Source organism: Jaculus jaculus, chromosome 15 (genome assembly GCF_020740685.1).
Source record: "Jaculus jaculus isolate mJacJac1 chromosome 15, mJacJac1.mat.Y.cur, whole genome shotgun sequence".
Classification (NCBI taxonomy): domain Eukaryota; kingdom Metazoa; phylum Chordata; class Mammalia; order Rodentia; family Dipodidae; genus Jaculus; species Jaculus jaculus.
In genome coordinates this window covers 4,111,529-4,255,707 of record NC_059116.1, presented here as the reverse complement: position 1 = coordinate 4,255,707, position 144,179 = coordinate 4,111,529, and the positions used below count along the sequence as shown (strand labels likewise).

General features: G+C 45.6%; 1 protein-coding gene across 3 annotated transcripts; it reads right to left on the bottom strand.

The window, feature by feature from the left end:
* Positions 1–54,454: 54,454 nt before the first annotated feature.
* On the bottom strand, positions 54,455–112,160 carry Malt1 (MALT1 paracaspase). Of its 3 annotated transcripts, none has more exons than XM_045135053.1 (17): positions 111,946–112,160; positions 105,197–105,363; positions 100,045–100,166; positions 95,002–95,161; positions 94,292–94,470; positions 93,601–93,697; positions 92,640–92,672; positions 89,912–89,938; positions 86,277–86,309; positions 79,863–80,066; positions 71,250–71,427; positions 70,357–70,431; positions 69,675–69,802; positions 65,896–66,045; positions 63,156–63,313; positions 59,935–60,060; positions 54,455–57,961 (listed from the first exon to the last, which is right to left on the bottom strand). In XM_045135053.1, the coding sequence occupies exons 1-17, from the start codon at positions 112,158–112,160 to the stop codon at positions 57,521–57,523; spliced, it is 2,493 nt and encodes an 830-aa protein (XP_044990988.1). In that variant the 3' UTR covers positions 54,455–57,520. The 3 variants fall into 3 exon arrangements, with proteins under 3 accessions (XP_044990988.1, XP_044990989.1, XP_044990990.1); XM_045135055.1 differs by having other exon boundaries at positions 57,656–57,977; XM_045135054.1 differs by lacking the exon at positions 86,277–86,309.
* Positions 112,161–144,179: the final 32,019 nt, after the last annotated feature.

Here is a 144,179-nt window from a genome sequence, read left to right as displayed (position 1 = left end):
ACTACAAAGAGCGGGGCAGGCACAGCCTAGCGTCCCCATCAGGAAGACTCCAGGGACCTTCACGAACGCAATATGCCTTCGCAGTCGCTTCCCTTTTTTCAAATGTATTTATTAGAGAGAGAGGGAGAGAATGAGCATGCCAGGGCCTCTAGCCGCTGCAAATGAACTCCAGATGCATGCGCCACCATGTGCACCTGGCTTATGTGGGTTCTGGGGAGTCCAACCTGGATCGTTAGGCTTTGCAGGCAAGCACCTTAAACAGTAAGCCATCTCTCCAGCCCTCTACCCATTTTTTTTTTTTTTGTTGTTGTTGTTTTTTGAGGTAGGGTCTTGATCTAGCCCAGGCTGTCCTAGAATTCACTATGTAGTCTCAGAGTGGCCTCAAACTCATGACAATCCTACCTCTGTTTCCTGAGTGCTAGGATTAAAGGTGTGTGCCACCATACTCAGCTCTGTTTTTATTTTTTTATTTTTATTTTTTTAAGGTAGGGTCTCACTCTAGCTCAGGCTGACCTGGAATTCACTATGTAGTCTCAGGGTGGCCTCGAACTCATGGCGATCCTCCTACCTCTGCTTTCCTAGTGCTGGGATTACATGTGCCACACCCAGCTTCATTTTTTTAATTGAACTTTTTTTTATTGACAACTACCATAAATATAAACAATATATCATTATCGTAGTCCCTCTCCCCTCTATTAAATTCCATCTTCTTTCCAATTAGTTTCTTTTCTTTTCTGAAAAGTTTATCTCTCCTTTTTTTTTTTTTTTTTTAATTTGTTTTTTCAAGGTAGGGTCTTGCTCTAGCTCAGGCTGACCTGGAATTCACTATGAAGTCTCAGGGTGGCCTCGAGCTCACGGCAATCCTCCTACCTTTGCCTCCCAAGTGCTAGGATTAAAGGTGTGTGCCAACATGCCCGGATTCTTTTTTTTTTTTTTTTTTTTATCTAACATTACAGAAATTTTTATATTACAGAATTTTGAAACATACATTAAGTTTTATATGAAATCACTTTCTTTTGGGGGGGTCTTCTTTTTTTTAAATGTATTTTTTTATTTACTTGAGAGAGAGGCAGATAGAGACAGAGAGAATGGGTGCGTCAGGTTCTCCAGCAACTACAAACTCCAGATACATGTACCACTTTGTGCATCTGGCTTACGTGAGCTCTGGGGAATCAAACTTGGGTCCTTTGGCTTTGCAGGCAAGTACTTTAACCACTAAACCATCCCTCCAGCCCCATGTCATGATGGTTTTCCTCCTATTGTGCAGGTTTTGTGTAGGTAGGTAGCATCAGCCACTGTGAGGTCATGAATATCTCTACCCACTTTTGAAATTTAATCCCAAGTGTAGTAATCATGACCTAGTGTAAATTATATGCAATTACACATTCCCACTCCAAAAAATTTTGAATTTAGATTAATGCCAGTTCCTCACAGAGTGGCTTAGTAATAACTACCAAATATTTAGCATAACCACAAGAAGCAAAATGACAGGGTGAAATTAAATATGTGCACAAAAAATGCACACATTCTTTGACATGGTAAGGATGTTTGTAAGGCTTTCTCATATAGACACATATGTGCAAAATGATAGATCTAATATTTGTTGGGGCAGTATTTTTGTTTATATTTGTTATTTATTAATTTGAGAGAGAGAAATGTGAGACAAAGAGAGAATGGGCATGCCAGGGCATCCTGTCATTGTAGAGGAACTCTAGATGCATGTGCCACTTTGTGCATCTGGCTTTATGTGGGTATTGGGGAATCAAACCCAGACCAGCAAGCTTTGTAAGCAAGCATCTTTATCACCAGAGCCATCCTTCCAGCCCTTTAAAAAACAAAACAAAACAAAAAAATTGGGCTGGAGAGATGGTTTAGCAGTTAAGGCACTTGCTTACAAAGCCAAAGGACTTGGGTTCAATTCCCAGGACTCACTTAAGCCAGTCGCACAAGGTGGCACATGCATCTGGAGTTCATTTGCAGTGGCTGGAGGCCCTGGTGTGTCCATTCTCTCTATCCCTGCTCAAATAAATAAATTAAAAATATATATAGAAACCTGGGTGAAAGGATGGCTTAGCACTTAAGGCATTTGTCTGCAAAGCCAAAGGACCCAGGTTCAATTCTCCAGGACCCACGTAAGCCAGATGCACAAGGCGGTGCACACATCTGGAGTTTGTTTACAGTGGCTGGAGGCTTGGCATGCCTGGTCTCTGTCTCTCTCCCTCTCCCTCTTTTTCTCTGTCAAATAAATAAATACACAGGTGTGGTGGTGCATGCCTTTAATCCCAGCAATCGGGGAGCAGAGGTAGGAGGATCACTGTGAGTTCGATGCCACCCTGAAACTACAGTGTGAATTCCAGATCAGCCTGGGCCAGAGAGAGACCCTACCCTGAAAAACAAAGAAACAAAACCAAAAACCAAACAAACAAAAATAAACAAATAAACATTAATATATGTAGAAACTTCTTGGAGGGAAGCAAAAATTGCAAGGCCTGGTGGCACATGACTTTATTCTCAGCACTTGGGAGGCCATAGTAGGAGGATCACTGTGAGTTCGAAACCAACCTGAAACTACATAGTGAATTCCAGGTCAACCTGAGCTAGAGTGAGACTCTACCTCAAAAAAACAAAAAAAAGCCAGTCATGATGGCACATGCCTTTAATCCCAGCACTGGGGAGGCAGAAATAGGAGAATTGCTGTGAGTTCGAGGCCACCCTGAGACTACATAGTGAGTTCCAGGTCAGCCTGAGCTAGAGTGAAACCCTACCTTGAAAAAAACAAAACAAAACAAATCACATTATTTTTCTTTACTCTGGCCCCCACCCTACACTGGCCCAGAGACTTGCTGGGCAATAGGCTTTACAGGGAGCTAAATTTATAGCCAAGAGTACATTCTTTTTTTTTTTTTTAATTTTTAAAATTTTATTTGAGAGAGAGAGGCAGATCGAGAGAATGGGCACACCATGGCCTTCGACCACCATTCTTATATATTTATATGGATGACTTTCTAAGATGTATGAATAAAGCAATCCAAAGCAAAGGAGAAAAGATGAAAAGTTATTCAGTGTTTTTTTGTTTTGTTGTTGTTGTTTGAGTTAGGGTCCCACTCTAGCTCAGGCTGACCTGGAATTCACTCTGTAGTCTCAGGCTGCCCTTGAACTCATAGCAATCCTCCTACCTCTGCTTCCCAAGTGCTGGGATTAAAGACATGCGCCACCACGCCCAGCTCACAGTGGTTCTTTTTTTGCCGGGGGGGATTGAAACAGAATCTGGCCATGTAGCCTACGCTGGCCTTAAACTCACAATGATCTTCCTACCTCAGCATCAAAAGTGATGAAATTAAAGGCATATACTACTAAGCTGACTGAAAAATAATATTATTTTATATTTATTTATTTTTGTTTGAGATAAGGTCTTGCTAGCCCAGGCTGAGCTGACCTGGAGTTAAGTATCTTAGAGTGGCCTTGAACTCATGCAGTTCTCCTACCTCTGCTTCTCAAGTGCTGGGATTAAAGGTGTGTGCCACCATGCGTGATCTTAGTTTTATTTATTTATTTGAGAGTTAGAGAGAGAGAGAGAGAGAGAGAGAGAGAGAGAGATGGGGGGGGGGAGGGACAGAATAGGTGCACCAGGGCCGCCAGCCTCTGCAAATGAACTTCAGACACATGTGCCCCCTTGTGCATTTGATCATTCCAGGGGAATAACACTAGGGTCCTTTGGCTTTGCACATAAGCGCTTTAAACATTAAGCCATCTCTCCAGCCCAACAAATAATTTTACAAATAAATACTTTGAGCACACACACACATATTGTAATTGCTTTTTTAGTTTTTGTTTTTTTTTAATGAGAGTGAGTGAGAGACAGAGAGAGAGAGAGAGAATAGGTGTGTAGGGCCTCCAACCTCTGCAATTGAACTCCAGATGCGTGTGCCACTTTGTGCACATGTGTGACCTTGCACATGCATAACCTTGTACATCTGGCTTATGTGGGATCTGGAGGGATAAACATGGGTCCTTGGGGGGGAGCATGTTGTAAGGAATCCTACCCTTCCTTTGGCTCTTACATTCTTTCTGCCACCTCTTCCAGAATCTATTCTGAGCCTTGGAATGTATGATAGAGATATTACAGTACTGAGCACTGTGGTCACTTCTTTTTAGCACCATAGTGCTTTCTGAATCATCCCAAGGTCACTGCTATCTGACAAGAGAAGATTCTCTACCAAAAGTGAGAGTAGCATTAATATAAGGATATGAACATTAAGAGAAGTGCTTACTGGGCAGTTTAATAAACATAGTATATACATTTAGCCAGACAGCAGCAGATGTTATACCCCAAGGGCTCATGACTACCCCTGTTTTAAGTTTTTAGTATCAGGGATGTATTCCCTCCCATGGAGCAGGCCTCCAGTCCAATTATAGGGCAGTTAGTTTCCACCATGACAGATGTGCCACTATTGCACCCATTGGCTCATTTGTCCAGCCCTGTTTTTTTCTTTTTAAAAAAATTATTTACTAGGGGCTAGAGAGATGGCTTGGCAGTTAAGCACTTGCCTGTGAAGCCTAAGGACCCCAGTTCGAGGCTCGATTCCCCAGGACCCATGTTAGCCAGATGCACAAGGGGGCGCATGTATCTGGAGTTCATTTGCAGTGGCTGGAGGCCCTGGCATGCCCATTCTCTCTCTCTCTTTCTCTCTGTCTCTCTGTCTGTTACTCTCAAATAAATAAATAAACATAAAACCAAAAATTAAAAAATTATTTACTTATGAGAGATAGAAATCAAGAGGCAGATAGAGAGAGAAAGAAGTGCCAGGAGTGGTGGCACAGCCTTTAATCCCAGCACTCAGGAAGCAGAAGCAGGATTGCCATGAGTTCAAGGCCACCCTGAGACTCCAAGGTGAGTTCCAGATCAGCCTGGGCTACAGTGAGATCCTACCTCCCCCCCTGCCAAAAAAAATAAATAAAAGACATTGGGCATGCCAGGGCTTCCAACCACTGCAAATGATTTCTAGATTCATGCACCACCTTGTGCATCTGTGTCCAGACCTATTTTTTGAAAGTGTTTACTATGAAATCATGTAACACAGAGAGGGAAAGGGGCATATGACAATTGCATGGCTCAGTGACCAATTATGAAACACTCATGTAACCACAAATAGCAAACTCACAGAGAGCGCAAGGGGGACGGCGGTTGCTAGGAAGATGTTGATTGGGGACAGCATCCCTGCTTGTGGGCAGGAGAAAGTGCTGCGAGTGGGTGGTAACCACCACACAGCCTTGAAAAAGTACTTAGTGCCAGAAAAGCGCACGCCAAATTGCTACCATGACCACTGAGGCAGAGGAGGTGGAAAGCATGTTAGTGCCAGAGGACGGGAGGGGTGCTTACAAAGCTGTCTTCCAGACACAGAGTGGCCTTGATATTCACGACCTCACAGCAGCTGACACTACAAGACCTGCATAGTGAGAGGAAACAAGATGATATCAAAATAGAAGACTGGAAAGGGATTCAGTGGAGGGTGGGTTAGGGAGGGGGAAAAGGGAGAGGAGTGGAGGATGATGATGATCATGGTATATTATTGATACTTATTGAAGTTGTTAATACAAAGCTTTAAAAATTGTCTCCATGGGTCTGGAGAGATGGTTCACTTGCTTGCAAAGCCTGATGAACTGAGTTTGATTTCCCAGTGTCCAAGTAAAGTCAGATGCATAAGGTGGCACATGTGTCTGGAGTTCATTTGCAGTGGTACCAGGCCCTGGTATGTTTTCTCTCTCTACTTGAATATGAAAAAAAAAAAAATCAAACTGTCAAAATGGTAAATTTTATGTTATTTATGTGTTAGCCAATTTAAAAAATAGCTATTTTGGGGCTGGAGAGATGGCTTAGTAGTTAAGGCATTTGCTTGTGAAGCCTAAGGACTTGTGTTCTACTCTCCAGATCCAACATAAGCCAGATGCCCAAGGTGATGCAAGTGTGCAAGGTCACACATGCACACACAAAAACAGGGTGGTGAAGGTTGAAAATCAGTAACCATTTTAGGGCTGGAGAGATGGCTTAGTGGTTAAGGCACTATCCTGCGAATCTTAAGGACCCAGGTTTGATTCCCCAGTACCCATGTAAGCCACACGCACAAGGTGAAAAGGTGGACATGGTAGCACTTGAGAGGCAGAGGTAGGAGGATTGCCATGAGTTCGAGGCCACCCTGAGACTACATAGTGAATTCCAGGTCAGCCTGGGCTACAGCGAGACCCTTCCTCAAAAAAAAAAAAAAAAAAAAAGATGTGCAGGTGGCACATACATCTGGAGTTCCTTTGCAGGGGCTAGAGGCCCTACATACCCATTCTCTCTCTCTCAAATAAATATACAACCAGTTTCAGGGCTGGAGAGATGACTTTATTTGTGGGCTTTCCCACCACTCTCCCTTGTCTGTCTTGCTGGGGATTTTTTTGTTTTGTTTTGTTTTTTTCTTTACCTAATCTTTAAATACCAATCTTTCCTTAATTTTCAATACGCATTCCCATCATCATGCACAGATAGCTGTGGGTGTCCGCCCTGCTCTAAATTGCCTCTTTCTTTTGGAAGTTGCACCACTTGTAACTTCCAATTAACTTCTTTTCTCTTTTTTTTTTTTTTTTTTTTGGTTTTTCGAGGTAGGGCCTCACTCTAGCTCAGGCTGACCTGGAATTCACTATGGAGTCTCAGGGTGGCCTCAAACTCACGGTGATCCTCCTACCTCTGCCTCCCGAGTGAGTGCTGGGATTAAACGCGTGCGCCACCACACTCAAGTTTTCTTTCCTCTTTTGTTTTCATTATAACAAGTTCATGAATGAAAATACCCTAGTTCCCAAGATTACAAAGGTAAAATCTGCAATTTAGGGGGACATTCCCCTCCACATATGCATATCAAAAAGAAGAAAGGGCTCTGAAGTACTATTGCAAAGCCTAAAGACCCTGTTTTGATTCTCCAGTACCCAAGTAAACCAGATGCACAAAATGATGCATGTGTCTGGAATTCATTTGCAGTGGCTGGAGGCCCTGGGCATCCATTCTCTCTCAATTTTTCTCTCTCTTTATGTCTGTCTCTCTCTGCTTATAAATAATCGTTTTTTTAGATTTTTATTATTGATTTATTTATTAGAAAGAGGGGGCTGGAGAATGGGCTCACCAGGGCCTCTAGCCACTGCAAATGAACTCCAGATACATGCGCCACCATGTGCATCTGTCTTATGTGGGACCTGAAGAATTGAACCTGGGTCCTTAGTCTTTGTAGGCATGTGCCTTAACCACTAAGCCATCTCTCCAGCCTATACATTTTTAAAATGTATTTTAGCCAAGCATGGTGGCACACGCCTTTAATCCCAGCATTCAGGAGGGAGGTTGAGGTAGGAAGATTGCTGAGTTCGAGGCCAGCCTTGATTCCTCAAGACCCACGTAAGCCAGATGCATGAGGTGGTACATGCATCTGGAGTTTGCAGTGACTGGAGGCCCTGGTGTGCCCATTCTCAATCTCTCTTTCTCATAAATAAAAATAAGCAAAAAATTAAAAAAATATATATATTATATATATTACTTTTTAGTTAACATGTGAAGTTTTAGGAATCCATATGCATTTTCAACTTTTTTCTTTTCAAATTTTTTTATTAACAACTTCCATGATTATAAAAAATATCCCATGATAATGCCCTCCCTCCCCCCACTTTCCCCTTTGAAACTCCATTCTCCACCATATCCCCTCCCCATCTCAATCAGTCTCTCTTTTATTTTGATGTCATCATCTTTTCCTCCTCTTATGATGGTCTTGTGTAGGTAGTGTCAGGCACTGTGAGGTCATGGATACCCAGGCCATTTTGTGTCTGGGGGGAACACGTTGTAAGGAGTCCTACCCTTCCTTTGGCTCTTACATTCTTTCTGCCACCTCTTCCAGAATCTATCCTGAGCCTTGGAAGGTATGATAGAGATATTGCAGTACTGAGCACTGTGGTCACTTCTTTCCAGCACCATGATGCATTCTGAGTCATTCCAAGGTCACTGTCATCTGAAAAAGAGAAGATTCTCTACCAAAAGTTAGAGTAGCATTAATATAAGGGTATGAACATTAAGAGAAGTACTTACTGGGCAGCTTGATAAGCATAGTATATACATTTAGCCAGACAGCAGTAGACATTACACCCCTAAAGCTCATGACTACCCCATTTTAACTTTTCAGTATCAGGGATGTATTCCCTCCCATGGAGTGGACATCCTGTCCAATTAGAGGGCAGTTGGTTTCCACCAGGACAGATGTGCCACTATTGCATCCATTGGCTCATTTGGCCTGGCTGGTCAACTTTTTCTAAAACAATATTTTCAATATTTTATTATTTATTTATATTTTGAGAGAGAGGCAGAAAAAGAGAGAGAGAGAATGGGTGGGTGCTATAGGGCCTCCAGCTATTGCCAACTCATTCCAGATGCATGTGCCACCTTGTGCATCTGGCTTACATGGATACTGGGGAATCAAACCCAGGTCCTTAGGCTTCTCAGGCATGCACCTTAACCACTAAGCCATATCTCCAGCCCTGTTATGCAGTTTTGAAAGCAATTTGTTTTAGTGGATTCTCCTCCCCCGAATCATCTTGCCCCCCATCTTCCCTCCGCTTTCTATTCACATATCACACCTGCCCTTTTTATCCCCCTCCTGCCTTGTCATCGGCTATTACTCTGTCTCTCATCATTCTCACTTTGTAGGTTTTACCCAAGTTTGCCCTCCCTATATATGCATATTTATAAACAGTACAAGGTAGGATTGGTATATAAGAGAGAACATGCGGTTTTGGGCTTTCTGAGTTTGCAATAGAACCAGAGCATCTGGGAATCAGAGGTGAAACACGACTCCCACATCAGAAGGCAGAATTTGAGCCGCACAGCTATCAGCCAGAGTGCCCACAAGCCACACATATCAAATTTTTCCAGATGATTACCAAAATGGAAACACAAGGCTTTGAAGTTCTCAGAGGACATTCAGGGTCCTTGCTGGGGAAATTACTACATCACAAGGCTCGTTGTGAACTCTGTGGTCCTATGTAGCCACAGTTCTCTTTTCTATGTTTGGATGAGTGTCCTGCTTTAAAAAGATGATATCTAATGGAAGGAATATATATATATATATATATACACACACACACACATATATAATCTGGGGCTGGAGAGATGGCTTAGCGGTTAAGTGCTTGCCTGTGAAGCCTAAGGACCCCGGTTCGAGGCTCCGTTCCCCAGGTACCACGTTAGCCAGATGCACAAGGGGGCGCATGCGTCTGGAGTTCATTTGCAGAGGCTGGAAGCCCTGGCGCGCCCATTCTCTCTCTCTCCCTCTATCTGTCTTTCTCTCTGTGTCTGTTGCTCTCAAATAAATAAATAAAAATTAAAAAAAAGAAAAATAAACATATATAATCTGCAATGATTCATACACATTACCATGAAACACAAATGAGTGTCTGCTGACATTCTAGGCAAGGAAATCACCCTAGGAAGGGTGACAAATGTTTGAGCTGGTAAAGGCAAGGGTTTTTGTTCCCTTTTTTTCTTTTTTAAATTTATTAGACAGAGAGGCAGATAGAGAGAGAATGGGTGTGCCAGGGGCTCTCAGCACTGCAAATGAACTACAGACACATGCTCCACCTTGTACATCTGGTTTATATTGGTACTGGGGAATCAAACCTGGGTCCTTAGGCTTCTCAAGCAAGTACCTCAATCACTAAGCTATCTCTCCAGTCCCCTTTTAAATAATTTTTAATTTAATTTAATTTTTTTTGGTTTTTCAAGGTAGGGGTCTCACTCTAGCCCAGGCTGATCTGGAATTCACTCGGTAGACACAGGGTGGCCTTGAACTCATGGTGATCCTCCTACCTCTGCCTCCCCAGTGCTGGGATTAAAGGTGTGCGCCACCACACTTGGCTTTTTCTAAAAAATTTAAATATTTTATTTGTTTGTTTGCAGGAAGAGAGAGTGAGATAAAGATTGAGATTGAGAATGGGTGCACCAGAGCCTCTAGCCACTGCAAACTCCAGATGCATGTGCCATGGTGTGCATCTGGCTTTAAGTGAGTACTGGGGAATTGGACCCTAATTGTTAGGTATTTCAGGCAAGCACCTTAACCACTGAGCAATCTCTCCAGTCCAAGGCCAGGATTTGAGATGAGTGGTGTGTGGATGCTTAGTTTCTGGTTGTCAATTTGACAGGACTTAAAATCACCATGGACACAAGTCTCTTGGCAGGTCTGTAAGGATTTTTTTCCTTTTTTTAAAAAATATATTTTTTAAAGATTTTATTTTTATTTATTTACTTGAGAGAGGGAAAGAGGCTGAGAGAGAGAGAGAGAGAGAGAGAGAGAGAGAGAGAGAGAATGGGCACGCTAGGGCTCTACCCACTGCAAATGAACTGCAGATGCATGCACCACCTTGTGCATCTGGCTTACGTGGGTCCTGGGGAATCAAACGGAGGTCATTTGGCTTTGCAGGCAAGCGCTTTAACTGCTAAGCCATCCCCGGAATTTTCTTTAATAACTTTTATTTTATTTTATTTATTTGAGAGAAAGAGGCAGATAGAGAAAATGAGTGTGCCTGGACCTTCAGCCACTGCAAACGACTTCAGATACATGTGTTACCTTGTGCATCTGGCTTATGTGGGTACTGGAGAATTGAACCAAGGTCCTTTGGCTTTGCAGGCAAACTCCTTAGCTGCTGAGCCATCCTTCCAGGCCCAGCACATTCTAGATTAGAACTCCCCTCACTGTGGATGGTGTCACTCCATGGGCTGGGACTGTAGACCAGGGAAAGAGGAGAAAGCTGGCTGAGCAGAAGCGCTTGCCTCTGGCCTTCCTGCCCGTGGAGGTGCGGAGGTGCTTCTGGCTTCCTGTCTGTCCTGCTTCCCGCCACAGTGGACTCCCCTGGAAAATGGAAACCCTGGCCTTCCTGAAGCTGCTCTGGTCAGGCCTTTTGTTCCAGCCATAAGAAAGCAACCCATACAAAGCAGATGTTTACACGTGGATGATGTGTCACAGAAGCCTGAAGGGCGAATGATGTTTGCTCAGGAAGAACCTTGGATACCTTAGGAATGTGAGGAATGGACAAACATACCCATTATTCAAGATATTTTGGCAGGGTTGAGGGGGGCAAAAAGCTGTGTTAAGGACACCAATGTCTCATTAGAAGTACTAGCTTTCAGATGCCCCCTCAACCCCCTCATAAAGCAAAACGCAAGATCAAAGCCAGACATGGTGGTGCATGCCTTTAATCCCAGAACTCTGGAGGCAAAGATATGAAAATTGCTATGAGTTTGTGGGCAGTAGGAGTCTACAGAGTGAGTTCCAGGTCAGCCTGGGCTACAGTGAGACCCTACCTTAAAAAAAAAAAAAGCCTGGGGGCTGGAGAGATGGCTTAGCGGTTAAGCGCTTGCCTGTGAAGCCTAAGGACCTCGGTTCGAGGCTCGGTTCCCCAGGTCCCACGTTAGCCAGATGCACAAGGGGGCGCACGTGTCTGGAGTTCATTTGCAGAGGCTGGAAGCCCTGGCGCGCCCATTCTCTCTCTCTCCCTGTCTTTCTCTGTGTGTCTGTCGCTCTCAAATAAATAAATAAAAAATTTAAAAAAAAAAAAAAAGCCTGGTGTGGTGGCAGACACCTTGAATCCCAGCATTAGGGAGGCAGAGTTAGGAGGATCAACAAAAGTTCGAGACAACCTGAGACTACATAGTGAATTTCAAGTTAGCCTCGGCTAGAGTAAGACCCTACCTCAAAAATCTAAACAACAATAACAAAACAGGGCTGGTGGAACACACCTTTAATCCCAGCACTCTCTCTCCTTGGAAATAAATAATATTAAAACAAAACCAAACCCCTCACAGCAACATTTATCAAATAGCATATTTGTCATCTTTCCTAAGCAAGATACCAGGAAAATATAAGAATGACAGGTGATATAATTCCTTCAAGAAATGACCAGCCTGAGTGGGATTTCCCTCTTGCTCTTGAAGTGTTGTCATTGTGCCGTGGCCTGCAGGGAGTCCCAGGGAAACCAAGAGAGACCAACAAGGTCCTGTGACTTATGCTATGGATTTCAAGCAAGAATTGGTGGAGGACTTTTTAAATTTCATTTGTCTGTAAGTGTGTGTGTGTGTGTGCACGTGTGTGTGCGCATGTATACCAGGGTCTCTTGCTAACAAGTGCCAAATGCATGTACCACTTTGGGTGTGTTTTGAATATGGGCTCTATTGTTATGTAGCTATGGCGAGGTATGGTAAGATATGATGAGGTGAGGTACGGTGAGATATGGTGGTATGATAAGGTGTGGTGAGATATGATGAGGTATGGGGAAGTATGGTGAGGCATGGTGGTATGATGAGGTATGCTAAGATATGATGATGTGTGGTGACATATGACAAGGGTGAGGTACAGTGAGGGATGGTGAGGTGTCAGGTATAGTGAGGTGGTGACGTATGATGAAGAATGGTGAGATATGACAATGGTGAGGTATAGTGAGGGATGGTGAGGTGTCAGGTATAGTGAGGTGGTGACGTATGATGAAGAATGGTGAGATATGACAAGGGTGAGGTACACTGAGGGATGGTGAGGTGTCAGGTATAGTGAGGTGGTGACGTATGATGAAGAATGGTGAGATATGACAATGGTGAGGTACAGTGAGGGATGGTGAGGTGTCAGGTATAGTGAGGTGGTGACGTATGATGAAGTATGGTGAGATATGACAATGGTGAGGTACAGTGAGGGATGGTGAGGTATCAGGTATAGTGAGGTGGTGACGTATGATGAAGAATGGTGAGATATGGCAATGGTGAGGTATAGTGAGGGATGGTGAGGTATCGTGGTATAGTGAGGTGGTGATTACTGTGTGATATATAATGTGTGATCTGAGCAACTGGGGTTGAGAGAGAGAGAGAGAGAGGTAGAAAGAGATAGACATATGATGAAGAATGGTGAGATATGACAATGGTGAGGTATAGTGAGGGATGGTGAGGTATCAGGTATAGTGAGGTGGTGACATATGATGGAGAATGGTGAGATATGACAATGGTGAGGTATAATGAGGGATGGTGAGGTATCAGGTATTGTGAGGTGGTGACGTATGATGAAGAATGGTGAGATATGACAATGGTGAGGTACAGTGAGGGATGGTGAGGTATCGTGGTATAGTGAGGTGGTGATTACTGTGTGATATATAATGTGTGATCTGAGCAACTGGGGTTGAGAGAGAGAGAGAGAGAGGTAGAAAGAGATAGACATATGATGAAGAATGGTGAGATATGACAATGGTGAGGTACAGTGAGGGATGGTGAGGTATCATGGTATAGTGAGGTGGTGACGTATGATGAAGTATGGTGAGATATGACAATGGTGAAGTATAGTGAGGCCACAGCTGCTTCTGAAAGGCAGTTTCAGGTACAGGGGATGTAACTCCGTGGGTAGAATTGCTTGCCTAGCATGCACAAGACTCTAGGTTTGATCCTTGCACTATATAAACCGAGCTTTCATTACAAATGTGTGTCTGTAATTCCAGCACTTGGGAGGATGAGGAAGGAGGATGAGAAGGTAGAGGGACACACAGTGAGTTTGAAGCTAGCCTGGGCTACATTAGTCCCTCTATCCAAAGACAGTTTGATACTGTTGAGATGTTGACATCAGGCTGTTCCCTGCCCCAAGTTACTGTAACAGTGGGTGTTCCAAGTGTGACTTGTCCTGAGAGACCCCATTTCATAAGCAGAATCTGATTCCATTTTGAGGATGACAGAGACTCTACCTTGGTGGACACAAAAACCACCATGTGTCCCCACCACCCACAAGGCACAGACTGATAGGTAACTTACACCTGAGAGTAGAGAAGGGGTCACCCTATACATTTATCAAAGTAACTTGGTACTATAAGAACACATGGGTATAGCCGGGCATGGTGGCGCACGCCTTTCATTCCAGCTCTCGGGAGGCAGAGCTAGGAGGATCACAGTGAGCTCGAGGCCATCCTGAGACTACATAGTGAATTCCAGATCATCCTGAGCTCAAGTGAGACCCTACCTCAAAAAACCAAAAACCAAACCAAAACAAAAAAGAAACAGGTAAACTAAACTAAACCTGAGAACTTATTTGACATACCAGACCTGGGAAAGGGTGCAACTCCCTCACCTGGACCCCCAAAAGAGGAGGGCACTTGACAGTGTAATGTCAACAGCCCCACCAACCTGTCACCTGGCCACCCAGCATGAGTGTCAAAGGAGGAACAGGCAAAGAACTGTCCCAGGGGCTTCAGATGTGTCTGGTCCCAACTGTTGAATTGGCCCCTGGCATTGTCATCCACTCATCCACCCATGTGTCCTTCTGGCTCTTCTGCCCATCCATGCGTGACAGGGTCCTGCTCCCTGCCCCCCACAGACACCACATCCAGCACCTCCCTCCTGCAGCCTGAGGCCCTTCAACTTTGAGGCTCAGCTCAGCTCTGAGGGCAGCTCGACTAAGGCGGCAAATCCAGCATTCCTGCCACCTGATAGTCCTTATCTCACTCCCACAGACTCCACAAACCTGTAGCTTCCCAGCTCTTTAAAGCTCCTTGAACACTGCATTGCCTCGTTAACCCTTTGTAGCCATTCTCTAACCCACACGTGTATGTAGATATATATTTATTGCGTGATGTGTCTTTTCTTTTCTTTCGTTTCTTTTTTTCTTTTTATTTTAGTTTTTTTTTTAAATTTTTAATTTTTTATTTATTTGAGAGAGACAGACAGATAGAGGGGGAGAGAGAGAATGGGGGAGCCAGGGCTTCCAGCCTCTGCAAACGAACTCCAGACACGTGCGTCCCCTTGTGCATCTGGCTAACGTGGGACCTGGGGAACCGAGCCTTGAACCGGGGTCCTTAGGCTTCACAGGCAAGCGCTTAACCGCTAAGCCATCTCTCCAGCCCTCTTTTTAGTTTTTTGAAAGAGAGTCTCACTCTAGCTCAGGCTGACCTGGAATTCACTATGTAGTCTCAGGCTGGCCTCACACTCACTGTTATCCTACCTCTGCCTCCCTAGTCCTGGGATTAAAGGTGTGTGCTGCCACACCCAGCTTTACTGTGTGATGTATAATGTGTGATCTGAGCGACAGGGGTTGAGAGAGAGAGAGAGAGAGAGAGAGAGAGATTGATTTAATATTGGTAATAACAATTGGAATAAAAGTGCTGAGCCGGGCATAGTGGTGAATAGGAGGCTACTTGGCAAATTGTTGCCAATGAAATGACTGTACCTTGTGAACTGTTTTATTTTATTTTTTTAATTTTATTTATTTTTTTGCAAGGAGAGAGAGAAAGAATGGGTGTGCTAGGGCCTTCAGCTGCTGCAAATGAACTCATCTAGCCACTGCAAAAACTCCAGATGCATGTGCTACCATGTGAATCTGGCTTATGTTGGTACTGGGTCCTTTGATTTGCAGACAAGCACCTTAACCACTAAGCCATCTGTCCAGTGCTGTACTCACAACTTGAAGCAGGAGACAGAGTGTGCCACACAGGACTACATGGGGACACACCAGTTCTGATTTCAGGCAGAACGGGCAAGGCGAAGGTGTGGCTCGTTTTTAGTGGAAGGGCTGAGAGAGGCAGGCTGAGCAAGAGGGATAAGTTCAGGAAGGGCACTTTGAACGACTGAATAGGTGAGTTTTTCTACAGCGCTTGGGCTTGGGTGTGGGGTGTCACTCGTAGGCTGGTACTTGGCCTTGGCATGACTGGGGCAGAGAAACATGGCTTCCCGTGGTATAAGACCCAGGTGGCTCAGTGTGATGTCAGGATTGGTCAGCTCATTTAGGAAAGGTGTGTCAGTTGCAACCTCCAGAAAGTTCACATCCCTGGGTTGGGCAGACTTTCTCCAGGCAGGGAGGCCTCAGTACCAGAGCACAGCAATCAAAGTCGAGATAGGAGGATCACTGTGAGTTCAAGGCCAGCCTGAGATTACATAGTAAATTCCAGGTCAGCCCAAATAGTGAGACCCTACCTGAAACAAACAAAACAAAACAAAAAAAAAAACAAGCTATAGAAGAGGGCTGGGGAAATGGCTCAGCAGTTAAAGGCACTTGCTTGCAAAGCCTGATGGCCCTGGTTCGACTCCCTGGTACCCACATAAAGCCAGATTCACAAAGTGGCACATGCATTTCGAGTTCACTTAAAGGGGCAAGAGGCCCTAATGCACCTGTACTCATTCTCTCTTTCTGTATGCCTTTTTCTGTCTCTCCCTCCCATATAAATAAATAAAAATACTGAAAAGAAGAAGGGGAGCTGGAGAGAAGGTGTAGTAGTTAAGGCACTCGCCTGCAAAGCCAAAGGACCCAGATTTGATTCCCCAGGACCCATAAGCCAGATGCACAAGGTGATGTATGTATGTGTCTGGAGTTCATTTGCAGCAGCTGAAGGCCCTAGGGCATCCATTCTCTTCCTCTCTCTCACATATATAAATGCTAAAAGAAGGGGGTGCTGGAGACATGGCTCAGCAGTTAAGGTACTTGCCTGCAAAGCCTAAGGACCCAGGTTCGATTCCCCGGTACCCACATGTCAGATGCACAAGGTAGTATATGCCTTTGGAGTTCATTTGCAGTGGCTGGAGGCCCCGGTGCACCCATTCTTTCTATATATCTGCCTCTTTGTCTCGCTCCCACTCTTGCTCTTCAATCAATTAATAAATTTTGTTAAAAGAAGAGAAGGGGGCTGGAGAGATGGCTTAGCGGTTAAGTGCTTGCCTGTGAAGCCTAAGGACCCCGGTTCGAGGCTCCGTTCCCCAGGTCCCACGTTAGCCAGATGCACAAGGGGGCGCATGCGTCTGGAGTTTGTTTGCAGAGGCTGGAAGCCCTGGTGCGCCCATTCTCTCTCTCTCCCTCTATCTGTCTTTCTCTCTGTGTCTGTTGCTCTCAAATAAATAAATAAATAAAATTAAAAAAAAAAAAAAGAAGAGAAGGAGGAGGGCTGGGTTGATGACTCAATGGTGAAAGGTGCTTGATTGCAAAACCTGCCAGCCCAGGTTCAACTTGCCAGAACCCATGTAAAGCCGGATGCACAGCATGACACATGTGTCTGGAGCTCTTTTGCAGTGGCAAGAGGCCCTGGTGTGCCCATCCTCTCTCTCCTCTCTGCTTGTAACTAAGTAATTTTTTTTTGTTGTTGTTGTTTTGAGGTAGGGTCTCACTCTGGTCCAGGCTGACCTGGAATTAACTCTGTAGTCTCAGGGTGGCCTTGAACTCATGGTTATCCTTCTACCTCTGCCTCCCAAGTGCTGGGATTAAAGGCGTGCACCACCATGCCCAGCTCTAAATAATTTTTTTTAAAGGCCACAGAAGATAAGGGAAAAAGAAAAACAGTTAATAAAGATGGTGAGTGGGGAATACAGTGTTTAATAGACAAGGATTCTGTGTTCCTGAATCCCTTGCTTGAAACCTTCCCCTATGACTTAGGAAGCACTTACTAGAGAGACTGGTCATTAGGAAAATGGCCTCTCTCCAGTTCCCCAAGGATTCTACCTTCCCCCACTGCCTTATCAGCTGGCTCCTGTTGGCTCTTTTTATAGAGAAAGGTTTGAAACTCCTCATGATAAATATCTCAGAGAGGTGAAGAAAATGACCCCGGTGGCAGACCAGTAAATCCCTCCTTGGCAAAGGCAAGGTGGTTGTCAGAGGAGAAGGGAAGGGAGGCGGAGCTGGAGCGCCCCACAAGCGCCACGGTGACATGTGCGCTCCAGTCTGGGGCTGGGCTCAGCTGCGAAATCTCACCGAAGCCTAATGGTGAAAAAAGACCCTGGAATAATAAACCCAGCTTCAAATTAGGAGTGCTGGCAAATGCAGTAATTTCTACCTCAGAGGCTCTGTGTCCAAACATGTCATTCGAGATCCCGGTGGGACAAAGGAGAATGCCCTTGGAAACAAGGCAAGCATTCAGCCCCGGCCCTGGGGCCCTGGGCTTCCTCTCTGGGCTCAATGCATTTTCAGCCACATTAGGCACCAGCTTCAAACCTGGTGGGAAGCAAACTTAAGTGTCTCTTTTAGTGGGAAACAATGTGGATGCTGTTTTGCCACAAAAGAAAGGAATTCTATCACTTTTTGGATTGGCAGACCTGGGGTCTTGACGATTAAATTGAGCAGCAGCTCGTATTCCTAGACGATGATGTTTCAAGATGTCTTTGGGCTGACAAAACTGATCCCAGAGGAAGGCAGTGTCCCAGCTTCCCTAATAAGCGTAAATTCTTTAACAGCCTATGAGCATGTTTATCTTATTCATATTTATCTTTGTTTCCCCAAGGATGGATGAATGAATGAGCAGATAAATGGATCCTCAAAGTAGATAGAGGCCCTGTGGCACTGATATCTGAATAATAGAAGATTTTTTAAAAAGCACAGATGAGCCAGGCGTGGTGGCGCACACCTTTAATTCCAGCACTCACGAGGCAAAGGCAGGAGGATCACTGTAAGTTCAAGTCCAGCCTGGACTAGAGTGAGACCCTACCTCTAAAAAAACCTAAAAATAAAATAAAAACAAAAAGCAACATTAAAGAAAAGACTAAACCATGAGATGCGGTCGCGTGACCCTGCGGCAACGTAGTCCTGCAGCCTCACACTCAGGCAGACGAGGCCCGGGGATTGAGAAGCAGCCACGCTGGGCTACAGAGAGCTCGAGGCCAGCCTGGATGATGGGGCGAGACCCTAACTCAAACCAAAACAAAGCAAACATACATAAAAGCCACCACTAATGGGCTGGAGAGGTGGCTCCATGGTTAAAGGTAACTTCTTTTAATTTTTTTCTGATTTATTTTTATTTATGTATTTATTAGAGACAGAGAGAGGGGGAAGAGAGAGAGAGAGAGAGACAGGGAGAGAAAGAGAGAGAGAATGGGTGCACCAGAGCCTCTAGCCACTACAAACAAACTCCAGACGCATGTGCCACCATGTATATCTGGCTTACATAGAACATGGAGAATCGAACCTAGGTCCTTAGGCTTCGCAGGCAAGCGCCTTAACCACTAAGCCACCTCTCCAGCCTAAAGGTACTTTCTTGCAAAGCATGATGGCCAAGGTTCAACCCCCCCATCCCCCACCCTCAATGCCCACAGAAAGCCAGGTGCACAAAATAGTGCAGGCACTGGAGTTTGTTTGCAATAGTAGGAGACCCTGGGGTTCCCATTCTCTTTCTCAAATATAATAAAAACATATTAAAACTGTTTAAAAGAAAAACACCACTAAGAAACTAAAGGTTAGAGGGTACTCACCCCTGAGTAAGAATCCTCGTTCAGTCTAGAGTGTAGGTCCTAGGGGATTTCTTAACGTTTATACCCTATATTAATGTTATTCTCACTTTCAGTTAGAGAAGCTTCTCTTTCCAGATGGTGGTGACCACTGGGATGAGCCAAAACTCACCATAGTGCAGAGAAGAAGTGTTCAGCACCGAGACATCTCTATCACGCCATCCAAGGCTTAGGGGCCACTTCGGAAGAGGTGGCAGAAAGAACGTATGAGCCAAAAGGAAGGGTAGGGCTGCTTACAATGTGCTCCTCCAGACACAAAATGGCCTCGCAGTGCCTGACACTACCAACACAAGACCCTCATGATAGGAGGAAAAGATCATGACATCAAAATAGAAGAGAGACAAATTGGAGGGGGAGGGGATTCAGTGGAGGGTGGATTTGAGAGGAGGAGAAAGGGAGGAATTATCATGGTTTGTTGTGTATACTTATAGAAGCTGCCAATAAAAAGTTTAAAAAGGCCAGGCACGGTGGCGCGCACCTTTAATCCCACCACTGGAAGGCAGAGGTAGGAGGATCGCCATGAGTTCAAGGCCAGACTGAAACTACATAGTGAATTCCAGGTCAGCCTGGTCTAGAGTGAGACTCTACCAAATAAATAAAATAAAATAAAATAAAATAAAATAAAATAAAATAAAATGTTTAAAAAAATAGAAGTCAAAGGATGGATGAACCATCTCTGTCCCATCTCTTTGCTGGATGACTGCTGTCTATGCAGGGACGATCCGTCACCTTCTCATGTGGGAAGCACCTAGATCTGTTTACAACATACGGTTGTTTAAACAGATAGATGGGGTGGGAGGTGGAGAGATGGCTTAGTGGTTAAGGCACATGCCTACGAAGCCTAAGGACCCAGATTCAATTCTCCAGGTCCCACATAAGCCAGATGCACATGGTGGCGCATGTGTCTGGATTTGGTTTACAGTGGCTGGAGGCCCTGGCATGCCCATTCTCACTTTCTCTATCTCTATCTCTCCCTTTCTCTCTGTCTCTAATAAATAAATAAAATCTAAAGCCGGGCATGGTGGCGCACGCCTTTAATCCCAGTACTCGGGAGGCAGAGGTAGGAGGATTGCTGTGAGTTCAAGGCCACTCTGAGACTATAGAGTGTATTCCAGGTCAGCCTGGGCTAGGGTGAGACCCTACCTCAAAAACCTTAAAATAAATAAATAAAATCTGAAAGAAAAATAAAAATCCAGACAGTTAGGATCCTGGCACCAAGTTAGGTGTTGACAGCAGCCAGGCAAGAGGGGCATCAGGTTTGCCACGGCCAGAAGCAGGGGCAGTGTAACCCCCCAGGTGGAGATCATTCCGCTGGCTACGGCACAAATCCTGAGATGCCTGGAAATGAAGAGCCCTCACATGTCTTCCCCATACGACTGCTCCTGTCCTAACCCCAGGGCCTGAAAATCCCTGGCTAAATTCCATTAAAAGAAGGAGACAGCTCAGTGGTTCAAGGTCCTTTCTTGCAAAACCTGCCAGCCCAGGTTCAATTACCCAGTACCCACTTAAAGCCAGCTGTATAAAGTGGTACATGCATTTGTAGTAGCCAGAGGTCCTGGCATATTCATTTTCTCTCTCTCTCTCTCTCTCTCTCTCTCTCTCTCTCTCTCTCTCTCTCTCACACACACACACACACACACACACACACACACACACATAAAAACAGAATATTACTGTTGATAGCAGATGTGCAAATCAGAGAGCCTGGAACCCGAGAGGGGTGGGGTGCCCCCTTCTGAGCTGGAAGATGGAAGGAGTCAAATAGGAGCCTTTAGGAGCCTCCAGTGACCCCCTCTGACAACGCACATGCTAACAAGACCTTCATTTTGTAGCAGAACAGAACTAAAATTTGCCAATAACCTGAATGAGCTTGACGCTGGCTTTTTCTCTAGACCCCAGCATGACCAGCATGTTGGTTTTAGGCATGCAGGACCCAGAGCAGAGATTCCAGCTGAGCCTACCTGATCTTCAGACCTGCAGAACTGTGAGTTTAGGAGTTGGGGTGATCTCAACAGACAGCTCTGTGGTCTCCGTTATGCAGCCATAGTGAAGGAAACCGGCTTTCTTAGACATAGCTGCTCCCTTCTAGAATCTTCATCTTGACACCACACGATGGCTGTTAACAGAGAAATGTGGGATTAAAGGACAAATGAGAGATGCATGGAAAAATGTCCCTGTGAGATGCTCTGAGCAGAGGGCTATGGGCTGCCAGAGGACAGCGTCAAGGGTGAACTTGGTGGCTTCCATTGTAACAGGACCTCCGACACCTAGGTTGCCTTGGGACCCCAGCAATGCTCTACACACATGAGAATAATCGCTCCTTCTCTTTTAAACATCAAAATTGATGGGGAAGAAATCAAGAAGTGAGACTTTAATTAAGGAAAAGATGCATGCTTGTATTGTTAAAAACTAATGAACTGTCTCCTATGGTGTTTATCACATCAACCACGAACAGACTATCTGTTTTGCTATGAATGTGGCTGCTATTGACCAATTATCCAAAATTCTGTTTCCTCTGGAAAGTTCCTTATAAAACAAAGGTATGTGTAGGAACCCCAGGGAGGCGAAGCTGTCAGCTAGCTGAGGCAGGTCCTCTTTGGGGGACAGCTTTGGTCCTTCCCTTCTGTCTTGGCAGACTCTCCCCTCCCTCGTGGCTGGGTGACTCCCCTCCCTCTTGGGTGGGTGAGGCTGTCAGTGAAGAAGGCATCTCTACAGCGGGTGTCAGGGAATGGTAGAGGTAGACGAGATTGTGAAGGGAACCAGAATCACTGAATATGGACAAGGCTTTCCAGGAAAGTTACTCAGAGTGGGTATTTGTCCCCACCAATCCCTATTTCCCTTTTTAAATTTATTCATTTATTTTTGTGGTAAGGTCTCACTCTAGTCCAGGCTGATCTGGAATTTACTATGGTAGTCTCAGGCTGGCCTCGAACTCATAGCAATACCCCTACCTCTGCCTCTTGAGTGCTGGGATTAAAGGAGTGCACCCCCCACAGCTGGATCTATTTTTATTTAATCGAGAGAGAGAGAGAGAGAGAGAGAGAGAGAGAGAGAGAGAGAGAGAAAGTGTGTGTATCAGTGTGCTAGGGCCTCTTGCTGCTGCAAAAACCAACCAACCAAACAACCAAACAAAACCTCTAGCTGCATGCACTACTTTGTGAAACTGACTTTATGACAGGCTTGGCAAGTGCCTTTAACCGCTGAGCCATCTCCGCAGCAGCCCTCAGCGTGCATCTTGAGTGTTGTGGCACCTGGGCAGGGGTGGGAAAGCAGAGTTGCACCTGGTGTTGGCTCGGTCACTGAGGGATGGCTGTGTCTCAGAGGGGGCCCCTGCCACCATGAAGCACCCTGGAGGTAACTTTGCGCAGGATAGAACCCAGCCCAGTTTCCCTCAGTGGCTGCTTGAGGCCATTTCTTCCCCAGGGCTTGTCACAGCATGTCCTGATCATCTGTCTAGTTTTGCATTTGGAATTCTCTGCATACCGATGGCCACAATGTCTCAGCCCTGGACTGTGCTCTGCCTGGTGGGGGCCTGCGTTCTGTTGCTTTTTTTGTTTTTACTGGTTTTTAAATTAATTAATTAATTAGTGTGTGTGTCTCCAAGGCCTCTTACCACTGTAAATGAACACCCGATGCTTGCACCACTTTTACAAGGATGGCTGGGGCGTTGAACCCTGGGCCAGCAGGTTTTGCAAGCAAGCACCTTTAACCTTGCACCATCTCTCCAGCCTCATCTCTCTCTCACTTATTTTTTATTTTTATTTTTGTTTTTCAAGGTAGGGTCCTGCTTTAGCCCAGGTTATGTAATCTCAGGGTGGCCTTGAACTCATGGCACTTCTCCTACCTCTGCCTCCCAAGTGCTGGAATTAAAGGTGTGTGCCACCATGCCCAGCTCTTTTTTTTTTTTTTTTTTTCTCTTTTTTCTTTTTTCAGGTAGGGTCTCACTCACTCTAGTCCAGGCTGACCTTGAATTCACCCTGTAGTCTTAGGCTGGCCTCGAACTCACAGTGATCCTCTTATATTTGCCTACCAAGTGCTGGGATTAAAGGCGTGCGCCACCACGCCCAGCTTTCCTTCTCTTTTTAACTGTTCCTCTTCTCCTTCCCTGGTTCCTTCTTTGTTGCTGATGAATACTTTTATCTTTTTTAGTGCTAGCTCTGGAGCCCACGGCCTGAAGAATGTTCTGCCACTGAGCCACACCCACCAGCTCTGTATTTAGAAAGAAGCACAGCTATGGAACCACCCACCCCTGTTTGTACAATGAGGCTGTGTGTAAAAACGCCCCTTGACATTGTGATGGCATCCATCAGGGATCAACAGACTTCTGGCTTTAGGGGTCAAGGCAGTAAACATTTTAGGCCTTGTGAGTCACATATGGTCTGTGCTGCATATTCCCTTTATAGCCTGTAAAAACCGTTAAAGCCGGCCAGGCATGGTGGTGCATGCCTTTAATTCCAGTGCTCAGGAGGCCAAGGTAGGAGGATCACTGTGAGTTCGAGGCCAGCCTAGAACTACAAAGTGAGTTCCAGGTCAGCATGGGCTGGCATAAGACAGATCTACCTTGGGGAAAAAAAAAAAAAAGTCAAACGAAAAGTAAAGGCCGTTTGTAATTTGTGGCTTGTGGACACTATAGAAACAGGCTGTTGACATGGCTTTGCCTGTGGGCCCTTGTGTGCTACATTTCTTTATTTATTTACTTGCAAGGTTGGGGAAAAAGAGAGAGAATGGGTACGCCAGGGCCTCTTGCCACTGCCAGCACACTCCAGATGCCAGTACTGCTTTGAGCATCTGGGGCACTGAACTAGCGAGTCAGGGTTCTACAGGCAAGGCCCTTTGTCCGCTGAGCCATCTCTCCAGGCCTGCTTGCTGATTTTTGTTTTCTTCTATTTTGTTTTTTTCAAGGTAGGAGCATCTCACTCTAGCCCAGCTGTCCTGCAACTCTCTCTGTAGTCCCAGACTGGCCTCAAACTCACAGAAATCCTCCTACTTCTGCCTCCAAGTGCTGGGATTAAAGGCATGGGCCACCACACCCCGGTGCTGATTATTTTTAAAATTTATTTGTTTATTTGAGAGGAAGAGGTATACAGAGAAAGAGTATGGGTGTACCAGGGCCTCCTGACACTGCAAACAAACTGCAGACACATGTGCCACTTTGTGCACCTGGCTTTACATGGACACTGGGGAATCCAACCCAGGCTGTCAGGCTTTGCGAGCAAGCACCTTTAACCACTGAGCCATTTCTCCAGCACTGCTGATTTAAAAAAAAAAAAAATTATTTATTTATTTATTAGAGAGAAAGAGAATGGGTGCACCAGGGCTTCTTGTGACTGCAAACAAACTCTGGACACCTGCACCACTTTGTGCATCTGGCTTTATGTTGGTATTGAGGAATCAAATCCAGATAGTTAGGCTTTGCAGGCAAGCGCCTTAACTGCTGAGCCATCTCTCCAGCACCTATTTTGTTTTTACTCAGGTAGGGTCTCACTCTAACTCAAACTGACCTGGAACTTACCCTGACTGGCCTTGAACTCAGCGATTTTCCTACTTCTGGCTCTCCAGTGCTGGGATTGAAGGCCAGGCTGGTCTACATAAGGAGTACGTAGGCCAGCAGGCTACAGGATGAGACCCTATCCAAAAGAATTTTATTTACTTATTTGAGCCGGGCGTGGTGGTGCACGCCTTTAATCCCAGCACTCAGGAGGCAGAGGTAGGAGGATCACCATGAGTTCAAAGCCACCCTTAGACTACATAGTGAATTCCAGGCCAGCCTGGACTAGTGTGAGACCTTACCCAAAAAAAAAAAGAATTTTATTTACTTATTTGAGAAAGAGAGAGAGAATGGACACACTAGCGCCTCTAGCCACTATAATCAAACTCCACCTTGTGCATCTGGCTTTTATGGGCACTGGGGAATCGAACCTGGGTCCTTAGGCTTCCCAGGCAAGTGTCTTAACTACTAAACTTCTTTCCAGCCTATTGTAGATTTAATGTAGATTAATGTCAGAGCAGATACTGTTTGGGGGCTTTTGCTTCTTGTCCGATTTACAGTCTAGCAAACACCTCCCTATTTATTTATTTATTGTGGTGCTGGGAAGTGGACACAGGGCCTTGGGCAAGCTCGGCCAGTATGCTACTACTGAGCCTCTTCCTCAGCACACTTCCAACCTTTTGAGGCCAGAAGCTGAGATGCAGGATGCAGGTATGGGACATTTAGCTAGCCTTCTTTGCAGCATCCTGATGGGCAGAGCTCTTTGTTGGTCCCTGGCAAGAAGCACCCTTAACCAGCTCAAGGCATTCTGGGTAAATGCTGACAGCCTCTGATGCTAATCTGGAGGGTCCTGCCGCTTCAAAGCCACAGTGAATCTGCATAGTTTGCAGTTTTGAGCGACACAGCGCCTGCCCGAGTTCCAACCCCTACTTCCAAGCATCCGAGGCTGGTGTGGACGTACTTGGTCCCGCCCAAGGATGGAACCCTTCAGCCACATGAAACCAGAGCGGTGCCCTTTGAGCTGCTGCCCCGGGCCCCTGGCATTGCCTGCTGTCCCTCTAGGCAGCAACAATGCAAGATTCAAATTGAGGCTATTGGCAAGCGCATTTGGCAACCATTAGGTGGCCCCTGACCTCTGGGCTCTCTGACATATGACCCCAGGCCGACCTCCCAGCCTGAGACTGACTGGATGTGCATCCCCGAAACCGAGGAAAAACGTATGCATCCTATTTTAGGAAAGAAATGAACTTAGCATACGATCTCTAGAAAAGTTCTTTTTTTTTTTTTTAAAGTAATTGGGATAATTGTTTTCAGTCTGAGATCAGACACACACACACACACACACACACACACACACACACACACACACACACACAGCAAAGCAGATCTTTTTTTTTTTTTTAGCAAAGCAGATCTTTTAACCTCTTGTTCAGGGCTGTAAAGGGGCCCACCTTGTATTTCCTGGTACTTTTTATGACCTGTGGCTGGCCTCTCTCTGCACAAAGCCAGGCTAATCATGGAGCCCTTTCGGAAATGAGGGTCTCCAGTGGAATTTCCTCAACCCGCCCTCCACAGTCTTCAGCCTCATGAGTTTCCCATTCTGGAAGGCTCCTGCCCAGCTCCAGGCCGGGCTCAGAACAAAGGAGTGTTTCTCTGAGTCTTCCTTGGAGCCTGCTGAGCTTGGCCTTGTGCAGAAAAAAAAAAAAAAAAAAAAATCAGTGAAAGCCACTCTTATACTCCCTTTCCCGTCCTGTCAGAAGAAAATAAATCAAGACTTGCATATTTGTGGAGGGTTTACAATGAGCAAATCTTTTGGGGGGGGGTGAGGCCGGAATTAAAAACTGTATATTGTGGATGGGAGCCTTGCCCTCAAAGAGCTTAATGTTTGCTTGCAGTGTCGTGGCTAATCACAGCAAGGGGGAAAAGTCAAATCCTGGTTCGTGGAAGCAATCCAAGTGTGGTGACAAATGAAGGTCCCAGGCTCTGGGTGGCATCCATATGAAATGCATGTTCTCTAAGCAAGCCCGGGATGGCAGGAAGCCTAAGGTGCCACCTCCTCTCAGCGTCAGTTCCTTCCTTCCCTCTGTGTTCCTGTCGCTCCCTCTTGGATAAGGGGACGCTGTCTCTCTGCGTCCCCACCCTCTGGAGCCTGGGGTGGTGGAAAACTGGAGAGAGTGAGGCTTGGCCAGTTAGGTGCCGAGTTTTCAAGAGGCTGACAATGTCTTCCTTTCTTCTTTCCTTTCTTTTTCCCTTCCCTCTCTCCTTCCCCCTTTCCCCCTCTTTCTTCTTTCCTTTATTTTTATTTATTTGCAAGCAGAAAGAGATAAAAGAGAAACAAAGAATGGGCACACCAGGGCCTCCAGCCACTGAAAATGAACTCCAGATGCGTGCGCCACTTAGTGCAGTTGGCTCTATGTGGATGCTGGGGATTCGAACCTCAGGCTTTGTAGGCAAGCACTTTAACTGTTAAGCCATCTCTCCAGCCCAAGCCCTACTTTTCTTTTTTCTCTCTCTCTTCCTCTTTATCTCTTTTATTTTTTATTTATTTATTTATTTATTTTTGTTTTTCAAGATAAGGTTTTGCTATAGCCCAGGCTGACCTGAAACTCACTCACTCTGTGGCCCAGGCTGGCCTCAAACTCAAGGTAATCTTCTCACCTCAGCCTCCAAAGTGCTCAGATTAAAGGTATAAATCATCACATACAGCTTCAGTGGCAATTTTTAATGGCTACCCAGAAAAATCCCAGTGGAGGAAACGGAGGCTCCAGGACTGTGGAGCAGCTGAGTTACCCCGCATGGCACTGCTATAGATATTCTTACTGCGGAGTCCTTTGTCTCCTGACTATAAAAAACGTTAGCACATGGACAATGCGGAGTGAGTAAATCAAAGGAGAGTTATTGTGAAAAAGATACAAAAGCCCCAAAGTGCCAGGGCAAGCATGGTTAGGAGTTTGGTCAGCGCATAAAGAAGAGGTAGAAGGAGGAAGGGAAAGTTAAGCTCCTTGAGTTAGAGCTTCGGAAAGCGGGCTTAGCAGGATGGGTCTGTAAGCAACAGCATTGCAGGGGCATCTTGTGGGCGGGGTGCTGTCATTACCCTTTGGCTGCTGGGATGAAATCCCTAACCACAAGCAGCAAATGGGAGGGTAGCTTTTGTTTTGGCTTGTAGTCTCCAGGGAAAGCTCCATGATGGCAGGGGGCAGCATGGCATGAGCAGAGGGTGGGCATCACCTCTGCCACAGCAGGTGGACAACAGCAGCAGGAAGGTGAGTGGAGTCCTGGCATGCGGGAGCTGCCTGTTACACCCCTACTCCTGCCCCCAGTGACACACCTCCTCCAGCAAGGCTCCACCTCCCGAGCTGCCGTCAGCTAGGGAGCACACACATTTAGAACACAGGGGCGTACGGGGGACATCCGATTCAGACTACCATGGACAGTGGGGACACACCTATGTCATCTCATTGGGGGGTGACTATTCCTCCCCTTAGCATGCTTTTAGGTGAGGGGTGGCCTCTTGACCAGGAGGTAAGTGACTGACAGGCTCTACTGGATTACCTTGAGGTTTTTTTTTTTTTGAGATAGGATCTCACTCTTGCCCAGGATGACCTACAACTCACTCTATAGTCCAGGCTGACCTTGAATTCATAGCAACCCTACCCCCTTTCCAGCCTCCAGAGTTCTGGAATTAAAGGTGTGAGCCGCTGTGCTTGGCTGTGTTGATTTTAAGGGAGGGAAGCAGAGCTGCAGGGCCTCTGTCCTCCTCCCTTTCACCTGGCATCTTAAGTCCATGACAACTGTGTTTTTCTGATCAATGTTACCAGGGAGACAGGCGATGGGGTCTTCCCATGACATCCAAAAGTCTACCTGCAGTAGCACTGAGCCACCAGCTCTTCAGGTTGTAAAAGGGTGCTCAGGGTTCAGGAAGGTCCCTGAATCCCAAACTCTAGGTTCATGTCTAATTTTAATCAAATAATTGAAAAAAAAAATAAGACTGAGGGGGCTGGAGACATGGCTTAGTGGTTAAGGCATTTGCCTGCAAAGCCAAAGGATCCCAGTTTGACTCTCCAGGACTCACATAAGCCAGATGCACAAGGGGGTGCATGCATATGGAGTTCATTTGCAGTGGCTGGGGTCCCTGGTGCACCCATTCTCTCTTTCAAATTAAATAATATATATGTATATATATAAACTATCTTCTTTAAAAACTAAGACTAGAAGGATAAGTATTAAATTATTATAATTATTATTTTTTTAAAAAATTTATTTATTAGAGACAGAGAGGGAGAGAGAGACACACACAGAGAGAATGGGTACACCACTGCAAATGAACTCCAGATGCATGCGCCACCTTGTGCATCTGGCTTACACGAGACTTGGAGAATCAAACTTTGGGTCCTCAGGCTTCGCAGGCAAGTGCCTTAACCACTAAGCCATCCCTCTAGCCCTATTATAATTGTTTAGGGAATTACAGAACCAAGGAAAGACACCCATGTGGCTGGGGAGCCCACATGGAGGGCCTGGCAGAACCGTGCAGAAGACATAAAAGAAAGTTCAAGGAGCCCCCGCCCTGTAGAGAGTGGGAGGGTAAAGAGCCCCCGTGGGAAGCAAGGCCTGGGCGGGGGGGAGGGGTGTCTCCCCTCGGCTGGGCTGGGATGAGAAGAAACTCACCAGAAGCTGGAGATTCAGAGCAGCCAGGCAGCCCAGAGACCTTGCTCTCTGCTCGCAAATATTTTATAACCTGGGCTGGAGAGATGGCTTAGCGGTTAAGGTGTTTGCCTGCAAAGCCAAAGGACCTTGGTTCGATTCCCTAGGACCCAAATAAGGCAGATGCCTAAGGTGGTGCTGAAAGACCCAGAAACTAAATTAACGCCATGAAGTGATTCAAGGTGCTGCCCTGGCTGCGCCTAACTTTCAGGTTTTCCGTTTAGGCAGAAGGCAACCGCCCTGATATACGGTTAGGAAAGGTGCCCACCCAAAGGCCAGAGTCACCCCTAGCCTCGGCATGCCCAGGACATTCCTGAGGCCTGTCCTCTCTGCTCTTTCTGCCCCAGCCAATCACCTTGGGTTCCCCTAGCTCCCACCTCCGTCCTGCCTCCAATTTTGCCGGCCAAAATCCCAAGCCAATCAGAAAAATACTGTTTAAATCAAGCAATCATGTACCCATCCCCTTCTATGTTCAAATCCCTATAAAAACCCTACCTTCCCACTACTCTCTTGCATGGATCCACTGCGTTGGTGAAGTCAAGGGACCGAGCCTAAACCCGAATTAAAAAAAAGCTCCTTGCCCCTGCATACGTGTTTGGTTCTCCTTGGTGGTCAATGGGGGTGCTGAGAACTGGGGGTGCCGAGAACTGGGTGTAACAGTACATGGGTCTGGAGTCGTCTGCAGTGGCTGGAGGTCCTGGCGCACCAATTCCCTGTCTGTCTGTCTGCCTGTATTCCCTGCTCCCTCTCTCAAATAAAATAAAAAATAAATAAAATATTTTAAAAAATATATTTATAACTTTGTGGGGGTGGCCCTACCTTCTGGCTCAGGTGAGCCAGAGGGACAGCAACTGGTCTGGGCTCGGGGGCTGACTCAGGAAGAGGCCAGCCTTAACGCCAAGTTCTGGGGACTGAATTTAACCAACCACAATGTTAGGATTAGATTTAAATCCTAGGAGAGACCTCCCTCCCAGGAGGGACCCAGGTTGTTTGTGGAAAACCAGATCTGGAGAACCAGCTCATCCTTTGATCTCTAGCAATGTGGAGACTGCAAGGATAGGGCCAAAGGCATTCCTGCTGCTTCCTTTCAAGGGCCCAGTCACCCTGACTAACAACATCTACCTGACTCCCTCTGAAGATGAGCTGTTTTGCACTGGGTCCTTGTGGTGGTTTGAACCAGATGTCTGCATAAGCTCATGTGATGTGAATGCTTGGTCCCCAGCTGAGGGCAGTGTGGGATGTGGAGCCTTGCTGGAGGAGGTGTGTTGTTGGGGGTGGGCTTATGGGGGTTACAGCCAGCTCCTTCTGCCAGAGTTCAGCTCTCTCCTGCTGCTGTCGTCCACCTGCTGTGGCAGAGGTGATGCCCGGCTGCTGCTCACGCCACGTGCTCCCTGCCATCAAGAAGCTTCTCGAGGCTGTAAGCCAACATGCAACCTTTCCTCCCATCCTCCGCTTTCTGGTTGGGGGCTTTGTCCCACAGGGAGAAGGCGCGTGCAGCAGCCCTCCGGTGGTCCATCGCTGCCGGAGCTTCAGGAAGCTGCTGGCCAGCTGCCCCTGCCCAGCCTGGCCCGGTGCTAAAAGTATAAGCTGGCGAACGACAGTGCCACATTCGGGGACCTGCTTTGTCTCACAGCACCCTTCTAAGGAAGCATTGTTCACACTGCCCCCATTCTGTCGGGGGCCTGGAGTTGAAGGGGTTAAAAAATTATCCAAGGTCACCCAGGTCTTAAGTGAAGATGTCAAGGATAAAGGCTGTGTCCTGGGATTGGCACATACATCACAACTGGCAGGCACTAGGAACATGAAGTAGGAAGTTAGTGTGCTTTAAAATGGGAAGATAGATAGAGTGTGATCAGATTAAGAAGGGACCCATGGGCCTGGAAGATGGCTTAGTGGTTTTAGGCACCTGCTTGCAAAGCTTACCGACCCAGGTTCAATTCTCAACACTCAAGGAAAGCCAGTTGGTTTGTTTGCAGTGGCAAGAGGTCTTCGTGTATAGACGTATATTTTAGTTAAGAAAGAGTTGGAGAAATAGCTCAGCGGTTGTGTGCTTCCTGTGTAAGCGTGTAAGCATGAAGACCTAAGGGCATCGGAGACCGCCCGAGGTCACAACTCCAGATTCCATGAAAACAGGCGGGCGTGGCCCCAGGCGCGGGTAGCCCCGGCCCCGCTGGGGGGCACAGGCCCGGCGCCGTGCAACCCCTCCCACCTCCCGGAGCTGCCCCGGGAGCGCGGGTCTGCAGCTCGCTAGCAGCGGCGGCGGCCCCGGCGCGCCCATCCCCGCTTACTCTGCTCACAAGTAAGTCGACAGGAATATTTTAAAAATAACTTAGGCAGGGATGAAGAGAGCGAGCAGAGGCTGAAGGAGCCGGTCTGGGAAGGACTGGGCTGGTTAGAAGTGGGTTGCTGCCCCAAGTGGCAGGAAAGGGAACTGAAAGAGACAACAATCAGAAAAAGAAAGGGTGTGAAGACCCCCTGGCGGGGAGGAGGGGGGGATTTTAGACCACTGAATCTGAGTCCCCAGAGGACCCGGGTTTAGACATCTGACGAGGAGGGAAGGGCAGCAGGAGAAGAGTTTTGTTTACTCTACAGCGTTTTGTGGCGTTGGAACAGAACCCAGCAAAGGGTTCTGGGGAGATGGCTTAGCGGTTAAGGAACTTGCCTGAGAAGACTCATTCCTGGGTTTGATTCCCCAGGACCCACAAATGCCAGATGCACAAGGTGGCGCATGCGTCTGGAGTTCGTTTGCAGTGGCTGGAGGATTGGTGCACCCATTCTCTCTCTATCTGCCCCTACTTCAAATAAATAAGTAAATAAACAAATAAATAAAATTTAAAAAAACAATTAAAAAATAATCCAGCAAAGGGAGTTTGGATTTGGAGAGGCTGATAAGGACGGAGCTCCCAACGGGCCAGAGACCTTTTCCTCTTCTGCCCGCATAGTCACACAACCATAGGAAATCCCTCACAGGCACCAAGCAGAGAACGAGTCAGAGTAGTGTGTAATAAGCAAACATGCGAGATCATAAAGTGCGGGCTTCACAAGCATGAGAACCCGAGTTCTGTTATAGTCTAGAGGTTTGGGGTTTGTTTTCCCTGCAAATTAAGGAATGAAGACGTAGGAAACTATTTTATTGACAACTTCTATAATTGTAAACAATATCCCATGGCAATTCCCTCCCTCACCCTACTTTCCCCTCTGCAGTTCCACTCTCCATCATATCCCCTCCCCCTCTCAATCAGTCTTTCTTTTTTTATTATTATTTTTATTTATTTATTTGAGAGCAACAGACAGAGAGAAAAAGGGGGAGAGAGAAAGAGACAGAATGGGCGCGCCAGGGCCTCCAGCCACTGCAAAGGAACTCCACACGTGTGCGCCCCCTTGTGCATCTGGCTAACATGGGTCCTGGGGAATCGAACCTTGAACCGGAGTTCTTAGGCTTCACAGGCAAGCACTTAACCGCTAAGCCATCTCTCCAGCCCCATCTTTTATTTTGATGTCATGATCTTTTCCTCCTATTATGATGGTCTTGTGTAGGTAGTGGCAGGCACTGTGAAGTCATGGATATCCAGGCCATTTTGTGTCTGGAGGAATGCATTGCAAGGAGTCCTACCCTTCCTTTGGCTCTTACATTCTTTCTGCCACTTCTTCAGCAATGGACCCTGAGCCTTGGAGGGTATGGTAGAGATATTGCTTTTCGTGGGTACTGGGGACTCAAACCTGGGTTGTCAGGCTTTGCAAGGAAGTACCTTTGACCAGTGGGCCATCTCTCTAGCCTCCTTTTGTGGTGTTTTTAAGTCTATCCTGGGCAACAATGTGCAGCTTAGAGGTGAACATACCCTGAAACAAAGAAAGGCCCAAGTGTCTGGATATAGACTGAGCAGTCACCTGGTGGTGGGGCGAGAAGGAAACAGGAAGTGACCAAGCCAGGCTTCTCCATGAACACTGGCATCGTTCACTGGTGGAAGGTGCTTCGGTTCACATCTTTCCCTGTTCACACACATGCGACAGAAACCAAGAAAACCCCGAGCCCTCAGAGGTTTCAGGCTCTGAGAAAGATGCAAAGGCAGGCAGGGTCTGGCCCTGGCTGTCCTTTCTGTGATGGGGGAGCAAAGCTGGTGGCTTCCCTTTTGGGGAGCTTTGTGGTCTCCTTTTCTGAAGAGAGGGAGATGGAGATGGGGAAAGAGGGAGAGGTAGACGCCGGCCTGGAGCCCCTGCTTTCTCTGGGCCACTGGGAGCGGCCACTTGAGGCTGACCAGAGCTGGGCCTCCCCTGAAGCTAGGCTGTTAGGCCCATGTAATCCTCCCTGGAGAGGGGCTGGGCTGCAGGCTGCGGGTTCCCTCAGCAACCAGCGCCTGGCCTGGCCTGGCTCCACTGTGAGGAGGCCTCCGCTGGGAGGAACTCTGGGGAAAGAAGGAAAGGAGATAGTTTTTCCAGAGCTTTCCCTTCTCAGAGGTGGCGGGGGTTGTTAACACCCGAACATGGGAGCCCCAGGTTCCAGAAGGGGAGGAGACACCTCTGGGGACCTCCTCCCCTCCTGGAGCACTGAGGCCCCCCCCCTCCCTGAGCTCACTGTTTACTACGTGGGAACTGGCTGTGTTCTGGTGAGGAGGTGTGAGGAAACTGGGGAGCCTCTCCTGTTAATGAATTTCTGCTTGGTCCCTGACCCCAAGTGCTCATGCATGGTATTTTCTGACCCAGGTCTCAAAATCATTCCAGTGTGGGCTGGAGAGATGGCTTAGCGGTTAAGCGCTTGCCTGTGAAGCCTAAGGACCCCGGTTCGAGGCTCGGTTCCCCAGGTCCCACGTTAGCCAGATGCACAAGGGGGCGCACGCGTCTGGAGTTCGTTTGCAGAGGCTGGAAGCCCTGGCGCGCCCATTCTCTCTCTCTCCCTCTATCTGTCTTTCTCTCTGTGTCTGTCGCTCTCAAATAAATTAAAAAAAAAATTAAAAAAAAAATCATTCCAGTGTTAGCATTTTCTTTTTATTGCTTTTCTTTTTTGTTTTGTTTTGTTTTGTTCAAGGTAGGGTCTCACTGTAGCCCAGGCTGACCTGGAATTCTCTATGTAGTCTCAGGGTGGCCTTGAACTCATGGCGATCCTCCTACCTCTGCCTCCCGAGTGCTGGCGTGCACCACCACGCCCTCCCGGCCAGCCTTAGCATCTTCATTTGCTGAACTCAAAGGCTTCCGCCTCCACATGCCCTTCTCCAGCAGCGGCCCTCAGACCTCCGCCGTTTACTGCTGTCTTCTACCCTCCTTGTCTCATCCACATCTTTCTTCTTGCCCACCTCTCCCACGTTCCTCCCTCCCAAGCAAACAGAAATCTCCCATCCTCTTTCCAGTCTCCCTTGGGATAACAAAAATCCTCATGGCTTTGAGGGGGTCAGTGAAGCCATCCAGGTTGAAAGGTGAATGTGGGCAGTTGTAATACCAGGGAGAGGTTTTGTCAATAGTCTTTAAAAAAAAAAAAAAAAAAAAAGAAGCCAGGGCTGGGGGATGGCTTAGCGGTTAAGACATTTGTCTGCAAAGCTAAAGGACCCAGATTTGATTCCCCAGGACCCATGTTAGCCAGATGCACAAGGGGGTGCATGTATCTGTAGTTCGTTTGCAGTGGCTGGAGGTCCTGGCATGCCCATTCTCTCTCTCCTTCTTTGTCAAATAAATCAAATACGATATTTTTTTAAATGCCACACCTCATTTCTCACCAGTATTCACTGAAAAAGGTGTCAGTCTTCCAAATGTGACCGAGTCTTCCAAATGTGGCGGTGTGTGTGTGTGTGTGACCCCAGCGTTTGGGGGCCTGTGGCATGAGAATCATCAATTCCAGGTCTGGACTGCCTAAGGGAAGACCCTGCCTCAAGAAAAGAAACTTTCACTAATCCCCATAATGTCATTTTTCTTTTGTCTTAAGTTTTTTCAACATAGAGTCTCACTTTAGCCCAGGCTGACCTGGAACTCACTATGTAATCGCAGGCTGGACTCAGACTCACAATGATCCTCTTACCTCTGTCTCCTGAGGGCTGGAATTAAAGGTGTGCACCACCATACTTGGTCCTTACTGCCATTTTCTTAGGGATCATGGTTCCAGCCTGGATGACAGCCTCATTGTCAGGTTTGGAGTAGAGGACCATGTCTGGAGTGGGAGGTGAGGGGAGTACCAACTCAGAGCCAGGAGGGAAGAGGGGGTAGAAGGAAAGTCCCAGAGCCCAGGATAGAGGAGCCAAGCAAATGGGGGCGGGGGAGGGGAGAGAATATGTAAGGACCTGAACCTGGAAGCCAAGGAGAGGCCCAGTGGGTGAGTTACAGTTTTTTTTTTTTTTAGACTTTTGGGAGAAGGAATGGGAGAACATTGTACCAAATGGTGCATGGGGAGGGTGCCTACAGTAGCTAGGCTGGCAAGTCCCACTGCTGACCTCTTTTGGGGCAGTAAGTACCCCTCCCCCCCAAGCTGACCGGTGAAGGCTGGGAGGAGATAGTTTTCTCTCTAGCTCAGGTGCAGAAAAACCACATTACCATAATAGCAGACAGGGCTGCTAAGATCTCCCACCTGGACTGAACAAAGTAGCCTGGGGGAAATCAACTCTCTTTGAAGTGTCAGTGACCCGCGGTGGCTTTAGACTGGTCTAGTTAGAGCCGCTGGGGAAGTGGGTGGGGGGGGGGGCTTTCAGGGAGATTTTTACCCAAACATTCCAGATCACACCGAGGCAGCTTATTCCGCAATGTGCCTTTTCGCTGTTTGTTTGGTTTTCGAGGTTGGGTCCCGCTCTAGCCCAGGCTGACCTGGAATTCACTATGGAGTCTCAGTGGCCTTGAACTCACAGCGATCCTCCTACCTCTGCCTCCCCAGTGCTGCGACCGAGGGTGTGCACCACCATGCCCGGCTTAGCAGAGCTTTCTTTTTCCTTCCTGCTGACTCCTGACCAGCAATAGAGGAGAGGGATGTTGTTAGAGAAGGCGCGGGGGCGGGAGTAACTGGGGCAAGATGAAGCAGGCCACTGCCTTTCTGTGCTGGTGGGGGCCGGTGAGAGGGCCCAGCACGTGTGTATGCGCATGCCATGCACACCACACATGGCCGACACACGGCCCACTGGCACTCTGCCCACACCATACACTCTGCACACACACCCACCACATGCACACACCATATCTACATGCAACACACATGCACCTTCACAGTGACCTCCAGGACACCCATGCACACCAGGGGAGGTAAAGCACAGGCCATTCACGCGCCTTCAGTGTTTGCGGAGACCCAGCGCCACCTGGTGGCTGCTTTATGCGCCCCCTTCCCCACCTTGAAGTGACACCCGTTGTGTGACAGGGGCTTATTTACTCTGGCTCCCCGCCGTCCCAAGTCCTTCTTCTGCTTCCCGACCTTTCCTCAGAATTCAAGCCATCAACACCCTTCTGAGAGGCGGTTTGCAGCATGTCCAGAGGCGCTGGACCAGGGGACAGTAGCTTGGAGTGCTTCCCCACGCGCCACCAGACCCACCCACAGGGCGGCGCTTACTGGACAAGAAAGCCGCTGGCTGGAGGGGGTGGGAGCGGCCGGGGAAGCTGAGCGCCTGGCTTGATTCCAGCCTTTACCTCACACTACAGGCATTTATTTATTGTTTTGAGGTAGTCTTGCTTTGTAACCCAGGCTGTCCTGGAATCCACCATGTAGCACAGGATGGCCTGGAACCCATGGTAACCCTCTTGCCTCAGCCTCAAGTTCTGGGATAACAAGTATGTGCCATCACATCCAGCTGAGGCTGCACTTTTTTTGTTTGTTTCTTTTTAGTCATAAGTTATCAGAAGAGCAGAGAACCCTGTATTATTTGATATCAACTTCTGCTGCTCTGACCCAAGCTTGGTGTCTCCACTTATTACAGTTACTGTCTTTTTTTATTCCCTCCCCCCCCCCCCGAAGATAGAGGCTTACTCTAGCCCAGCATGACCTGGAACTCACTATGTACTCTCAGGGTGGCCTCGAACTCTTGGCAATCTTCCTACCTCTGCCTCCCAAGTACTTGGATTAAAGGCATGCACCACCACGCCTGGCTTTTTTTTTTTTTTGAGAAAGAGACATTATATATATGGCTTAACATGTTTGAGAAAACCAAGCCCGTGGAGAAGCAGCTCCGCAGTGGACCCCTCATCCAGCACCCATCCTCAGGTCACAGTTGAGGGGTGGGGCTTGGTGTGGACTCCCCAGGACCTCTGGAGAGAGCCCTGGACAGAGGTTCAGCTACTGGAGTCTGAAGTCAGCCAGCATATGCCTGACAGGGTTCAGTGAATCCAGAGTGCTATAGAGAGGAGGGAGGGAGACCCGGAGGAGGAAGGGGGGGAATGGGAGAGGGGAGGACTGACACCCTAAAAGAGGAATCTGCCCTATGCTATGTCCTGAACTGCCTTCACGGAGCCCCCATGGGCTGCCGCTGGCTCTGGCGCAGAGCGAGTGCTCAGCCCCTGTGTCTCCCTTACTGGGCAAAGTTTGCTTCTCAGCCAGGAAGGAGCAGCGGGCTGGCAGCGTGCAATGCCAGCCCGATGGCCGGGTCAACACCAGGCTGTTTCCAGCTGCTTCTTGTGCCTCAGGAAGACTGTGTCCTGGGGCTGTGTGGTCTGCTCCTTTGGTTCTGATTACCTGTGGGACCTAGAGCAGGTTATGTATATATATCTTGTAGTGTTGTCTGTGGGTTAAATGAGACTGTGTTGGTAAGCATGTGATTGAAATACCTACCACAGCAGATGGTGCCAGCTCAGGCAATGAGGTTCCTTCTCTCGCCCTCCTTTGCTTTTGCAATCTCCCTCATGTTGCTGGCAGAAAGCAAAAATCAGCTGATGGAGCTGGGCAAGGTGGCCCATGTCATTAATCCCAGCACTTGGGAGGCTGTGAGTTTGAGGCCGGCCTGGGACTAATAGTGAATTCCAAGTCAGCCTAGGATCGAGACCCTACCTCGAAGAAAAAAAAGGAAAAAAAAAAAGGCAACCGATGGGAGGAAAGTTGTCTGTTTTGCATGGAGTCTCCCCCACAGGCTTACAGACACAGGAGGGAACACCATGATGCCAGGGACGGCATGGCATGAGCAGAGGCTGGACGTCACCTCTGCCACAGCAGGTGGGCAACAGCAGCAGGAGAGTGAGCCGAACTCTGGTAAGGGGGAGCTGGCTATCACACCCCTAAGCCTTCTCCCAACAGCACACCTCCTCTAGCAAGGCTCCGCCTCCCAAACTGCCATCAGCTGGGGACCAAGCATTCAGGACACCTGAGTTTATGGGGGACAGCTAATTTCAAACCACCATGTTTACTATGCTCATAGATGTGTGGGTGCATAGTAAACACTCAGGAAATATGTCAAGTAAGTAGTGAATGAGGAATACATGTGCTGGATATATTAGTTTTCTTTGCTCGAACAAATTTGTACTAACTTTTCAAAGCAGCACACATATTCTTTTTATTTATTTTTATTATTTTTTGTGTGTTTTTTCAAGGTAAGGTCTCACTCTAGCTCAGGCTGACCTGGAACTCCCTATGTAGTCTCAGGGTGTCCTTGCACTCATGGCAATCCTCCTGCCTCTGCCTCCCGAGTGCTGGGGTTAAAGGTGTGTGCCACCATGCCCGCCTTGGGCACACATATCCTCATGCAGCTCTAAGCAGAATCTGAACTCCGTTGCCGGAAGCAATCAAGGTGGTGTGGGCCTTCCCAGCGCCTGTGTTCATTGGCTTGTGGTTTCCCTTTACTTTCGTGATCTCCCCTTCTTGGGAGGCAGAGGTAGGAGGATTGCTGTGAGTTCGAGGCCAGCCTGAGATTTCACAGTGAATTCCAGGTCAGCCTGGGCTAGAGGGAGACCCTACCTTGAAAACAAAACAAAACAACACTTAGAAAGTTCTAGGATCAGTTGGAGAGCCCAAATCAAAACAAGAACCGTCAAAAGAACAATGGAGTGGGACACTGATGTCCACTCTGGCCATTGTAGGTGAGCGCATCTCTACACAGGTGTGGTGGTTTGACTCAGGTGTCTCCCATAAACTTAGATGTTCTGAATGCTAGGTTCTCAGATGATGAAGATTTGGGAATTAACACTTCCTGGAGGCAGTGTATTGTTGGGGGCGGGCTTATGGGTGTTATAGTCAGTTTTGCCATGCCAGCGTTTGGCACACTCTCCTGTTGTTATTGTCCACCTGATGTTGGCCAGGAGGTGATGTCCACCCTCTGCTCATGCCATTGTGGAGCTTCCCCTTCAAGTCTAGAAGCCAAAACAAACCTCTTTTTCGCACAAGCTGCTCTTGGTGGGTGATTTCTACCAGCAATGCGGACCTGGCTGCAACAACAGGCAAGCTCATGATGTGCCTCAGGGTCCATACATTTGCATGCAACACACTCACACACACAATGACAATAAAAAATTCTAATCAGGATCCAGGAGTGCTGATACATGGGCTATAATCCCAGCATTCAAGAGGCTGAGGTAGGAAGATTCCAATTCTGAGGCCAACTTGGAATACATACATGCTCTCTAGGCTAGCCCATTTCAGAAGGTTTTTTTAAATTAAATTTTATCTGTTTATTTATTTGAGAGGGAGGGAGGGAGAGAGGCATATAGAGAGACTGGGTGTGCCAGGGCCACCAGCTGCTGCAAACAACTCCAGACACTTGCTCCACCTTGTACATCTGGTTTATGTGGGTCCTGGGGAATCAAACCTAGGTCCTTTGGCGTTGCCGGCAAATAACTTAACCACTAGGCAATCTCTCCTGCCTTATTTCAGAAGTTTTTTTTTGCTTTTTTTTTTTAATGGCCTTTGGTCTGTGGACTCAAAAGACAGTTATCACCTCATGGGGGATAAGTAATAGTTTATTCTGGAGACAAATACTACTGACCATGGCCTGGGAACATAGACTTAGGTTAATCCAAATTCCATGTTCCAACGTGAAGGCATCTTTCAAACACAGTGGGTGAAGCCTCAGGTGGTGGTTTCAGCAAGGGGGTGAGGAGAATGTCCACCACAGGCCATAGCTGCTACCTGATGACGTTCTCAGCCCTTAGAGTGGTGGAAGCTGATGGTCTGCCTGTGCATTCTAAACAAAGGAATCAACTGATTTTAGGAATCAACCAGGATTTTAGGTCAGACACAGAGGTTAAGGAGCTCGAGGTGATCTGGCTCAGATCCTGCAACACCCCATCTCTGTGATTACAGGCGTTCTCTCACCCACCACACTTGGGGGAAGTAGATGCACTGCTGCTGTTTCTTGAAACTTCAGTTCACAGATCCTGTTTCTGATCTTGGGCCAAGAACCCCTTGGGGCCAGCTCGATCACTTCCAGAGTAGCTTTTGTCTGGCCCATGTATGGGGTGTATGTAATCTGTCCCTCAGAGGTATTCTGGAAAGTTCAGAGGTGCAAGTTAAGGTGCTTGCCTGGAAAGCCTAATGACCTTGGGTGTGATTCCCCAGTACCCACATGTATCCAGATGCACAAAATGGGGCATTCATCTGGAATTCATTTGCAGCAGCTAGAGGCCCTAGTGTGCCTATTCTCCTCTTTCTCTCTCTCTCCTTATAAATAAATAAAAAATATATTTATAGCAGACTGAGAGAGACCTAGGAAGCTTCATTCATGCTTTCACACTGTCCCACCTCCCCCACCCACCAGATGCTCGCGTCCAGCCCGGATCCGGAGGGCCTCAAACCCCAGCGTCTTCCTTTTCACCAGGTGGGCAAATTCCACGTCACAGCCATTAACTGTGGATGCCTTTGCATCCGTGTCCTGAATGCTCCTGACTCCTGCCTCCCAGGTGGGCCCCAGGGTTGTCTCCTTGACTTTCTCAAAGCAGGAGCCTCCCATGTGACCAGGCCCCAACTGGTAGTGATATTTCTTCCACATCCCTCTGCCCTTTTGGAGCAAGGAGCCCTGGAGTTGGCTCTGCACAGGAGGGAAGAGGGGCAGGAAGGCCCCCTGTGAAGGTTGGTTTAAGTGCAGGTTAACTGCAATCCTCCTCCTCTCTCCTCCCCCAGGCTTCCCTCCTCTCTCTTCCCTCCACCCCCTTCTTCCCCTGCTCCTTCCTGGATACTCTATGCGTTTTACTTAATTAACTTTTTATTGACAGCTTCCATAATTGTAAATAATATCCCATGGCAATTCCCTTCCTCCCTCTATTTTCCCCTTTGAAATTCCACTCTCCATCATATCTCTTCCCCCTCTCAATCAGTCTCTCTTTTGTTGCGGCATTAATTTATCCACAAAAAGATTAAAAATTCCATTCTGACAATGAAGAAAAAGAGCAGGCATTATTATGCTTTACGGTTACATTTTAGATAACATTGCACACAGCGATTCCATTTTTACCAACAATTTCTTATATATTTCATTGGAATTATATATTTACTAGCCGGGAAATGATAGCAATCTCTTTAGGGACAAATCTGAGTCAAATACATACTCCTTTTTAGGGTATCCCTGTTTCATTACAAACATTTAAAACTATTTGTAAAATTGACCCATTTTGCAAACTTTTCATTTTATCTGTGATTTTCTTTTTTTGATTATTTTATTATTGTTTTTATTTTTATTTACAACTTCCATGATTGTTAACAATATCTCATGGTAATGTCCTCCTTCCCCTCACTCTTTGAAACTCCACTCTCCATCATATCCCCTCCCCATCTCAATTAGTCTCTCTTTTACTTTGATGTCATCATCTTTTCCTCCTATTATACTGGTCTTGTGTAGGTAGTGTCAGGCACTGTGAGGTCATGGATATCCAGGCAAGTTTCTGTCTGGAGGAGCATGTTGTAAGGATCCTACCCGTCCTTTGGCTCTTACATTCTTCCTGCCACTTCTTCCACAATGGACCCTGAGCCTTGGAAGGTGTGATAGAGACGTTTCAGTGCTGAGCACTCCTCTGTCACTTCTTCTCAGCACCATGGTGCCTTCTGAGTCATCCCAAGATCACTGCCATCTGAAAAGAGAAGCTTTTCTACCAAAAGTGAGAGCAGCATTAATATATGAGTGTTCCTTTTATGTCCCCTTTCTATCTTACTGGCCTCTGCTACTGAGTTTTCTTCCTACTCATACAGAAGTCCAATCATTTGTAGCTAGGGTCCACATATGAGAGGGAACATGTGATGTTTGGCTTTCTAGGCCTGGGTTATCTTACTAAGTGTAATCTTTCCAGATCCATCTATTGTCCTGTAAATTTCATAATTTCATTTTTCTTTACTGCTGAGTAGAACTCCATTGTATAAATGTGCCACATTTTCATTATCCACTCATCAGTTGAGGGACATCTATGCTGGTTCCATTTCCCAGCTATTGTGAATAGAGCGACAATAAACATGGTTGAGCATGTACTTCTAAGGTAGTGAGATGAGTCCTTAGGATATATGCCTAGGAGTGCTATAGCTGGGTCATATGGAAAAACCTATTTTAAAAAAATATTCTTATTTATTTATTTGGGAGAGAATAGACACACAAGGGCCTCCAGCCTTTGCAAACAAATGCCAAACACATGTACCTCCTTATGCATCTGACTGATGTGAGTCCTGGGGAATTGAACCTGGGTCCTTTGGCTTTGCAGGCAAACACCTTAACTGCTAAGCCATCCCTCCAGCCCAGTAAATCTATTTTTAGCTGTCTCAGGAACCTCCACATTGATTTCCACAATGGCATTCCCACCAACAGTGTGGAAGGGTTCTCCTCCCTGGATACTCTGTGGACCCCAGTGTGTGTGGCAAGTGGCAGCTTCAGGGCTGCAAAATCTCCCGCAGTGACCGGACATGGCTTGAGCTCTGGGAAGGTGCTCAGCTCCCGGGCTGAAGAGGCGAGGGCAAACACGAGCCTGTGCTGCCCTCTGCCGGCGATCCCTGCTCTCAGCCTTCCCAGAACTTGGAGAGTGACCAGCCTTGGGCTCAGGTTAGGCCCCTGGACAAGCAAGGCAGAGGTGGAGTGCCAGCCCTGAAAGGGATGCCTCAGTACCCGAAGACCCCCCACAAAGATTCTTAGCCTCTCCATTCTGGCTGGGCCCCTCCCTGTGTGGGTACACGCAGGCAAGTAACAAGCCCAGGGCTCAGGGCATCGGGATGGGCTCCCTCTTCGCACTCAGTGAGCGGCCGCTGCTCCCGGGTCACCGGACACCGGCAGCTTCACTTGATCCTGCTGTGTCGTCTCGGCGGCCTCCAATGCACCGCGCTCCTCCTACCTCTGCCCCAAGTGCAGACACTAAAGGCGTGCGCCGCCACGCCGCGTTTTACTTATTCCCACGGGGTGTGCCCTCTTTCCGATGGTTCTGCAATTCTAGTTTCTGTCCAGTATCAATCCAGGTCGTGGGTCATGACAAGAATTTCTGAAGAGCCCTCCTGTCTCCACTCATCCGGCTTTGGTGTAATGTCTGACCTCCTTCAAAGTCAGCTGACTGCCAAGAAGGCCATCCCATGACATCCAAAGCCCTTGAGGTCTGGTTCCTAGCTTCTTCTCTGTGTTGAATGCCCTCCTCCTCGGAAGCTCTGTGTTTGCTAGTTGAGTGACCTGGAGTGAGTAAACCTCTCTAGTCTCTGCACCTTCTCGGGGATGCTAACAATAGCAGGGGTGTGTGTGTGTGTGTGTGTGTGTGTGTGTGTGTGTGTGTGTGTAGGGTTACTGGGAACATCTGAGAAATACAACACATGCAAAGCACCCATAAAAGCCCACTTGTGCCAGACACTGCTCTAAGTATTAATTATCACTCTTCTTTTAAAATGTTGGTGCGGGGGACTATGGCACACACCTTTAACCCCAGCACTGGGGAGGCAGAGGAAGGAGGAACGCCATGAGTTCGAGGCCAGCCTGGAGCTGCAGAGTGAGTTCCAGGTCCGTCTTGGCTAGAGGGAAACCCTGCTTAAAACAGTTAAAATAAAAAGCAGACAGTGGGGCTGGGGAGGTGGCTCAGGTTATAAGGCACTTGCCTTGTGTGCTGAGTGCCCGAGTTCATATCCCCAGGCCCACATAAAACTTAGTTGGACTACCCTTTATTTTTTTTTTCCAGACAGGGTCTTTCTCTGGCCCAGACTGTCCTGGAATTCACTTTGTAGTCTCAGGGTGGCCTCGAACTCAAAGCAATCCTCCTATCTCTGCTTCCCAAATGCTGGGACTAAAGGTGTGCCCCACCACACCTGGGTCCCACATAAAATTTAGATGGGCCAGCACAATAGAGATGAATTTCCCAAGTATGGGGGCTAGGAAGATGGCTCCGTGGTTAAGGTTGCTTGCTTGAAAAGCCTGACTGCCGGGGTTCGATTCCCCAGTATCCACATAAAGCCAGATGCACAAAATGGCTCATGTGTCTGGAGTTCATTTGCAGGGTTAAGGGGTCCTGTTGTGCACTCTTTCTTTCTCTTAAATAAAGAAATAAAAATATTGCTGAAGACTCCATATGCTTGTGCTGTGAGGTCACTGACAAATCAAGCTGGAGCTGATTAAACCTCCTCTGTGTAGACCAGCTGACAGAAAGCTGGATAAAGCTACACTGCATGCAGTTCAATGAGGGAGAGAGAAATCACCAGTGGAGATACTCAACAGTGGACACTGCAAGCCTTAGATTTGCCCAGCCAGGCCAAATGGGCCAATGGGTGCAATAGTGGCATGTCTTTTATGGAGGAAACCAATTGCCCTCTCATTGGGTTGGAGGCCCGCTCCACAGGACAGAATACATCCCTAGTACTGAAAACCTATGATGGAGGAGGTCATGAGCCCCACGAGTGTAACATCTGCTGCTGTCTGGCTAAATGCATATACTATCCTCACCAAACTGCTCAGTAAGCACTTCTTTTTTTTTTTTTTTTTAATTTGAGAGCGACAGACACAGAGAGAAAGGCAGATAGAGGGAGAGAGAGAGAATGGGCACGCCAGGGCTTCCAGCCTCTATAAACGAGCTCCAGATGCGTGCGCCCCCTTGTGCACCTGGCTAACGTGGGACCTGGGGAACCGAGCCTCGAACTGGGGTCCTTAGGCTTCACAGGCAAGCGCTTAACCGCTAAGCCATCTCTCCAGCCCAGTAAGCACTTCTTTTAATGTTCATACCCATATATTAATGCCACTTTCACTTTTGGTTAGAGAGGCTTCTCTTTTTAGATGGCTATGACCTCTAGGATGACTCAAAAGGCACCACAGTACTGAGATGAAGTGACAGAGGAGTGCTCAGCACTGAAATATCTCTATTACACCTTCCAAAGCTCAGGGTCTATTGTGAAAGAAGGGGAGGAAAGAATGTAAGAGCCAAAGGAAGGGTAGCACTCCTTACAATGCAGTCTTCTAGACACAAAATGGCCTGAATACCCATGACCTCACAGTGCCTGGCACTACCTACATAGATCCTCATGATAGGAGGAAAAGATGATGACATCAAAATAAAAGACAGATTAATTGAGAGAGGGAGAGGGGTATGATGGAGAGTGGAGTTGTGAAGGGGAGAGTGGGGGAGGGGAGGGCATTATCATGGTTTATTATCTATAATTATGGAAGTTGTCAATAAAAAGTTAAAAATTATGAAAGGAATGTCCAAAGAACAACAAGAGGGGGGTCAAATGTGGGAATGCAACATTAGAATATCACTCACTGTTAACTTTTCCCTTACACCCATGTTTCTGTGTAATTTTGAGATTTCCTCTTTTCTCCCAGTCCATTTCAGTGGTCAAATGGCTAACCATTTAGAGGGACACGGTTCCTTGTCTCGACCACCAGGGGGTGCCAGAGATTGCAAAACAATGTCCGGGCCCCCTGAAGTTGCTGGAAGGATTACTACTAGCCTGTTTCTGTTTAAAACCACAGAAATTTATTCTGTCATAGTTTTGGGGCCCGGAAATCCCAAACCACCATCACTAGGAGGACTACAAGGTGTGAGCAGTGCTGAGCTCTCAAGAGAAGCTGTCTTTGCCTCCTCCAGCTTGTGTGGGACGCCGGGGACTCTAGCTCAGCTATGGCGGGATGATGTCATACCCTGCCCGCATCACTGTGACCATGTCATTCGCTCTGTCTCAGTACACTTGCCACCCAATTACAGCTTCCACTAATTAGGGTGGTCTCATGTCTAGATCCTTAACATAGTTATTTCAACAAAGAACCTACTTTCTTTCTTATTTTGGTTTTTCAAGGTAGGGTCTCACTTTGGCCCAGGCTGACCTGGACTTCACTATGCAGTCTCAGGGTGGCCTCGAACTCACAATGATCCTTCTACCTCTGCCTCCCAAGTGCTGGGATTAAAGGCGTGCGCCACCACGCCCGGCAAATTCTTAAATCTAGATACTGTATATGACAGAAAAAATACAGCAGTTGTTTTTCTGAGTATATTATTTCACTTACAATGATTTCCAGTTTCATTTATTTTCCTACAAATTTCATGATTTCATTTTACTGTATAAATTTGGCTGTGTAAATTCCAGTATGTATATGTACCACATTATCTTTCTTTCTTTTTTTAAATATTTTTTGTTCATTTTTTATTGATTTATTTGAGAGCGACAGACATAGAGAGAAAGACATATAGAGGGAGAGAGAGAGAATGGGCGCGCCAGGGCTTCCAGCCTCTGCAAACGAACTCCAGACGCGTGCGCCCCCTTGTGCATCTGGCTAACGTGGGACCTGGGGAACCGAGCCTCGAACTGGGGTCCTTAGGCTTCACAGGCAAGCGCTTAACCGCTAAGCCATCTCTCCAGCCCACATTTTCTTTCTTTTTAAAAAATATTTATTTATTTATTTTTAATTCTTATTGACAACTTCCAAACGTATAGACCATAACCATAATTCCCTCCCCCTCACTTTCCCCTTCACATGTCCTCCCTCCACCATATCCCCTCCCCCTCTCAATTAGTCTTTTATTTTGATGTCATCATGTTTACTTCCTATTACGATAGTCTTGTGTAGATATTGCCAGGCACTGTGGGGTCATGGATATCCAGGCCATTTTGTATCTGAAGGGAGCACGTTGTAAGGAGGCCTGCCCTTCCTTTGGCTCTTACATTCTTTCCGCCTCCTCTTCTGTATTAGACCCTGAGCCTTGGAAGGTGTGATAGAGATCTTTCAGTGCTGGACACTCCTCTGTCACTTCTTCCCAGCACTCTGGTGCCTTCTGAGCCACCCCAGTGGTCACAGCCATCTGAAAAGAGAAACTTCTTTAACCAAAAGTGAGAGTAGCATTAATACATGGGTATGAACATTAAGAGAAGTGCTTACTGGGCAATTTGGTGAGCATAACATATGCATTTAGCCAGACACCAGCATTACACCCCTAGGGCTCACGACCTCCCCCATCATAGGTTTCCAGTACCAGGAATATATTCTGTCCTGTTGAGCGGGCCTCCAATTCAATTACAGTGGTTGGTTTCCCCCATAACAGACATGCCAGTATTGCACCTGTTGGTTCATTTGGCCTGGATGGCCAAACTTGAGACTTGCAGTGTCTACTGTTGTTTTTCTCTACTGATGACTTCACTCCCATAGATCTGCATGCAGAGTAGCTTTTTCCAGCTTTCTGTCAGCTGGTCTACATGGAGGAGGTTTTCAGCTCAGCTCCAACAGGATTTCTCAGTGACCTTGCAGCCCAAGTATATGGAGTCTTCAACAATAGAGTCTTACCATCTATTCCTTGTGGTAAACCAAGAGCCTTGGCAATAGCTTGTAATGTTTTGGGGGCATCAGTGTCCTCCCTGTCCAAGAACTCCTGGAAGGTATTCTATCCCTGGCATGAAATTTTTCTAGTAACAAGATATGGCTTTTGGATGCTCCACTGTCCAAAAATGTCAGTTGTCATATGGCTTATTCACACCCTCTTAGATTTTGATTGACCCTCCCCTCCCCTGCCTTTACTTAATCTCTTCCCCTGACCTCACTTAGGCCTTTCCACCCCCAGTAATCTGTTCATCTACTTAAATATATACAATATCGTCCCTTTAGGTCCTCCCCTTTCCTCCCTCCATTTTAGCCCCTTTCTAGTTTGCTGGTCTCTACTGCTCTTTTGTTTTTGGTTTTTCGAGGTAGCATCTCAACCTAGCTCAGGCTGACCTGGAATTCACTATGTAATCTCAGGGTGGCTTTGAACTCATGGCCATCCTCCTACCTCTGTCTCCAGAGTGCTGGGGTTAAAGGTGTGTACCACCATGCCTGGCTCCTTAAATTTTAAACTCCTTTATTGACAACTTCCATAAACATAAACAATGAACCATGATCATAATACCCTCCCACCACCCAAATCCTCTCTCTGTTGAATCCCTTTGTTCAAACTAGTCACTTTTCTTTTTTTTTGAAAAAATATATTTTATTTTATTTATTTGAGAGAAAGAGGCAGAGAAGGAGAAAATGGGCATGCCAAGGCCTCCAGCCACTGCTAACGAACTCCAGATGCATGTGTTACCTTGTGCATCTGGCTTACATGAGTCCTGGAGAATCTAACTGGGATCCTTTGGCTTTGCAGGCAAACACCTTAATTGCTAAGCCATCTCTCCAGCCCCACTTTTCTATTTAAAAAAATTTTTTTTTAAATTTATTTGACAGAGAGAAAGAGGGAGAGAGAGAGAATGGACACACCAGAGCCTCTATCCACTGCAAATGAACTCCAGATGCATGCGCCATGCCACTTTGTGTATCTACCTTACATGGGTCCTGGGGAATTGAACCTTGGTCCTTTGGCTTTGCAGGCAAGCACCTTAACTGCTAAACCATCTCTCCATCCGACTTTTCTATTTTGATGTCATCATTCTTTCCCTCCTATTATGCAGGTCTTGTGTTGGTAGCATCAGCCACTGTGAGGTCACAATGTCAAGGGCACTTGGTGTCTGGAGGACGGTATTATAAGCTCTCCTCCCCTTCCTTTGGCTCTTACAGTCTTTCCACCACCTCTTCCAAAATGGTCCCTCAGACTTGGAGGGAGGGATACAGATGTCTTAGTGCTCAACACTCCACTGTCACTTTGATGAGTTTTGAGTCTCCCTAGTGGTCACTGCCACCTGACAAGAGGAGCTTCTCTAGCCAAAAGTGAGAGTAGCCTTAATAGACGGGCATAACCATAAGTATTTAGAAGGCAGTTTGGTGGTCATAATATATCCATCCAGTCAGACAACAGTAGTAGTTTACCCCTATGGCTCATGACCTCCCCAGCCCTAGGCTTTGGATTAGGTTTTCCATGATCAGGCAGGAATTCCCTCCTATGGAGTAGGCCTCAAGTCTAATCAAAGAGTAGTTGGTTTTCCCTGTGACAGACATGCCACCGTTGCACCACTGGCATATCTGGCCTGGCTGGCCAGCCATAGAGTTGCATGATCCACTGGTGGTTAAGACTGTTAATGACTTTTGCTCTCCAACAGGCCACACGAGTCTTCCCAGCATCCTTACAGCTAGCCAACAGGGAGGAGGCTTCCAACTCAGCTCCAGCCTGATTCTCCACACCTGTATTCCAAGCATGACGTGTCTTTAGCAATAGAGTCTTATCATCTAGTTCTGGGGGACAACCAAGAGCCTTGTATGCCCAGATTTTTATTTTATTTTTATTTTTTGGTTTTTTCAAGGTAGGGTCTTGCTGTAGCCCAAGTTGAACTGGAATTCACTATGTACTCTCGGGCTGGCCTCGAACTTACTGTGATCCTCCTACCTCTACCTCCCAAGTGCTGGGATTAAAGGCGTGTGCCACCACGCCCTGTTCTATGCCCAGATTTTTATGTGTGTTGGGTCAAACTCATGCCAGCTGAGGTCATCTTAGTCCTTCGAGCTTGTGCAGCAAGTGCTCTTACCAACTGTTGCAGTCAGGTTCACATTGCGATAGAAATCACCCGGCCAGAGAAGCCTGTGGGAAAACGAGGTTTATTTTGGCTTACAGACTCAAGGGGAAGCTCCACGATGGCAGGGAAAACGATGGCATGAGCAGAGGGTGGACATCACCCCCTGGCCAACATCAGGTGGACAACAGGAACAGGAGAGTGTGTCAAACACTAGCAAGGGGAAACTGGCTATAACACCCATAAGCCCAACCCCAAGACACTGCCTCCAGGAGGCGTTAATTCCCAAATCTCCAGCAGCTGGGAACCTAGCATTCAGAACACCTGAGTCAAACCACCACAGCAGCTGAGCCAAATCTCAGGCCCAGGGCCATCACGTGGTCTTTGCTGGTCCTCAGCAGCTGGAGCTGACTGGCTAAGGAGGGGACTCGGCCCCTCACTGCCCCGCGGGGATGTTCCCCTGCTCCCCTGCTCCCCTGCAGCACCAGTGCGTACCCCACCTGTGTGCCAGAGGAGACTCACCATGCGGAGTCTGGGCTACTGAGCAAGACTAGAAACTCCCTGGCTGAGAGACTACCAAACCACAGCTTACTTGGAAAGGCAGCGGCACAGATCAAAGCAGAGCTGCTCTCTAGGCGAAGCGGAGGGGAAGCCCGGACCTGCCCACAGCCCCAGGCAGCTCCTCTGCAGCCTCTGGGCTCCCAGGTGAGGTCAAGTGCTGACAGAGAAGGGAGGACAGAAGATGGGAGGACAAGGGACACTAGAGAACCGGCAGCAGACAGCAAGAGGAATCACATCTGCTACAAATGTACGTCATATAGCCCGTCAGCCGTCAGAGAGACACCAGGTCTGTAAAATTCCCAAAAGAGCATTCTACACAATGTTGGAAGTGGCAAAACGTTATTTCTTACTTTTTTTTTTTTTTCCAATGTAGGGTCTCACTCCAGCCCAGGCTGATCTGGAATTCATTATGTAGTCTCAGGCTGGCCTTGAACTTACAGGATCCTCCTACTTCTGTCTCCTAAGTGCTGAGAATAAAGGTGTGTGCCACCACAACTGGCCACTTTTATTTTTTGTTGTTGTTGTTGAGGGAGGGTCTCACTCTAGCTCAGGCTGATCTCACAGGAACCATCTCATAGTAATCATCCTACCTCAGCCTCCTTAGTGCTGGGATTAAAGGCATACACCACTATGCATGGCTTTTAAACCTTTAAACAATTTCTTTCTCTTGTGTGCATCTGTAACCCGCTCAGGCCCATCAGGGTGGACTGCATAAGCATGGGTGGGGGGTTATTTACACAGCATGAGCTGCGCCCGTGGCTATACCACCTAGGAGAATGTCGCCAGGTGCTCTGGTACACAACTTGAATCCCAGCACTCTTGAGACAAAGGTAGGAGGATCACTGTGAAACTGAGGCCAGCCTGAGACTCCATAGTGAATTCCAGGTCAGCCTGGGCTAGAGTGAGATCCTACCATGGGAAAAAAAAACCCCGCTTCTCATAGAAGGTGAAATAATGACAGTTAAACGTGATCACCAAGAGCCATGGGCTCTTCCGTTGTGGTTGGAGAACAAGATTGAGCACTGGAGTTATCTGGTTCAAGATCTTACTTCTATCAAACTGGGGCCCTTCCTGTAAACTTCGAAGGGTCACATTTCTTAGACATGATGTTTACCTACTACTGCATTACACACTTACACACGAACGTTTGTAGCGCTGCCAGTGCACTGGCTGACAGTGGTCGCGTGCTGCTCTGTGGTGAGGCAGGGCAGCCTGGTGGTGGGAACCCTGGGCTGTGGTCTAGGTTTGACTCATCCTGGTACGCTGACATCTGAGCTTAGCCTGACAATCAGTTTCTTCATCTATAATCACAAGGCTGTTGAGGGTTAAATGAGACTTAGTATGAAGTGTTGATTCATAGCATATAGAAAGTGGTAGGTATATCTATTGCTCTTGTGCCTAGCAATTTAATGTAGGAATACTTGCCATTTAAAAAAAAATTATTTATTTGGCCCTTATTAAACTTTTAGTAAGTCACCCACCTCTCAGTGCTGTTCATGGGAAAGTTGGTGTAATATATATTTCTAAATTATTTATTTATTTATTTGATAGAGAAAGAGGGAGGGAGAGAGAGAATGAATGAGCATGCCAGGGCCTCCAGCCACTGTAAACAAACTCCAGACTCGTGCGCCCCCATGTGCATCTGGCTAAAGTGGGTCCTGGGGAATTGAACCTGGGTTCTTTGGCATTGCAGGCAAATGCCTTAACCACTAAGCCATCCCTCCAACTCTAATATTTTATACATAACATTAGCAATTAGTGTGATGTGATGCCTGTATTTTAATTTTTTTTGTTTTTCAAGGTAGGGTCCTGCTCTAGCCCAGGCTGACCTGGAATTCACTATCTAGTCTCAGGCTGGCCTTAAACTCACAGTGATCCTACCTCTGCCTCCTGAGTGCTAGGATTAAAAGTGTGTGCCACCACTCCTGGCTCACCTTTGCATTTTTTATCACATGTATTCTAACTTCTTCTGTAAGATCTTTCCTCCTTGCATGAGCCTCTTTTGAGTTGCACGATCTATACTCACAATTGCTCTCTTGTTCATAAATACACATGCATAAAAAAAGCATCCTGAAACTACATAGTGAATTCTAGAGCTAGGGTGGAAAACCCTACCTCAAAAACAAACAAACAAACAAAAAAAACAGTTGGTAGATGGCATGTGAGGACAGCACCCAAGGTTTTCTGCCTCCACCTATGAGCAAACACAACGCACGCCGTGGACGTGCACGTGCACCTCCATGCACACACACCTGCATACCCACACATGCACAAAAACTTCAGTTTTTTAATATTTTTTTGTTTATTCTTACTTGACAGCAACAGAGAGCGGGAAAGAGGCAGAGAGAGAGAGAATGGGCGCACCAGGGCTTCCAGCCTCTGCAAAGGAACTCCAGACGCGTGCGCCCCCTTGTGCATCTGGCTAACGTGGGTCCTGGGGAATCGAGCCTCGAACCGGGGTCCTTAGGTTTCACAGGCAAGTGCTTAACTGCTAAGCCATCTCTCCGGCCCAACTTCAAAGTTTTTAAAACTTAAAGGTTAAAATAATGCAAGCTTAAACGAGCAACGCGATGAATCAGCAGGTGGTAGTAGGTTCACTGTCAGCTCTTGCTGGTTAGGAATGGTCCGCCCGCTTTACCAGAATTCTGACCATGAAGTTGTGTCACAAATTTCCTGAGACCCATGTGGCTCCTCCTTGCTGCTGCTGGGGTGGGATGTTGAGCAGCTCTGCTGGACTCCCTCGCTGCCCCCCACTGCTGCTTCAGCCTGTGTCCCATCAAGATGCTCACTATTCTCACAACCCTTCCTTGCCCCTTTGGGTGATGGCAGAATGGGGCTCTGCCTTCCTCTGGGCACAGCATGAACACCTCTCCCAGCCAGCACCTGGTGTCCTCAATGCACTGCCTGGCAGGCGTCAGCTTGGAGCCAGCCAGCTCATTTAAGATGTACAGTGATTGAGCTGGGCATGGTGGCTCACAACTTCAACTCCAGAAGTCTACCTGAGGCTGGAGGATCCCTGCAAGTTTGAGGATAACCTTGGATAAGTTTCAGGTCAGACCGGGCTACGGTGAGAACATTCCTCAAAAACAAAAAACAAAGACGAATGCTTCATAAAGACTTTAATAACCATTACATTGCAGCACAGATGAGACAACAGACTTTATATATAAAAAATATAAATATATACATACATAATATATATTGGTTTTTCAAGGTAGGGTCTTGCTCTAGCCCAGGCTGACCTGGAATTCCACTACTTAGACTCAGGGTGGCTTCGAACTCATGGTGATCCTCCTACCTCTGCCTTCTGAGTGCTGGGATTAAAGGCATATGCCACCATACCTGGTTGTTTTTTGTTTTTGGAGGTAGTCTCACTTTAGCTCAGGCTGAACTGAAATTCACTACGTAGTCTCAGGAGGCCTTGAACTCATGGTGATCCTCCTACCTCTGCCTCCCGAATGCTAGGATTAAAGGCGTGCACCACCATGCCTAGCTAATGTTGGTATCTTTGAAAAAAGTTGGAACACAGGCTGGAGAGATGGCTTAGTGGTTAAGGACTCAAGTTCGATCCTCCAGGTCCCATGTAAACCAGATACGAGAGCACAAGGTCGCACATGTGCACAACATGGTGCATGCATCTGGAGTTAGATTATTGTTGCTGGAGGCCCTGCATGCCAATTCTCACTGATTAAAAAAAGTTGGAACATTTTTTTGAAACAGGATCTTGCTTTGTAGCCCAGGCTGGCCTCAAATTCATGGCAACCCTCACCTCAGCCTTCTAAATGCCAGGATTATAGGTGTGAGCCACCATACCTAACAAGTTGGTACTTTACAGTAAAGATTTTTTTGAATACTATCAAGTCTAGAAAGTACTGTTAGCCCTCTGATGTCATACAGGGAAGTGCTACATTCAAGTCACACTGTCCATGAGAAGTGAAGCCCAGAGCAGTACCAGACTCAGCAGTAAAGCCAAAGTTGTGTCTGATGTTGAAGTGGTTTTAGTACTGTCCAGCTGGGAAGATAAGACACATGTTTACACATGCTCATGTTCTGGGTATATTTTGTCAATATGTGAAATATGTCATGTAGGTGAGGTTGCAAAAAATTAAGTAATATACTTTAGTTAGGCCTAGATAAAATGCACAGTATCAAACTGAATTCAAATTCATTGTTAATTTGAAAAACAGACCATGAATTCACAAAGGAATGCACAAATTCTGAGTTGAGGGGCTGGGGAGGTGGCTCAGTGGGTAAAAGCAATTGCTATGCAAACGTGACTAGAGGTCAGATCCCCAGAGTTCACATAAAACACACAGTAGTGAACGTCTATGATCCCAGCTCTCCTACACCAAGATGGGAGGTGGAGACAGAAGAATTATGGTTTGTAAGTATTGTTTATTTGAGAGAGAGAAGCAGAGATAGAGAATGGGCATGCCAGGGCCTCTGGCCACTGCAAATGAGCTCCAGACACATGTGCCAACTTCTGCATCTGGTTTACGTGAGTCCTGGGGAATCGAACGTCCTTTGGCTTTGCAGGCAAGTTCCTTAACTGCTAAGCCATCTCTTGCCTGAGACAGGAGAATTCTGAGGTTGTGCAGCAGTGAACACGGGTGGAAGGTGAGGACTGATACCCTAAGTTGCCTCTGACCTCCACATGCACGGGCCACAGGCACATGCGTGAACACACACCAAGATAAAAAAATTCCAATTGATCCATAAATTCTGATGACTGACCATCAACTGATGACAGTAAATGACCAGCAGGAGGTTCAAATAGGAAATAACTTGTAATTAACCCACCTAAGAAAAACTCATAAAAGTAAAAAACACCCACCATTTTATCTTTGTATAAAATTTGTGCACATATTAGTTATCTAAGCTCTCATCATGTGAGTTTCCTGAACTTTACATCAAAAAACTTGCAGACCTTACTGGAGGCCCGGTTGCTTCATGTGCAGGTGACGGCACTGAGGTCACAGATGCAGTTGGTGGGAAAGCGACTCCAGCACCTCACCGTCAAGTCCGTGAAATAAAATCTCATTCAGGGTGCACAGGGAAGACGCCTTGGTCAGTGTCTTGAGGTTAGCCAGCCTTGCCTCTGCAGCAGATCCCACTTGATCACAGCACGCCATCGCTGGGTGGGCGACTCGGCTGCCGAGCGCTCTCTGAAGGGCCGGGTGACTTCTGTGCCTGTGTGCACAGTGTATTGGTCTGCAGCGTCATGACGGTGTCTTTGGTTTTAAGGGACACTAGGAAGTGGCTTTTAGAGCTGATGGTTATAATCAAATTGGTATAATTTAGCAGTGAAGCCATCTGGCTGTGGGATCTTCTTTGTGGGACTTTTGGTTTTTCGAGGTGGGGTCTCACTCTAGCCCAGGCTGACCTGGAATTCACTTTGTAGTTCCAGGCTGCCCTTGAACTCACAGCATTATCCTACCTTTGTGTGCACCATCATGTCCAGCTTTAATTCAATCTTTTTATGAGCAGTTCCCTGATATCCCGTTGGCTTTAAACCTGCTTATAAGGAAAAACCAAAAATGGTAAGGACATTATCTACTGAGGCCACTGTCAGCAAGTGAGACTGCTCAGAAGACCGAGCTGGGCAGCTGCCCACTGTCCAGCCTAATTTGTTCCTGGCCCCTGAGGGTTTAACACACATCTTCAGCCCCATGTGGTTCATGAAAGTCAGAACATCATCAGGTTTACATGACTTCCTATCACCTGAAGCTCCGTAACCACAGCGTACAGGTCAGCATCTACTCTCAAAGGGTTACACACGCGTGTACATATTTCTCTCTTCCTGCCTATCTTTCATCTAAATACTACCTGTCTGAGACCTTGTCAGGAAGGCAGTGTACAGTAGAAAAATCCCAGAATACAAATCTAGAATTCTTATTTTCTGGTTTTAGCTCCAACTTAAGACAAGATGGCTCCATCTCTTCCTTCCACTGATGAAACTAGTTCTTACACCTGACGACCAAGATGGTTCTTCTTGGTGTTAAAAATAAAGTAACATTGGGGGTTAGTGGTTCACACCTTTAATCCCAGCACTCTGGAGACAGAGGTAGGAGGACCACTGTGAGTTTGAGGTCACCCTGAGACTACACAGTGAATTCCAGGTCAGCCTGGGCTAAAGCAAGATCCTACCTTGACCAACAAAATATAGTAACATGTTTTAAAACAGGTTTAAAAATTATAAACATTTGCACGTGCATGCGTGCGTATGTGTATGGGTGTGAAGGGGTTCTTGCTGCTGCAAATAAATGTCAGATGCTTGGGCCACTTTTTGCATATGGCTTTTGTGGGTGGCTTGGGAATTGCATCTAAGCCTGTAAGCATACGCCTTTAACTGCTGAGCCATCTTTCCCACTCCTCAAATATTTTTTACAACAATGTATTTTACTGCTATTACTTCTGTGTGGTCAAAATAAAAAACACATTTATTATACACACACACCCCATTTTCCCCCAGTGCTAGGGAACAAGCCCACGGTCTCCTACAAAGTAGGTGAGTGTTCTAGCACTGATCTTTCTCCTTAGCCTTGCCTCATGGTTCATCTTACAGAAAAGTCAGCCAATTCAATCTTTTCAGAGACAAAGAGCGGGCGGGGCCTGCTAGGAAAATAATGCTAGCCCAACATCTCATCATCCCGAGCCTGCTAGGGAAACAGTTGTCACAATTTCCTTTTTATATACACAAATTTATCTTTTTACAGTGCCTCACTTTATGTAAGTGCTGACTCCTGTGAGGCAACCAATAATTATGCTGATGTCACTTTTCAGAAACCCCGAGCCTGTCAGAAAAACTGAAGGGCACTTCATCCGTCGTCTCCACGGGCCCGCTGCTTCTACCAAACCGACAAGAGGACCGGTGGGGCGGGCAGCTTGACGTAAACGCGTTCGGAGTCCGGCTGCAGGGACACCTTTCTGATGGCACAACAGTGTCCAAATTCCCAAGCTGGGAATGATAAACAGCACGAAGTGAGTCCTGCGATGAATGAAAATGTCCCGCTCCTGCCGAGGTGGCTGTAGAGCTGTGGTAAGTCCCATCAGGCACGAGACAGGCCTGAAAGCGCATCTTCCTGCCCAAGCCTCGGTGCATGTCTAGCTTGGCAATGAGAGGCTTGCCGACATTCACTTCCTGCTTCTCCTCCACAGGCTCTTCTAGCCCCAAGTACTGATAGGACAGGCACACCGTGAAGGTCAGCTGCTCCTACAAAGGAAAAGACCTTTAACATTTCAATCAGCTGTGAAAGCCCATCGATCTTCAAAGAGGCCCTCCTCCCAGTGACAGGTCCACGCAGCCCTTTCCCAGAGCCCCTCATCCTCATCTCCCTGAACACAAGCCAGGACAGGCTGTGGCCACGTCCTTCCTTCACTCAGTCCTGTAGTTTAACAGAGCTCTAGTTCTTATAGCGGAAAAGTGGTCAAAACCACAGACATGTCCTATAATATTCCTGAGGAAGAAGAAAAGGTCCTTTCCAAGCAGCATGGCTTTGGAAAGTCTTCATACCACCACCAAAGTTTAAGCAGTTTTCTTTTTTTAAATAAAAGCTAGTAACCTAGGTGTGGTGGTATGCACCTTTAATTGCAGCACTCAGGAGGCAAAAGTAAGATCACCGTGAGTTTGATGCCAGCCTGAGACTACATAGTGAATTATAGATCAGCCTTGGACAGAGTGAGATCCTACCTGGAACCCCCCCCCCCCCCAAAAAAAAAGCTAAAGCTGTTAGCTGAATCATAGCATCTCTGAGAGACTAGGTGGACTGGCTCTGAACAACTTACAGCAGGTGGGTGTCTGCTGTTCCCATGCCAAGCGCCCATTCCATTTTCTGAATGTTTGGCTGCATTCTAGCCATACAATTATGAAATAATCTAAAAAAATTTTTTTTTTTGAGGTAGGGTCTCGCTGTTGCCCAGGCTACCTGGAATTCACTATGTAGTCTTAGGGTGGCCTCAAACTCATGGTGATCCTCTTACCTCTGCCTTCCAAGTGCTGGGATTAAAGGCGTGTACCACCATGCCCAGCCAAAAAAAAAAAAAAAAAAGTTTTTGAGGGAGAGCAGAGAGAGAGAGAGAAAAAAAGAATGGGCCTACTAGGGCCTCTAGCCACTGTAAACGAACTCCAGATGCATGTACTACCTTCTGCATCTGGCACTACGTGGTTACTGGGGAATTTAACTTGGGTCCTTGGGCTTTGCAGGCAAGTGCCTTAATCACTGAGCCATCTCTCCAGTCCTTTTATTCCCCCCGCTTTTTTTTGTTTGTTTGTTTTTAGAGGGAGGGTCTCATTCTAGCCCAGGCTGACCTGGAATTCACTATATAATCTCAGGGTGGCCTTGAACTCATGGTGATCCTCCTACCTCTGCCTCTTGAGTGCTGGGATTAAAAGTATGTGCCACTACACCTGGCCCTTTTCCTTCAATTTTTAAAAATTTATTAATTTATTTGCAAGCAGAGAGAGAAGAGGGAAGGAGAGGAGAGGAGAGGAAGAGAGAAAGGAGAAGAGAAAGGGAGAGGAGAGGATAGAGACAGAATGGGTGTGCCAGGACCTGTAGCCACTGCAAACGAACTCCAGATGCATGCACCACCTTGTACATCTGGCTTATGTGGGTCCTGGGGAATCGAACCTGGGTCCTTTGGCATTGCAGCCATACGCCTTAACTACTAAGCCATCTCTCCAGCCCCTTCCTTCAATTTTTTAAGGATATGTTTTTGTTAGCAGGCTTAGCCATGTAGTTACTTATTTGTAAGTCAACTATAACTTGCTGTATGTTTTGTGAGGATGTCACCGAACAAGGAAGTCATTATTTGAAATAACAAGATATTTAAAAGTTGATATGCTCTATGTCCCTAACTTCTCAAAAGTGTAGAGGGCAAAAGTCATTCATTAGGCCACTATCAGGGGCAGATTTGAAAGCAAATAGGGGCACTGAGCAGACCTACTGAAGATGGGTGTCACTCAGTGAGGCGTCAGCAGGGAGCGAGGCTGATGTTCTAGATGGTTCTCTACCTTCCCTCTAACACTCGAGGAGGCGTGCTCCAGGCACTGTGTCACTCAGTGAGGCGTCAGCAGGGAGTGAGGCTGATGTTTAGATGGTTCTCTACCTTCCCTCTAACACTTGAGGAGGTGTGCTCCAGGCACTGTCACTCAGTGAGGTGTCGTCAGCATAGAGTGTGGCTCACCTTCAGCTTCTGGAGGGAGCTGAGTCTGGTGCACAGGCAGTGCTCAGGAAGCTCCTTGGATACCAAGTAACTGCAAGTTTCTTCAGGACTCCTTTTATTGGCATGTTTTGGATCAATATCAAGGTCCTACAAGATATGATTATCAATAATGAATCAGTGGAAATCATGACATTGTCTACAACTTCAAGCATTTAAATTTTTAAAATTTTATTTATTTTCTAGCAGAGAGAGAGAGAATGGGCACATCAGGGCCTCCAGCTGCTGCAAACAAACTCCAGATGTATTGCTACTTTGTGCATCTGGCTTTATGTGAGTACTGTAGAACAGAACTCAGGTCATTAGGCTTGCAGGCAAGAGCCTTAAGCACTGAGCCATCTCCCCAGCCAGACATAAAGCATTTTACAGGTGTTGCTCTCTCAAGACTTTTGCTTGAGTGGGCAATCACCTAAGCAGGACTATAGACACATTACCCACAACCCACGTAAGCAAAATGCACGGGGGTGGGTGGTGGTGGTGGTGGTGGGCGCATGCATCTGGAGTTTGTTTGCAGTGGCTGGAGGCCCTGGCATGCCCACTCTGTCTTTTTCTCTGCCTCATTCTCTCTCTCAAATAAATAAATAAAAAAAATAAAAAAAATTATGTTTAAAATGGGAAGTTATCTCTGATAGTTTCCTTTCAAACTATGCCTTAAAACATCTGCTTGGTTCCTGTTTGGTGGAGTCCAGTCTTGCTGGGCGCTGGGTTCCTTCTCTCCTCTGCGTCTCATGGTGAAGCACTGAGGAAAGGATGAGCAGGTTCCGCAGGCCAGTCCCTGAAGGACAGGAAGCAACATGCTCCCCACAGGGAGGCCCACGGCTCTGCGCTGCCCCGCCTGGGGAGGCCTGCCCTGGACAGCGGAGCTGAGACTGGGGAGGTTGTTCCTGTGTCAGTCAGAGGCTCTCATATGAAGCTCTGTCCTCCAGGAAGCCTCCACAGTAGTAACAGTGACAGTCCACATTTCTCTTAGTCCTTGCTTATTTCTTAATTTGTCACATAAGAGGGCAAATATTGGTTTCTTTAAACCAATGCAAAATAAGCATCAGAATTAAAGATTTGGAAAGAACAGACCTATATTTCTATCCAATAAACTGCCATAATCTGGCAAGTAATATTTTTTGTTATGTTATAGAATATTAAACATATTTAAATATATTAAATTACTCTAATATATGAAAGTATATTATGTATACTATACATATGATTGTTACATAAAGCACTGTTATATAAAGTAACCTGGCTTGGACATAAAGCTTTTATTTATATATTTAAAGATTTTTTTAAATTTATTTTTTTGCTTTTAGAGGTAGGATCTCACTCTAGCCCATGCTGACCTGGAATTCATTCTGTAGTCTCAGGGTAGCCTTGAACTCACAGCAATCCTCCTACCTCTGCCTCCCGAGTGCTATAAAGATTTTATTTTTATTCATTTATTAGAGAGAGAGAGAGAGAGAAAGAAAATGGGCACACCAGAGCCTCTAGCCACTGCAAACACACTCCAGATGCATGTGCCACCAAATGCATCTGGCTTACCTGGAGAAATGAACTTGGGTCCTTAGGCTTCGCAGGCATAACTGACTGCTAAGCCATCTCTCCAGCCCCTTATTTTATTTTTTGTTTTTTTGAGGTAGGGTTTCACTCTAGTCCAGGCTGACCTGGAATTCACTATGTAATCTCAGGGTAGTTTCGAACTCACAGTGGTCCTCCTACCTCTGCCTCCCAAGTGCTGGGATTAAAGGCGTGTGCCACCACGCCCGGCTCCCTTATTTTTTTTAGGAGCTTTTAAAACAAAATTATTCTTGAAATATGTATAGCATATTTTATTCTTTCATATTTGATATCCTAGAGCATGAGAAATTAAAGATGTCTTTCCTGAGTGAATTTAAAAAAAATATTAATTTAAGCTAGGTGTGGTGGCACACGCTTTTAATCCCAGCACTTGGGAGGCAGAGGTAGAATTTCTGTGGGTTTGAGGCCAGCTGGAGACTACATGGTGAATTCCAGGTCAGCCTGGGCTAGAGTGAGACTCCACCTCAGTAAAAAGATTAAAATATTAATTAACACAAGTGGGAGTGTTTACACGTGGGTATACCATGGTCTCTTGTAATTGTAAATGAACATCAGATGCTAGCATTCCTTTTTTTTTTTTTTTTAAACTTCTTTCTTTCTTTCTTTATTTGAGAGTAACAGACAGAGATAGAGGCAGAGAGAGAACGGGCGCACCAGGGCCTCCAGCCATTGCAGACAAACTTCAGATGCATGTGCCCCTTTGTGCATCTGGCTTACATGGGTCCTGGGGAAACAAGACTCGAACTGTGGTCCTTAGGCTTCACAGGCAAGCGTTTAACCACTAAGCCATCTCTCCAGCCCCCTAGCATCCCTTTTTGTGTTCAGCTTACATGTGTGGTTTGGGAATTGAACCCGAACTAGCAGGCTTTGCAAGCAAGCACTCCCTAGCTCTCCCTTCCTGTATGAATTTTAGACATTTATATTATGATCAGTGTTGACACAAACATACATACTCATAAAATTATATATTTCTAGCTGGGCGTGGTGGCGCACGCCTTTAATCTCAGCACTAGGGAGGCAGAGGTAGGAGGATTGCCGTGAGTTCAAGGCCACCCTGAGACTCCATAGTGAATTCCAGGTCAGCCTGGGCTAGAGTGAGACCCTACCTCGAAAAACCAAAAAAAAAAAAAAAATATATATATATATATATATCTTAGCATTAACTTTTTTTACTTTTTACTTTTTTTTTTCCCCCAAGGTAGGGTCTCACTCTAGCCCAGGCTGACCTGGAATTCACTATGTAATCTCAGGGTGGCCTCTAACTCACGGCGGTCCTCCTGCCTCTGCCTCTGGAGTGCTGGGATTAAAGGTGTGTGCTACCATACCTGGCAACTTTTTCATTTTTAAAGGTTTATTTAGATGACTTCTTTCCTTTTGTTAGGTTAGGGCCTCACACATGTAAGCAAGCACCCCAGCACTGAGCTAGCTCCTCATCTTCAGTTTGGTCTTCAGTCAGAGAGTACAGAACATATCACTGTATTTTATCTATTTAGTATTTTATTTGTTTGAGTGAGAGAATATGAATGGGTGTGCCAGGGCCTGCTGCTGTGGCACATGAACCCAGATGCATGCACCACCTTGTGCATCACTGTATTTTAAATACAAGACAGACTTACAAGCGGGAAATCAGTCACATAGGCGTCACACATGGTCATCTCAGGCGGCTTGTGCACTATGCGTGTGTAGATGATCATGACGTTGGAGAACTCCGCCGCAAAACCTAGCTGAATCTGGACACCACACTGGAACTTAAGGCTCATACTTTCGGGAAGCTCTGGAAATCAATAGCAAGAGCAATGTATTAAAGTTGCTTAAAAAGAATTTAATAAGTTTTCAAAACATTTTAAAAGTTTACTGTAACATTCAATATAAGCACGAGCAAACACATATCTAAACACCATATCTACTACTCTTACTATGCCAAAGGTCAAAAAAGCAGATCTCATTATTGCCTATTTCACTGAAGTTCTTTGAATAAACAGAAAATATCCTATATAGGGCAGAATATGGTTAAGATTATTTGCTAAAAATATTTCTTAACTATTATTGCTAAAACATATATACAAAATTAGGAAAATGTCATTCTGCTGACCAAGCAATCAAGTCTCTCATTAGTACAGGTTATCTGTCTGCACACATAATTTTTCTGACTGGTAACCAGAAGTATACATGTTTTTTTCTGATGCCTCAATCTTCACGTCAAAATCTTTTCATTTTCTATGGTTCTAGGATAAAGAGCAGGGCCTTTCATCTTCTATATGCTTGCATCTGACAATTTAAAAAAATTTTTTTTGTTTATTTATTTGAGAGCAACAGAGAGGGAGGGAGAGTGAATGGGCGCGCCAGGGCCTCCAGCCACTGCAGATGAACTCCAGGTGTGTGTGCTCCTTTGTGCATCTGGCTAATGTTGGTCCTGGGGAATTGAGCCTTGAACCAGTGTCCTTAGGCTTCACAGGCAAGCGCTTAACTGCTAAGCCATCTCTGCAGCCCTCTGACAAATTTGTAATAAAGTAGATTGTTACCAACTGGTTACATGACAATTTCTTAACTTTAATGTTCTGCTACTCCTAAATAATCACAGTATTGCTAGGGCTTAATATTTTTCTCAGTCAGCATTTCATATGTTTAATGCATTAGGTCTGTTGGACATAGCTACTTGATGGTTATCCTTACATATGGGACATGCTGTTTTATTGACATGGAATATAAATGCAGTAGTTTATAACGTGTGTGTGTGTGTTTGGGTTTTTGAGATAGGGTTTCACTGGACCCAGGGTGACCCGGAACTTACTCTGTAGTCTCAGGCTGCCTTGAACTCACAGTAATCCTCCTACCTCTGCCTCCTGAGTGCTAGGACTAAAGGGGTGTGCCACCACACCAGGCGTTTATAACATTTCTAAAACAGAATATTACTTAAGATATCTCCTCCTCCCCTCAGGATTATACCTCAGGTTGGCCTGGAATGCCAAATATAGTCTAGGCTAATCTCAAGCTTCCAATCCTCTTGCCTCAGCTTCCCAAGTGCTAGAATTCCAGGGTTACACCACTATCTATTAGCTTAATTTTGCTTTACAAAAAATTTATTTCACTGTCTTCTTTACTTTGTGGTCTGGGAATCCAACCCAGGGCCTCATATTTGCTAATATATGCTAGGCAAATGTCCCATCTCAGAGCTACATACTCCTCCAGCCCTTAATGCTGATCTTTAGAGTTGTCATTTTAGTCTTGTTTATATTTTGTGTGTGTGTGTGTGTGTGAAAGACAATTTCAATTATTTTACACTTATCTGGAATGCTATGATAATATATTTGTAGTACTTTACCTTTTAATGTATTCTAGCCTGTTAATTGACAAAAAATGTACCTTAGAGCACTAAGAATTATGCAAGGAACGATATTCAGGGCTGCCGGGGCTATGGCTCAGCTGGCAGCATGCTGCCCTGTCCCGCATAAGCCCTGGGGTTGATCTCAAGACCTGCGTGAACTGGGCGTGGTGATGCACGCAGGGGGACCCGACGTGCAAAGTCATCCTCAACCACACAGTGCGTCTGAGGCCAGCTTGGATTACAAGATATCTTGCTTTAGAAAACAAAGCCCAAATCTTAATTTCAGTCAATAATCTAAACTTTTTTTTCTCATTAAATCATGTGAACTTGTCACAAGGTAATTAAGGCACAGGCATAATTTCCTCTTTATTTCTTCTGCATCCCCTCCCCCACTGATGGAATGAAAGGCAGCAATATTCATGAGCCACGCAGGTCTTCACAGAGCTCTTAGTCTCAACAACACTATGCAGCAGGGCTATTTCTTACTGACTTTATAGAAAATACACAGTGGTTTACAGAACCACGTTATAGAAAACAAGTTTAGGCCAAGATAGAACACAGATGTCTGACTTGATAGCTGCACATGTCGCCAGCTACAATGTAGTTGAGAAGCTAAAATACTGCATAAATACAAACTTACTTATTTTAAAAGCAGGAGAATTAAACACGATCTTTTGAATTTTATTAATGGAGTTACAGGCCTTTTTGGGCCACGTAGTGAGACCATGTATGACCCACCCCCGAAATTATTACTTTACTAACAGTTGCATAAATCAGTATACAATAAGTGAATTTGCTTCCTGGCCTTTTTTTTTTTTTTTTTTTTTTTTGCGACAGCATCTTGCTATGTACCCAGACTGGCCACAGACTTGTGAACCTCCTGCCCTGGCCTCCTAAGTGCTGGGATTCTAAGCATGTACCATTATGCCTAACTAAAAGTTTCCACTATAAATTTGGGAATAAGACTGTTTAGTCAGAAGAAAAGAACCACTTTATATTAAAAGATCTCACAAGAACAGTTTTTCCCATACCATGCGCTTTGGCCCACTGCAGATTGCGCACCAGAGACTCCGCAGAGCATGCCGTACCCTGAATTGGATCCGTAAGTGCTCTCTTCTCAGACAGACTACTCCGGATCTCCAGGGCCTGCTTGCCCTTGGTGAGGTGACATTTACCCATATCTAACAGACAGAAAGGTAAACACAGATTTTAAGAGCAATTCTTTTTTTTTTTTTTAAATTTTTTTTTTTCTGATTTATTTATTTATTTGAGACAGAGAGAGGGAGAGAGAGAGAGGTAGGGTGAGAATGGGCACACCAGGACCTCTAGCCACTGCAAACGAACTCCAGATACATGCCATCTGTGCTTACGTGGGACCTGGAGAATCGAACTAGGGCCCTTAGGCTTTGCAGGCAAGCGCCTTAACCGCTAAGCCATCTCTCCAGCCCTTAAGAGCAATTCTTTTGTTGTGTTTAAGACACTCAGGTCAAGCACTCCATAGTAAGTGAGAGTACAGTGTCAAGGCTCTCTGTTATCAAGTATTTACTGAGCACCTCCCACGTGCCAAGCACAGCTCCCAGCACTAAGGACGCAGCTTCAGGAAAATGCTGACCAATTCTAAAGACCCAAAAGCATGTGGATGTTCTTGTTTTTGAGACAGGCTGTCACATAGTCCAGGTTGGCCTCAAAGTTACCATATAGCTGAGGCTGGCCTCCTACCTCCACCTCACAGGTGCTGACATCACATGCATGTACCACCATGTCCAACACAACACACTCTTTATTTTTAAGTTCTTTTATTTGTTTGGGGGGCAGATAGGGACAGAATGGGTACTCCAGGGCCTCTGTGTGCCACCCTGTGCACCTGGCTTCCGTGGGTACTGGGGGATTGCACCTGGGTGCTTAGTCTTCGTACGCAAGTGTCTTAACCGCTAAGCCCTCTCTCCAGTATAACATGCTCCTTTTCTAAAAGAGAAGCCATGGTAATTTTATAATTCTACATCTGGGGATCCAGTAAGAGAGGATGGCATTGTGATCAAATTACATTATGGACATATGTGAAAATTGTCAATAAAACAGTTAAACAAAGACACAGTGCTAGACCTCTACGGTCATGTCCTAGGTACAAAAGTGACCATGTTCAATAGGAAAATACTGGGTTTACCTTCTTCCCAGCAGTCTCAATATTCCTATAGTGCTAGTTCTCTAATCTTTCTTTCTAATTGTGGCAGACGCTGCTCTTTTTTTCTTTTACTTTTTGAAAGAGAGTGAGAGCAAGCGAGCACTGGTGCACCAGGGCCTCAGCCACTGGAATCGAACACCAGACACTTGCGCCACCTAGTGGGCATGTGCAACCTTGTGCTTGCCTCACCTTTGTGCATCTGGCTTACACGGGATCTGGAGAGTTGAACATGGGTCCTTAGGCTTCACAGGTGCATACCTTAGCCACTAAACCATCTCTATAGCCCAGAAGCTGTTCTTAAACAAGCAGACTGGGCAGCAGGAAGCAACAAGCTCAGAGTTATGCAGCTAAGTCAGCAGGGAAAGACAAAGAACAAAATGGAAGGAATATTGCTGAACGTTGTATCAAAAATTGTTTTTACACAAATGATCATAAATGTTGGCGGGGATGTGGAAAAAGAGGAACCCTTCTACACTGCTGGTGGGAATGCAATCTGATCCAGCCATTGTGGAAATCAGTGTGGAGGTTCCTAAAACAGCTAAAGATTGACCTACCATATGACCCAGCTATAGCACTCCTAGGCATATATCCAAAGGACTCATCTTATTTCCTTAGAAATACGTACTCAACCATGTTTATTGCTGCTCAATTTATAATAGCTGGGAAATGGAACCAGCCTAGATGTCCCTCAACTGATGAGTGGATAATGAAGATGTGGTACATTTATACAATGGAGTTCTACTCAGCGGTAAAGAAAAATGAAGTTATGAAATTTGCAGAAAAATGGATGGACCTGGAAAGGATTATACTAAGTGAGGTAACTCAGGCCCAGAAAGCCAAGCGCAACATGTTCTCTCTCATATGTGGATACTAGCTACAGATGACTGGGCTTCTGTGTGAGAATGAAAATACTTAGTAGCAGAGGCCAGTAAGTTAAAAAGGAGACATAAAGGGAAGAGAAAGGAAGGGAGGAGGGTACTTAATAGGTTGAAATTGTATATATGTAAGTACAATTATTGTGATGGGGAGGTAATATGATGGAGAATGGAAATTCAAAGGGGAAAGTGTGGGGGGTGGGGAGGGAGGGAATTACCATGGGATTTTTTTTTATAATCATGGAAAATGCTAATAAAAATTTTAAAAATTAAAAAAAATTGTTTTTACAGGGCCTGGGCAGATGGCTCAATGGCTAGGGTGCTTGCTCCACAAACCTGACAACTAGATCCACATTCTGGATCCCTTGCACCCAACTAAAGTTAGGAACAAGCAGCACAGGTGTCTGCAATCCCAACACGCCTCTCAGCACTGGGAAGTAGCCAGGAGCAACCTTCAGGCCAGACAGCTTGGCCTTTGCAGGGGCAAAACAAGAGACCTTGTCTCAAGCAAGATGGAAGGAGAGAGGACCGACACCCGTGGTGGTTCTCTGACCTCAACACACGTGCGTTGTGCACACATACGCAGAACTGTTTTTGCTTTTTCGAGGTAGGGTCTCTCACTGGCCCAGGCTGGCCTGGAATCCACTATAATCACACAGTGCCCTCCAACTCACGGCGGTCCTCCTACTTCTACCTCCCGAGTGCTGGGATTAAAGGCATGTGCCACCACACCCGGCTTGCACAAAATTGTTTTTATAAAAGAAAAACCAATTTCAGGGCTAGAGGGATGGCTCAGCAGTTAGAAATTCTTGCTTGAAAAGCCTGATGGCCTGGGTTCAATTCCCCAGTGCCCATGTAAAACTAGACACACAAGGTAGTGCATGCATCTAGAGTTCATGTGCAATGGCAAGAGTCTTGGTGTGTCTATCTCTCTCCTTCTCAAATAAATACATAAAATTATTTTAAATAAATAAAAAACCAACTACTACTTAGGCTAGAGTGATGGCTCAGTGGTTAAGGCGCTTGTCTGCAAAACCTAATGACTCTGGTTCGATTCCTCAGTATCCACATAAAGCTAGATGCACAAAGTGGCACATGTGTCTAGAGTTTGCTTGCAATGGATAGATATCCTGGTGAACCCATATTCTTTTTTTTTTTTTTAAGTATTTGTATATTTATTTATTTTGAGGGAAAGAGGCAGACAGAATGGGTATGCCAGGGCCTCCAGCTGCTGCAAACAAACTCTAGACGCATGCTTCACATTGTCTCTGGCTTACATGGGTCCTGGGGAATCGAACCTGGGTCCTTTGGCTTTGCTGCTTTAAATGCTAAGCCATTTTCAGCCCTACACATATTTTTCTCCTTTTCTTTCCTCCCTCCCTTCCTTTCTCTCTCTCCTTCCCTTCCCTTCCCTGCCCTCCCTTCTTCCTTTCATTGGTTTTTCAAGGTAGAGATTCACTCTAGCCCAGGCTGACCTGAAATTCACTTTGTAGTCTCAGGGTGGCCTCGAACTCACAGAAATCCTACCTTGGCCTCCCAAATTCTGGGATTAAAGGCATGTGCCACCACACCCAGCCTCTCTCTTTTTTCTGTCTCTGCCTGTTTGCACATCAATCAATCAATCAAAACAAATGCTAATTCCAAGCCCATTCAGTGCAATAAGAACAAAGCAAGCACTTAACAGGGAGTTCCGAGTGTGTCTGCTTCCTCGCTCCCTCCTTTCCAAGTGGGTTATTCTTTTTTAAAATTTTACCTTCTGCAACTTCATCTAGTAACACAGTAATTTTCTTGTCTTCTAATAATCTGTCTTTTAAAAATTTCATGAAAATTCCATTGGCCAATCCAGAATGCTGGATTTCAAAAGCTTCTGCTCCTTGACACCTTAAAGACATGAGAAAGAAGTGAAGTGAGGCAGACACAGAGAATGGACAAAACTGAACACACAGAAGACAAAGGCAGAACGGTGGTCACTACAGCTGGGAGGCTGCGGGGGAAGAGACAGACGCTGGCCAAAGGGCGAAATGCTTGTTAGGCAGGAGGAGTAAGTAAGGTGACAGATGCGCTCATCAGTCTTATGCAACTCTTCCATGTGGTGTGTACTGCAGTACTCCGAGCCTTACAGACATATACACTTAGACTCTGTCACTACCTGATCAGAAGAAGCTAAAAATGAGAAAAAAATTAAAAAATCAAACACTTGCTAGTGGGTGTTCATACCTACCAACAAGCTTCCTCATCTCTGCCCTTTGAGTGCCCCCAACTCAAATGTTAGTCTGCAAGCAGAAGCCAAATACTCAGGTGCTAGGTGCTAAGGTAGAAGACTGACTATCACCCATGAAGATGGGAAACGTAAGACTACGTGTCTGCGGACAAACCCTGACTGCTGTGTCCAATCTGCAGTAAAGCAAAGGCGTGTAAGTATGAGGTTTTCTTACGTGGCGTATCCAAACACAATGTTGGCTGTGACTTTCAGTGCATCCAAGATTGGAATGGTGTCATCATAGTCATTTCTGCTCATAGGTTGGGGAAGGAGAGAAGGATAGTTAAACAGCTTCAAAGGAAATCACGAAAACATACTACTACTTTAATATACATAATTTAAAATTAGATTCAAAAATCTTTTAGTCAGGTACATATTTACCAGAAGTAATTCAGTCTCCTCATAAATTACGACGACAGCTGGGATTAAAGACGTGTGCCACCACGCACAGCTTCAATTTTTTTTAAAGTTTTTTTTTTTTTTCAAGGTAGGGTCTCTCTCTAGCTCAGGCTGACCTGGAATTTACTCTATAGTCTCAGGGTGGCCTTGAACTCATGGTGATCCTCCTACCTCTGCCTCCCAAGTGCTGGGATTAAGGGTGTGTGCCACCACGCCCAATGATTTACATCTTTTGAGCTCCCACAGGGGTACTGCCAGTTTATGGTTGCTGGGGGAGTCATGTTCTTCAGGGACTTGGATTTAATTCCAACAATTACTAAATGAGAATAGGAAGTTTGTGCAAGATTAGGTCTATCATCATCTGACAGGGATGGATGGGGAAGGGTTCAAGAGCTCCCTCCCACAGGGACGCTGGCAGTTTATGGTCGCTAGGAGAGCCACATTCTTCAGGACCTTGGCTTTAGCCCCGTAGGTGCCCATGCTTTAGTAACTCACTCCCCACCCATGCTCATGCGAGCCCCCTAGCGAGACTCGGGGGTCACCCCGAGAAAAAATAAAAGACACAGACTAGGAGGTGGATGAGTTGGCACAAAGCAGGGGTTAGTGGGAGTAGAAGGGGACAAGAGAGGTGCATGGCATCAAAACAAACACAAGTATTAACAACTGTACCTTTTCCTGCACATATCCAGCAGGAACACGTTGAGCCCTGTCTCCTTCTCCTGCATGAGCTTCAGGATGCTCTGCACACACAGGCAGTTTTCAGACCTGTACGGATTCGGGGCATCAACAGGAACCATGAAGCTGTTCCCAAAGTTTTCGTAGCCGTGCCCTGCATAGTACAGTAACCCTGGGGAGAAAGAAGACCTAAATGTCCTCTGGACATAAAGATGGCACACTTAAACAACCTGTTTCCTTCAGGCTGGTGGAAGTATATTTAAGAAACACCCAATTACTAACAGTCAATTTGATTTGAATTTTAAATTGTTTTGGCGATAGTCTTCATTAAAGTTCTGTCTTTAAAACAATGTCAGGATGGTATCTGACATGTATAAATTCAGAATCATATTTTCATTTAACAGTATCCTATGGAATGCGATGTCATCTCATGGTACAGGAAAGGCAGCTAAGAACACTCCTCTGTGAGGCAGACATCTCCTACCTAGGTGGGGCAGTCTGGCATTTGTCCATGTTCTCCTGACTGAGAGTCCCTGATAAATGGACATTGCACAGATGAACGCACACAGCAAACACAATTCACGACGCCCGACACCATCCCTAGCGGGTCAAAGCACTCTAAGGTACCATTTCCAGTTTACTAGGAGGCTGCCACAGAAAGACAACAAGTGTCAGTAAAGATAAAGTGGGAAAACCACCTGGTGTGAGAGCTGAAAGAGTCTAGCAGCTCCTCAGGAAGTTCAACACAGAACGACCATGCGCAGCGTTGATCCCACTGCTGGGTGCACACAAGAGGCCTGAGAGCTGTGTGGCATCATTCGTAATGCACCGAAGGGGAAAACAACCCACACACGCAACTGCTGGCGAGCAGACGAACAAGCCATGGGCACTAGCAATGGGGCTGTATGCAGCCCTCAAGTCCGTCGTTCTGATACATGCTCCAGTGTGGATGAATTTCAAGAGTGCAGCTAAAGAAGCCAGACATAAAAGGTTACATGTTCTTAAGAAAAAGTCAACAAATTAGAACAAACAAAAGGTTCCACGCTACACGAATGGCCCCGTTCATATGAAGTGCGCACAGTGAGCAAGCTCACAGACAGAAGGCAACTCTGTGGAGCCAAGGGCAGAGAGGAATGCACACGGACCTGACCCGTGCGCAGTTATGACTTAGGCACAACTCCAGCAGTGTCCTGGTCCACCGAACTACACACTGTAAGAGCACACTTCACACTCCAGCCTTTCTAGAGCAAAACAAGCTCCACGACTTTGCTGAAGTGATACTGAGTCACAGCCTCAGCTAGTTACTCTTCTATCTTGGGGCCTTGAATTTAGACTCCGGGGAATGTTTTATGGGCTGGGGCATGCTCTCTACGACACGCCTTGAACACTGCAGCACCACTTTCTGACACGTGTGCCTGGGTTCTGATAGACAATGCTCGTGTAGACATTAACACTCATTTGTGTAACATGTTCCAGGTTTTTAAAGCTCTTGTATATATATGTATAATCTAGTTTTAATCAATATAGCAGAATTTACAAAGGATGAATTTACATTCATCCATCTCTATATATGTATTCTCTGAGACAGTCTCATTTTGTAGACCACGCTGGCTTCAAACTTGCAGCAATCCCCCTTTCTCAGCTCCTCAAGTTCTAAGATTACAGTACGAGCCACCATGCCTGGCTTTATTTTATGCCCCTACTTTATAGATGAGAAAACGTAATGGTGACTCAGTCACATAGTTGAGGTGTTTCCATTAAAAGACTGCAATCTTCCTCACAGTTCTTTTTTAAAATATATTTACTTATTTATTTGAGAGCGAGAAAGAGGCAGGGGGGGTGGTGGAGAAAGAATGAATATGGGCATGCCAGAGGCTCCAGCCACTGCAAACAAACTCCAGATGCATGTGCCTCCTTATATATCTGGCTTATGTGGGTCCTGGAGGATTGAACCTCAGTCCTTTGGCTTTGCAGGCAAACGCCTTAACCACTAAGCCATCTCTCCATTAACCCCCCTTCTTAAAGATACTTTATTTATTTGAGAGAAAGAGGCGGGGGGGGGGGAGGGAGGGAAGGAGGGGGAGGGAGGGAGAGAGAGAGAGAGAATGGGTGCACCAGGGCCTCTAGCCACTGCAAACGAATTCCAGACATATGCGATCCCGTGTGCAGCTGGCTTACGTTGGGTTTGGGGAATCGAACTGGGGTCCTTAAGCTTTGCAGGCAAATGACTTAAACACTAAACCATCTTTCCAGCCCCACGTTCTTTATCCCCTATTATCTTCCCCATGATGTTAACCCATTGCTACCTGGACTATGGACACAAAAGGAACTTGTAAACACTAAGCACCAGCATCAAGGCACAGGGAGCCCTTTTGCAAAGGATCTGACTTTCAGAAGAAGTCATGCCATCTTAACAAGTGGTATTACTTAGACAGCCACCAGAAACACAACACAACAAAACAAAATGCCTATAGCTAGGAAGGTCATAAGCCCTGAGGGAAACTACTACTGTTGTCGGGCTAAACAGATGCATAAGCCCACCATACTGCCTACTACTTATGTTTATGCCATGTATTAATGCTACTCTCTTTTTTTTTGGAGTCAAGTCCAACAGACTGGCCATTCATTTATTTTTATATTTTTGAGGTAGAATCTCACTCTAGCCTAGGCTACCCTGGAATTCAGTATGTAATCTCAGGGTGGCCTTGAACTCACAGTTATCCTACCTCTGCCTCCCGAGTACTGGGATTAAAGGTGTGCACTGCCATGCCTGGCTAGCCCCATCCCCCTTTATTAAATGTGAGAGTGGGGAGGGGTGTGGGGGAAGAGAGAGAGACTGTATAGAAGGGCCTCCAGCCACTGTCATCGATCTCCAGATGCTTGTGCCACCTGTGAGCACGTATGGCCTTGTGTACCTGCGTCACCTGTGAGCACGTATGACCTTGTGTCCTTGCGTCACCTGTGAGCGCGTATGGCCTTGTGTACCTGCGTCACCTGTGAGCACGTATGGCCTTGTGTACCTGCGTCACCTGTGAGCGCGTATGACCTTGTGTCCTTGCGTCACCTGTGAGCACGTATGGCCTTGTGTACCTGCGTCACCTGTGAGCGCGTATGACCTTGTGTACCTGCGTCACCTGTGAGCACGTATGGCCTTGTGTACTTGCAATGGCCTTGTGTACTTGCGTCACCTGTGAGCGCGTATGGCCTTGTGTACCTGCGTCACCTGTGAGCACGTATGGCCTTGTGTACCTAAGTCACCTGTGAGCGCGTATGACCTTGTGTACCTGCGTCACCTGTGAGCACGTATGGCCTTGTGTACTTGCAATGGCCTTGTGTACTTGCGTCACCTGTGAGCGCGTATGGCCTTGTGTACCTGCGTCACCTGTGAGCGCGTATGGCCTTGTGTACTTGCGTCACCTGTGAGCGCATATGGCCTTGTGTACGTGCGTCACCTGTGAGCGCGTATAGCCTTGTGTACCTGCGTCACCTGTGAGCGCGTATGGCCTTGTGTATTTGCGTCACCTGTGAGCGCGTATGGCCTTGTGTACCTGCGTCACCTGTGAGCGCGTATGACCTTGTGTACCTGCGTCACCTGTGAGCACGTATGGCCTTGTGTACTTGCAATGGCCTTGTGTACTTGCGTCACCTGTGAGCGCGTATGACCTTGTGTCCTTGCGTCACCTGTGAGCACGTATGGCCTTGTGTACTTGCAATGGCCTTGTGTACTTGCGTCACCTGTGAGCGCGTATGGCCTTGTGTCCTTGCGTCACCTGTGAGCACGTATGGCCTTGTGTACTTGCAATGGCCTTGTGTACTTGCGTCACCTGTGAGCACGTATGACCTTGTGTACGTGCGTCACCTGTGAGCGCGTATGGCCTTGTGTACCTGCGTCACCTGTGAGCGCGTATGGCCTTGTGTACCTGCGTCACCTGTGAGCGCGTATGGCCTTGTGTACCTGCGTCACCTGTGAGCGCGTATGGCCTTGTGTACCTGCGTCACCTGTGAGCGCGTATGGCCTTGTGTACCTGCGTCACCTGTGAGCGCGTATGGCCTTGTGTACCTGCGTCACCTGTGAGCGCGTATGGCCTTGTGTACCTGCGTCACCTGTGAGCGCGTATGGCCTTGTGTACCTGCGTCACCTGTGAGCGCGTATGGCCTTGTGTACCTGCGTCACCTGTGAGCGCGTATGGCCTTGTGTACCTGCGTCACCTGTGAGCACGGTGTACCTGCGTCACCTGTGAGCGCGTATGGCCTTGTGTACCTGCGTCACCTGTGAGCGCGTATGGCCTTGTGTACCTGCGTCACCTGTGAGCACGGTGTACCTGCGTCACCTGTGAGCGCGTATGGCCTTGTGTACCTGCGTCACCTGTGAGCGCGTATAGCCTTGTGTACCTGCGTCACCTGTGAGCGCGTATGACCTTGTGTCCTTGCGTCACCTGTGAGCACGTATGGCCTTGTGTACTTGCAATGGCCTTGTGTACTTGCGTCACCTGTGAGCACGTATGACCTTGTGTACGTGCGTCACCTGTGAGCGCGTATGGCCTTGTGTACCTGCGTCACCTGTGAGCGCGTATGGCCTTGTGTACCTGCGTCACCTGTGAGCGCGTATGGCCTTGTGTACCTGCGTCACCTGTGAGCGCGTATGGCCTTGTGTACCTGCGTCACCTGTGAGCGCGTATGGCCTTGTGTACCTGCGTCACCTGTGAGCGCGTATGGCCTTGTGTACCTGCGTCACCTGTGAGCGCGTATGGCCTTGTGTACCTGCGTCACCTGTGAGCGCGTATGGCCTTGTGTACCTGCGTCACCTGTGAGCGCGTATGACCTTGTGTACCTGCGTCACCTGTGAGCACGTATGGCCTTGTGTACTTGCAATGGCCTTGTGTACTTGCGTCACCTGTGAGCGCGTATGACCTTGTGTCCTTGCGTCACCTGTGAGCACGTATGGCCTTGTGTACTTGCAATGGCCTTGTGTACTTGCGTCACCTGTGAGCGCGTATGGCCTTGTGTACCTGCGTCACCTGTGAGCGCGTATGGCCTTGTGTACTTGCAATGGCCTTGTGTACTTGCGTCACCTGTGAGCACGTATGACCTTGTGTACCTGCGTCACCTGTGAGCGCGTATGGCCTTGTGTACCTGCGTCACCTGTGAGCGCGTATGGCCTTGTGTACCTGCGTCACCTGTGAGCGCGTATGGCCTTGTGTACCTGCGTCACCTGTGAGCGCGTATGGCCTTGTGTACCTGCGTCACCTGTGAGCGCGTATGGCCTTGTGTACCTGCGTCACCTGTGAGCGCGTATGGCCTTGTGTACCTGCGTCACCTGTGAGCGCGTATGGCCTTGTGTACCTGCGTCACCTGTGAGCGCGTATGGCCTTGTGTACCTGCGTCACCTGTGAGCGCGTATGGCCTTGTGTACCTGCGTCACCTGTGAGCGCGTATGGCCTTGTGTACCTGCGTCACCTGTGAGCGCGTATGGCCTTGTGTACCTGCGTCACCTGTGAGCGCGTATGGCCTTGTGTACCTGCGTCACCTGTGAGCACGGTGTACCTGCGTCACCTGTGAGCGCGTATGGCCTTGTGTACTTGCGTCACCTGTGAGCACGTATGATCTTGTGTACTTGTGTCACCTGTGAGCGCGTATGACCTTGTGTACTTGCGTCACCTGTGAGCGCGTATGACCTTGTGTACCTGCGTCACCTGTGAGCGCGTATGGCCTTGTGTACCTGCGTCACCTGTGAGCGCGTATGGCCTTGTGTACCTGCGTCACCTGTGAGCGCGTATGGCCTTGTGTACCTGCGTCACCTGTGAGCACGGTGTACCTGCGTCACCTGTGAGCGCGTATGGCCTTGTGTACTTGCGTCACCTGTGAGCACGTATGATCTTGTGTACTTGCGTCACCTGTGAGCGCGTATGGCCTTGTGTACCTGCGTCACCTGTGAGCGCGTATGGCCTTGTGTACCTGCGTCACCTGTGAGCGCATATGGCCTTGTGTACCTGCGTCACCTGTGAGCGCGTATGGCCTTGTGTACCTGCGTCACCTGTGAGCGCGTATGGCCTTGTGTACCTGTGTCACCTGTGAGCGCGTATGGCCTTGTGTACTTGCGTCACCTGTGAGCGCGTATGGCCTTTTGTACCTGCGTCACCTGTGAGCGCGTATGGCCTTGTGTATTTGCGTCACCTGTGAGCGCGTATGGCCTTGTGTACCTGTGTCACCTGTGAGCGCGTATGGCCTTGTGTACCTGCGTCACCTGTGAGCGCGTATGGCCTTGTGTACCTGCGTCACCTGTGAGCGCGTATGGCCTTGTGTACCTGCGTCACCTGTGAGCGTGTATGGCCTTGTGGACTTGCGGCGTCATCTGTGAGCGCGTATGGCCTGTGTACTTGCGTCACCTGTGAGCGCGTATGGCCTTGTGGACTTGCGTCACCTGTGAGCGCGTATGGCCTTGTGGACTTGCGTCACCTGTGAGCGCGTATGGCCTGTGTACTTGCGTCACCTGTGAGCGCGTATGGCCTTGTGGACCTGCGTCACCTGTGAGCACGGTGTACCTGCGTCACCTGTGAGCGCGTATGGCCTTGTGTACCTGCGTCACCTGTGAGCGCGTATGGCCTTGTGTACCTGCGTCACCTGTGAGCGCGTATGGCCTTGTGTACCTGCGTCACCTGTGAGCGCGTATGGCCTTGTGTATTTGCGTCACCTGTGAGCGCGTATGGCCTTGTGTACCTGCGTCACCTGTGAGCGCGTATGGCCTTGTGTACCTGCGTCACCTGTGAGCGCGTATGGCCTTGTGTACCTGAGTCACCTGTGAGCGCGTATGGCCTTGTGTACCTGCGTCACCTGTGAGCGCGTATGGCCTTGTGTACCTGCGTCACCTGTGAGCGCGTATGGCCTGTATACTTGCGTCACCTGTGAGCGCGTATGGCCTGTGTACTTGCGTCACCTGTGAGCGCGTATGGCCTTGTGGACCTGCGTCACCTGTGAGCGCGTATGGCCTTGTGTACCTGCGTCACCTGTGAGCGCGTATGGCCTTGTGTACCTGCGTCACCTGTGAGCGCGTATGGCCTTGTGTACCTGCGACACCTGTGAGCGCGTATGGCCTTGTGTACCTGCGTCACCTGTGAGCGCGTATGGCCTTGTGTACCTGCGTCACCTGTGAGCGCGTATGGCCTTGTGTACCTGCGTCACCTGTGAGCGCGTATGGCCTTGTGTACCTGCGTCACCTGTGAGCGCGTATGGCCTTGTGTACCTGCGTCACCTGTGAGCGCGTATGACCTTGTGTATTTGCGTCACCTGTGAGCGCGTATGACCTTGTGTACTTGCGTCACCTGTGAGCGCGTATGACCTTGTGTACTTGCGTCACCTGTGAGCGCGTATGACCTTGTGTACTTGCGTCACCTGTGAGTGCGTATGACCTTGTGTACTTGCGTCACCTGTGAGCATGTATGGCCTTCCGCACTTGCGTCACCTTGTGCATCTGGCTTACGTCGGACCGTCTCTCCAGCCCTACTCTCACCTTCGATTCGAGAAGCTTCTCTTTCCGGTGACCACTGGGGAAACTCAAAACTCACCCAAGTGCTGAGAAGAAGAGACAGTGGACTGTTCAGCACTAAGGGACACATCTCTCACACCCTCCAAGGCTCAGGGAGAAAAGTGCAGAAAGTGGTGGCAGAGGTAAGAGCCAAAGGAAGGGGAGGAGTACTGACAATGTCTTCCAGATGCAAAGACTGGTTAGACCTGTGTATAGCTCAATGGTAGATCCCTTGCCTAGCAGACACAAGGCCCTACAAGCTTTAATGATCACGTCAGCATCAGGTGGGTGTGAGGGTACAAAATGCTTTCATGTGAGGCATCCCCAACAATACACCCTTATTAAATTCTAACTCCTACTAGACAATATCATGCAATAATTTGAAAAGGGAAACAAATACAGTCTACACTGTTACAATCTTTTATAATAAAAAATGCTCACACAGTGTACTTAGCATATATGAATGTACATACTAGTATCTGGTCATCAAGCATTACAATATGGTAGTTCTTATAGTCAATAAAATGTAAAATCATCAAACTGGCTGGCTTCAAACTCAGTGATCCTCCTACATCTGCCTCCATGGTGCCGAGATTAAAGGCATGACCCACCATACCCAGCAACAGGTAAGGATTCTAATTAGAACAGTATTATTTTGTCAAAATAAGAAAAAAGTAAAGACACCAAGCTTATTAGCTATTCACATGGGATATGATCAAGTCTGTACTTCTTATTATAAAAACAAAGACCCTTCAATAATGTTTACCTTACCTTTATCTGATCTTCAACTCTTTTTTAAAAAAAAGATATTATTTATAAGAAAGAGACAGAGACACAGAGAGAGAATGAGAATGAATGAATAAGATATGGATGGGCACGACAGGGCCTCTAGCCATTGCAAACAAATTCCAGATGCATGTGCCATCTTGTGCATCTGGCTTCATGTGCGTACTGGAGAACTGAACTAAGGTCCTTAGGCTTTGTAGGCAATCGCCTTAACCACTAAGCTATCTCCCCAGCCCCAGATGTTCAACTCTTAACCTGTATAGTAACAATGGTAGACATGAGTCTGAGAAGTATCTTACCATACACTCCTTTGTCTAAAAGTAGTAAGAACTCGTCCACAGCATTGCACATCTCATATTCAGTCAGGTCCAGCAATGAGACGACCTTGAAGTCCAGCTGTCTGAGTAAGTTGGTCAGCTCGTACACGTCTACCAAAGGGGCTTTAAGCCTGGGATGCTCCCAGTAGCCCATATTGCCTATCAAGAGGGCGACCTTGTCCTTTGCTGTGAAAAAAGAAGGGTGTCAAGATTAATCTACAGGAATGATGGCAATAGAATGAAAAACTCTGCCTTAAGACTACATTATTTCATTTCAAATAAGAGTGCATTACTACTAAATTTCCTTTCAGAACTATTATCAAATATAGACCAGGGACATGACAGGCTGAAGCATCAAACAACTGAAACTAAACTTATGGACGTGTTGAGACTCACAACAGGCTATTACTAGTCACATAATATGATGGCAATGAACACTAACATGCTTTTATTGAATCATAACAGAAGTCAGGAATTTAATATCCAATTACATTTTTTTATGAGAGGGAGAGGGGGAGTTTGGTTACAGGGGCCTCCAGGTGTGTGTACGACCTCGTGCGCTTGCATCACTGCGTGTGTCTGGCTTACATGGCATCTGGAGAGTAGAATCTGGATCCCCAGGCTTGGCAGGCAAGCACCTTAACCACTGAGCCGTCTCTCTAGCCCTCAACTCCATTTGTTTTAGAGCAAATCTAAGCAAGGAAAGTTTGGAATTAATTTTCTGTCAAACTAGGTTTTGCTGGGTAAGAAATGAGATGAAATAAAAGAAAATACTACAGAGGGAAGAGCTCACATCAGAGTGATTAAGGAAGTGGCATGAAGAAAAAACAGGAACTTCATGAGGCAGGAATTTGACTCTACAGTGACTGGGCGGACTGTCTCCTTAGGGTTGTTTTGTTTTTTTGAGGTGGGGTCTCACTCTGGCCCAGGCTGACTGGAATTCACTATGTAGTCTCAGGGTAGCCTTGAATGATCCTCCTACCTCTGCCTCCTGAGTGCTGGGATTAAAGGCATGCACCACCACACCTGGTTGCCTTAGGGTTTTAAAATTATTTTATTTATTTGAGAGACAGAGAGCGAATGAATGAATGAATGAATATGGGCATGCCACCTTGTGTACCTGGCTTACGTGGGTACTGGGAAATTGAACTTGGGTCCTTAAGCTCCATAGGCAAACACATTAATTGCTAAGCAATCTCTCCAGAACTTCTTCAGAATTTTTAAAAAATATTTTATTTACTTGTTTACTTATTTGAGAGAGTCAGACAGAAGCAGATAGAGAGAATGGGCACACAGGGCCTCCAGCCAATACAAACAAACTCCAGACACATGTACCACTTTATGCATCTGGCTTTATATGGGTACTAGGGAGTGAAGCCTGGGTCCTTACGCTTCACAGGCAAGTGTCTTAACCATTGAGTCATTTTTCCAGCCCATGATATTTTGTGTGTGTAGTGTGCATATGTGTGCACGTGTGTGGAGGCCAAAGTTTGAAGTCATGTGTCTCCTACACTGCCCTCCACCTTACTGAGACAAGGTCCCTATCTTGCTAAACCCAGAGCTCACTAATTTGTCTAGATTAACTAGCCAGTGAGCCCCACCCTGTCTCTGCCTCCCCAGTGCTGGGATTACAGAGGTACACTGCCATACCTGGCATTTATGTGGGCTCTGAGGACTTGAATTCAGCATTTTAATCAACTGAGTCATCTCTTCAGCCCCTCCTCCTAGCTTTACAAACACACATTTTCCATTTACCTAGGAAAAGACTACTTGAGGGATCGGTGATGATATGACATAAAACTTTGTTATTCGATAGCTAATTTTCTTTGTTTTAAAATATGGAAGAGAGAGAGAGAGAGAGAGAGAGAGAGAAAGAGAGAGAAAGGGAGGAAATGAATGAATGTAAAAGCATGCCAGGGCCTCTAGCCATTGCAAACAAAATTCAGATACATGTGCCACCTTGTGCATCTGGCTTTTGTGGGTCCTGAAGAAGTGAACGTGGGTCCTTTGGCTTTGTAGGCAAGGGCCTTAACTGCTAAATCATCTCTCCATCTTGATAGTTCATTTTCTGAAGTTGGCTCAACAACAGTGGGCTCTGACAGAAGCAGGTTTTTTTTTGTGGGGGTGGGGAGGATATAAAATATCTATATCTATGCCTTACAAAGTACCAGTTAGTTTAATTAGGGGTATGGCTTATTCTGGACAGCTGTGAAGGCTGGACACAACTCAGTACTCAAGAGGCTCCACACTGCACCTTTCTGGATAGACTGGGATCAGTATGGCCAAAGGGTGTAGCAGATCGACTACAGTGCTGGTCACATAAAATCACAGCAGGTGATTATACACAGTACTTGATAAGATGATGAACAACTATGTCATTGGCTTATCCTCCTATTGTACTATACTTTCCATTGTTATTTTCTACATTTGTTATATGCCATATTCTTCCATTGTTATTTCATATATATTACTATCATTTCCAGTGTTATTTTACTTGAAATGTTAAGTTCATCGGTATTTATAGCTTATATGCCTACTCAGGAAAGAAGTTTACTACTCAGCGGTGTGTGTGTAACGCCAGCAGCAGTCTCATGCATTGGGTGTGTACTGCATTTCTTGAACGCACTGCAGGAATACTGAGAACCAGGCCTAAAGTCTGTAAAAGTGCATTTCTCAAGACAGAGCTCCATCCTTCAGTAATATACAACTGCATTTGGGAAAGAATGGTTTATAACATGCAAGAGTTCATCAATTTGAGAACGATGGGTATTAAAATGCATGAATCAATAATTGTCCATAACTTGTAAATTTTCCCCAAATGGTTTTTTGTTGGGGGGGGTGAATTTTTTGAGGTGGGTCTCACTTTAGCCCAGCCCAACCTGGAACGCACACTGTAGTCCCAGGCTGGCATCAAACTCAGAGCAATCCTCGAACCTCTGCCTCCCAAGTGCTGGGATTCAAGGCACGTGCCCCCACACCTGGCTGCAAATGGTTACAGCTAACTCAGAGTACATTCTGAAAGACAATGGGTAGCTAGGTCTGTCTTACCTCGCCTAGTAGACAGGTAGTATGGTGCAGCTCACAGGCGGTGGGGAGCTGGGGGATTTAGAACAGAGAAGCAGAGACTGTGGCTGAAATCAGATGACAAAGGCCCATTCCAGGAAACTGTTTGTAGCAAAGAGAGAGGACAGAGACAGAACAGTGAAATCTGAATTAAGGAAAGAAAAGAGAAGAATAAAGAAGAATTCAAAAGGACAATGAAATAAGTAACTTATGACAGTTTTCTGATGACAATGTAAAAAGCTCCTATAAAAGCACTTACTGTAAGAGCCACCCACAAGGCTTTGGACACAAACCACTTACTGGAAAAGGAAACACTGGGGTGCAGCTCAGTGGCTGAGTGTGTACTTAGCTTATGAAGGTGCTGGGTTCAGTCTCCAGCACCAGGGGCAAAAAAGCTGGTTGATTATGCAAAAGAACAATCAAACCACTTCAGAAAAAGATTTAACTACAGGGTCCTAGACATCTTCCAAAGCTTGCTGCAGTACAGTCTTTAAAACTTGGTACAGTGTTATACTGCTAATTTCATATCTAATAATTCTAATTATTGTTACTTATCCAAAATGAGTTCATATTCCCAAACACCTAGAAAAGTGCCTGGAACATTCTTGGTGCTATGCAGCAACTGCTAAGTCAGTCTTTGGATAGTCATGAGTACTGGAACACTAGCCTTCAATCTGACTAGCAGAACTGAGCCTCCTCGTTATGCTGGTGCCTTACACGGTGACTCTGCCCTACAAACTCAAGCCTCACTTCCTCAGTTAAGCACAAGGCCTTTTGTAGTTGGGCCCATGCCTCCTGCCCAGCTGCAGTAACAGCCCAAGGGATCATGGTGTCTCTGCCCTTGTGTGGTCATCAGTGCACCTCAATCCCACGACCAACAACACAGTCTGCTATGGCACTGCCAGCAGCTCTGAGCCTTACGAAGCCCTGTCAGCTTTCACTGTGGGGTGCAGCCACCATGTAAGAGAGCAGCAGCAGCTGTCAGGACAGGATGAAGACAGTGGGGATGAGTCTTCTCCAGTGAGATGCCAGGAATGCAAACAAAACCATCCTGAACTTGTACCTCCCCTACCAACTGCCTAAAACCACACAATCCTAACAGAACCTATCTAAGAAATCCAGCCAACCCACAGAATTGTCACACAATCAAACACACTGTTTTGTGAGTCAGGTTTTGAGTAGTGTTATTAAAGTAGCAGATGAAAGCACCAGTCTAGGCCCCCAGTCCTTCCCTAGGACTCTGCTCTGCACAAACACCGACACGGTTATTCCACCCACACCGCCTACTTCACGTGCCCGCCTCACTGCACCTTCCCTTCTGCCTCACTCTCATGTACCGTGTCTACACGGGCCCCTCCCACTTACCCTCGACACAGATCTTTCTGACTCTCCTAGACGGATCTCATCAGCACCTTTCCGGAACAATTTTAGACTCTTTCCTCTTTCTACTATGGCATGCACTCACACTGCTGCTCATGCACTAGCTGCCCAGCTAAGGCACCAGCACTGAGTCCAGGAAGTACGACTCGTTTTCTCTTGTTACAAGGGTATCACAGACAAAATAAATGTTTGGTGAGTTTCAGGGAAAAAGTTCACCTGACCATCAGTTATCTTGATTCAGTGAAGACAAGTTTGAGAAGCACCACTCAACAGAACGGAGCTGACAGGAGCCATGGAAGCACGGGCACCTGGGACCAACCCTAGTCTACCTGTCAACCATGTCGTCCTAGCAAGCTCTATTCAATACCTACCTAAACCTTCATCTGCTAAAACCAAGGAAACAATTTCTATCTCAGGGGTTAATTATACATTTCATCAAAGGAAAACAAGTAATTATTTTTATTCAACCATTTTAAATAATGAATCCAGTTATAATCCGAGTTTCTGTTTTCTTCCAACGAACTCAGTGAATCGTAAAGCCTTGTCTCCTTATTTTCTCTGTTCACTAACTTTTTCAAGGGCCCCCTTCCTGCGCCCTATGAGTCTTTTATTCCGTGGTTAATTCCTCCAATTCCCAACTCTTTCTCTCCAGAAGTGATATCTCTGTAAAACTCTACTATAGTGCCTGGCACGTTCACATGGTATCAGCCTGCCTTCATCTCAAAGCCTTGTTTTGCTACAGAAAAACCACATAACTGATCTATACCATATACTCTTTTTTATTTTTTTATTTTTGGTTTTTTGAGGTAGGGTCTCACTCTGGTCCAGGCTGACCTGGAATTAACTCTGTCATCTCAGGGTGACCTTGAACTCATGGCAATCCTCCTACCTCTGGCTCCCGAGTGCTGGGATTAAAGGTGTGTGCCACCACGCCCGGCTATACCATATACTCTTGATTTTAAAAGTTTTAAAAATACCAGGTGCTGGGATCAAAGGACTACATGCCCAACTCAAGGGACTTTCTGCCAGGATCAGGATGCTGACTACTTCTGCTCCTTTAAATGTTAATCTGCTAAACTGTTTTGCATGTGTGCATATCTGTGCTCACATGCATGTGCACACCTGTGTGTGAAGGCAGAAGGTCAACACTGAGTGACTATCACTTCTGTACTGTTATGAAACAAAAGTTTCTCACTGAGCCTGGAACTTACAGATTCTGCCAGATAAGCTATCCAGCAAGTCCAAGGAACACCATCTTTGCCTCCCCAGTGCTGGGATTACAGGTGTGTGCCCCACCATGCCTGGCATTTTGTATGGCTGCTGGGATGCTCACTTATATGGCAAGCACTTTTTTTTACCCACTGAGTTATCTCCAATTCCTGTGCTAATCTTGTATGTGTGAATGCCCTGAAGCATCTCTGCTTTTGTTGGGTTCTCTTCTATTTTCTTCTCCATGGCATTCCTTAAGTGCCGCTGCCCATCACAGCAGATTCTACACCCTCGCCACTCAGAAAACGGGGAAGCAAGCCCCAAAGCTGCAGCCGCAACAGCACTTCCCTCCTATCTACCCCACTGGGAGATGGCGAGGGCATGTCTTCCTCTACTCAGCTATACAGCATGCATAATTCTTCTTGTTTACATGTCAGAAACACAGAAATCACTCCACAGATGTTGATCTGACCCCAGAAACAAAATTAAGTAGATCCAACATTGTCCAAATGCTTATAAAAACAACCAAGTCAAATACCTTAAATCCCTTCATAGTTGTCACAAATTTGGAGTTAAAGCTGGGTGTAGTTAATCTCAGCATGTAAGAGGCTAAGGTAGGGAAACTGCCCTGAGTTCAGTACCAGCCAAGTACTAGAGTGAGACCCGGCCTCAACCACAACAAGAACAGGAGGCGGCGGCAAGTAATGTAACTGTATTTGATTATGGACTTGAAACTCTACTCACCAAAAGGCTGGTCAGCTGTTTGCTCCTTATCATCTAAATGGAGACCACAAAGCAAAACAGATGCTGTTACTCTCCACGCATGTCCAGAGCTGGTGACAGACACAGGACGAGCAGTGGATGCGCACAGCAGGTCAGACAGCAGAGGGGACTAAGGGGATGACGGGCACTAAGGCAGGTTTCATGTCACACAGCACAGAAGGGCAGTGTAAGCACAATTACATGCTTCAACACAGGAAGCACTGGAAGGTCCTCAACAGTCGTAATATCTGGGACAGAAATGCTAGTTACTCAAAACTTGATCATTATACATGATACTTTATATGTGTGTCAGGTTACAACATTGCACTTCATAAATACACATAATAAGAGAAAATATAGAATATAGTAGCTAATAGCTCACTCAGAATGGGAATCTTTGACAAAAACAAAGATGGACAGAATTGGAATCTAGGAGACTTACTCAGGAACTAGCGGGGTGATGCTCATGTGTGTCAGCCACAGTCTGAACAAGGCAGCAGCTTAAACAAGTGGCAGCAGTAGTTGTCAACACTTACTGACACCGTGGCTGGCACGGCCCTGTGTGCTTTATGTGCAGCAGATTTAACGAAGCCTCGCTCTCCTGGTGAAGCATGCCTTATTAACTCCATTATATGTTAAGGAGACTGAGGCATGGAGAGGTTAAGTCACTTACCCAAAGCTGTCAGATTAGTAGTGATACGTGGATTCTGACTTAGCAGTCTCAGTCCAGAGTCTATGCTTTCATCATTATTATATTTAGAACGGAATGGCACTCAAGTACCACCAAAAAGAGATGCTTGGGAAGATGCAACTCAATCCACTGTGTGTCCACTCTGGGGAGGGGAGCTTATTTGCACGTGTAGTAATCTAATGCTAAGGGAGCTGTGGGGGTTAGAATCAGGGGTCCCCCATAAACTCAGGTGTTCTCAATGCTAGGTGCCCAGCTGATGGAGACTTGGGAATCAATGCCTCCTGGAGGGAGGGTATTGTTGGGGGCAGGTTTATGGGTGTACAGCTAGTTTCTCCTTGCCAGTGTTTGGCACACTCTCCTGTTGCTATTGTCCACCTTATGTTGGCCAGGGGGTGATGTCCACCCTCTCTCTGCTCATGCCATCATTTTCCCTGCCATCATGGAGCTTCCTCCTCGAGCCTGTAAGCCAGAATAAACCTCTTTTTACCCCGTAAGCTCCCCTTGGTTGGGTGATTTCTACCAGCAAAGCGAACCTGACTACAATAGGAGCCTATTATTATTTTGAGGTAGGTTCTCACTGTAGCTCAAGCTGACCTGGAATTCACTATGTAGTCTCAGGCTGCCTCAAACTCACAGTGATTCTCCTACCTCTGCCTCCCAAGTGCTGGGATTAAAGGCATGTGCTAACATGCCCTGCTTAAAAAGGTTTTGTTTTTTCCCAAGGTAGGATCTCACTCTAGCCCAGGATGCCCTGGAATTCACTAGGTAATCTCAGGATGGCCTCAAACTCACAGCAATCCTCCTACCACTGCCTCCTTCAGCAACATCCTACCGGCGTGCACCACAACTGGCCACTGCCTCCTGAATGTTGGGATTAAAGGTGTGTGCCACCATGCCTGGCTAAAAAGGTTTTTTAAAATTCATTTTCATTTATTTAGTTGAGAGTGACAAAAAGAGAAAGAGGCGGGGGGGGGGGTAGGGAGAGAATGGGCACATCAGGGCCTCCAGGTACTGCAAACAAATTCCAGACACGTGCGCCCCCTTGTGCATCTGGCTAACATGGGTCCTGGGGAATCGAGCCTTGAACCGGGGTCCTTAGGCTTCACAGGCAAGTGCTTAACCACTAAACCATCTCTCCAGCCCTAAAAAGATTGTTTTAAAAAAGTATTTTATTTATTTATTTTGAGAGAGAGAATATAGGCATGCCAGGACCTCCATCCACTGCAAACAAACTCCAGATGAATGCACCACTTTGTGCATCTGGCTTACATGGATTCTGGGGAATTGAACCTGGGTCCTTAGGCTTTGCAGGCAAGCACATTAACCACTAAGCAATCTCCCCAGCCCTTAAAATAGTTTTTTTTTTAAAATTATTTTTATTTGTAAGGATAGAGAATAAATATGAATGAATGAATATGGGCACACCAGGGCTTATTCCCACTGAACATGAACTCCATATGTAAAACCACTTTGTGCATCTGGATTTATGTGGGTACTGGGGAATCGAACTCAGGCTATCATGGTTTGCAAGCAAGTGCCTTGAATCACTGAGTCTCCTCCCCAGCCCCCACACGCAGCTTTTTCTGTGAGTGCTAGGGATTAAATTCAGGCATCTTAGGCCCTCAAACTTGTACAGCAAGCACTTTTACCAGTTGAGCCATTTCTCTACCCTCAATCATTCTCTTTTTAAACTCAAGTATTTGGTCTCTTAGAATCTTGGAAATAAGGAGAATAGGGCCCAAAAAGTGTTATAGCAGTCATAAATATGTCTTTATGCAATAATTTTGACAATGTTTGATAGGAGCCAAGCAAATACAAATTTAGAAAAATAGATTCTATCCAAGCCAAGGAAATGATTACTAGAATGGTTCTCCACAAACAGTATTTGGCTTTGGGTGTTTGAGGGATTATCAAGATCGGGGTATGTGAGGGGAAAAGACCCTCGTAACTATGGGTGGCCTCAATTCACGAGCTTGAGTTCTGTACTGTTTAAAAAGGAAAGAGCTGGCTGTGCAAAACCATCCACTTCTCTCTGCTTCCTCGCTACTGTAGCTCAATGTGATCAGCTTTGCTTCAAGCTCCTGCCTCCATGTCTTCTCCACCATGATGGACTGCAACCTGGGAATACACACTGAGATAAACCCTTCTTCCACTGATTTGTGTCAGGTATTTTGCCCCAACAATGAGAAGGTAACCAGTATAGAAATTGGCACTGAGAAATAGGTCACTGCTGTGATGAGCCTGACTATGCGGTCCATATTTTTAGAACTGGTTTGTGGGGAAAAATGTGGGAGAGTTTAGAATTTTGGGCTAAAAAAGCCTTTGAAACTGGGGGTGGGGGTACATGCCTTTAATCCCAGAACATGGGAGACAGAGATGGGAGGATCTCCATGAGTTCAAGGCCACCCTGTGACTACAGAGTGAATTCTAAGTCAGCCTGGGCTGAAGAGAGACCCTACTTCAAAACAAAACAAAAAAGCCCTTGAATACTATAGGTAAACTTCAGTGGGTTATTCTGGTAGAAGCCTAGCTCGTGTGTTTTCAGAGGAGGGCAAGGGCTTCTGATCAGAAAGGTCACAGAGTTCTGCAGACTCCTGTCACTGTCAAGTCTCTGCTTCAAGTGAAGGGTCCTTCTCAAGCACTTCTGAGGCCTTCCATGTCTGACCAGTTAAGACGTGATGTGTCATTCCTTCAACCATGCTTCCTGTCTTTTGAATTAAAGGTCACGAGCTGCCTTTATTAACAGGGACAAAGCACTGATATTTTGTTACCTGTAATATGCTTTAGTTACATGAAATTGAACTCCCATAAGTAGTGATTTCAACTCCACTATACTTCAACAAACAAAAAGTGACTAGGATTATATATATAGCAAGAGAGTCTATGGCATGTTGATAATAATCTAAAACTTTGTTATAATACTTACCAGAATGTCCAAAATCATTTAATTCATCTAAAACAAAAGAGAAAATAGATGAATCTTACTTCCAGGCTAGTGTAAATCATAAGACTAAGCAAAGCAGTGTTTGAGCTATTAGGTCAAATTACAATGTTTCATCACTTTAGAACTTGTCAGAGTTAATGAAGATGCCATAGTCATACTGAACAGGCAAGAATACTGCTGTAGACATCATTCAGGACTTCTACGCTGCTGGTGCTTCGATTAAATTATGAAAGGCTAAATAAATAACTCATAATTTGTTCAAAGTTTTGATTCTGGACAAATACGGACAAAAGCAGCCAAGACTGGTCTATCAGTGGTCTCAACTACAAACTTCTCGAAACAAGTAACAACCTCGAAACTGCCTTTTTCTTTAGAGTACCTGAGGACAGCGACGAGATGCTGGGGGTTTGCTTCGGGGAGGGTCCTGCGCTGTGGACACTGCCGAGGGCCCTGGACATACATGCCCATCTTGGCTTCTCTACTAACTACAGCACCTGGCATTAGTACACTGTATTTACCACAACTACTGAGCCATTCATTTCTTTTGTTCCAAACTCTTACTTAGGATACATGTTTTCTGTCTCTCTAGATCCCTTTTGGTTTGACAAGTGCTCAGATACCCCTTGATTTTGATGACTCTTGACAGTTCTGAGGAGTAACTGTCGAGGTATTTTATACAATGTTCCTCAACTGGGATTTGTCTGGTAAGTTAGACCAATAGATTCTCAAGGTATGGTGTGCACTGGAGAGGTAGAACTACTTCAGAATTAACCTATATGTCCCAATCATCTTATTATACCTAAAAGACAGTTAAAATAATCCAAGCAAATGTTTATATTATAGCTACTATCATTTTTCTTTGTAAATTTTATGAAGATTAAAAATGATCATGAATAATAAATTGCAAATGTTAGAGTGTTCATAAAGTCTTATATAGTAACTAGTATTTATATTCTTTGGTTTATTTATTTGAGACAAGAGTCAATATTTAGCCCAGGTCGGCCTTGAACCTGAAATGCTCCTGCCTCAGCCTCCCATGTACCGAAATTACAGGAATGAAACCACCATTGCTTTCTAGGAATATATTTTCATCTTCATATATAAAATCAGTCTCAACAAGTCCCTCTCAGCCAGCACATAGCATGTGTGCAATTTTTTCTGCCCTCAGCTATATAGACTTGATGCATTTCTAGACAGAAGTCAGCACTTCCTCCCACTGCTCTGAAGTGAAGGCTGTGGCACACATCTAAGAACCTTGCTGCTTGTGCCACCCTCTGCATTTTGTCCTGGGTCTCCTCGTACTCAGCCTGTGTGCACCCCCATTACAGTCACCGCTCGTGATGCTCCACTCGCCTAGACACCCCCTGAGCTGCACCTACTGAACCCCCCTGTCCTAATAACTTTTAATACGATGCCCAAAATGAAATGGAAGATGCTGCAACTTTAGGTGAAGAGAAGATGCGATATGAGATACTGTTTGCAATATATGTTGATCAACAACTAGAAAAAGTCTCAATTTTGTAGGCTTTTGAGAAAAAGTGAGATCTAACTGTTCCATCTAAAATTTCTGGAGCAACTTCATAACTAAATTTTCATCTCTGTGTTCTAAAAAGAATTATTTGAAAATGATTAATAGTTTTTACTGCTGGAAAGAAGTGCACGCTGAATCATGGTGGTGCACCACTAACTCTGACACCAACTGCCCTGCTCCCTTACGTTCATTCTCAGAGTCGCCAGTGCTGGATGTTTACAAAGAAAACACATAATTAGGCAAAAAAGAAGAGATAAGAAGGGTTTGATCAGAATTTATTTAGAGGATTTCCCTCTGTAGGATTAACAGATTGTGGGATTGGAACTCTTTATTCATGAGAGAATGACTGTTCACAACTATAGGTTAAGAGAAAATCAGTAATTATTAGTATTTTTAAATGCTACTATAGAGATGTGCAAGACAGGAAACCCAAGAAACATGATTTAGCATAATTATTTTACTTTATTCAACAGAGTCCAAGATTATGTAGTAATCTGAAGAGGCAGCAATTGAAAAAATACTTTGCTATCCATGATCCTTTTTGCAAATCAGCGTGACCTCACACTAAGGGAAAGTACTCTCATCTTTAGAATTTATTCAATACAATTCAAATACAATGTTCTAGTTAATTGAAACAAATTAGAAGTTCATGTTCAAATAGATTCCTGGTTCTCTTTCCACAGTGAAGGTAACATGTAGACTAACCTAAAACTTCAGCTTCAAAGATCCTTCACAATATTATTTTCTGAATATTTAATGCTTGATAAAGTATGCTGAATGATATATCTATCCTGGAACTTTACTACTCTACTAAACTACTAAACTACATTTGCATTTTGGGAGAATCATATCATGGTTAAGAAAATAGTCACGATAAGACCACTATTATTATGAATTTTACTGAGATTCAAAATTAACATTAAAAACTGCTAATCATTATTCCAAACATGTTATGAAGGAGCTTTGCTTCTTATGTATAACAGAAAATCAACTGAAGACTATTGCACTAGTGTGTCAGTTTAATAGTATCTGTAGAAACTTATAAGACATGATATTCTTCAATCAAAATAATTTCTTAAAGCTAGTATTTTTTCCATCACTGCACTCAGTGAATTAGAACACTCCACCAGTCCCCAGAGCATGCAGGAGGCTTGGTCTCGAACCAAAGGATCACACTACCTTCAGTGCACTCCACTGCCTCATCTGTTCTTCCTTGTGTGTCAGAGAAAACAAATTTGAACATGCTGTAACTCGTCATGTCAGGAACAGCAGCCATTATGCAAACAGAGATAAGAATCACAGCCCAACACATGCATCAACATTTCTTACTAGCAACATAACTATGACTTCAAAATTCACAATTCAGTGCGGAGAACGCTAATGACCAAACTTTCCTTTATGTGTCTGAGTTTTTCTTAGGTTTATTAAAGACTGTTTCCCCAAGTCAAGCTTTTTGTAATATATAGTCTTAAGAAATATATTTTGATACAAATATTTAAAATAAATCATCAAATAATCTGAAAAACTTGCTTTATTCAGTTTTTTACTATTTATATGTGAACTTAATGATTTTAGTATGCATTCTCTAAAATTTTTAAAAAATTTTTAAAATATTTATATATTTGCAAGCAGGGAGAAAAAGAGAGAGAGAGAGAGAGAGATGGGGGGCAGGCGCACAGAATGGGCACAGCAGGGTCTCCAGCTACTGTAAACAAACTCCAGATGCATGTGTCACCCTGCACATCTGGCTTTATGTGGACACAGGGGAATGGAATTCAGGCTGTTAGGCTTTGCATGCAAGCGCCTCAGCACCAAGCCATCTGCCTGCTCTAAAATTTCTTTTTCTTTTTGGATTTCCGAGGTGGGGTCTTGCTGTAGCCCCAAATGACTTGGAATCCACTCAGGGTGGCCTTGAACTCACAGTGATCCTCCTACCTCTGCCTCTTCAGTGTTGGGATTAAAGGCATGCCCCACCATGCCTGGCTGCATTCTCTAAAATTTCTATGTACATAATATAACTTGATATTCAACATACTATTAAATGGTACAGGGTAAATAGCAGACTCTCCTTACTTAAATGTTTCAGGTTATATCGCTTACATTATGTCCTACATATCCAACACTACTTAATACTGCTTACCTACGACGACTTCTACCTTCTTACTATCTTGACTGTCTTGATCATTATATACACGACACCAGTAGGTTCCCTGATGTTCGAAATCCACATAAGGCACCTGGATCAGTGTCAGAACACATACATACGTATTTATCTTCAGTGGTCTTAGAGAAAAAGTCAATTTGTGTTTTAAAAAAATTTATATATTTCGTGAGTGTGCATGTGTGAGAGGGGAGCCCCAAGGCCTCTTTCTGCGGTGAATGAACAGTAGATGCTTGTGCCACGTTCTGCATCTGGCTTATGTGGAGCTTGGGAATTGAATCTGGTGTGTAGTAGGCTTATTTGTTAGCAAATGGCTTTAACTGATGAGCCCTCATCTTGTGTTTAAAGATATTTCTAAAATACGTATGTAATATTTCTAAAGACTTTAGATATTCTTAGATTCTATCTCCATTCATTAGGCTAAATATTAGCAAACAAAATGATATAATGATTCTAATTGTTATGTTTGGTGTGACAGTATTTGATCATTTATACTAAAACTTGGGTTGAAAACCTAGCACTTTTACAAATATTAGGAACCAAGTAATAGTATATCATAAGGGCCTTAAAAGTACTGAAAATATTTAAATACTCTAAATAATGAGTTTAACTATTCTCTTTCCATTTTAATTGTACCATGTCTTACATGATAACTAAATCAACTACCTACCATGTACAGCCTTTTTGTCTCCTGGGTGAGTGGTGATTCATTTTTGAACCATTGGTAGTGAGGAATAGGGCTTCCAACAGCAACACACTGCAAAACTAATGTGCTGCCTGGCACCAGCTTTTGTGACCTTGGTTCAACACAGATTTGCAACTTGGATTCTGAGATGCCATCCCAACTTCCTTTAATTAAAAGAAAATGAAAATCTCTGGGTTACACAAATTAAAACTTTCCTATAATTTAAAGCAAACAGTTTATCTAAGTTTATACCTCAGGTTTTACTTTTTGTTGCTGTTGTTTGTTTTTCGAGGTAGGGCTTCACTGTAGCACAGGCTGACCTGGAATTAGTCTCAGGGTAGCCTTAAACTCACAGTGATCCTTCTACCTTGGCCTCCCAAGTGCTGGGAATAAAGATGTGCATCAGCATCCCCAGCAGGTTTTACCTCCTCCTAAACTATTCACCAAACTCTACTCCTTGAAATACTAAGATATGTTCCACAGATAAAAGAATGTTGTGGGCAGAAACACTTAGAAATTCTGGAGTAAGCAACGGTAACAGGCAGGCATCCTCAAGAATATAGAAATGATGGAGAGAAGCTTGAGTTATAGACGCCACTTATAAAGCTACAGGGTCATAAAAGCCAGCAGGTTTGACGAGCTCAGTATCAGGGAAGAGGCAGAGGTCTCATCTTAAGGGATTTTCAGTCACTTACCCTGGGAAGTTTCTGTTACTTCTGTCACATCATAAACATCTAGCTGTGACCACTGGCTAAATTCAAAGGTGGAATTATTATTAACTCGACAGACATAAAAACCAGCGTCTTTTACTTGCACTGCATTAAAAATCAGTTCTGAAGAATTTCCATATGGAATCTGTGAAACAATCAGTAAGAGGATGTGAGTGAATGATTCGCAAAAGCACACTTACGAAACATGCTGAGCAGAATCTGTGACTTCATTATAGTTTTGGAAGCATGTTATTTTTAAGTTCTCACTGGCACATGCCCATCTGTTGTGCAACCAGACAGTTCAACCGCGCAGACGGAAGGCACGTGACTGCGCTTTTGTGAGGAACAAGGAGCACGACAATCAATACAGTGCAGGACACAACAGTCAGACCAGTTACTAATTTCAGTTCTGACCAGCTATGAATGCATGGACGAGAAATTCTTTTACCTCGGGATCTCCTGTTCTCATCCACAACATTCTGTAAGCCCTCCTTGACCCAATCCTGCGCAGCTTCTTTCAAATCTCCACTTTGTGGCAAGCACAGCAGGGATGGGAGGAATGGCTCTCCCCAGAGAAGAGCTGTCGCCAGAGCCGCAGCATCGACTTTCGCTGCACCTAGCACTTTCTCAGCTCTGCTAGTTTGAGCACACTGCCAGGGGGCTTCCTCATCATATGCAGCCCCTTGCAAGTCCAGCAACCTTCAAGCTTTCCTCTCCAAGCCTCAGTATGTCACAGGAGCATAGCAGCTCACTGAAGACAGTACAAGTTCAGGTTTAGTCTGCACTGCATTCACTTTCCAGGGTGATGACTAATGTCTCCTCAAATCTTCGCAGTCCAATCTTAAATTTTTTTAGTCACTGACTGCAGAGAGAAATTCTATCTCTTTCTGCTTCTGAACCATAAACTTGTACATGGTTGCACGTATTTAAAATGCCTACTTTCTTCCTGGTTAAGATGGAAGCGGCATCTTCTCAACAAAGGCTCTTTGGGCTCAAGATGGGGGGGGGGACTGTAAGGAAAGTGTAAGAGAAAAGCCAAGGGAACAGTGGACTTGATCTCTACAGACAGTTTATTGAGAGAAACAGCAAGAGGCAGCAACCTTTCTGCCAAATGGAGGCTGAGGCACTGAGCCAGGCTGGGACTCAGACTTACATGGAGGATCCTAAGAAACAGACTGTAGCAGGTGCAATTGAAAAGAAAATTACAGCTTTTATGTCCTTGTTCAGAATGGGCTTCTTCAGCCAGGAATGTCTAAGGGAAGATAATCAGTCTCTGGTCCTTCTAGGCCATCTAGGCTAAGGGGAGTACATCAATTAGGGAAGGTGTCAAACTTAATGAGGCCAAAAATCCCTGTGCCTTCTTTATTGCCTGAATAGTTATTAAATCTTTAGTTCCCTTTGGTTTTCAGGGACCAACTCTGAATGACAGATCTGGTATGAAGACTGTATTAAACTGAAGACATCTGGATTGCAACAGAGACAGAATGAAATCTATTGAGCCTCTTATTTGACTATAAGAACTGCTAAGAAATGAGGCTATCATAGGTTATTCAACCTACAGGTAAAGTAATTTGTCCATGTTCACAGCTAAATTGGGTAACGGCCAGTCTGTATTCTCCATGCTACTGTCTCAAGTCAGAGTAATCTATTGTAAATCCTCTCTTCAGATAGTTTTATGGTCATGGTGAATATGAAAGACCCCTGGGCCTACAAGAACAAGTAGTATCACAAGCTTTCCTAGCCTCCTGTGTTCTTCTAGAACCTTCTTGTCTTTAAAACTTTTTTTTTTTTTTAAATTTGAGTTGGGCATGGCGGCACATACCTTAAATCCCAGCACTCAGGAGGCAGAGTTCGAGGCCACCCTGAGACTACATAGTAAGTTCTAGGTCAACCTCAGCTAGAGTAAGACCCTACCTCAAAAAGCCAAAAATAAATAAATAAATTTAAGGAATTTATTTATTTATTTGAGAGAGATAAAGAGGCAGATAGAGAGGAATGGGCACATCAGGGTCTCCAGCCACAGCAAATGAACTCCAGATACATGTGCCACCTTGTACATCTGGCTTATTTGCAGACAAATGCCTTAACTACTAAGCCATCTCTTCAGCCCTCTTCTTGTCTTTTATAAAGAACCTTACTTATCTTCTCAGAGACGCTCTCTTTTCAATGGTTAAGCCTCTAACCTTTTTCATTCAGCAAGCTGACTCCATTTAAGGGAAGATCACAATCTCAGAATGGCTCTGTGAAAAAGCTTTTTCGTGTCTTCCTTGATTTCTCTTTCTGGTTCCTCATGCTCCATAAGGAATACATCAGTCTGGCTACTGTCAGTTCCAAATCATAGTCAGGTCTGCCCTCCTTCAGCCACACTACCTATTTAAGCTAGCGTAGGCAGTAGACACCTGACCTTTATACTAGTCTCTGCCTGTTCAAACAGCAAGTCTGTGTATGAAACAAACCAACCAACCAACAAACCTCTAAATCCTATGTTGTTACTGCCCTTGCTGGGAAAAAAAAAAAGATCTACTGGCTTCTCACGTGCTGTCACCATCTGGCTTAGTGTCCTCTTTGCTTCTCTCATCATGTGGCTTACTTTTTCAGCTCTTACCTCACAGGAGTAAGGTCACACCTGTGGACTGTCTCTCCCAGAGGCAGGCTCCTGTGTGTTACTATCACATTAGAACATCATCTGACACAAAACAGGTGCCCACAATATATCTTTTATATGAATATCCCTCCTTAGACTGAGAAAAACAAGGTCAGTCTCATAAAACGCAACTTGTTAAGAATTTTAAACTCATGACCACTCTTTAAGTCCAAGATGTATTCCACATCCCCATGTTCCTTTCTCCAGTCACAACATATGTTACCATGATAAACTTAAGTTTTTTTCATTATGTCTTATGTAAAAGGAGTTTATTTTTAAAAAATGAACTGGAAAATATGGTAAAAATGTATGGTTACCATTTCTTAAAAGCCTAGACACATATTCAATTCTCATAGCTCTTAATGATAGGAATTCACATGCCCGGTAATGATAATCAGAGACCATCAAAATTTCCATGCATACTCTGGTTTTTCTTTTCAGACTGAATAAATCTTTTGCCTTTTACTAAACAAACAAACAAACAAACAAAAAACAAAAAAAAAACCCATGCAATCTTTTCACTGTCTCCCATAGCAGCTCTGTCTGATGTGCATGGAGGAGGAGAAATCACAACTTCTTCTCTGGGAGGAGGTGACCCACTTAAGGAAGTATCATAATCTCAGGATGGTTCTTATTTGGTTTCAGAATTGTATATGGGCACTAGCAATGAGTTTGAAAGAAAGCTGAATTACGACAGGTGGAAAAGAATGTGGGGTTTCAAGACTTCATGTAGAAGGGCAGGGCAAGGGGATGGGGTGAGGCGACAGGAAGGGAAAAGCCCATGCTGGTGGGACACAGAGCAGCCTGGAGGCAAGAATCCTCACCACACTCAAAAACCTTTCAAGCAACAAGAAGTTAATGGCACTGCGCATAGTGGCATATGTCTACCACCCCAGTACTTGGGAGGCAGGGTTTGAGGACAGCTTGGGCTACATAGTGAGGTCCTGTCTTAGAAAACACAAGAGCTGGGATGTGCTCAGTGCTAGACTGCTTGCCTACCATGTACAAGGCTCCTGATTTGATCCCAGCACATTAAAAGAGAGAATTCTAATTTGCAATCTAAAGTAGTAGGTACTGCAGAGACACAGCCCTTCCACAACTGGAATGAACACCCACGTTGTGACCTGCATCAGACTTAGAATGGCCCAAACCTTTTGATATAATATAGTTAGGCAATTTCTGTTGTTGTTTTTTGAGGTAGTTTTACTCTAGCCCATGCTGACCTGGAATTCACTATATAGTCTCAGGGTGGCCTTGAACTCATGGTGTTCCTCCTACCTCTGCCTCCTGAGTGCTGGGATTAAAGGCATGCACCACCACGTCTGGCTTGGTTAGGTAAAACTTTTTTATTTTATTTTATTTATTTTAATTTTTAAATTTTTATTAACATTTTCCATGATTATAAAAAAATATTCCATGGTAATTCCCTCCCTCCCCAGGTAAAACTTTTAAAATAACAATGAACTAGCTTTCTACATAGGTTTGAAAATCATCTAGCTAAAAAATTTTGTTGGGGGCTCTAGAGATAGCTTAGTGGTTAAGGCATTTGACCTGCAAAGCAAAGGACCTAGGTTTGATGGCCCAGGACCCACGTAAACCAGATGCACAAGGTGGCACATGTGTATGGAATTCATTTGCAATGGCTGGAGGCCCTGGTATACCCATTCTCTCTCTCAAATAAATAAATAAAAATGTGCTAAAGCAGAATTTTTTTTTTTTTTTTTTTTTTTTTGGTTGAGCCAGGCGTGATGGTGCACACCTTTAATTTCAGTACTTGGGAGGCACAGGTAGGAGGACCACTATGAGTTTGAGGCCAGCCTGAGAACACAGTGAGTTTTAGGTTAGCCTGGGCTACAGTGAGACCCTACCTCAAAAACAAAACAAAAAAAAATGGTTGGAAAAGAATCTTTTGTTTAGAATTATTAGAACTCCATTAGAAAAACTGGTTCATACGCACTTACATTTCTACCCTAAGCAACTGCACTGGTCACAACTGTTTTCATCAGACTCTTTTGGCCAAATTCCTAAAATCACAGGACAGTATCAAATAACTTTTTATTTTCCCTTTCTTGGGGGTGGGGCAGGATCTTGCTCTTGAATTCATGATGCTCTGCCTCAGCCTCCCAGACGCTGGGGCTGCAGTCATGTGTCACCTGTCAAGCCTTTTCTTTCTTTGGTAGTAGTGGAATAGTCAGGCATGTTGGTTCACATGTCTAAATCCAGCCCTTGGGAGGCTGAGGCAGAAGAATGGCCATTAGGTTAACTCCAGCCTGGGCTGTGTATTAAGTCCTAAGCCATCCTAGGATACAGAATGAGACCCTGTATCAAAAATAAATAAGCAAACAAACAAAAGAACCAGTGTAGTTAAAAGACATTTAAGTTACCTCCATGCTCATCTTGAACCACTGATACTGTACAAAAGGATGTCCAGTTGCTCGGCAACACAGCTTCACAAACTGTCCAGCCAGAACTGCCTTTGATTCTGGGTTTACAGTGATCTTTAATCCTTTAATAAGAAAAAAAGACAAAGCCACAGAAGAGGGTTTTCCTTGTTAATACATGTGAGACACCAACAACAAAAACTAAGTTTTACAAGGTAGGGTCTCACTCTGGCACAGGCTGACCTGGAATTCACTATGGAGTCTCAGGGTGGCCTCGAACTCATGGCAATTCTCCTACCTCCGCCTCCCTAGTTCTGGGCTTAAATGCGTGCACTACCATGCCCAACAAAAGAAATGTTTTGTAACTAGAATTCATCTTTGTCACACATCAATCATACTCTCACATCTCCTTTCCTATCCATTGAGTTCTTGAGTCACAGGCTTTGCAAACCCACAAGGAATAAACTCAGTACTGAACTCTATTTTGCATGATTGGGAAGAAAAATCATTTGCAATGTTTCTCCAATTCTTAGAAACATTTTCACCATAGTTTAACCTTTGAAATCAGGGTAAGTTTTATAAAATTTTGTCAACCAGGCAGAAGTCATAATGCAGTTCTCAATGCTGGCTCATACAAACATCTAATCACAAATGCTCACATGGTCAGGACTTCAGCTGAGGTAGGTGTGCTGTGAATTAACACTAATATAAAGTTTAAATGGTTGCAATGGGCTGCATGTGTTTCCAAAATTCCTATGCTGAAAGTTCAATCCTTAACTCAATCATGGTGGAAGGAGAGCTGCTCAGTCATGGGGCTCTGCCCTCATAAATGGACTGAGGCCACGATACAAGTCTGCTTTCTTTTCTGTCTTCTGCTGTGTGAAGACACAATGTTCATCGCGGTTTGCCCTTCCACTTTGCGGCCTACTTAAGGACACATGATGAAAACCCTTGTCATATACAGTGCCTTTACCTTGTACTCTCCTCACACCTAGTTCCTCTTCCCACAAAACTGACTCCTCTGCTTACCCTGCGTTTCTTTTTTTTCTTTGCTTATTGGTATATATGCGAGCACCAGGACCTCTTGCTGCTGCAAATGAGTATGAGACAGTTGCACCATTTTTGTTCTAGCTCCACGGGCAGCTTTAGAATTGAGCCTGAGCTGGTTGGCAAGCTCTACAAGTCTTTCACTGCTGAAGCATCCCCCCTACACACCTAGAAGTCCTTTTACAAGATAAATGAATTCATACCACTCCTGTGATTAAAATTCTTTAATTGCTTTCCATTGTGCTTGGGATAAAACCCCACCTTCCCGCCATGGCTCATGAGACCCTTCGAGGCGGCATGTCCCCACGCCCAGCTGCCCTCTGTCCCCTGCTATACCCAGCTACAGGACCCACTTTCCTCCCACAGAAGAAGAAGATACCTCCCAGCTGCCAGTCCTCTCCTGGGTACCCCACCTCAATCTCCAGGGTTCCATAGTAGGCTCTTTCTCATCATTTGAGTCTCTTGAGATATTGAACAAAGGACCTTGTATATGCTAGGCAGGTAATCTTCCACTGAGCTATACCCCTAGCCCTTGTTTTAGTAAGACAGGGTCTTATGATATGTAGCTGAGGCTAGCCTTGAACTCGAGATTCTCCTGCCTTTGCCTCCTAAGGGATAAGATTGCAGGGGTGCATCACCATGCAGGAGCACCTTAACTTACGCCTTGGCCTCAATTTCAAATGTAAATTTTCCCTCTTTTTAAAAAATTTATTTATTTTCTCAATTTTACTAAACATTTTCCATGATTTTAAAAAATATCCCATGGTAATACTCTCCCCTCACCCCATTTTCCCCTTTGAAATTCTATTCTCCATCACATCCACTCCCCATCTCAATAAGTCTCTCCTCTATTCAGATGCCATGATCCTTCCCTCCTCTTATGATGGTCTTGTGTAGGTAGTGTCAGGCACTATGAGGTCATGGACATCGAGGCCATTTTTTGTCTGGAGGGAGCACGTTGTAAGGAGTCCTACCCTTCCTTTGGCTCTTACACTTTCTGCCACCTCTTCCGCATTAGAGCCTGAGCCTTGGAAGGTAATTTACCGTCTTTTGTATCCTTCACATACTAATCATTTTCTGAATTCTTTTTCTTTTTTTGTTTTTTTCGAGGTAAGGTCTTGCTCTAGCCCATTCACTATGTAGTCTCAGGCTGGCCTTGAACTCATAGCAATCCTCCTACATCTGTTTCCCAAGTGCTGGGATTAAAGGCATGAGCCACCACGCCCGGTCTGAATTCTTTTTCTTATGGCCTGTCTTACTCCTGAAATAGAAGCTCTGAGGGTTGGGGGGAGAGCAAGGACCATGTTTGTTTTAGTCACCAGCTTACAGAACAGTACATGTCATACATGGCAGGCAGCTGACATGTAGATGTTGAACGGATGTGTGCAATAACAATAAATCACCGTAGCAGCAACTTACTGTCTCTTTCATATGCACCAGACATGTTTCACCTTTGAACTTCAAAACAATCATACATACAAGGTAGATATTAATTACATCTATGTTACAATAAAAAAGAAGTAATTTGCAGGTGACCCACATCTCCTTGGGCAAATTACCTAATCTCACTGACACTAATTTTTCTCATTGTATACAAGCAGAACCTAGGATGCAAATCTAGGATTCTTAGCTTCAGTAGCTCTATGCTTTTGCTATTCCATGATCCTTTTAAATTTTTCTCATTGACAACTTCCATAATTATAGACATAATTCCCTCCCTCCTCACTTTCCCCTTCACAACCTCACTCTCCATCACATCCCCTCCCCCTCTCAATTAGTCTCTCTTATTTTGATGTCATCATCTTTTCCTCTTATTACAAGGATCTTGTGTAGGTAGTGCCAGGCACTGTGGTCATGGATATCCAGGCCATTTTACATCTAGAAGAGTGCATGGTAAGAAGTCCTATGCTTCCTTTGGCTATTAACTGTCTTTTGCCACCTCTTCAGCAATGGACCCAGAGTCTCGGAAGGTGTGATAGAGATGTTTCAGTGCTGAGCACTCCTCTGTCACTTCTTCTCAGCATTATGGTGCCTTCTGAGTCATTTCAGAGGTCACTGCCATCTGAAAAGAGAAACTACTTTAACCAAAAGTGACGTCATAGTTGAGTGGGATGGTGTGTCTCCTGATGCCATGGTGGTGTGGGATGGTGTGCCTCCCTGAGGCCATGGTGGGCGCCTGCTCCTGATGACACATGATGAGACACAATCAAGTGAAGCTGGACAGGAGCAGGGCATCCTTGGGGGCAATAGCAGGGATGCATCTGTCTTCTAGTTGTGGGGCCAGCCAGCCTGACTGATGGGTCCACCACTCAGTACAAGGACGCCTCTATCTCTGTCTGGTTAGTAATGAGATGACATGCCAGCTTAACTGATGGGTCCAAAACTGCTGGCGACTATATTACAATCCCCCAAAGTACCACCTATGGTACATAATCATAAACAGGCTCTGCCATCAGTTACATGGCTTTTTTCTTTCTTTTTTTCTGAGGCAGGGTGTTGTTCTAGCCCAGGCTGACCTGGAAGTCACCCTGTATTCTCAGGGTGCCCTTGAACTCAGTGATCCTCCTACCTCTGCCTCCAAACTGCTGGGATTAAAGGTGTGCACGACCACCCCTTGCTAACTGCGTGGCTTTTATTGTGGGCAGTAAGACACAACTGACACTGGACTGTCTTCCCAGAAAGAGCGCGCCCATCCAGGGAAGAAGCGCAGTGGGAAGGAGTCACGTGCAGTCCTCCTCATCAGCCTGGCCCGGCGAGGAGTGGAAAGGAGGGTGAAGTGGGGGTGTTGGCTGGCACTCTGCACAGCTGCTAGGATGCAAGGGAGAGCGCAGGATGGGCCTGTGCTTAAGAGAGAAGGTGTGAGGTCCAAGTGACACAAGATACTCCTCAGATCCTACCTTTAATACAGAAAGAAGGAAAAATCCATGATTTGGCATGCAGATGGTGGCCTTAATAATGGTCCAATTTTTTAAAAAAAACTATGATAATCAAGGACTACTCACCATTTGAACTGCTTGAACTGGGAGATGCTTAAGCAATAAAGGAGCCTCTCATAGCCTGGCTTGTGAGGCTGCGGGGCAGGGGTGAAGGGGGTTTGTATGATGTTGAAAAGATTCCTCCTTGACACCAAGGCTGCCTGCACACATCATCTGAGACAACATGCATCCCATACTCATGAGAGTCATTAGGGCCACTTACTTATGCTGGCTGAGATCCTCATAAATACTAGGGACTGGAAGACAACGCATGAAGGGCAGGCACCGCTAAAGGAACTGGTACGAAAGAGGCAGTGTCTGATGTCCAGTTTAAGTACTAGAGCATGACAGTAGGTCCCTACTGCCATAGGGATCATGTGTCAGCTGCAGAACCAATTTGAGTTTGGGTTCTGATACAGGTCGTTGACACCACTGCAGAAGATAACTCTACCTGCAGCTCTAGTGAGGATGCTGGAAATGAGATGCTTCATTCAATACTGGCATATGTGAGAAAAATTACTATGGTTAACTAACACTTCAAAGTATCACAATGGTAAAATAAGACCAGTACAGTATGACTTATTTGCCTTACCTCATCCATCCATCCATCCATCCATAAAAATGTGCACTTGGGCTGGGGAGATAGCTCAGCAGTTAAATGTGTTTGCCTGCAAAGCCTGCTGGCCCAGGGCTCAATTGTCCAGTACCCATGTAAATCCAGATGCACAGAGTGGCACAAACATCTGGCATTTCTTTGCAGCAAGATACCTTGGCACAATCCCCTTCCACATGTCAAAATTTTAAAAATGTACACTTGTCTTATTGGCTATACTATTTCAATGTGTTACAGACATCTTATCCTTAACTACTTCAGCATGAATCTTCCTAGGACACTCCTCTAAGAATGACGAGTTCATGACGTGGAAATTCCCTACTAACAAATACATGGGTTATATTTGATTTTTTTTCAAATTGCATTTTTCAAATGTTTCCGATAATTGGTCTTGAACAATAATCAAATCAAGGTTCATACGCTGTTACTAGCTTTTAACATGTCTGGGGAGAATGAGGCTTGACACATTTACATTTTCCAAAAATATTTACCACAATTTACCTGGCCAAAGACAACATACCTGGGGGGTTGAGGAGCTGAAGAACCTGGGTGTGCTCCATAGACTGCAGGAAGTCACTCAGCTCTGTGACTGTGCACCCTTTCTCACCCAGCAGTCTCAGCAGACACAGGCTTGGGCTTCCCTCTGGCTCCAACACCTTAAGAGAACACTGCTCCAGGTCCAGGCAACTGAAAGCAACAGATGCGACTCCAATCAGCAGTGCTCTTCAGCACGCTAGGCTCACTCTACCTGGCTCAGTGCAGCTGCGGTAAGGAACAAACCCTCGGTGGTGAGAGACTCTTACGTTAGGAAGGCTAGTCCCCTCCTCTCCATCTACTCTTTTCTCCCACATGGATCCATCATTATTAAACCAGGACTATGTGAGCAAAAGGTAGCCTTGATACCCTATCAATAAAAATTTTTGTCTTTAATTTGAAAATGGGAACTAGACCAGAAAAATGTCTTTCTTTATTTCTTTGAAGTACAGGGTGACCCAAACAAAATGAGGACACTAGCTAGCAGGCTAGATTCTGCTGCCTTCTGAAAGGAATGTGCCCTCATTCCATGAGGGGCCCAAACAGTTTACATTACAACACATAAACTTTAGGAATAGTGCAAGCGCTACTCTAAATGGAGAGAAAGAGAAACCATGTCTCAAAATTCAGACTGGATGGGACAACCAATGTCACAAAGTCAGTAGCTGGGAAGGCTTCAAATGCCTGTTACAAATCTTATGTTAGAAGTAGTTCAAGGGTTACTAAGTGCCCCAATAAACAGAATATGAGGTACATAAATATATAATTATTGTAGCAAAACATACTTTAAAAAAATTATGCTGGGTGTAGTGGTGCATGCCTTTAATCCCAGCACTTTGGAGGCAGGGGTAGGAGGATCATTATAGTTCAAGGCCAACCTAGGACTAGAGTGAATTCCAGGTCAGTATGAGCTACAGTGAGATTCTACCTCAATAAAAAATTATTTGCACATGTGTGTTTAAGGGTGCACCAGGGTCTCTTGCTACTACAATCGAGTTCTTGTCTGGCTTAAGTAGGTGGCTGGGGAACTGAACCTGGGGAGGCAGACTTTGCAAGCAATTGCATTTAACTGCTGAGCTATCTCCCCAGGCCCAGCTTCTTATGATTCAGAAGTTTACTAAGTTTTTAACACATAAAATTAAGGCGCCATCTCATCAACTACAACCAAGAGATGCTTTAATTGTTGTTAACATTGACACAGAAAAAAAATCTAATGTGATTTTCCTTCCTCCCAAAGAACAAAGATCAAATTAAAATAGATTCTTTCTTCCAAAACAAGAGGTACAGAGAAAAACAAGACTATGTCTCTTCTTTGATTTTTCTGATTTTCCACATGGGCACTGACTTTCAACTAAGGTGATGTGTAAATATACCCAACTTCCATCTTTCCTGTTTTAGTTTCGTTCCTGTAAGAGCGTGCTTTGAAGTGGTTTCTACAAACACTAGCTTGGAATTTCTTAACTTTAAAAAGTGCTTTATTACTGAAACAAATGGGCTTTGCTTTTACAAATACCTATTTACAGGTTTAGAAATATATAATCAAATGAAACGTACTATATACCTTTTGGGGATAAATCACAGACATGCTGTCAGGTTTTTTGCTTCTCCACTTGGTACATTTACTCTTTGGTATCTTTATTCACACACTCAATTTTTAAAAAAATATTTTATTTGTGAGAGACAGAGAGAGAATGTGTATGTGCATACATACACACACCCATCCACCCACCAGGGCCTTTTTCTGCTCCATGAATTCCAAATGTAGGATTCACTTTGTGTACCTGGCTTTATGTGGGTACTAGGAAATCAAACCCAGGTTGTCAGGTTTTGCTAGCAAGCACCTTTAACCACTGAGCAATCTCTCCTCCCCTCAATTTCTTTCTTTCTTCTTTTTTTTTTTGTTGTTGATTTTTATTTACTTATTTGAGAGCAAGAGACAAAGAAAGAGGAAGGAAGGGAGGGAGGGAGAGGGAGGGAGGGGGAGAGAGGGAGAGAATGAGAATGAATGGGCACTCCAGGGCCTCCAGCCACTGCAAATGAACTCCAGATGCATGTGCCTTGTGCATCTGGCCTAGGTGGGTCCTGGGGAAATCAAGCCTCGAACCAGGGTCCTTAGGCTTCACAGGCAAGTGCCTAACTGCTAAGCCATCTCTCCAGCCCCTCTCAATTTCTTTTTAGTCACCTAAAATAGACCGTTGTCTCTAGGCATTAAAGACAGAGCAGTGAACAAAATTCCTTATCCTGCAGTTTTCTATCTAGAGAAGAGGGACAGGTATGACACACATGAAATATTTGTGTGTGTATTACTATCCAATGGTGCTAAGCACTGTAGAGAAAACTAAAGCAAAGCAGGACAGGTGACGCTGGAACACAGTACAAACCAGCAGAGCCTTCATGAAGAGAACAGCTTTTAAACAGCTGAAAAGGTGAAGGGACAAATCATAAGGTTCTACAGGGAGACCCTCCCAACACAAGCAGACAAGTACACAGGCCCGACTCTGTTACATGTGCCCACTGTCACACCTCACTGTTTTTTTGTTTTTGTTTTTGTTTTTTCGAGGTAGGGTCTCACTGTAGCTCAGGCTGACCTGGAATTCACTATGTAGTCTCAGGGTAGCCTAGAACTCATGGTGACCCTCCTACCTCTGCCTCCCAAGTACTGGGATTAAAGGTGTGCGCCACCATGCCTAGCTCTCACTGACATTTTAATTTTTTATTTATTTGAAGCAGAGGGAGAATGAAGAATATGGGCACGCCAGGGTCTCCAGGTGCTGCACATGAACTGCAGATGCATGTCCCACTGTGCATCTGGCTTTACATGAGTACTGGGGAATTGAACTCAGGTAGTAAGGCTTTGCATGCAAGCACCTTAACCACTGAGTCATCTCTCCAGTGTGATGGCTTTTTTTTTTTTTTTTCTTCTTCAAGGTAGGGCTTCACTCTAGCCCAGGCTGACCTGGAATTCACTAGTCTCAGGGTAGCATTGAACTCTCAATGATCCTCCTACTTCTGCCTCCCAAGTGCTGGGATTAAAGGCGTGCGCCACCATACCCGGCTTGATGGATTTTTTTGTTGAGGCAGGCCCAACAGATTGCACCCTATTTTTTATGAGGGGGAACAAGAGAAAGAGAAAGAGAATATGAATTGGCAGGTCAGAGCCTCCAGCCACTGTAATAGAACTTCAGACACATGTGCCACCATGTGCGACCTTGTGCAGAGGGTTTTTACCTTAGTTCATGTTTTACATTCCTACAACTAAGCACCCTACTTAGAGATTTTTAGAGTCTCCTGAGAGCTCTGCCAATCCCTGGAGTTCAGATGCTCTAGTCACCACTACACTGACATACCTTGGGCAAACTCAAGAGAACCTGTGTCTAAAGTGGCCACAGAAGTGTCCAACAGGAGCAGAGAAGGAAGGCTTGTACTGGGGTGTACTGGAGATGTGACTGCAGCAACCTAGAGTACATGCAAGGATTCCACCCGCGTCATCAATAACTATCTGAAAATTTTAACAAATATTACGAAGCTCTGAAGACAGTTCAGAATGGAATATTCTTATGAATTCTTTTCTTTTTAAATACTTTGCTCTTTTACCCCCCCCCCCACACTCAGAATATGAATGAATAATGAGTGAGTATGGGCATGCCAAGGCCTCTTGCCACTGCAAGCAAACTCCAGACTCATGCACCACTTTGTGTAGTATCTGGCTCGATGTGGGTACTAGGGAATTGAACCTAGGTCATCAAGCTTTGTAAGCCAGCATGTGTGATCCCTGAGTCATCTCTCCAGTCCTGACTTTTATTCTTAAATAAATTCTCATGTAGTTTGAAGAACAATGCATAGTCAAGAGAACAAAACAATGAAATAGGCTGGGCTCTGATTTACACAGTAAGACCATGCTCAAACCAAACAAGAAAACAAAGCAACAGGAAAAGAAACAGGCAAACTTCTGAGATTCGGGCTGAGAGTAGCGATGAGAGGCACTTCACCTCTCCCAGGATGGTGACAACCTGGCTCAGGCTCACTGTAGTCTTGACACCTGACATTTTGGGGGCCTTAAGTAGAGTAAGGATCACCAGCTGACCCATCCATCATTCTGGTTGCTGCTCTCTGGGCCCCAAAATTTCAGTGCTATCTTTTCTTCTGAGCTCAACTTCTTCAAGCCTCTTCACTCAGCTGACCTAGGTGGTATTATCATCTTGGAAGACTTATGAAACATACCCGTCTCTTATCAGACTCCTCAACCAGAATTCTAATTCCATAAATGCACATTTCACCAAGCAACTGCTCTGTCTACAGTGCTCTGTAAAAAATGGGTTCATGGGCTGGAAAAACAGCTTAGCAGTTAAGGCGCTTGCCTATGAAGCTGAGGGACCTAGGTTCGATTCCCCAGTACCCACATAAAGCCAGATGCACAAGGTGGCACATGTGTCTGGAGTTTTGTTTGCAGTGGCTAGAGGGCCTGGTGTGCTCATTTTCTCTCTCTTCCTGCATCTCTCTTTTACAAATAAAATAATTTTTAAAAAATGGGTTCAAGGCTGGGGAGATGGCTTAGTGGTCAAGGCCATTTGCTTACAAATCCTGACATATTGGGTTCAATTCCCCACTACCCACATAAAACCAGATACACAAAGTGTAACATGTGTCGGAAGATCATTTGCAGTTGCAGGAGGTACTGCCATGCATTCACTCTCCATCTCCCTAATAAATAAGAATAAAAAAGGTCCAAATCTTCCTCTAAGTTCTCCTAATGTAACCCTATAATCTGTGTACTGCATTTGTCTGATGGGCTGGGGAGCGGGGCACAATGCCCAGCAACAGGCGCTCACTCTTTGAGTCCAGCAGCTGTGCTTCTTAGCAGAGCCTTGCTTCTACTTGTTGGGGAGATCCAACAAGCACAAAGACTGTGTCAGTCTATACTATGTGCTCAATCAATGACAAATATTGTCAGTGAAGTCTAATATTTAAGATGTTATTGTGAATGTCCACAAATGTCACTCTATTGCTGGAAGCCTTCATGGTGAGGAAGAAATACTCTACTTTCATCTTCTGGAATCTCTGGCTAGTAAGAAACACTCAGTAAATAAAACTGTGAAAGAAGGATGTCTCTTCCAATACTTGCTAAGGGAAGATTTATGCATGGCACAGAATAGGAAAGGAGCCTTTTTATTCTTATGAGAGAGAATCAGTTCACCAGGGCCTCCAACCACTGCAATTGAACTCCAGATGGTCATCTTGTGTATCTGGCTTATGTGGGATCTGGAGAGTCAAATGAGTCCTTAGGCTTGGCAGGCAAGCACCTTAACTGCTAAGCCATCTCTCCAGTCCAAGGCTCCTGTTATTAATGAAGTTTATAAAGATGTCTGTAAATTATAGTAAAAGACAGTGGTCATTTGACAAGTTTAAAAACTGAACAGGCCCAAAGGTAGGCTGAGATCCTAACAATGATATAAAGTAGTGATTCTAAATTCAGTCTGGGAACGCTCTTTAATTTGAGACCCTTTTAGAGGGTCAACAAGGTACACCTTTTTTTCCTAATAATACTAAGGACTGTTTACCTTATCTACTTGTTCATTCAGGAGAGTACCCTGAAGCTTCCAGAGATCTGTTACACATGATACCGGGAGACTGAATGCAGAGAAACATGTAAGGAGAACTCTGCTGTTAAATCAACACATTAAAGAGATTTTCAAGGCAGGCATGTGGCTCACACCTGTAATCCTAGCTCTCAGGGCTGAGGCAGTAGGACTGCCCCAAGTTTCAAGCCAGCCTGGGTTACACAGTGTGTTGTAATCCATCCCAGGCTACAGTGGGATCTTGTCTCAGGGTAGGGGTGGGGAGCAGCAAAATGGAGAGATTTTCAAGCTGGATAGGGTGGTGCTTGTCTATAATGCCAGCATAAGAGAGTCTGAGGCCAGCCTGGACTACAAAATGAGATCGTACCTCAATAAATAAAAACAAACATAAAACAGATTTCCAAAATGTAAACTAATGTTCCATTTAGTTTTTACTTGTTTTTTGGGCAAGTTTGTTTTTCTGCAAAAACTATTTCTCTTACCATATAAGAACTGCTATGCAGATAAATATTTTAAGATGCACTGGTTTTGATTTTTAAAAATATTTGAGAGAAAGAGGAAGATAGAGAATGGGTGTGCCAGGGCTTCCAGGCACTGCCAACGAACTCCAGACCCATGTGCAACTGGCTTTATGTGGGTATTGGGGACTCGAACCTGGGTCCTTTGGTTTTGCAGGTAAGCGCCTCAACTGCTAAGACATTTAAATAGTAAGCATCAGGGCGTCTGTAGTATTTGTTGAACCCATAATGACAGCCCTCCGTGGTCTTGGTACCAAGCCTTCCCAAGTCAGCCGCTCCTTTCCTCATTGGGAACCTAGTCTGACTTTTTATTTATTTACTTTTTGGCGAAGTCAAGGAGAGAACTCGGTAAACTGGCTTGAAGGCGGCAGGCTGGGTTAGGCTCAGTCTTCCTCTCCCCCTTCCTTGCCTCTGCTTCAGGGGTCCCTCGCCCTCACTCCCACCCTTTTCTCTCCCCATTGCGTCTTCACCGGGCAGGCAAAGCCGAAGACGCCAGAGGGTCACTGCTGCTTCCGGGGCCCCTCGGCACTCCCATCCCCGGGACTCGCCGTCCACCCGCGGTCCCTCGGGCTCGCGCGACCCTCGGCCCAGCATGCGTCCTCCCTCCCGGTCCCTCGTCCTCCCCGGCCCCGTGCGCTCACCTGAGGCGCAGGCGGCCCCGGCTCCCCGCCATCTCGGCCAGCCGCCTCCAGCCGCGGCCCTCGGGCGCGCGGTCCAGGCCCTCGCTGAGCCTCCGCAGCAGCGACTCGGGCAGGCGGTGCAGGGCGGCTCCGGCCGCAGGCCCCGACGGAGCGGCAGGGGACGGCGACCCGGCCGGCGGCGGCGAGGCCCGCAGCGGCTGTGCCCACAGCGACATGGCCCCGGCGCGGGAGCGGACGGGCGGAAGAAGGACGCCGCGGCACAGCCGGGACGCCCAGGAGGAAGCTCCGCTCGCCGCCCGCGACACCGCTTCGCCCGCCGGGCCGCGCGCAGGGCCAGCGGCGGGGCGGGCGCGGGGCGGGGCCGACGCAGTGAGAGCGCCTCGGGGGCGGGGCCTGACGCAACGTGGGCGGGGCCTCCGCCTCTCCAGCCGGGCTGAGGGCGCCCCGAGGGCGGGCCTGACTCCATGTGGGCGGAGCCTAGGCCTCGCCGGTCCCACTGAGGGGCGTGCTCGGGGCGGGGCCTGGAAGAGCATGGGCGGGGCTTCCCCGCGCGCGTGCGCACTAGGCTCACCCCCGCGGGTCCGGCGCGCGCTTCAAGTCCGGCGCTGGATGGGTGGATACCTGTGCGGGAGGAAGCAGCGCCGGAGCTACGCCTCGGCGGCTGCTCCTCGGCGAGGAAGCCTGCGGCGTCGGGGCTTCCCGGGCCGTGGGAGGATGAGCTTTGCATCTCTCCGGTGACACACGGCCGCTCTCAGCTGACGTCCCTGCTCCCCGCTCTGGGCAACCTCAGCCGACGCTTCCCCGCTTGGGGTTAGCTGTGTGCACCGTCGCCAAAGGGAGGCTGTGGTTGGGGGCGTGCAGACTTCCAAAGGGATTTTGGCCCCAGTCTTTGGAAGGTACTGAGCTGTAGGGCTGGAGGCAGGACCCTGGCCTAGCATGCCCAAGGCTCTGGGTTCTTTCCACTCTGCAAGCCCAACACAAGCAAATCCTGGAGAGCTCCGGTTTTAAAATATTTGTATTTATTTATTTGACAGAGAAAGGGAGAGAGAGAGAGAATGGGCGCACCAGGGCCTCCAGCTACTGCATACGAACTCCAGACGTGTGCGCCCCCTTGTGCATCGATCTAACGTGGGTCCTGGGGAATTGAACCTGGGTCGTTAGGCTTTGCAGGCAAGTGCCTTAAAGCCGTTAAGCCATCCCTCCAGCCCTAAATATTTATTTCTTGGTTTTTCGAGGTAGGGTCTCATTCTAGCCCAGGCTGACCTGGAATTCACTAAGTAGTCTCAGGGTGGTCTCAAACTCACAGAGATCCTCCTACCTCTGCTTCCTGAGTGCTGGGATTAAAGGCGTTCGCCACCATCCCTGATGTTAATGATTTTTTTTTGTTTCAGTCTAGCTCAGGCTGACCTGGAATTCACTATGTAGTCTCAGGGTGCCCTCGAACTTATGGCAATCCTCCTACCTCTGCCTCCCAAGTGCTGGGATTAAAGGCTTCTGTCACCACGCCCGGCCCCAGTGATTTTTTTTTTTTTTTTAATCTCTAGTTTTCTTGCGGCAGAGTCTCACTGTGGCCGGGCTGACCTGGATCTCACTATGTAGTGTAGGCTGGACTCAAACACACAGCAGTCCTCCTGCCTCTGCCTCCCAAATGCTGAGATTTAAAGGCATGCACTACCACGCCCGGCTATAGCGCTGGTTTATTTTGACTGATAGATCTGGGGAGTCATTTCTAGTAGCAATGCTCTGCTTGCCTTCTCCACATCACACTGCCATCCACTATCCTCATATTCAGAAGGCTGCCCTTCCCTCGAATGATCTGGAATTGTAGTGATAGGTGAATTACACTTGACTCTCTTCCCCATCTTATTTCGTTCAAGGCCATGCTCCCATTGAGAACTAGGTTAATTTGGGACAGAAGTAAATAACTTTTATGAAGGGTGACCAGCAAAGCAGCTGCGAGACACAAGCTTTCCTGGCCCAGTTTCTGGTGTCTGTAGCTGGGCAGTATGGTTTCCTGCAGTGATAATTAGACCGCCCAGATCCTTGCAGAGGGTGGTGAAGCAGTACTCCATACAAGCCACACCTCACTCTGGCACGATCAGTCACTGAACTTTTTCCTCGCCCAGTATTAAGTCTAGAGTTTGGAATGTCTAAGAACACCAATTTGGTTTAAGAAAGATCTGCCAGGTTCAGGTTTTATGACCGTGGGTGAGTCCATTTCCGTGTCTCATCTTTTAAGATGGGACTGAGATGCAGTTTATCCTAGAGGTCTTGCTAGGATAAAGGAATTGGTGCACCTAAAACACTTAATTCAATAACAGACACAGGGCTCGGCAATTAAAGGTGCTTACTTGCAGAGCCTGCTGGCCTGGATTTGATTCCCCAGTACTTGTGTAAAGCCAACATTGGCAAGAGGGCCTGGTGTGCCCATACTCACTTTCTTTCTCAGATAAATAAATGTTAAAAAAAATAACAGAGCTGGGCCCGATGGCACATGCCTTTAATCCCAGCACTTGGGAGGCAGAGGTAGGAGGATCATTGTGAGTCTGAGGCCAGCCTGGAACTAACAGAATTGTCAGTTCAGCCTGGTCTTTAGTGAGACGCCGCCTTGAAAAAACAAACAAAAATAACTGGCACATTGTCGATGTTCATTGCTGGCTTTTACCCTAACCAACACAAGCACGTGTTCACACTCTATTTGGGAAGCTTTTCCTAGTTGCTTTTAGTGCCTTCCAATCTGTCCTCAGCCATTGGGCAGGTATTTTCCGTTGCCCACGCATGCCAATTGTGGAATTTAAGTCTAGTTAATTGAAATCCTAACTTTTAATTTAAATTCAGTAGACTTCTTCCCTGCTCCCCAACTTACCTTGTGCAAGGTGGTGTTTACCCACACAGCTTCTCCTGTATGGGAAGGGAAAAGATGGATGGACATGTAGTCAACCTTGTTTCCTCCTGTACATCCTAGTATGCTTAGCCAGGCACCGTGTTGACCTTTGCCCAGTCCCTTTGAAAGTAAGTGACCTTCTCCTTTCACCCAACTCCCAATTCTATTGTCTACTTTATTTTGGTTTTAAAGAATATTTAATGGCTTATTTAGAAGCAGAGAGAGAAAGAGTGGGCATACCAGCGCCTCTTGCTGCTGCAAACGAACTCCAGATGCATGTGCTACTTTGTGCATCTGACTTTTTTGTGGGTACTAGGGAATCAAACCTGAGCCAGCAGGCTTTGCAAACTAGCATCTTTAACCACTGAACCTTCTTTCTAGCTCCTAACCATTTTAGAATCCATCCAGACACCCTACCCACCATCTTCCATCTTGTACCCTGGAAAGACATTGCGTTTTGCGATTGGTTTGTGGCTTCTCCTAATAACATATTGATATTTCCATTAGATAATTTTTAATTCTGTTCTGGGGCAGAAGGGCATCGTAGAAAGAATGTGACCTTTGAAATTATCACTGCATTTAAATCATGATTTAATTACTTACTAGTTAATGGTGTCACCTTAGGTGAGTGACTTAACTGCTCCGAGCTGCTGGTTTTACGCTTGCAGAAAGTAGATAAGTAGTACTTACCCGTTTGATATCTGGGACAAGTCGTTACGCTGTGTACCATCATGCATTGCTCAAGGGTGGGGATCCGTTCTGGGAAGTGCATCAATAGGCGATCTTGTTGTGTCCACATCCACAGGTAAACTGAGCTGGCTAGGAAATTACTAGGTGGCATAATAGTAGGCAGTGGTATGAACAGTCTCTTGTTGGACACGTTATGTGGTATGGGACTGTATAGTGCTCTCAGAATTGCCCTATTAATTCCGGGTACAATGAGATTAGTACTTTAGACTCCTTTTCTATATCAACAATTATGTCTTAAAGACAGGAGAAATACTGAGAGTGGAGATCTGGCCTTTACAGATCCTTTAAAAGTTCACCCGTGTGTAGATAACATCTTTCAGAGCTTTTCCTTGTTAGTTGAAGATGATAAAGATCTTTGTGAATCCAGACCATTTGCAGGAAACTTGTGGTTTCATTGTATAAAACTCTTCTGATGTAATCTAAAAACACCCATCATTGTGGAAACTGACTCATAGATTTGTAATTTTCCTTTATATAATTCGACTGTAGATACCAACTAAAATGGAAGAATGATCTATACTATAGTTGAACAGGTTTTAGAAGACCTGGTAGAGAATACATACAGGTTATTGGGTCTGTGTATGATTTGGGTTGGGGGGTGCGACAAAAGCTATGTGACTAAGAAGGCATTGGCTGTCTCCGTCCCTTACACCATGCCCCCAACCCTTAGTGACCTGTGTGACTCACCCCTGTTGTGAGGCCACTCAGGCCCGCCTCACTGAGACAGACACAAGACTGGTCAGATCCCCTGTAGCTCATTCTCAAAAAGAACGGAGGGAATGTCCTCGTTTCGATTTCAGCTTTGGAATGGCTCAGGATCTTCCACAGCCGGATTTCGGGAGGAATCACCAAGGCCTAAACACTGTTAACCATGGCGCAGACACTGGATTCATTTGTCCAGTTATTAACAAGCATTTATTTGGTGCTTGCTTTGTGCCAGGGTTCATGGCAAATCCTGCAAGAGGACAGTTTGGTTTTATAAAGGGAAGGTTAAGTCATGACTCTCAACAAATACGCGTATCTTTTGTAGTTTCCTTTGCGTTGCTGGAACAAAACACCGGACCAAAAGCAGCTGATGGAAGGGAAGGGCTTATGTGGCTTACAGTCTTAAGGAGAAACTTCATGATACCAGGGGACAACATGGCACGGGCAGAGGCTGGATGTCACCTCCTTGCTACACCAGGTGGAGAGCAGCCACTAGAGACTGAGCTGAGCTAGGGGAGCTGGTTGCGATGCCCCTAAGCTTGCCCCCAGCAACGCACTTCCTCCAGCAAAGCTCCGCCTCTCAGGTTGTCACCAGCTGCGGATCAAGCATACAAAACGCATGAGTTTATGAGCGACATCTGACTCAAACTACCATGGTGTCAAAAGTTTTATTTAATTCAGTAATTAGTGAAGGAACCAGAAAGGTGTTAAAACCACTTCAGAAGAGATTCCTAAGACACAGAAAATAAGTCTTCCCATCAGAAATACTGGGATGTATTTGTTTCCTGGAGGCAAAATGGCTTCTCCCACAGTGGAAGAGCTAAATCAGTTGAATAACCACTTGGTAGAACTTATTAATAAACAAAAATTACTTGTATTACAGTTTGCTTCTCTTCAAGTTAGTTTCTATTTCTCTACATTGTAAAATATGTTAGTCAGAGACAAGCACTTCCAACCTTGTGGAAAGATATGAAGAGATGTTTACAGGGACTGGAGAGAGAGCTCAGCGGTTAAGATGCTTGCCTACAAAGCCTAATGACCTGGGTTTGATTCCCCAGTGCCCATGTAAAGTCAGAGGAACAAAGTGGTACATGCATCTCGAGTTTGTAGTGGCTGAAGGCTATAGCATGCCCATTCTCTCTGTCATTCTTTTCTCTCTGCTTCATATATATATTTATAGATATATATATTTAAGCTTTTTTTTTTTAAAGGCAGTGTTTACCAAAGTGTGCTAGGAAAGTTAAGAGCACAGCACCACACATTGCAAAGTGAGACTACAGAAAGAAGAAAGATGAGCTTGTGTCATCCCCAAAGACTAAGTTGTTATCTTGTAGATCTGTGCCTCCTATAGGATCCTTGGATTATACAAAATACCTTTACATAGTGCATGAGTATTTTCAGCTTCATAATTCTAAATTAATTTAGTATAGACAAGAACATGATCCAGGTGGGGACAGTGCTCACTGCTTAAGAGTGCCTGTGGCTTGGGCTGAGAGATGGCTCAGTGGGTAAAGGCACTTGATTACCAAGCCTGGAGGCCTGGCTTTGACTTCCCAGTACTCACGTAAAGCCAGATGGCACACATGCCTGGAGTTCCTTTGCTGTGGCACAAGGCCCTGGCATACCCATCCTCATTCTCTCTCTCTCTTTCTCTCTGTGCTTGCAAATGAAATATTTTTTATAAGAAAAGAGTGCTTATATCTTAAGCATAAGGGTCTTTCAGGATGGAGATTGCTGCTGAGTTTGACTTCCCCAGAACCCAAAGGCTCCACTAGCTGGGGAGTAGTTAAGCTCGAGGTTTAGTCACAAACACATGAGGCTGTGGGGACCATTCTATGTTTGAACCTCCACAGTCCCGATAAAACACGAGTTGGAGCCCCTCCCTGTCCCCACACAGTGTTTTCTGCCACACTAGGATTCTCAGCAAAGTCTTTACCAGATGCAGCCTCTCTATTGGACTTTCGAGCCTCCAGAACTCTAAGCCAAATACATTTCTTTCATTAGAGATCGCTCACTTTGTACTCTGGGTATGAATGGCTGTTACCATCTTGAAATCAGAGTAGCTGTGATTGGCTGCCAAAGTCTCTCACATGGAAGGGGAAGGCTGCGGGAGGGTCACTACACCATAACCTGAGATTTCAGCCACTCGTCTTCAGCTCTAAGTCTGCCTCAGTCTCGAGAGGTGATAAAGAGTACGTAAGAGGGAGAACGTTAACTGAAGGGGGACCCTGGGCAGCTTAGAGGAGGTTGTCAGCAGGGCTGGAGTGGGACTTTTTGGCATGGCAACTGTTTTGCAGTTACCCACACTGCTATATGTCACCCCTCACCCATGCTCCTGAAAGTAAATCCAGTAAAATCATTGGTTTTCCAAGCTGAACTTGGATAGGGTCATTTCTGTGTCTGTGTTGGCACTCTGAGCAGTAGAACAGACGTTTGCTCATGTTTCCCTAGGAAAGGTCACATATCAGTCTTTGTGTGTCCAGCACAGAGCCGACTATAACAGGGACCATAGAGCTCGTGAATGAAAAATGAGTTTTGTTTTTTTTTTTTTTGGTTTTTCAAGGTAGGGTCTCACTGTAGCCCAGGCTGACCTGGAATTCACTCTGTGTTCTCAGGGTGGCCTCGAACTCATGGTGATCCTCTTACCTGTGCCTCCCCAGTGCTGGGATTAAAGGTGTGCGCCACCACTCCCAGCATGAGCTAATTGTTTTTAATGGACTACTGAAATACACACCATTTCCATATCTTCCTTAATACTTGTATTTCTGATCTGTATGGATTCCGGTCAGTTTGCTTACTATTAGATTGTATCACATTCTTGCTGTCCTGTGTGGGAAAGCCCTAGGTCTTCAGAATCAAGGCCAACCAGACGGGTGGAATGGGGATTAGACACAATTGGAAGGCAATTTGGAATCAGGGTGGCACTGGAAGAAAGGGACTATGGGAAGAAGTGGCGAGGCCAGCCCTTTGGAGGTTGCACCTTTGATTCCTTGTTACCTGTCCCATTCCCTAGTCTATTTTCTGTCAGAGTCAGAATACTCGACACCAATAACTTACAAGTTTTATTTTGGCCCATGGTTCTGGAGGCTGGGAAGTGCACAAGCGTGGCTCCAAGCTTTTGGTCTTACACTGCTTCAACTCATGCAAAAGCAGAATGCCAAGCAAAGATGTGCCAAGGGGGGTTGGGCACAGCTTGGAAAGATGGTTCAGCCACTAGGAGTACTTGCTGCTTAGGCATGAGGGTCTCTCAGGCCAGAGATGATCACTCAGTTTCATTTGACTCCAGAAGTACGTAAAAAGCTGGTACATATCTGTAAGCTCAGTCCCCAGGGTGCAGAGACTGGAGAATTGTTGGGGATTGCTGAAGGACAGCAGCTCCAGGTTGAGGAAAGACCCCATCTTCAGGAGAGAAATACAGATGAGTGATAAGAGGGTACCTGATATTCTCTGTTGGCCTCCACATGCATGTGCATGGGACACACGTACCTGTATACACCTGTGCATATAACACACACCCCACATGAGGAGACAAGGAGCAGCTCCTTGCCTTATAACATGCACTCTCAGGAGAATGGACCAATACCCAGGAGAAAATGTCAGGCCTTCAATGACCCAATTACTTCTTAAAGGCCTCACTTCCCAACACCAACATCATATAATTAATTTTCAACAAGAGTTTTGGAGAGTATAAACAAAACCCAAACCATCAGTAAGATTTTTGACTGTTTCACCCAGTGGTAAAGAGAGCGAGCACATTACTCAGCAGTATCTCCATGGAATACTCCCTTTTCCATATGTAGTATATGTCCCTTGAGAACCAAGCAGGTCTTGTCACGGGGAACTGGAATTCTGGATGTGGCTCTCCACTCCCACTCAGCTGACAAGGGGCACAGTTACAAAGATGAACTCATGGGGCTGGAGGAATGGCTTAGTGTTTAAGGTGCTTGCTTGCAAAGCCAAAGGACCCAGGTTCGATTCCTCAGGACCCACATAAGCCAGATGCACAAGCTGGTGCATGCTTCTGGAGTTGGTTTGCAGTGGCTAGAGGCCCTGGTGTGTCCATTCTCTCCCTCCCCCTTTCTCTCAAATTAAAAAAAAAATTTAGGGCTGGAGAGATGGCTTAGCGGTTAAACGCTCGCCTGTGAAGCCTAAGGACCCCGGTTTGAGGCTCGGTTCCCCAGGTCCCACGTTAGCCAGATGCACAAGGGGGCGCACGCGTCTGGAGTTTGTTTGCAGAGGCTGGAAGCCCTGGCGCGCCCATTCTCTCTATCTATCTGTCCTTCTCTCTCAAATAAATAAATTAAAAAAAAATTTTAAAGATGAACTCATGGTTCCTAGGATCACGGTCTTATAGAAGAGATGTTACACAAACATGTGACAGAGCAATCTTTGACTTGGGTTTCTGTGTTAACGTGTCTGTAACTCAGTACCTTTCCAGACACTTTTATCAGAAAGCCCAAAGATGGGCTTAGAACGAGGAGAAATGTTTCCAGGGTAAACAGTGAAAGGATTTAAGCACTGAAGACATGGTTATTTCTTTTGTGTGTGTGTGGTGTATGCACGCGTCTGTGCCTTCGTGACCCCCCCCATACCAGCGTTCACAGCTGTTCCCTGACTGGATGCGGAGGGGCCGCCGCCTCCCACTTCTGCCACCGCGATTTCTCCGTCAGAATGAACCGCTTCCCCTTCAAGTGTAGGACGAAATCAACCCTTCATTCCTTAAGCCACATTTGTCAGGTATTTTGTCACAGCAATGAGAAAAGTAACCAAAGAAATGACTGCGTGCTTAGTCACCTGTCTGTCACTGGTGGTGGCATGTCAGCTCTAAGAAGCAATTTAGTGTGGTCTGAACATTTTTGGTTCTGGACAGGAATCCCGAGGCCAAGAGAGACATCTTTCTTCTTCTTTTTTTTTTTTCCTCAAATTTTTATTAACAACTCCCATGATTATAAAAAATATCCCATGGCAATACCCTCCCTCCCCCGACTTTCCCCTTTGAAACTCCATTCTCCATCATATCCCCATCTCGATCAGTCTCTCTTTTATTTTGATGTCATGATCTTTTCGTCCTCTTATGATGGTCTTGTGTAGGTAGTAGGAGACCTTTTCTTCTTTAACCCTGATTGCACTGGTTCTCAAAGTGTGGTCCAGGGCCACTGGTGACACGGGAGCTCTTCAGAAACGCGCATTTCCAGGCCCCAGCGCAGAAGGCCTGAATGAGGAATATCTGGGGAAGGGTCTGCACCGGGAGGCCCCACAAACCCTCCAGGGGATTCTGGTGCTCACTGACGGAGGAGAACTGCTCTTCCACCAGGCATCCACTGCTCTCCGATCACTCTCGGCCGCATAGAGATTACTTCCTGTTTTATGTCTAAATTTATCTCCGTAGAGCTTTGAAGGGCGGAGCACCCAGTCTTCAAGAGCTGCTCTGCGGGTAACAGCCCCGGGCGGCTCTCAGCAGCAGGAGAGCTGAGGGGGACTTGAAGACTGAGCTGGTGCTGGGGACACCAGGGCTGGTTCTTACCCTCTTCCCGTTAATCACCATTTGGTAACTGAATAACGGAGTGGCCGAGCCGTTCCGCAGATGCCGCGAGGGGGAGCGTGTGCGCACGCGCAGGCATATCCAGGTAAATTCTTCAGGAATGTCGTCCAACCGCTGGAAGACAATGTGTAGAATTTGGCCAACTAGTCTAGACTGGCTGGCCAGTGAGCCCCAGAAACCCGTCTGTCTCCACCTCCCCGGTGCTGGGATTATAAACTTGTGCCACCCCCAAGCCCAGGTTCCCCTCCCGCAGTGGGTTCTGGAGATGGAGCTCAGCTCCCCAGATCGTTCAGCGAGCGAGAACTTTCCCAGAGGAGTCTCCCCAGCCCATGCGGCTGGAGTCGAAGGAGTCCAGGATTGTAGTGGCGGTTATGAGTCTTACATATTGGCCAACATTAATCCTTAAATTATCTGAATAAAGAAAAAAAAAAACACTCAAAACAAACCTAGAAGATACAGTTTTCCAGGAATTTGAGTATAGACAAGGAAAAAATATCCTCAGATGATTGCAATATTCATTTCAGAGTTCTGAGATACAAATTTCATCTTAGCATCCTGTTACTTTTATGTTCCTTCACTTGACATTTTTCCCTGAGCTCACTGATATCCACAAACTAGAAAACTAAAGTTCACACGCTTGCAGTCCTCGGCTGGCTGCTGACACAAGCTTACAGTCTCGCGGGCAGCTCCACGATGGCACGGGCAAGATGGTAGGGCAGGGGCTGGACATCATCTCCCCCAGGAAGGCTGCACCTCCCAAACTGCCCTCAGCCGGGGACCAAGCATCCAAACACATGAATTCATTGGCGGGGGAGGGGAGACACCTCAGAAACTTGGACCCTGGAAGGTTATTAACTTACTAACTTCTTCCCCTAGGGAGGCATTTTCCTTTGTACTCACCCTGACACCAGCCCAGTGCCTGGATCTTTGAACATTTCTTAATTCCGCTTTTTTTTTTTTTCTTTTTCTTTTTTTGCCAAAGCAGGTTCTCACTCTAGCTCAGACTGACCCTGGAACTCACTCTGTAGCCCCATGATGGCCTCAAACTCACAGTGATCCTCCTACCTCAGCTTTTTGAGTGCTGGGATTAAAGGTGTGTGCCATCATACCTGGCCTATTCTTTTATTGCTTTTGGTAAGATAGCAACCAAATTATTTATTAATTTATTTGACAGAGAAAGAGGGAGAGGGAGGGGGAGAGGGAGAGGGAGAGAGAGAGAGAGAGAGACAGAGAGAGACAGAGAGAGAGAGAGAATGGGCACGCCAGGCCTCCAGCCTGCAAATGAACTCCAGATGTGCGTGCTCCTTATGCATCTGGCTAACATGGGTCCTGGGGAATCGAACCTGGGTCCTTTGGCTTTGCAGGTACATGCCTTAACCACTAGGCCATCCCTCCAGCCCCTGGCCCATTCTTTAATTGTAATTGTGTGATGACTCTGGGTTTAGAAAAATGTTTCTCTCTCTCTCTCTGTGTATGAAGAACTTTCCAAAAGAATTTTATTACTGGAAGTAATTTTTATCCCCTAATTTGTATAATATGAATCATAGATTATTTGTTTCATGCATTCAGATGTCCTTAACATTTTATGGAAGATTTTATTAGGTTATCCTCTGGGACAAGAAAAAAATTTAATTTTTAAGATATCATTTATTTGTTAGCTTATTTGATTATTTCTTTGCTTTGTTTATTTGCTGCTTAAAAGCCTTTTAAAAGCTCACAGTCATTTTTAGCATCAGCTTGACAAAGGTAACTTGATTTCCTCTTAGCTGCTTTCTGTACTCTTCAATGAATAGTGCCTTGTTCTGATGAAGTAACATTTAGTTATTTAAATGTTTTTATTTATTTGCAAGGAGACAGAGAACAAAATTGGGCACACCAGAGCCTTTTGCCACTGCAGTGGAACATCAGACACACAGACGACTTTGTGCATCTAGCTTTAAGTGGGTATTGGGGAACCAAACCCAAGCCATCAAGCAATTACAAGGACCTTGAACCACCGATCCATCTGTCCAGCCAAAATTTAGTTTTAAATGGCTTGTGTTTAATCTAATGCTTCAGAGCTGTTTGCTCCAAAAGACACCAGGAACAAGACTATTCCTACCACAGGTGGCACAGAGCGGAAGAAAGCAAGCGCGAATGCTCGGTACTGGACTCCTGGATGCAGGCTTGCTCACACTGTGCAACTCTAACCAAGTGTATGCTCTGGGCTCTAAGCTTTGGCTGAGAAGTTCTGGTTTCACCTGCTCTGTTTCCTCTCTTTGTGGTTTGCTACCTGGGAGGGGACTTCCGGAGATGCACACACTTCAATTTGTTTCCCAAAATATTTTGTATTGTCTTGAGTGAGAAAGCATATTGCCTGCTCTGTGATACCTAAGATGCGGAGGCCTAAAGTATAAACATAGTCACATGACCGTCATTTGTTATGCTGGCAAGGGAGGGTGCTTCTGTCAAGAAAATGTGTGGTAAACATAAATAATGGAATTTACCACTCCAGTACAACTCCAAGCACCCTGCACGGCCTCCTTCCCCCAAACATCAGTGTTGGGAACCAACCAGAGAAACACCCCCAGCCACACAGCGTCCAAAATAGCAGTTCAGGACACCAGATCCAGTGACCCAAACAGTCTGAGTACATAGCACAGCAGAGGGGGTTGGAGGGGGTGCTCAGCATAAGTGAGGTTGGAAGCTATCCCAGGATGCACTTATACAAAGCCAGGTACATAGGCCTGCACAGGAAGTGCTAATCTCACCTTCCATGTGAGGGCAGGCTATGTGTGACATTTGATTGATGTATTCTTGGTCAGCTTTACCATTCTTTTTTTTTTTTTAATTTTTTATTTATTTATTTGAGAGCGACAGACACAGAGAGAAAGACAGATAGAGGGAGGGAGAGAGAATGGGCGTGCCAAGGCTTCCAGCCTCTGCAAACGAACTCCAGACGCGTGCGCCCCCTTGTGCATCTGGCTAACATGGGACCTGGGGAACCGAGCCTCGAACCGGGGTCCTTAGGCTTCACAGGCAAGCGCTTAACCGCTAAGCCATCTCTCCAGCCCAGCTTTACCATTCTTAAGCAGCATTTTGGTGTTGACTGTTGTTGCCTTTGATGTTTCCTGATTTATAGGGACTTTGTCATTTTCTTCTGTCATTACTGGGGGCAGGGTCTCACGCAGCCTCAGGCTGATCTGGAACCCATTTCAGACCAGAAATTTCAGCCTGCCAGGTGACAGGATTAAGGGTGTAGAGCAACACATTCCCTTAGGAACTTTGACTTTATTAGATTATCTGCTTGTTTTGATTGCCACTCGTGCATAAATACTCCCTGCTGGTTTTAACTGAATGTGTATATTGCTCAGTTGAATTTTAGAATTTGCCAGTAATTTATTCTACCCAGCCTACTAGAATACTTGTATGGCAGACAAACTCAATACCGAGGATCACTTCTGCTTTTACTGTGGAAGCAATATAAGAACCACACCTGGCACTTTAAGCTCCTACCCTGAAGATATATGAAGTTGTAACATGTCTAAGAATACCGCAGATAATTAAAATACCCAAGCATCAAATTAACTTAAGTTGCAAAAATCTCTACATTATAATACAAAGAAACACAAAAATCAAGACAATACAATTCCACAAAAAATTAGAAATCCATCAGAAATGCCCCCCAATGAGACTGATTTAGATGAAATGCTTGACAAAGAATTTAAAAACACAATTATATTCGAAGAAATCAAAGAAGAAAAGAAATACCTGAAGGAACTCCAAGAGAAGACAGAAAACTGACCGAATGAAATAAGGAAGTCAATACAAGACATGAGTAAGGAAATAGAAATAATGAAAAAATACCAACCAGAAATACCAGAAATGTAAAACAGAGTAAATAGAAAACTCTAGAAAGTCTCACCAGTAGAATAGATCAAAGAGAGGACAGAATATCTAAATTAGAAGACATGGTTGCAGATCTATTACAGTCCAACAAAGAGAAAAACAAACTAATTGGAAGGTGTGAATAGGAATTTCAAGATATTAAGGACACTATAAAGGGATCAAATAAGAATTTAGGTCAGAAGCCAAAACCACACAAAGACAGAACAAAAAAAGAAAAAGAAAATTACAGACCAATCTCCCTCATAAACATAGATACAAAAATTCTCAACAAAATATTGGTAAATAGAATACAAGAATATATCAAAAAGCTCATTCACCCTGACCAACCAAGTAGGCTTTATCCCAAAGATGCAGGGATGGTTCAACATACGCAAATTAATAAGTGTAATACACAATATAAACGGACTGAAGGACAAAAATCACATTATCATCTCATTAGATGCAGAAAAGGCATTTGACAAAATCCAACATCCCTTCATGGTAAAGTCCTACAGAAACTGGGAATAGAACAAACATATCTCAACATAATAAAGACTATTTATGACAAACCTACAGCCAGCATAATACTAAATGGGGAAAAACTTGAAGCCTTTCCACTAAAATCAGGAAAAAGACAAGGGTGTCCACTGTCCCCACTTTTATGTAATAGAGTACTGGAAGCCTTAGCTATAGCAATAACACATGAAACCTTCATAAAAGGGATACAAATTGGAAAGGAAGAGATCCAGTTATCACTAGTTGAAGATGGTATGATTCTATACATAAAGGACCCTAAAGATTCTACCAGCAAACTGTTAGAGCTGATAAACACCTATAGCCATGTAACAGAATAAAATATAAACACACAAATCAGTAGCCTTCCTATATGCTAACAACAAACAGAGAGGATGAAATCAGGGAATCTCTCCCATTCACAATTGCCTCAAAAAATAAAATAAAATAAAGTACCAAGGAAGTAAAGGATCTCCACATTGAAAACTTAAAAACACTCAAGAAAGAAATTGCTTAAGACACTAGGAAATGGAAAGACATACCTTTCTTGGATTGGAAGAACCAATATTGTGAAAATGTCAATCTGCAATCCCTATTAAAATTTAAATGGCATTCTTCATGGAAATAGCAAAAACAATCCTAAAATTCATCTGGAAGCCCCCCCCCCCCCCAAACCCTCAAATATCCAAACCAATTTTGAGCAACAAAAATAAGGCTGGTGGTATCACCATACCTGATTTTAAGCTATATTACAAAGCCATAGTAACAAAAACAGTATGGTACTGGCACAAAGACAGACACGTAGAACAGTGGAACAGAATAGAGGACCCAGATGTAAATCCAGGCTGCTATAGCCATTTGATTTTCAACAAAAATGCCAAAAACATGCATTGGAGAAAGGACAGCCTCTTTAACAAATGGTACTGGGAAAACTGGATATGTATCTGTAGAAGGATCAAAATAGATCCTTATCTCTCCCCATGCAAAAGAATCAAGTCCAAATGGATCAAAGACCTCAACAACAGAATGAAACTCTGAAACTGCTAGAGGAAAAAGTAAAGGAATCCGTTCAACATATAGGCATAGGCAATGACGTTTCTGAATATAACCCCAGTTGCTCAGGAAATAAAACCACTAGTCAACCACTGGGACCTCATGAAATTACAAAGCTTTTGTACAGCAAAGGACACTCACTAGAGCAAAGAGGCAACCTACAGAATGGGAGACAATCTTTGTCAGCTACACATCTGACAGAGGATTAATGTCTAGGATATACAAAGAACTCGGGAAACTAAATAATAAGAAATTAAACAACCCAATTAGAAAACTAAATAGAGAGTTCTCGAAAGAAGAAATACAGATGACATATAAATATTTTTTTAAAAGTTCTTCATCCCCATCCATCAGGGAAATGTAAATTAAAACTGCTTTGAGATTCCATCTCACTCTTGTCAGCATGGCTATCATCAACAAATGACAATAAATGTTGGTGAGGATGCAGAAAAAGAGGAACCCTTGTATACTATTGGTGGGAATGCAATCTGGTACAACCATTGTGGAAATCAGTGTGGAGGTTCATGAGACAGCTAAAAATAGATATACCATATTACCCAGCTATACCACTCCTAGGTATATATCCCAAGGACTCTTCTTACTACCTTAGAGATACTTACACAAGTATGTTTATTGCCACTCTATTCACAGTATTTAGGAAATGGAATCAGCCTAGGTATCCCTCAACTAAGAATAGATAATGAAGATGTGGTACACTCATACAATGGAATTCTGTTCAGCAGTAAAGAAAAATGAAATTATGAAATTTTCAGGGAAATGGATGGATCTGGAAAGGATTATAGTAAGTGAGGTAACCCAGACCCTTAAAGCCAAACTTTGCATGTTTTCCCTCATATGAGGATCCTAGATATAAATGTTAAGACTTGTTAAGACTTGCCTCACAGTGCCTAGCACTACCTTTACAAGACCCTCATAATAGGAGGAAAAGATGATGACCTCAAAATAAATGAGTAAAGCCGGCCGTGGTGGTGCACGCCTTTAATCCCAGCACTCAGGAGGCAGAGATAGGAGGATCACCGTAAGGTCAAGGCCACCCTGAGATTACCTAGTGAATTCCAGGTCAGCCCGGGCTTGAGTGAGACCCTACCTCGAAAAACAAAAACAAACAAACAAACAACAACAACCACAACAATAAAAATGACTAATGGAGAGAGGGAGGGGATATGGTGAAGTGTGGATTTGTGAAGGGGAAAGTGGGGGAGGGTAGGGAATTATTATGGTTTATTGTCTGTAAATATGAGTTGTCAATAAAATAAAAAAGAATGTAAGAGGCAAAGGAAGGGTAGGACTCCTTACAATGCAATCTTCCAGACATAAAATGGCCTGGATATACATGACCTCTCAGTGCCTGGTGTTACCTACACAAGACCCTCAAACAGGAGGAAAAGATGATGACATCAAAATAAAAGCGAGATCAATGGATGGGGGGAGGGGCTATGATGGAGAGTAGAGTTGTGAAGGGGAGAGTGGGGGAGGGGAGGGCATTATCATGGCTTATCATCTATAATTGTGGAAGTTGTCAATAAAGAAAGTTAAAACAAGAGCGAAGGAGAGACACCCTTCCAGGAGGAGACAGTGTATCCCCGATACCTCCAGCCATCTCTCGGGACTATGATTTCAGTCAGGAGAAAGGCAGGCTTCTGGGAGTCACAAGGAAATGAAATGCATATTGAGAGTGATGTTTGTTTCAAGACATTGTTAAAGAAATAGTTGCTCTATCAGTAATAAAAATGGAGAGTAAAGCCAGGTGTGGTGGCGCACACCTGTAACCCCAGCACACTTGGGAGACTGAGGCAGGATTGTGAACTTCAGGCCAAACTTAGCCACATAAGGAAAGCCCTATGGGGGAAAAGAAGGACATTTTGTTTTTCTATTTCAGCTTTACTATATGGGGGAAAGAGTGGAGAAATTAAAAATGCTTATAGGGTTTAAATTTTTTGTTTGTAAATGAAGAGTTAGGGAAGCAACTGATAATGAAGCACTATGACACAAGTAATGCTCACCAGCAATATCAACGATTCACACCCTCAGAAATGAACCCCTTTTACTGGTATGGTCAGCAGAATGTAGCAGAATTCTTCTCCACTTCCTCCTGTTGTGAGGACTGGTCTTGTCTCTGCATCCACCAGCTGGGCAAAGTGAGGAAACTGGATTGAACAATAGTGAAGGATTCTTGAAGTTGTTCTTTCAGAAAAGAGATTTCTTTCCTCTCCATTAGATTGGATGGAAAAACATCCAGTATATATCTGAGATCAGACCAGATGTATCAAGAGAAATGTCCTGCAGACCACTGGAGGTAAAGATGGCCGAGTATCACCTTTGAAAACCTGTTTTCTTCAGTCATGTAGACTCTCGTGTGTAGTTGGACTTCTGAAACATGGCTCTTCAGGAACATGATAGAGTAAATTGTCCCCTGTCTTGTGAGCCTAGCTGAGAGTTGATAATTTGGATGCTCTGAAGAAAATAAATTCCAAGTTCCAGGTAGCACTTGTAGGTTTGGAAAACTTCCTCTCAGATAAGCCAACTCTGATAAAATAATATGTTTTATTATTGTGTAAATACTTGTAAATGTCATCTTCTTGGGCAGAATTTTAGAAAAATCACCTGAGATGAAAAACCTATGAAGACGGTGAGGTGGGAAATGCCCACTGATTGTACCTACCTGAGTGGTGGCAGTTAATTAAATAGTTGAACTGACAGAAGTTGTAAATGCACACTTCAGGTCATGTTCACGAAACAGCACCCCTGGGCCCTGGGTATGGGAGACCCTCCTCAAACATTGGCAGCTTTCTGCAGCACACGTGACCTCCGATTGGACATGTGATTGGTACTAAGCCTCAGCCAGGAATGTGCTCAGCTGGGGAGAGCACATCATTTGTGCCGTCCTACACCAGGATTCACAGATGTGCAGTGCCAGGAGGTTGAGCTGAGCAGATCAACTCCTCAGGTACCAGCCCCAACCCACGGCATGGAAGCAAAGAGCAGTGCAGAAGCCCTACTGCGTTTGCTCCGTCTTCAGATGGAGCACAGTTCAGATGTACCCTCTGCAAAATGCTTGGGATGTCCACTGAGCACAGGGCCACCCGTTCATGTGTGAAGCCAAGACAGAAACTGATGGAATTTAGGAACACCCGAAAGGCATTTGAGAGGGGGAATTGCAAAACATCTGATATAAAAATACATTCCTAGCCAGGTGTGGTGGCACACACCTTTAATCCCAGCACTCGGGAGGCAGAGGTAAGAGGATCGTCGGGAGTTCGAGGCCACCCTGAGACTCCACAGTGAATTCCAGGTCAGCCTGGGCTAGAGGGAGGCCCTACCTCAAAAACCCAAACAAACAAACAAACAAAAAAAAAAAAAAAAGAAAAAGAAAAAAAAACATTTCTTGCCAGGCGTGGTGGTGTGCGCCTTTAATGCCAGCCCTTGCGAGGCATCACTATGAGTTCAAGGCCACCCTGAGACTACATAGTGAATTCCAGGTTAGCCTGAGCTGCATTGAGACCCTACCTTGAAAAACAACAACAACAAAAATCCTAACACTACTCCCTAGAAGGAAAAGCTCCCTGTGTGCATTTACAACTTCTGTCAGTTCAACTATATAATTAACTTCTGTCAGTTCAACTATATAATTAACTGCCATCACTCACAATCAGCAGGCATTTCTCACCTCACCTTCCTTATAGGTTTTTCATCTCAGGTGATTTTTTATAAAATTCTGCCCAAGAAGATAACATTGACAAGTATTTACAAATAATAAAGCATAGAGTGTTATCAGGTATTTTTCCTTCTACAGTGTCAGAAAAACAAATAATTTAAATGTATTTTCTTTGTTTTGTTTTATTTTTCTGACAATCTAGTATTTATTAAATGATAATTTAAAAAAGTTTATTATTATTAATTAATTAATTTATTTATTTGACAGAGAAAGAGGGAGAGAGAGAGATTGGGAATGCCAGGGCCTCCAGCCACTGCAAAAAATCTCCAGATGCGTGCGCCCCCTTGTGCAGCTGGCTAACGTGGGTCCTGGGGAATCGAAACTGGGTCCTTTAGCTTTGCAGGCAAACACCCTAACCGCTAAGCCATCCCTCCAGCCCTAAATTATAAATTTTTTAATCAAAAGGAAAAATGCAAAAAAAAGAAAAGAAAACTGCAGACTCAGAGGAAACTCGAATGCAAGGACTAGATGGCAAAGCCTATGGGAAGGAACCATACGAAGTGTTACAAAGTCTGACCATGGGTTATGAGCTATTTTCGTTACATTTCCATACTTTCTTCTATTTCATTATTCTGAATGGTGCTCAATACTTTATGCATTTTTATTTATTTGTGAGAAGAAAGACAGAGAGAGAGAGTGAACGTGGGTGTACTAGGATCTCTTGTCACTGTAAAACAACCAGAGGCAGGGGCCACTTTGTGCATCTGGCTTTATGTGAGTACTGGAGGGGAACTGAACCCAGACCAGCAGGTTTTGCAAGCAAGCATGTTTGACCACTGAGCAGTCTCTCCAGGCCTATGTCTTTATTGTTAATCACAAACTTACATTAAAACATATTTTATTTATATCTATTTATTTGCAAGCAGAGAGAGAAATAGAGGGAGGAGGGAGAGACACACAGAGAGAATGGGCACGCCAGGGACTCCAGCCACTGCAAACGAACTCCAGAAGCATGCACTCCTTTGTGCATCTGGCTAACGTGGGTCCTGGGGAACCGAACTTGGGTTCATTGGTTTTGCAGACAAGTGCCTTGACCACTAAGCTATCTCTCCAGCCCTAAACTTACTTTTTTTTTTTTTTTTTCGAGGTAGGGTCTCACTCTGGTCCAGGCTGACCTGGAATTAACTCTGTAGACTCAGGGTGACCTTGAACTCACAGTGATCCTCCTACCTCTGCCTCCCAAGTGCTGGGATTAAAGGCGTGTGCCACCACGCCCGGCTATTTTTTGCTTTTTAATGTAGTAAAAGTACACCAACAAATACACTCCTTTTCTTCAACATCTTACCTCTTTCACCCTTTCTGTGAATAATCAAAAATTCAGAATAAGTGTCCTGGCCTAATTGAACCTAATTTCATGGCTGTTTTTTTTGTTTGTTTGTTTGTTTTGTTTTGTTTTTCAAGATAGGACCTCTTTTGTGTTTGTCTATCCATACTTTCTAAAACCCATGAAAAAAACATTCTATGAGCTGTGGGTTAACTAGGTGAATAACAAAATAAGCACAGTCATAGCTAATATCTGCCCCTTACATTTATTTTGCTTTCTTTAGTATGCTACTGGCTTCCTCACGGTGGACTGAACGGGAACAGTCGTCTCCAGCTCTTGCTGCCATACTTAACCCCACGATGGTGAGCTCAAACCCCTTCTCTGCAGCTGAGAGCAGAATTAACGCTCTTCCCTAAACTGCTTCTGGTCAGATACTGTCTCTCAGCAGAGAGAAAATAATGGACGCTTGCATTTTGGTTACTTTTCTCATTGCTGTGACCAAGGCCCTGACAAGGAGCAACTTGCGGGAGGAAAAGTTCATTTTGACTTACAGTCGGAGGGATACGCCTGCGTGGCGGGGTGGGCAGACGGGCGGAGGGAACACGAGGTGGCGAGCCAGGAGGCAGACAGAGGTGAGCGTGGGTGCCCAGCTCGCTTTCTCATTTCTTTCTTTTCGAGGGTCTCGCTCTAGCCCAGGCTGACCTGGAACTCACTCTGTCTCCGGCGGGCCTGCAACTCCCGGCGATCCTGCTACCTCCGCCTCCGCGCGCGGGGTGACGGGCGCGCCTCCACGCGGCTGCCCACCCTTCTTCCTTCAGCCGGGGGCCGCTGCACGAGGAGTCGTGCTGTCCACCAGGGAAGGACGTCCACTGTAGGCTAACTCCGGAAAGCCCTCACCCGGGGCAGTGTCTGCATGGCGATTCTACATCCGATGAACTCGTCAATGAAGAGAGACCGCACACTTGTTTTTGTGAGGCTGGCTTCTGTCCCTTAATGGGATGACCTTTACTTTCCTCCAAATGACATCACTGCTTTTTTTTTTTTTTATTGTTCTTTGAGGAAGGGTCTCACTGTAGCCCAGTCTGACCTGGAATTCACTATGGAGTCTCAGCATGGCCTCGAACTCACAGCAATCCTCCTACCTCTGCCTCCTGAGTGCTGGGATTAAAGGCGTGCGCCACCACACCCGGCTTCATCACTGCCTTTTTTATGGCTAAATAAACAGTCTATTGTATACAAATATACTTTTTTTTTAAAGTTAAAATATTATTTATTTACTTGCAAAGAGGGAAGGGAGAATGGGTGTGCCAGGGCCTTCTGCCACTGCAAATGAATTCCAGACAACTGGGCCACTTTGTGCATCTGGCTTTATGTGGGCACTAGGGAATTGAACCTGGGCAATTAGGCTTTGCATGCAAGCACCTTAACCACTGAGCCATCTCTGCAGTCCAAATATCAAGTTTTCTTTGTTTTTAATTAATTAAATTTTAGTGACAACTTCCATAATTATAGACAATAGACCATGGCAATTTCCCTCACCCCCACTTTCCCCTCCACAACTACACTCTCCATCATATCCCCTCCCCCAATCATTCTGTCTTTTATTTTGATGTCATCATCTTTTCCTCCTATTATGAGGGTCTTGTGTAGGTCCTGTCGGGCACTGCGAGGTTGTGGATATTCAGGCATTTGGTGTCTGGAAGAGTGCATGGTAAGGAGTCCTACCCTTCTTTTGGCTCTACATTCTTTCCACATATCATGTTTTTCTTTTTCTTTTTTGTTTTGTTTTGTTTTTCGAGGTAGGGTCTCACTCTAGCTCAGGTTGACCTGGAATTCACTCTGTAGTTTCAGGGTGGTCTTGAACTCATGGTGATTCTCCTACTTCTGCTTCCGAGTGCTGGTATTAAACGCGTGTGCCATCACGCCCAGCTAGGTAGTTTTTTTTTGTTTGTTTTTTAATCCATGCATCTGTTGATGAGAACCTAGGTGATTCTATAACATAATGTGCATAGTGCTGGAATAAACATGGGTATGTGGGAATCTGTATAACTACATAAATTTTATCAGGAGATCAATGCTAGGAATTCAAGGAATTAGTCCTGAAACAAACGTAAGTATCAGCGTGAGTTTCAGCTGCTCCATATAAGAACTTTCAGGCAAGTTTTCTTTTTTTAAATTATCATTTACTTGAGAGAGTGAGAGAGACGCAGATATATATAGAGAGAATGGGCATGCCAGAGCCTCTAGCCACTGCAAACAAACTCCAGATATGCACCACCTTGTGCATCTGGCTTACATGGGTACTGGGGAATTGAACCTGGGTCCTTAAGCTTCACAGACAAACACCTTAACTGCTAAGCCATCTCTCCAGCCCTCCCACATCTTCTTTTGTAACCACACCTCACTTACCCATCACTTTGGGGTGCTGGCTCATGTTTGGATTCACCCTCTCCCGCTGTGTGGCATGCTTGCTTATTCTTCATCACCATGTTTCTTTTTCAGGCTCATCTTCAAGTTTTCTCTTCTTCTCTGAAAAAGGTCTTAAACTGAGAAGACCCCAGCTTGACATCAAAACAACCCATACCCACAGCCACAAAGATTGGATTATTTCTCTGTTCCATTGGAGTGTCTGGATGTGCACATAAAGAACCAGGCGTTATCTTAGAGTCTCTCAGATTCCCAGATCTGCCCATAGGAAGGTAAAACTAAACACACACAGAGAAAACAAACAACCCTCCCCCAAAACAGAACTCATTTCTTGGTATCTAATTACTTCAGATAGTGACATTTTTTTTTTTTTTTAATCTTGTGACAAGCGTCTAATTCCATCAAGGGGTACTGAAGAACACACTGTACTGAGTGAAAAGTTCCAGTTATGTCCTTTTCAAAGTCACCCACTTGGAGTTGCTAATTATAGCTGTCTCTGTGTCTCACAAGAGGTTTCTTTCTAAGCTCTCTGTTTCCAGGTATTATGCATTAAAATACTTTTTTAGTGACGCAAAATAGTTACAGGAGGGTGCCAGGTTCTTTTTTGGATTTGGAGAATATCCAACTAGAGAAATACCCATATTAGATGTCTTCTCTGCCATCAGGAACAATTCTTGATAATCTGAAGGAATAGGACTCATGGCATTTCTTCTATGGATTTATTCTGGTCTTTGCTTATTTCTTATTTATTTATCTGCTCATTTATTATTTATTATTTTTATTTTTTTCCAAAATGAATCCTGCTTTAATTGAAGCATGAGAAATAAAAATCCTACAAAAACATTCCAGAGAATCCCTCCTTCTAGGAGGAGGGGAGTAATTCATAGCACATCAAGGACTCCTTATTTTAAAGACAGGATCTTATGTAGTGTAGGCTGGCTTTAAATTTACTATATAACCAAGTATGTCCTCTGCCTCCAATTCTTAAGTGCTGGGATTACAGGCATGTATCAACACACTCACTTTTTTTTTTTTTTTTTTTTGAGAGAAAGAGAGACACTGATACATTCTGTCACCCAGGCTGGTCTTTGAATACTCAACAATCTTCCTGCCTCAGTCTCCTAGGTACTGGGATTAATAGGCATGTACCTCCACACCTGATTTTTCTCTTATTTCTTACTACTGCAATCAAAAGGAAGAGGATGCATGTGTGTGTGTGTGTGTGTGTGTGTGTGTGTGTGTGTGAAGGGGAGGAGAAGGAGTCCTAAGTAGCTGCTGTGGCTTCTGTTCAGAGAACTTCAGAGGACAGTGCCGTGTCATTTCTAAGTGAGCAGCGCACACACTTTCATTTTCTCCTCTCCCCTCCCATGGGCTCCCGATGGGGACTTCAGTACCGAGTCCCCCTCAGCGTAATTGCTTTCCCTAGAGGACAGCAGTCCAACCCCAGCCTCCACAGGCTTTGCAAACAGCCACTCTATCACCACAGCAGCTCCCAATGACAGTGCATCTGGGTTTCATCAGCTCTCTGAGGCTGAGTTTCACCAGGTCCCCTTGCCAGGGCCTCCCTGCCAGCGTCAACAAGTGTCGCACCTACTGCAGAAGCAGCCTTCAGGTTTCGTTACAGTGATGCTGAAAAACACCCGCCAGCCTCAGCAATGACCTAGTTCCTTCAAGGACAGCAGAAAAATGCTCTTCTTCCAGATCCTGCCTGGGCACGGGAGGAATTTCTCTTAGAAAGACATGAGCTTTTCTGGAAACAGATCCAACTGTGTCTTGACCCTTTTGTGGAAAAGACCCTGTACCTGAGTCCCTGATCCAGGGACAAGGACACCCAGTCAATGTCTCAAAGACAGCCTGGGGAGCCCACCATGGAGCCAACCCTCCAGTAAGGTCTCTTGGACAAAGCGTACTGAAAAGTAAGTATGGAGACTTTTGGCTTTTAGTAAGGAATGACTGTGCTTTCAATATGTAATCATGTGCCTTTTCCATCAATGAGAAAGCAGACTACTTCCTTATGAAACTAACAGAGGCTGAATGGGATACTGGGGGCATACTGAGGTTCAACATGGCCAAGGCTCAAGGTTTTGTACTTTAAGTCCACTCTGACTCTTGAAAATGTAATTATAAGTTTGTGATTATGTTAATATCTGTTTTAGTTGGCTTATAATTAAAATGGTTTCTTACATTGTGTGTAGTCTGTCTTAATAACTGGAAAAACACACATAAAAGATGGCTAAATGAAATAGCTCTTAAAGGCTTTGCAAACAGGAGAAACTGAGGCAGCTATTCGGGTAACACCAGGCATAGATATTTCTACCTGAAATATTTGAATATTTTAGTCAAACACTCTTCTTTCTCTATTGGATCATTTGGATGACTAAAAAAAAAAAAAAATCTCAGCTTTCTGCATGGACATGGTAGTGCCTTGTGTGGTAACAGAGCAGATTGTTGGAAAGCTGTCAGGTATTTCAAAATGGCTTAAGCAAACATTCACCCAGTCACAAAGTAGATTAAAGTTTTTTCTCTGGTAACGTAAAACGTCAGCCAAAAAAGAATCATTGAATAAAATGGCACAACTGTCACATCACATTTGAATGAAAACATCTAAACTTTAGAACTACCTATGAAGGGTATCAATTACAGACATCTGACAACCACTTAAAAATAGATTAAAGCAACAACAGCATTCACAGCCACTGCTGCTCAAATTATTTTCTTCCCACACACTTTGTACAAAAGTAGCCTTCCTTTAACCAGGAATGGTTAAATAGTGAAGGTTCCTCCAAAGGCCTACGGTCCTGTGATCTCTCAGCATGTCAGCTAAGGGGAAATAGAACCAGCCGGGTTCTGACTCGAAACTGAGGGTGTTGTGAGCTATCTTCTGAATCAACAGCTTGACCTATCCTGTATTCTAAACTGCTGACAGCCAATAAGCAGGCTCCGATTTCGGTAGTTAGGATGTAAAGACATTTTAGTTTCTAAAGTACATTGCTCCTTAGAAGGCTTTACAAGCATCTGGTCCCAATTTGGGGACCTTCTTCCATCGTTTTAGTTTTCAGCAGCCTCACTTACGAGTAGGCACCCTAGACAAGAAGAATGCAGTTGATCCTAATCTGGAGCAAGTAGAGAGGTCCTTAGAAAGAAAGCCCGGGATTTAAGGTTAAACTTGAAATCAACTTCTGACTCCAGCTCAGTCTTTCCAGGCATTTGAACCCGGTCTTCTCATGTGTGAAATGAAGATAGCAAACATTCACTTTAGCAGGGTTGATGGGGACTAGATGAGCACGTGTGCTTCAAAGTTTCTGTCTCACCAGTTTCTCAGCAAACGCCGGGGCATTTGGAACAGGGGAGATTGTTCAGGGTTTAAAGGCGCTTACTTGCAAAACCTGGGGTTCAGTTCCCCAGTACCCAAGTAAAACCAGATACACAAATAGTGCATGAACTTGGAGTTTGTTTGCAGTGGCAAGAGACCCTGAGTGCCCGTTCTCTCAAATAAATAAATAAAAATATACAAAAAGTGGGTACGTTCATTAAAAGCATCTCCCCTCTTTTCCACCCTCTTTTCCTATCTTCCCATTTCTCTCTGCCAAGACTCAGGATATGACTGAATTAACTATAAAAAGTAGTAGAAAACACTCCTTATCGACACCAGTACAATGGCTAAACAAGCATAACAGGAAATTTGATCCTTGGAGGAAAAGTCTGGACTTGAAACATCTATTTGAAGGAAAGAAAGAAAAAAAAGATTCTCTTTAGAACCTACCTATGATAAAGGAGAGAAAAATGAGCCAGGTGTGGTGGCATATGCCTTTAATTCCAGCACTCGGGAGGCAGGGGTAGGAGGATTGCCGTGAGTTCGAGGCCAGCCTGAGACTACATAGTGAATTCCAGGTCAGTCTGGCTGGGCTAGAGTGAGACCCTACCTTGAAAAACCAAAAGCAAAGCAAAACAAAACAAAAGGGCTGAAGAGATGGCTCAGCAGTTAAGGCACTTGCCCTTGAAGCTTAAGGACTCAGGTTCAATTCTTCAGTACCCATGTAAGCCAGATGCACAAGGTGGTGCATGCATCTGGAATTTGTTTGCAGTGGCTGGAGGACCTGGCAAGCTCATTCTCTCTCTCTTATTCTGCTTCTCTCTCAAATAAATAAATAAATATAAAATCTTACAACAAACAAAACACAGCTCAGACAAATGAAAAATGTTCCACAGAGCAGCTGTGTCAATTGAATGAGACCTTGGATACAGTACTATTACCTAGAGGCGTTTTCCACTGGACATGATGTTCTTTTTTTTTTTTTTTTTAAACTTTATTTATTTATTTATTTTTTGAGAGAGAGAGAGAGAGAGAGAGAGAGAGAGAGAAAGAGGGAGAGAGAGAGGGAGGGAGAGAATGGGTATGCCAGGGCCTCCAACCACTGCAAACGAACTCCAGATGCATACGCCACCTTGTGCATCTGGCTTATGTGGGTCCTGGGGGAATCGAACCAAGGTTCTTTGGCTTTGCAGGCAAGTGCCTTAACTGCTGAGCCATTTCTCTAGCCTGGGCATGATGTTCTTTATCCTTAAGGAACACCTTATTCACTAAAACGATATTAAATAAAGAATAATTAAAAGCAAACAACAATAAATAGCCCCTTCATAGCCTATGCCTGTGATTCCAGGAATTGCGAGGCTACAGCAGGAGGATGGTGAGCCTGTGGTACACAGTGAGATCCTGTCTCAAAAACAATTAATCAGACAAATAAAGCCTTCAGAAAGTTAGGGCAGTGGGGGTAGTTTAGGCAAAGTCTTCTCCTAACTGCCGCGTTAGAGGAGGACGCCGGGGAGCGGCCGTGAGCGCCTCTCTTCTTCACCCATCTTGTGTCCACTCTGCTGATGCCCTTTGGTTAGTTTCACACAGTGAATTCAGGCTCTGTTCATTCTGCCCAGAGGCTGTTTGTGGCTGTTTGTGAGTAAGAAGAGAACACAAGATGTCTTGGTTCTTTCCCTGTTGCAGTCAGGTTCACATTGCTGGTAGAAATCACCCAACCAAGAGCAGCTTGTGGGAAAAAGAGATTTATTTTGGCTTACAGGCTCGAGGGGAAGCTCCACAATGGCAGGGGAAAATGATACATGAGCAGAGGGTGGACATCACCCCCTGACCCACATAAGGTAGATGACAGGAACAGGAGAGTGTGCCAGACACTGGCATGAGGACACTGGCTATCACACCCATAAGTCCGTCCCCAACAATATACTGCCTCCAGGAGGCTTCAATTTCCAATTGCCCTCAGCTAGGGAACTTAACATCCAGAACACCTAAGTTTATGGGGATACCCGAATCAAACAACCACCCCCTACCCACCCAATGGCCTGAAGTTCAACAGCCATTACCTTCCAGGTCCTGGTCAGAGGGATAAATCAGGAATGCTCTGGGGGTTTTGTTATAGGGGGTTGGGATAGGAGGACTCAGGGAGCCAGGGTGAGTGTGGGCAGGAGGAGCCAGAGAGAGTGTCTCCCTCCTGGAGTGTTTTCTTCATAAGGCCCTAGTGATATGTTCCAATATTGGCCATGACATTCAACTTCAAAGTAAAGTGCTGATGACCAATGAACTTGCTGGTTGCTGTCATTACAGCACTGTCATATTCCCTGCCCCCCCCATTTCTCTCTCTTTCTCTCTCTCTGTACACGCATGTGTGGTATTGGTAATTAAGACTACAGCCTTGTCTGTGCTAGGTCAGCTCTCTACCACTAAGGTAATAGGCATTCACATAGACCCATTTAACCTTGAGCTATTTTTTAAAAAATATTTTATTTATTAATTTTTTTTTTTGACGTAGGGTCTCACTCTAGCCCAGACTGACCTGGAATTCACTCTGTAGTCTCAGGTGGCCTCAAAATCATGGTGATCCTCCTGCCTCTGCCTCTTCAGTGCTGGGATTAAAGGCGCCTGGCAAAAATATTTATTTATGTATTTATGTATTTATTTATTTATTTGTTTATTTGACCGGGAGAAAGGGACACAGAGAGAATGGGTGTGCCAGGGCTCTATCCACTGCAAACAACTCCAGACACATGCACCCCCTTGTGCATCTGGCTTATGTGGGTCCTGGGGAATTGAGCCTGGGTCCTTTGTCTTTGCAGACCAATGCCTTAACTGTTAAGCCATCTCTCCAGCTTTATTTTTAAATCTCTTCCTTAAAGACTTGGAAATAAATTTTTTTTTTTTCGAGGCAGGGTCTCACTCTGGCTCAGGCTGACCTGGAATTCACTATGTAGTCTCAGGGTGGCTTCGAACTCACGGCGATCCTCCTACCTCTGCCTCTCGATTAAAGGTGTACGCCACCATGCCCGGCTGGAAATAATTTTTATTTATTTATTTATTTGAGAGTGGGGTGGGAGGAAGAGAGGGAGCTAGGCATGGTGGTACATACCTTTAATCCCAGCACTTGGGAGGCAGAGGTAGGAGGATCACTGTGTGATGGAGGTCAGTCTAAGACTACATAGTGAATTCCAGGCCAGCTTGAGCTAGAGAGAGACCTTACCTCAAAACCCCCCAAAACAAAAAACAAAAAAGCAAAAAAACAAAAAAGAAGAGGACACAGAGAAAGAATGGGCATGCCAGGGTCTCCTGCCACTGCAAATGAGCTCCAGACACATTCACCACTTTGTGCATCTGGGTTTTGAAGGGGAATTGAACCTGGGCTGTCAGAAATTACAGGCAAGCACCTTTAGCCACTGAGCCAGCATACGTATATGTATGTATGTGTTTGTGTGTGTGTGTGTATGTATATATATAGATTGGCCATCTCATGTAGATGGAGTCATGTACTATATGGTCATCTGGGTCCGGCTTCCTTCACTGAGTCTAAGGAGGGTGTTCTTGCAGTTCATCCATGTCACACCATGATTGTGTCCTTTGTTACTCAGCTGTATAACTGCATTTTCTCTCTTCATTTACCAGTTGGATATTAAGGTTGTTTCCAATTTTTGGTTACTCTGAATAATCTTGCAAAGAATGGGATGTCATTGTAGAGATAAACATATTTGTCTTATTTATTTTATCCTATTTATTTATTTACACACGCACCCACATATCCACACCAGGGTCTTGTCAGCGGTTTAACAGTGATTAAGGGTACTTGCTTGAAAAGCTTACTGTTCTGGGTTCGATTCCCCAGTACCCATGTAAAGCCAGCTGCAGAAAGTGGTACATGCATCATAGTTCCTTTGCAGCAGCAAGAGGCTCTGGCATGCACCTAGTGTCTGTCTGTATGTCTCTCTCTCTCTCTCAAATCTGGGTGTGGTGGTATACAACTGTAATTCCAGCTCATAATCTTCACTCAGGAGGTGAAGGCTGAAGGGCCATCTTAGAAAATATTTTTATTTATTATTAGAGAAAGAGAAAACAGGTGTGCAAGGGCCTCTACCCACTGCAAATGAACTCCAGACACATGCATCACCCTGTGCATCTGGCTTACATGGCTTCTGGGGAATTAAACCTGGGGCCTTAGGCTTTGCAGGCAAGCACCTTAACCACTAAGCCATCTCTCCAGCCCATTACTTATTTATTTATTTTAAAGATTTATTTTTATTTATTAGAGACAGAGAGGGAAAGAGAGAGAGAGAATGGGTGTACCAGGGCCTCTAGCTATTGCAAACAAACTTTAGACGCATGTACCACCATGTACATATGGCTTATGTGGGACCTGGAGAATTGAACCTTGGTCCTTAGGCTTGCAGGCGTGCACCCTAACCACTAAGCCATCTCTCCAGCCCTATTTATTTATTTATTTATTTTTTAATTTTTTTTAATTTATATTTATTTGAGAGCAACAGACACAGAGAGAAAGACAGATAGAGGGAGAGAGAGAGAATGGGCGCGCCAGGGCTTCCAGCCTCTGCAAACGAACTCCAGACACGTGCGCCCCCTTGTGCATCTGGCTAACGTGGGACCTGGGGAACCGAGCCTCGAATCGGGGTCCTTAGGCTTCACAGGCAAGCGCTTAACCGCTAAGCCATCTCTCCAGCCCCTATTTATTTATTTTTAAGGAGAGAGAGAGAGACAAAGAGAGAGAGAGAGAAACAGAGACAGAGAAAGAATGGGTGTGCCTGGGCCTGCAATGACTAAATATGAGCCCCACACCCATGTACCACTTGGTGCACCTGGCTTTACGCGGACACTGGGGAATTGAATCTGGGTTGTCAGGCTTTGCGGGCAATTGCCCTAACCGCATCATATATATAACCGTATATATTTTGAGCACACCTCTCCCCATTATTCTCTTATCTTCCCATTGAACCCCTTCTCCCCAACAAGCCCTTCATTTCCCTTCCTACTTCCATGTCTTCTTTTGTGTGTGACCCACTGAGTTACTTAGGGTGCCTTACCTGAGCATGCGAGGGCATTATTCTCTAGCATAGGGGCAGAAGAGCATGACCCCTCCTACCCTGGCCATCAGCTGCCGTGGTTTGTGAAGTCCTCACCCTTCTTGGGGCTAAACTGCTGCAGGCATCATAAACATCATTTTGCTGTTGTTATGTCTCCTTCTGCTGTCGTTGCTCTTCTTCCTCCTCTCGTTCCTCCTCTTTCACTACCGCAGTCTCGCTGTCCAGCCCAGGCTGGCCTCAAATTCTTGACCCTCCGGCCGCAGCCTCCTGGTGGTAGGTCCGTAGGCATGCTGCCCTGCGCTTTGCTTCTGAGATATCCGACCGTCTTCCCCTATGCGTTCTCGTCTCCAGCACCGCCACCCGCTTCTGAAATGCCATTCTGGGGAGGGCACTGGCCCCCACAGGACTGAGTACCAAGTGGCAGCAGGTGTGACACCAACACCTACACTAACGCAGTGTCAGACTCACGACCACAGCTGCCACTGAGTTAGCCTGGGCGGTCAGGGCTAATCGCGCCTGTCCCTAGTGACAAGGCCCTGCGACGCTGGCTCTCGTGGCAGGCAGCTCTGTAGAGCTGGTTCTCCTGCTCTGCCATAGGCTGTGACAACTTCCCCTGGTCCTGCCGACAGCAGCCACGCGGCCGGCTATCCATAGGGAGCAGATGAGCCCAAATAAAACTTGACTTCCTTTGTTCAAGTGTTGAATTGTGCCACGAACATTCCTATATAGCCTTGCACTTTCTCTCCACCAATTCAAGTGAGACACTAGTTTGATAATTTTGCACATGTTAAAGCCAGAGCCTGTGACAGGTGACAGTCCCTGAGCAGGCGGGGAGCGTGGGGCTGTCGTCCTGTGACAGGTGACAGACAGTCCCTGAGCAGGCGGGGGAGTGTGGGGCTGTCGTCCTGTGACAGGTGACAGACAGTCCCTGAGCAGGCGGGGGAGTGTGGGGCTGTCGTCCCGTGACAGGTGACAGACAGTCCCTGAGCAGGCGGGGAGCGTGGGGCTGTCGTCCCGTGACAGGTGACAGACAGTCCCCGAGCAGGCGGGGAGCGTGGGGCTGTCGTCCCATGACAGGTGACAGACAGTCCCCGAGCAGGCGGGGGAGCGTGAGGCTGTCGTC

Bases quoted from the DNA above. Each gene is read 5' to 3' on its own strand.
- Malt1 (XM_045135053.1), bottom strand. From the start codon at position 112,160: ATGTCGCTGTGGGCACAGCCGCTGCGGGCCTCGCCGCCGCCGGCCGGG. The intron at 69,803-70,356 runs GTAAGAAAACCT...CATGTCTTTAAG, and splicing joins ATTGTGTTTGGATACGCCAC to GTGTCAAGGAGCAGAAGCTT. The intron at 63,314-65,895 runs GTATGGGAAAAA...ATTGATTTCCAG, and splicing joins GCAGTGGGCCAAAGCGCATG to AGCTTCCCGAAAGTATGAGC.